Source organism: Aulonocara sp. 'chitande type north' Nkhata Bay, linkage group LG13 (assembly GCF_057382095.1).
Source record: "Aulonocara sp. 'chitande type north' Nkhata Bay isolate Kocher_YH1m ecotype deep benthic linkage group LG13, A_spYH_male_GT1.1, whole genome shotgun sequence".
Classification (NCBI taxonomy): domain Eukaryota; kingdom Metazoa; phylum Chordata; class Actinopteri; order Cichliformes; family Cichlidae; genus Aulonocara; species Aulonocara sp. 'chitande type north' Nkhata Bay.
In genome coordinates, this window is record NC_141356.1 from 28,465,675 (window position 1) to 28,608,755 (window position 143,081).

General features: G+C 40.4%; 8 protein-coding genes across 12 annotated transcripts in view; 2 read left to right on the top strand and 6 right to left on the bottom strand.

Moving 5' to 3' along the window:
• Window positions 1-1,960: 1,960 nt before the first annotated feature.
• hcrtr2 (hypocretin (orexin) receptor 2) lies at window positions 1,961-38,139 on the top strand. Its single transcript, XM_086258124.1, has 7 exons — window positions 1,961-2,340; window positions 31,372-31,550; window positions 33,913-34,156; window positions 35,855-35,970; window positions 36,067-36,287; window positions 36,445-36,566; window positions 36,836-38,139. Exons 1-7 carry the CDS (start codon window positions 2,124-2,126, stop codon window positions 37,003-37,005), a joined length of 1,269 nt encoding a protein of 422 aa, XP_086114250.1. The 5' UTR covers window positions 1,961-2,123; the 3' UTR covers window positions 37,006-38,139.
• On the bottom strand, window positions 15,464-16,535 carry LOC147316323 (uncharacterized). Its single transcript, XM_086260152.1, has 3 exons — window positions 16,107-16,535; window positions 15,698-15,944; window positions 15,464-15,510 (listed from the first exon to the last, which is right to left on the bottom strand). Exons 1-3 carry the CDS (start codon window positions 16,533-16,535, stop codon window positions 15,464-15,466), a joined length of 723 nt encoding a protein of 240 aa, XP_086116278.1.
• A 6,683-nt stretch (window positions 38,140-44,822) lies between the features above and the next one.
• Window positions 44,823-49,489, top strand: gfral (GDNF family receptor alpha like). The gene is made up of 9 exons (XM_086258125.1): window positions 44,823-44,913; window positions 45,223-45,336; window positions 45,778-45,933; window positions 46,094-46,153; window positions 46,254-46,569; window positions 47,672-47,931; window positions 48,024-48,095; window positions 48,209-48,287; window positions 48,371-49,489. The coding sequence occupies exons 1-9, from the start codon at window positions 44,877-44,879 to the stop codon at window positions 48,438-48,440; spliced, it is 1,164 nt and encodes a 387-aa protein (XP_086114251.1). The 5' UTR covers window positions 44,823-44,876; the 3' UTR covers window positions 48,441-49,489.
• Window positions 49,490-51,855: 2,366 nt separating this feature from the next.
• Window positions 51,856-66,359, bottom strand: hmgcll1 (3-hydroxymethyl-3-methylglutaryl-CoA lyase like 1). The gene is made up of 9 exons (XM_086259731.1): window positions 66,096-66,359; window positions 63,701-63,778; window positions 63,114-63,221; window positions 62,645-62,740; window positions 62,297-62,445; window positions 61,693-61,756; window positions 61,070-61,258; window positions 54,630-54,755; window positions 51,856-54,250 (listed from the first exon to the last, which is right to left on the bottom strand). Exons 1-9 carry the CDS (start codon window positions 66,189-66,191, stop codon window positions 54,131-54,133), a joined length of 1,026 nt encoding a protein of 341 aa, XP_086115857.1. The 5' UTR covers window positions 66,192-66,359; the 3' UTR covers window positions 51,856-54,130.
• Window positions 66,360-75,957: 9,598 nt separating this feature from the next.
• On the bottom strand, window positions 75,958-89,360 carry bmp5 (bone morphogenetic protein 5). Of its 2 annotated transcripts, none has more exons than XM_086259734.1 (7): window positions 88,398-89,360; window positions 85,852-86,044; window positions 81,763-81,911; window positions 81,203-81,400; window positions 77,375-77,451; window positions 77,139-77,249; window positions 75,958-77,006 (listed from the first exon to the last, which is right to left on the bottom strand). In XM_086259734.1, the coding sequence occupies exons 1-7, from the start codon at window positions 88,888-88,890 to the stop codon at window positions 76,857-76,859; spliced, it is 1,371 nt and encodes a 456-aa protein (XP_086115860.1). In that variant the 5' UTR covers window positions 88,891-89,360; the 3' UTR covers window positions 75,958-76,856. The 2 variants fall into 2 exon arrangements, with proteins under 2 accessions (XP_086115860.1, XP_086115858.1); XM_086259732.1 differs by having other exon boundaries at window positions 85,852-86,059.
• Window positions 89,361-92,115: 2,755 nt separating this feature from the next.
• col21a1 (collagen, type XXI, alpha 1) lies at window positions 92,116-115,610 on the bottom strand. 2 transcript variants are annotated; one of them, XM_086259736.1, is made up of 29 exons: window positions 115,580-115,610; window positions 110,024-110,151; window positions 109,341-109,895; window positions 109,002-109,167; window positions 108,682-108,910; window positions 107,434-107,604; window positions 106,093-106,170; window positions 104,898-104,972; window positions 103,687-103,749; window positions 103,209-103,262; window positions 103,072-103,125; window positions 102,928-102,981; window positions 99,122-99,175; window positions 98,983-99,036; window positions 98,854-98,907; window positions 98,428-98,481; window positions 96,682-96,726; window positions 96,535-96,588; window positions 96,410-96,463; window positions 95,343-95,396; window positions 94,718-94,789; window positions 94,344-94,379; window positions 93,675-93,719; window positions 93,288-93,320; window positions 93,051-93,197; window positions 92,890-92,944; window positions 92,617-92,808; window positions 92,461-92,538; window positions 92,116-92,324 (listed from the first exon to the last, which is right to left on the bottom strand). In XM_086259736.1, exons 2-29 carry the CDS (start codon window positions 110,118-110,120, stop codon window positions 92,137-92,139), a joined length of 2,865 nt encoding a protein of 954 aa, XP_086115862.1. In that variant the 5' UTR covers window positions 110,121-110,151; window positions 115,580-115,610; the 3' UTR covers window positions 92,116-92,136. The 2 variants fall into 2 exon arrangements, with proteins under 2 accessions (XP_086115862.1, XP_086115861.1); XM_086259735.1 differs by lacking the exon at window positions 115,580-115,610 and adding an exon at window positions 114,232-114,483.
• Window positions 115,611-122,025: 6,415 nt separating this feature from the next.
• On the bottom strand, window positions 122,026-138,321 carry LOC147316328 (uncharacterized). The gene is made up of 26 exons (XM_086258156.1): window positions 138,243-138,321; window positions 137,061-137,184; window positions 135,568-135,961; window positions 135,390-135,467; window positions 135,200-135,295; window positions 135,065-135,118; window positions 131,294-131,347; window positions 131,138-131,191; window positions 131,012-131,065; window positions 130,829-130,882; window positions 130,688-130,741; window positions 130,556-130,609; window positions 130,101-130,154; window positions 129,956-130,000; window positions 129,825-129,878; window positions 129,677-129,730; window positions 129,533-129,586; window positions 129,320-129,391; window positions 129,199-129,234; window positions 128,247-128,291; window positions 128,134-128,166; window positions 125,868-126,014; window positions 125,207-125,383; window positions 124,395-124,485; window positions 123,196-123,273; window positions 122,026-122,935 (listed from the first exon to the last, which is right to left on the bottom strand). Exons 1-26 carry the CDS (start codon window positions 138,319-138,321, stop codon window positions 122,733-122,735), a joined length of 2,292 nt encoding a protein of 763 aa, XP_086114282.1. The 3' UTR covers window positions 122,026-122,732.
• A 1,338-nt stretch (window positions 138,322-139,659) lies between these two features.
• The window catches only part of dst (dystonin), a 104,687-nt gene continuing 101,265 nt past the window's right edge, over window positions 139,660-143,081 (bottom strand). For all 3 annotated transcript variants that reach the window (XM_086259738.1, XM_086259737.1, XM_086259739.1), the window contains 4 exons: window positions 141,902-142,092; window positions 141,543-141,653; window positions 140,867-140,993; window positions 139,660-140,749 (listed from right to left, as the gene is read on the bottom strand). In XM_086259738.1, the coding sequence (XP_086115864.1) occupies window positions 140,493-140,749; window positions 140,867-140,993; window positions 141,543-141,653; window positions 141,902-142,092 (686 nt within the window). In that variant the 3' untranslated portion in view covers window positions 139,660-140,492. The remainder of the gene's footprint in view (window positions 140,750-140,866; window positions 140,994-141,542; window positions 141,654-141,901; window positions 142,093-143,081) is intronic.

Here is a 143,081-nt window from a genome sequence, read left to right on the forward strand (position 1 = left end):
CAAAGATTTGTAGCACTGCCATATGCCAATGAGAAACACACCAATACCATTGATGTAAAAATACTGAAATTGTTACTTTACCGAATTGCTAGATGACCAGATGCTGGGGGCAGAGGAAGCATGTTCACTGCAGACCAAGTAACCCATATAGTCATTATGGCGATTGCAAATAATCCTATACTTGGAAATAAACACTTGTGTTTGTTTTGATGTGTGTGAATAAACACCAGTACTTGAAGTTTGGATCCCTCTATGCTTATGGATCTATGACAGAAGTATGAGCTCAAACTGACATAGCCTACCTTGTGCACAGAGAAAGCAAAAGCCAGATGTGTTTTGTATTCATACCATCAGTGTGCAGTTGGCGCATTGTGTGCTTAGTAGATGATGGCTTGTGTGTACTGTTTGATACGGAAACACCATTTTTACGATGGTGTGAAGAGTTAATCTAGCTGTGTTCGCTTTTGCAAGAGAACTACAATGTTTTGATTATTGGGTGACAGGTTTTCTTATTTGTGTGAAGAGTTTTGCAAAATTAGCCAATAGTTACAAAAAATGTGCTTAAGCAATCAGAAAAAACTGTAAAATAACTAGACACTAATGATTTCATACTACAGTGGATGGCTGAACAATTTTCACAACCGCTTATCCACCGAGACTCTCAGCTGACACTGGCTGAGAAGAATATAAAATGGACAGGCTGACAGTTTACGTGGCTAACGGACAGACAGATAACCGTTATATTCACACACACTTAAAGCTAAGTTTAAATTAATCTTAGATTAGATTTTAAACTGCAAGAAAAAAACAGATCACTCTGACAGGGAAACAAAATAGGGAAAGGGAGATCATACAAGGAGCCAACCAGAACTCAGTAGTGGGTAGAGTGGTGTAGCAATGCCCCCTTGGGACAGTTTGCTTCACAGGCACAGTAGCCCAGTACAATGTATACGTGCATGCACATATAGATACATAAAGCACAATTTACAAAACCTAATCCTGAATTCAAATATATTATGATGTCAACATAAGCCATGAGGAAGAGGATTCATGCAGAGGCTTTTTAAAGGACCCTCACTTGATGTATATGTCTTATGTTATCAAGGGTACTGAAGCTTCCTGTAAGGCAGCCTTGTTAAGCACTGCTCCACCATGAGATTCACATCATTAATTCAAATGTACCATTTAATTCATTTTTAACTTCTCAGCAGGAGTCCGTGCAGTTGTGCTTTGACTGCCTTGCAGATTTAATCTGGTCTATTCATTTTGAATGGAATCATGATTTCCATACCGTCATCATAACACCATATTTTGCTCAGAAGAGCTGCCTAAACAAACCCAGCGACAGTATGCAGTATATGCCCCCAAAAAACAAGATGCTGAAATGATGTTCAGATTTATGATTTGTTTACACCAGAGCTGTTCACAGCTTATGACAAAGAGAAATAAGACTAAATAAATACAAAAAAGGAGTCTTAATGACATAAAAACAGCAGTTTATATTGTTGTCATTGTTTCGTTTTGTTTTTTAAATAAAATTCGAAAACATGTCCCCAATAAATTGGTACACAGTCTGAGGCTTGTCCCACCATTCAGTCATTACCTTCACACAGTCACAACAATTTGCTCAAGCACTACAGGACCCAGTTAAACCAATTAGTTTAAAACAAGTGCACTGTTGGATTAAGGGGGTTAACCGTGTCCGTGAATTGGTCTCAAGCCGTCCGTCCAATGTGCCCTCCTTTATATGCTTGTAATTGAATTTCGCACAGAATTAAAGGCAGATTAAGCTGATGCATTTTAAATCACCCCATTCATTTCCAAACCTTGTTCATGCACCCCTCCCCGCAGAAATGCTCGAACACCCCGTTTCTCTCTATTTTTACGCGAGTGGGCATTCGGGTTGCAGCTCAGAGCTCGTTGCTCGCTGCAATCTGCTGTGTTGGTGTTTGACCCTGCAGTGGCTTTGAATGGAGACAGAAGGGAGACCAGCGTCATTCTGACGAGTGGTCCGTGCGGAGCGCATTTAGAATCGCGTTTGCAGTGTGCTCAAACAACCTGCGGTCACTGCAGACGCACAAGCAACAGCTGCAGTTCATCGGGCACACAAAACACCTGGAAGCATGTCTGGCATCACTGGGAACGTGGACTGCGAGGAGTGCTTATCTTCTGGACATCTACCCAACAGCACGGAGTTACATGTGCATCCCACCTTGGATGACGACGAGGAACTTCTGAGATACATTTGGAGAGAGTATTTACACCCCAAGCAGTATGAATGGGTTCTCATTGTGGCTTACATTATTGTATTCTTCGTTTCACTCATTGGGAACTCGCTTGGTGAGTCGTACCTTTAAATGCATTCATTTCTCTCTCTCTCCATTCATCTTAACAACTTGCAAAAATCATAAAGCAAAAGCACACTTCGAGCAACTTTTCCCACCTCTCCATAATATCAGCGCAAATATTACTTGAAGTATGAGAAAAATCCAAATCAAGAGCGATCAATAACTAGAAGCGCATTCCCCCCCTCTGTGATGTTCACTAATCGCAGTCGCGCCTCTGCTGATGTGGAAGCATCAATGAGGAGGAGAAACCGTCAATCAGTCCAGGAAAGCGAGGTTAATTTTGGAAAATCGGTAACCTTTTGATTTCTTTGAAGATACATCGAGTAAAAATAAATTATTTCACACCGTGCATTTGCGTAACTTGCAAGTTTTGCAGACCTATTGTCTGCGAAATTCCATTATTGGACTGCTTTGTTGCTGGTGTATTTTCTCAATGGTTTAGCAGCAGGGGCAGTTTTACTATTTAGCAAAGAGAAGTCAGACTGACCTGTAGCTCTGTTTTTTTTAATTGTGAAATTTCTTATCGGGCTGCTACCACACATTTGAGAACCTCCTTCTTTGTGTCAGTGTGGGAGTCTTAGTTATGCTCTACTGAAGCTCGATTGTCACAGTCACTAAAATAACCTGCTCTTTTTCCGCTTGCACTTTGATCTATTTCAACTTTGAAAGCTGTCTTTGTGCAGGCTTGTGTTCTATGCCTCATCTCAGGGTTCCCACTAGCTATTTTTAGACTTTTTTTTGGTAACAAGGAAAAGGGCCCCCGCATAGATGCAGCTGCGCACTGCAGAATTGCACTCCAGCTTGAAAGGCTGAAGGTGTGCCACATTACCTGTCATTTTAGGCAGCATTTATCAATCTAACAATTTGTATGGTATTTCAGTGAGGAAGACAGCATTCACCCTCTTGCCATCTTCATTATCCTTAATGCAACACCCACTCCCCAGACAGTGGATGACATTTTGAAATGGGCCACTGGAAATGCTGTCCAAGAGAATTTTGTAGATGCTTTCAGAAAACAGCTTTCCACCCTTGTGCAGAGTCTACTTCCCCTTTTATGCTTTTAGTCTCACAATGGAGTGAACAGACACTTTGAAAATGATACATGAGTGGATAAGTTACGATTCCAGAAATCAGACAGGCCAGCTATTCACAGTCTAATGTTCAACAGTTTCATATTAAACATGTTAAGTGAAATAAGCAGGGTTATCATTTGCTTTTTAAAGCTCAGATTACAAAAATATGTGCTTTATAGTACTGGTTTACTAACAATACCTGGTTGCTGATGTAATCAATGTTTTAGTAAATACTTCAAGAGCAGGAAGTCATTTAGGAAACAAATTAGTCATTTTGTTTATGAGCAAAATTTGCATTTCTTTGCCGAACAGAGCAATTAAGGACATTGGAGGGGTCCGTGTGTGTTTAATCAGTATGGCCATGAGTTTCAAAGCCAGAGATGACAGGTTCTCATTATAACTGTCAGTGTTAGATGAGGAAGCACAGCGCAAATCTTTTAAATCATCGCAGCTTCTCTTTCTTTGTTTCCTGCACTGTGTGCTGTTTTCTCTTGCTGCAGTTTTACCTGCTATGAACAGCAGGAAGTGACAACAAAGGTGTCACCCCTGCCTGGAGAATCTCTTCCATAGACAGAAGTAAAGAGAAAAAAAATCATAAAATCAGCATTTACTGTTGCATTTTTTATTCCTATAAGGGAAAAGGAATCCAGTGGAATTTTTGTTAGAGCTGAAAGTATTTGTTCTCATAGTAAATGGCCTTGCTGCTGTAATGGATTCAGGCACACATTGTACAGTAGGTACTCAATTTAAAACTTTAGTCTTCCTTTTCGTAGAGGGTCTTTCAGTGTAATCCTCTTTAGCATTTCTTTCCTGCTGCTGTAAGTACAAATTTTGATTCATCAAATTGCTGCCTGTATTAACTTCACTGTTCACTGACGATGTTAGCGACCACCTGGCGAGCATAACATTAAGCAACTAAAGCACCAGATATTTCCCTCAGAGAGTTGGCAGAGACTGAACTTGGAGTAAAAAGTAAAGAGAAACCACTAATAAATCTGCTCTGTATGTGATGGATGTGTAACTACAAGAAGCTTTTTGCTAAAATGTTTGCAACATTATTATGCTTTTAAACCTTGGACACAGTGTGTACACTTTGTGTTCAAGGCTCTCCCCTTCCCATGCCAACATTTTACCCCATAGGCACTGAAACATTAGCTAAAATTCCAACTAATAATGGGCGGGCAATTGTCATTAGATCATCAGAAACATTAGGGCATAGGTGTCAAACTCTGGCCCACGGGCCAAATTTGGCCTGCAGCCTAATTACATTTGGCCCGTGAAGCCATACCAAATTATTATTAGAGTTGGCCTACTGGTATTATCCAGCTAATATATATATATATATATTTTTTTTAGTATTAAGCTTTGCTTGTTCCATATTCAGTTTTTCAGCGAAACATGTTTGAGTCCATAAGAAAAGATTCATTCTCATATCTGGAGGAATAAATATATTTCAATAAATATTAACGTTAGCCCGCAACTTTGTTCCAGTTTTGAATTTTGGCCCACTGTGTATTTGAATTTGACACCCCTGCATTAGGGCTACTTACCCTGCTCAACTTCTTGTTAACACAACAATACAATGAGGCAGACATATGGCAGCAACTCAGTGCGCTCCTCCTCATGTTGACACGGTCAAGACGACCTACTGAAGTTCAAACTGAGCATCAGAATGGGGAAGAAGGGTAATTTAAGTGGCTTTGAATGTGACACATGGTTGTTTTTGCCAGAAGGACTGGTTTGAATATTTCAGAAACTGCTGATCTACTGGGCAGAAAACCATCCCTCTGGTTGCGTTATTCATTCAGACGTCAGAGGAAAATGACCAAACTGCCTTGAGATGATAGAAAGGTAACATAAACTCGAATAACCATTCTTTAGAACTAAGGTATACCAAACTGGATCACTAAACACATAAGATCTCAAACCTTGAATTCTGGTGCTGGGCTACAGCAGCCAAATTCCACACTGGACGCCACTCCTGTCAACAAAGAATGGGAAACTGAGGCTGTGATTCACACAGGCTCATCTAGATTAGACAATAGAAGACTGGAAAAATGTGGCCTGCTCTGATGAGTCATAATTTCTGCTGCAACATTCGTATGGTGAGAATTTAGCATGAGCAACATGAAACAACATGATCCTGTCTTGAATCACTGGATCAGGCTACTGGTGTTGTACTTGTGTGAGGGATATTATCGTGACTCGCTTTGGTCCCCTTATGAGTGTAGTTTAAACACCACAGCCTTCTTGAGCATTGTTATGACCTCAGTATACCCATCTTTTAATGGCTGCTTCCAGCAGGATAAAGTACATTGCCACAAAGCTCAAATCCCACTCAAACTGGTTTCTTAAACATGACAGTGAGCTCACTGTACTCAAATGGCCTCCACAGTCACCCGAGCTCAATCCAACAGAGCACCTTAGGGCAGTGTTTCACTGAAATATGGTTTTCTAATGTGAAAACCATATTTCACATTAGAAAAATCACACGGCACACAAAACAAAAATATCACAAAAAGCATATTGATCATTTTTACCTGCACATCAGGTATAGCAGAATTGGCTCAGTTTGTCCACAGTACACGTTTTTTCTTCTTCTGACCACTACTCACGCTAGGGTCTTAATATGGGTCGGAATTTCTCCAGGAACCAGGTCAGATTGACTAATTTTCTTTTCAAATATTTTTCTATTGCTTTTACACGATGTTCTTTCTTCTTTGCCTTCTTCTGTTTTACTGGCAGTTGGCAACCCATTTAATTAGAGCAGGCAGTTGTACTGCCCTCTAGTGGAAGAGAATGTAATTGTTCTGCATGTTACTCACGCTAATTGACCCTGTGCACGAGAAAATGCTAGCTTCCTGGTTTGAGACCGGATGTGGGGTTGTACATTTCCGGTAGCTTTACTTTGCGGTCAATCGCTACTGCGAAAATATACTCCAAAATCATGTCCAAAACTCGAAAACGGAAAGATCGCGTTAAGTTACAAAGAGCAGAAGGTGGGAACACTCACCACTGTTGTGTCATAAAAAATCTAATGATCAATTTTGACGTTTAAAGAGTTTAGATCGATCAGTTGTTTACATCACTCAACACAAGCAACACAGAACTGCATCACTGCAGCAGAAGACACATCGTCCACATTCAGAAGCACATCTCTGTATACTGACTGGTCTTATGATTTAAACAGGCAAATGTTCAGCATTCAAACTACAGGTGAAGAATAGTCAAACCAGATGTTTCCTCCGTTATGTCGATATCAGCTAGTCAAGTACACACCCACACAGCATGTTAACAAACCGTGAAAAAAGCCACACAAAAAATGAATGATTGTTGGTAAGGGTTTCTATACATTAGTATTTACGAAGGGTATGTTGTGACTTACCTTCAAAATTACAGTGGTCCCTCGCTAATAACGCGGTTCACCTTTCACCTCGCTGTTTCACAGATTTTTTTAGTGCAAGTTTGCACGTTTTTTTTACGTCACATTGTGTCCTGCGTCCTGATCGCTGCTGACGATCTCCTCCGTGACGTCTCTCATGTACAGTACAGAATCGCTGCATCGATCGCTAGCAGTGTGACTCTGAAGTGCAGTACTGTATGTCCACGATGTCCACGAAACGTTTTGCACCATCAAAAAATTTAATTGGCTACTTGATTTCACCTATCGCTGGTTATTTTTAGAACATAACACCCGCGATAAACGAGGGACAGCTGAGAAATATAATATTTGAATCCCTTTTCTCTTTTGCTCTGAGGCGCGGGGGAAAAAATATCGACAAGTTGATGAACATCATTTACAGATATATTGGGTAAATGCCCAAGACATCTATAGAAATGTAAATTGCCGCTTGATTCATTCATTTGCTTAACTTGTTTTGGACCATAAACAGGGCGTGAATAGGACACCGGAAACAAAGTTCCCCACAGGAGTTTCCGCACCGGAAGTAGCATATGCTAACGTGCACAAAGTCAATTGCTCAGAGTACCAATCAGGTGGAACCAGATAATCTTCCGAGGCACACCTGATCATTTCTCACAGAACACCTATGTTCCACTCCACAGTGGTTGGGAAACACTGCCTTAGGTATATGATGGAAGGAGCTCTTCACAGCATGGATGTGAGGCCAAAGAATCTGCAATAACTGTAATGTAACCATGTCATGACCAAAATCTCTGAGAAATGTTTCCATCACCTTGTTAAATGTATTCAATGAAGAAATAAGACCGTTCTCTAAAACTCCAAAACTACCAAGGTCTTCCTAACAAAGCATCAAGTAAGTGTAGAGTAGGTACAGTAACTACAGCCAGTTAATCACACTTTAATTGTCTCTTTATTTCATTGCAAACTTCAGTTGGTTTTTACCATAGCTGGACTGGCCATCGGTGGGCGGGCCCGATGCTGACCGATGTGTAAAAATAACTCAGTTGTTTGGTGGTGGTTTCTATGGCGGAGCTTTCACAGAGGCCAGCAGGTGGATGAGGGAAAGGGGAGGCAGGAGGAGGAGAGACCCGAGGCGGCAGTCCGAGTGTCAGGTGAACTGAACATCAGGTAAGAAGTTATGACCTGCAGTCTATCTGGGTCAGATATAAACCAAGTTTAGGTGGAGTTTATTTTCGCTGTGCTGATTTTTTACAGTAAGTTACAATAACTCGTACTGCATAGTAGCCAACATGACTGAGTTTCTATACAGCTGGGTGGGTGCTATGATGTTACTGATAGTGAACTTTATTTTATTCATAAGGTTAGTTAGTAGAGTTGCCAACTGCTCCTTAAAAAAAATGGAATGGTCCCTCCTTCAGAGAAAGTTATTGTGTCGTTACGCTGTCAGCTGGCTCTTCTTCTCTCATTCTCTGCCCCTCTCTCGCCTGTTGCTACTTCAATCATGAAACTGATCAATGATCAGCTGATCGGGATTGCTGTCTTGTTTGTTTGTCTCCCACTTTGCGCCAGAAAGAGGAAACCAGCGGATGTCGCGCTAAACAACAGCAGCACATTTAAGCTTGATCAGCTGTTGTTAGAATTTATTTAATATTAATTTCTACTATCAGCTGATGTTTGCTGGAGCCACAGCTGTAAAAGCTGCTGGTCTTGATATCGGTTTGGTTATCTGGTGAGAGGGAAACATGAAGATGAAACCAGGAGATGTCCTTACTGAATCATCAGAGCTGAACAGGTGATGGAGAAACAGGTTTACCTTTTAGGTGACATGAATGAGTTGAAGGGAAGTTATGAACTGTAGTAGCTGAAAGCTGGTAACTGTGCAGGGGCGGGTCTAGCAAAGTTTTCCCAGGGGCCAGGTAGTGCATTAACAGGGAAAGGGGGGCACAAAGAAATACTTTTCTTTCTTATTCTCATTTAAAATGTCTAGCTTTTAATAAATAATTATCTGAATCTGACAACCAAAGTTTTTATCTGATGTAAAATGTATAGAAATCATACATATACCAACAAGACAGTGTACATCACTGTCACAACAGTGTCTGTTTTCATTCAAAGGCTTTATGGCTTTTCCTGTAATACCTGGTGGGTCTCTAGTCAAAATGCCCAGGCCGATTTTTGTCCCAGTCCAACCCTGGTCTTAACTGGTCCACGCTTTTTCTTTAAATCCACAAATGATGAAGCTTTTTAACATTTAGTGCATAAACTTTGGAATGGCACTTCCTCACTCATTAGGTCAACAAAATCAATAGTCTGTTTTTAAATGTCTGCTGAAAACACATTTTTAGAGATTAGATTTTCTTTTAAACGCACTCTACTTGTTTTCATTTTTTTGGCAATGTGCCCTATAAAGGGCAGCGGGTATATTATTTGCCATCCGCCAGCAACGTATATCAGAAGCAGATGCGGGCCCTTTTTTTGCCTTTAATGATAAACTTATATGTAAACTTATTATGACTGCATTGAGAGGAGAGATCTTTGAAGTAGGCATGCACATCTGCTGCTGTGGAAGACACCCACAGGCAGCTGCAGGGGTGGCCGTGGGAGGTAGAGTGGGTCGTCTACTAATCGGAAGGTCGGTGATTCAATCCCCGGATCCTGTAGAATGCATGTTGAAGGATCCTTGGGCAAGATGCTGAAACCCAAATTTCCCTTGATGCTGATCCACTGCAGTGTGTGTGTGTGTAAATGTTAGACAAAGAATAAAAGTGCTGTATAAATATGTGTGTGTGTGTGTGTGTGTGTGTGTGTGTGTGTGTGTGTGTGTGTGTGTGTGTGTAAATGTTAGACAAAGAATAAAAGTGCTGTATAAATATGTGTGTGTGTGTGTGTGTGTGTGTGTGTGTGTGTGCGTGTGTGTGTGCGTGTGTGTGTGCGTGTGTGTGTGTGTGCGTGTGTGTGTGTGCGCGCGCGCGCGCGCCAACATCTCAGATCTGACTTGCTGACTAAAGAGATAACCTTCTTTGGAAAATCAATCAGCATATTTTATACATTAACTTGAACCACACAAATCTGTGTACTTGTATAATAAATCATACTGTTATATAAAAAGTAGAGCAGCAAATGTCCTGTGAAACAGTACTATCTCCTGTGTGATGCTCTAATCAGTAAATGCTTGGCGAAAGTTCAAACAAGAATTTAAACATGCATGTTAAATTTTACAGGACTATTTGACATTTATGTCTTTTTTGTTTAAGAATAATTGATCACAAGCTCTTTTAAAAAAAAGAAGCAGTCCTCCATACTATTTTTTTTACTATAACAACAGTAGAAACTGTTTGAACTAACTAACTAATTACCACACAGAGCCTGCAACAATTCAACTCAATAATCGTATGCACAGCTATCCAGCTGAAACAAGGAAATATTATCCAGCTCGAGTGTTTTTCTGATCACCTCTTGTCCATTACTTAATAGCTTTTAGCAGTACATTGGTTCCAGTTCCACCTGAGTGATTCTGGCTTGCTATATGTAGCAATATTTTTTTTTTTAAAAGCCGCTCATTATCTTTGCTTCAGCTTCCATGCACTTATTATCTACGTGTGAGTTTCTGCAAGTAGGTTACTGGGAGTTTTCAGGACAAACATTATCAGCTGTTTGGGTTATATTGATATTTATAAATCTATGGTATAATGTGCATTAGTCCTTTTTATAGTTCCTAGGCATCACAGCATCATAGTGCTATGTTAATTTTGATTTAAAAAACCTTAATTGGGCTGTCAACTGGATCATTTGTTCTCATTCTAAATATAAAAAGAATCCCAAATAATCCACAGTTCAGGTTATTGTTGTTTAACCTCATCAAAGGGAAGCCTGAGACTTCTCAACACAACACTCAGTTCTTGTAACCTTGCTGTGTTGCAGCTAAACTAAATAATAGTTTTAGGATTTGTTTTTGATCTGTTGTTTGTAGTTTATTTATTTCTTACCTCTCCTCGGCTCCAGTCTAGTTTGAATCCAGCAAATCCCAAACCAGGTCCCGGTCCTTTAGGACTCTTTTTATCGTCGTGGTCCTGGGGGATGTCAGGGGGAGTTTTGTCTGATGTTTGAAGGACGTTTTGATTGTAAGCAAATGTAAAGCAGGCCCACTCTCTTAATGAAATTAAATTTGTTTTCCCACTGTTTCTTTATTATTGTCTTTTGAATGCTGGATTGAGCTCTGCTGTAAGCTAATTTTGTGCTCAGTATTTAATTTCCTGAATTGGGAGGTGCTTCTGACTATGCAGACATGAGTTTTAGCGCCTCTCGAGTCATTTTATATTAGGTTGTTTATTGAGCAGGCCATAGTAGGTATATTGACAGGGGTGCTCCTGAAATGGGGGAAAGCCTGGTGCAAAGCTGTTTCCTCAGTTTTTAGTTTTCATCATCTTTTAGATGGAGATTCTAAATAAATTCTACATGTATTTTTCCACAACTTCAATTGAATCCAAACTGGGAGCTGGTTCACAGGAGAGGTGCCTGGAAGCAGAAGGCTCTGCCTACCATTCTACTTTTAAGTACCCTAAGAGTCTTAGGAGTAGGAGTAAGTAAGTCTGCAGTTCAAGAGTTAAGTGGTCTCTTGGGGTGCTACTGTACGATAATTTCTTTAAGATAAGATGGGGAATGATTATTTAAGATATTCTATGTGAGGGAGAGGATTTTAAATTAAATTCTGTGTTTAACAAGGAGCCAATGAAGAGAATTCAATATAGCTTCTCTTCATTGGTTCCGTCATTGATTTGGCTCTCCGTTTAGTTCCTGTCTGTACTCTCACTGCAGCATTTTGGAACAGCTGATGGCTTTTTGGGGAGTTTTTAGGACATCCTGATAATAATAAATTACAATAAGTCAGCCTAGAAGTAATAAATGGAGTCTATAGGTATATAATTTAAGCTGAATTTACTGTCAGAGGTCATGAGAAGATTATTTGCAACTACTACAAACATAGATTGATTTTCACAAGGATATTTCTCCTGTATAGTAAAAGATAATATTTTATTTCATTTTGCTTCCTCACAATGTGTCATGGTCCTGCGACCATGACTCAGTGACTTTATGTTTATGTTCTTTATTGTTATTACTTTCATTATTATTCATGGCTGTTTTGGGATGGTTTGTGTTTGGGATTTTAGACACTGGGTTCTGGGTTTGTGCTCCCTCTGTTGGTCCCTGGTGTTAGTGTTCCCCTGTCTCGTCAGGTTAATCAGGTCCAGCTGTTTCCCCCACCTGTGTGTGATTTCCCAGTGTCTCTCTGTGTACTTATAGTGTGTGATTTCCTCTGCTCCTCGTCGCGTCGCCTGTGTTCATACCTGGTGTAATCCCCTGCGTGCTCTCCCTGCTGTTCTCCCTTCATGCTCAGGTTTGCTATTTCTTTGTGTAGTTTCTCCCAGTTAGTTCATCCTTAGTTCTGTTTTACCATCCCCACTTTATATTGGATATTATCAATAAATCACCCTCACACCTGAATAAGTGCTGCGTTTTGAGTCCTCCTTCCGCTCTCCACACGGCCGCTGCCCCGGACCGTGACACAATGTAAACACTAAAACTGTAGGATCTTCCATTTCTTCATTTTTAAACTCTTATTTTGTGGTGCAGTAATTTCAGTAACAGTAATTGTTCAAATATTTCATTTACAAAACATTACAGATAAAGTGGGAGATACTGCATATAATTTTAAACTGATTTTAGCATTTTATTTTGGGTTTAGACCAGAGAGTAATAAGAAGGCCTGTAATCTGTCAACATTTTCTTAAAAATTATGATATTGAATGTTAGTCTTCTATCGTGGCCATAAACAGACATTTCAGTGTAAGCAAAGTTCTAAAAATGATCTATTAATCATACTTTTTATAAAGAAATAAAAATTGGACTTGTCATCAGAGTTGGCACTGAAAATTGCAGTTTCTTTATTTGTAGTTCACTTCTGGCTCCAAAAACAGTAAGAGACAGTATGACAGCAGGTAAAATGCAGTCATTTACCTTTAAAGCCTGACTTCAGAAACCAGTAAGCAATCAGCTTACTCAATCACAATTTGTATCACGTCAGCTGCTTCCCCGATACTCACTCCTGTTTTTGGATTTAACTGAAATCAACAAAATGTGAGCAGATGTTTCACAAGCTATCATGGCTGATTTCTAACCTCTAGACATAAGGTAGTATGAAAAGTGGAATTCAGTAAGTGAATCTATTCAGCATCATCACTTTAAACATAAGCGGATGTTTTCTAGCCTTGATGTAATCTAACATTGAACGCCACAGCCTGCCCTGCACCATTACTGTAAACCTTACAACAGTACGTCAAACTGCCTGATATAGTATTTAAATAACAATGTTAGTGTAGTCAGAGCATTTAGTATTGCCAGTGAAACTTCTGATGATTTGCTCTCAAAGCTGCTCAAATAATCCCCCCCCCACACACACACACACACACACACTGCCTAGCTCGTGGTCTCGGCATCACTGAAGTAAGGAGAGCATGATTAGTATATTGGGCTCAGCTTGCACCACCCCTCTGCAGCGGAACCGCAGACCACATCCCGCCACAGTTAGTATACTTCATTTGTTATGCAAGATGTTTTACAGAAACATAATTCAACAACACGCTGCACATAGATCCATCGGATCTAAAAACTAAAAATGTATTAAGCCATCACTAAGGGCATAATTGAGCAGTCCGTACCTATGAAAATCTCTCAAACTTTCTTGCATCTTTTTTTCTCTCCCTGGAAAATATAACAACTGTGTATTTATGAAGCTAGCAGACAGAGTTTGTGTCAAAGTGTACGGAAAACTTTGTGTGTTTGGTGATATTTGTCAAACTGTTTGAAAAGCTGCATTTTAAATGATCTTCCTTTAAAAATTTGGTTTATGCTTACTTGTACCAAGTGCCATGACTGCAGCTATATTTACTTTGCACCGTAAATGCACAACCAGGTGAGAAGAAAAACGGGGCTGACGGATGTCATTATTTTGTCATTACTGTGCAAGTGTCACCTTGCTATCAATGCAAGCAACATCACGCTGCAGCACACAATCAAATATGCATCAACCTGCTGATCAGATTCAATTATCCTTCACGAAGGAAGGTGCTGTTCTAAATCATTCCAGCACACTTAAAAAACCTTGGTGTCATCAGATGATCTTCATCTCTTCATCTCAACATAGCTTTTTGGGTTTTTTTTTTTTTTACTTTAATATCTTAGTCTCTGCAATCTGTTTCTTGATTTTAGCATGTTGTCTTTACATTTTGGGCACATAAAGTATCACCAGTGTGTTGACGGGTGCTTAAAGTCTTTTCCGAGTTCAGATCTCACTTGTATGCACAACAGGTCAGCATCATTGGCTCTGTCTGTGAGCGTGAGCGTTAAATGGCAGAGGTGGTGACCCCTATTCTGTGTCAAAATGTCAGTCTTTTGTTACTTGTTGATTGCAGTGATTCAGTGTTTGATGCAGCTCGAATTCCCTTTCCCATCTAGCATCTCGTTTGTTTGTGAAAATCTTTGGATCTAAGCAAGTAATTTTTAAGAACTTACTGAAAGTTCGTAGTTTTTAGTCTAAATGTTAATTAAATTGAGAAAAAAAACTCTGATAGCACAGCTTTATGGACAAAGATTTTTAGATGCTTGCAAGATCTGAACCACATCACATTCTAGGATAATCAAGTCATATTTCAAATGGTGCTGAGATGCGTGACAGTTTCTTTCTAGTATGGCTCAAGTGAGCAGTGCTGAACTCGGATGCCTTCATTCCTTGCAGGTTAGCATTCACATGCCTGTGCAGACTCTGCCAGTCGAGTGCTTATATACCATTTCACTCTGACACAGCCTACGTTCAACCGTTTATTCTGAAGATCAAAGTGCTTCAGAACAGCCATCATATATTCGCTTAGCTTGTTCAAAACTTGCTGTCACTTAGAGAGAAAGAGAGAAAAGGATGCTGCCATCTTAGAGCCAACAGTTAACTGACATTGTACATTAATGTAATGTAATTTTTTTTTCATGTATTAGGACTCCTGATACTGAAAAACCAGTCACGTATTCATGTGCATCACTTGACTTTACACATAAGGTTCTTGATCGATATACACAAAAAGCTCTTCAGTGAAATCAAGTGGATAAACAGCATTTTCAGAACTCATTTGATACAATATGAAAAATAACATTGGCTACTGAAGCTTAAATGCCAACAGAGCTGTGTTGTGCAAAAGGTATCTCAATTTTGATTAGAAATTATTCATAGATGACCTAAATCAACATATCTGTCTGTCAGGTTTCAGTTAACGGACTCAGGCGCAGACCGGGACTCCTTACAGGATTTACAGATTTTATTTACACAACGACACCAGGTGATGCTATTTACAAAGTGCTGGAGGGAGGGGAGGGGGGGGTCCAGGGTTCCGGGGTATGTGAGGGAAAAGACGGGAATCTGACGTCCTCCAAAGGCTCTCTCTCTTCACTCCCCACACTGGGGAAACACCATCCACTCACTCGTCCACGGGATGACAGGCAGGCAGGGAAAGGTCTGGGATAGATCTGTACACAGAGATTATAGTTAGAGGCGAACAGACGGAACGAACTCACAGATCCTTATTTACAATCTACTGAGCGACTGACGCTGATACTCAACGATCCAGCGACGAGTGACACAGTGCTGCTGTCTTAAATCGGCCTTGTGATTATCCCGATCGGCAGCAGGTGCGTGGGCCAGGGGCGGGAGCCCATAATGAGCATCGCCCCGGCAGGAGAGAGAGAGAGAGAGAGAGAGAGAAAACATGTTGCCTAATACAGAATCAGCTGGTGAGGCACAGGGACCATGACAGTACCCCCCCCTCAACGGGAGCCCCCCGGCGACCCACCAGGCTTATCCGGATGCAGACGATGGAACGCCCGCAGCATGCGCCGGTCCAGGATGGCCGCCCGAGGGACCCAGGACCGCTCCTCCAAGCCATAGCCCTCCCAATCCACCAGGTACTGGAAGCCACGCCCCCGCCGCCGAGAATCCATGATACGGGTGATCGAGTAAGCCGGCAGACCGTCCACGAGCCGGGGGGGAGGAGGGGGCCTGGAAGGCGGGCACAGAGGACTGGACCGGAGAGGTTTAACCTGAGACACATGGAAGACATCGTGTATCTTCATGTTGCGAGGCAGCTTGAGCTTAACAGACACAGGGTTAACCAAAGCCGAGATCTCGAACGGGCCGATATAGGCAGGAGAGAGCTTCCTGGATTCCGCCCGGATGGGAACGAAGCGTGTGGAAAGCCATACCTTCTGCCCAACAGTATAGGCGGGAGCGGAGGACCGGCGGCGGTCAGCGAAGCGTTTGTTGCGGTCCTTGGTGCGTAACAACGCAGCCCGGGTGGCCTTCCACACCCGACGACACCTACGCAGATGCGCCCGGACGGATGGCACAGAGTGTTCGCCTTCGATGGAGGGAAAAAGAGGTGGCTGGAACCCCAGAGAAGCTTCGAAAGGGGACCGGCCCGTGGCGGAGGAGGTCATGCTGTTGTGGGCGTACTCGATCCAGGGCAGTTCCTCGCTCCAGACGGCCTGGTTGGAAGAGACGACGCAGCGCAGGGCCGCCTCCAACTCCTGGTTCGCCCGTTCGGACTGGCCATTGCTCTGCGGATGATAACCAGAGGAGAGACTGACCTTAGATCCCAATGAGGTGCAGAACTCCCTCCACACACGGGACATGAATTGAGGACCCCGGTCAGACACGATGTCAAATTCAAATTCAAATTTTATTTGTCACACACACACAACCATACACAGTATGACATGGGGGTGAAATGCTTGTAGCTGTACAATGCCCGACCATTAAATGACAGAAGAAAAGTTTTACAATATTTACAATTTACTACAAAAATTTACAAATTAACTTAGGAATTTACAGTAAAGAATGTGCAAATAGCAGAAGAGATTATAAAGATAAGGATTATAAATTATAGGAATTATAGGATTATAGGAAATGTGTGGTGGTGCGTGTGGTGACGTGTGTGAGAGTCCAGTCTTATAGTGACGTGTTTGGGAGAGTCCAGTCCTACACCTGGTTCAGGGCCCGAATAGCCTGGGGGAAGAAGCTCCTCCTCATTCTCTCTGTTTTGGCCTTAAGGGAGCGGAAGCGCTTCCCAGACCTCAACAGTGAGAAGAGTCCATTGTTGGGATGGGAGAGGTCCATCATAATCTTCCTAGCTTTGGACTTGCACCGCTTGGTGTAGATGGACAGCAGGTCAGGGAGCTCTGATTGAATGATGCGTTCTGCCGAGCGCACCACCCTTTGCAGATCTCGTCTGTCCTGCTTGGTGCTGTTCCCAAACCAGGTGCAGATGTTTGACGTCAGGACACTCTCGATGGTGCAGGAGTAGAAGTTCTTGAGCACCTTCAGTGGCAGATGGAAGTCTCTAAGTCTTCTGAGGAAGAAGAGACGCTGACGGGCTTTCTTAACCAGGGTATTGATGTGACAGGACCATGACAGGTCCTGAGTGATGTGGACACCCAGGTATCGGAAACTGTCCACTCTCTCCACTGGCGTGCCACTGATGATGAGGGGTTTGTAATTCCTCGCCTGCTTTGTAGTGAAGTCCACGATCAGCTCCTTAGTCTTGCTGACGTTTAGGAGGAGGTTATTCTCCTGGCACCAGGTCTCCAGGTTCCTAATCTCCTCCAGGTAGGCCGTCTCGATGTTGTCGGAGATCAGGCCCACAACAGCAGTGTCGTCAGCAAACTTGACAATGGAGGTGGTGTCGGATGTGGCTACACAGTCATAAGTGTACAGTGAGTACAGCAGGGGGCTTAAAACACAGCCCTGAGGCACTCCAGTGCTGAGTGAGATTGAGGGGGAGACTTGTTTTCCTACCCTCACTGATTGGGGTCTGTCTGTGAGGAAGTTGAGGATCCACTGACACAGTGATGAGCTGAGTCCTAGATCCGTCAACTTGGTGAAAAGCTTAGAGGGAATTATTGTGTTGAATGCTGAACTGTAGTCCACGAACAGCATCCTAACATAATTCCCTCTGCCAGTGTCCAGGTGACTCAGGGATGTGTGGAGCAGGTGAGATATGGCATCGTCTGTGGAACGATTAGTCCGGTAAGCAAACTGAAGTGAGTCGATGGTGGGAGGAAGTGAAGAAGTGATGTGATCTCTCATCAGTCTTTCAAAACACTTCATCACAATTGAAGTCAGTGCTACTGGACGGTAGTCATTGTGGCAAGCGGGCTGTTGTTTCTTTGGAACAGGGACAATAATGGACTGTTTGAAGCACGTGGGAACCACAGCTTGGGCCAGGGAGAGGTTGAAGATCTCCGTGAACACCGGTGCTAGTTGATCAGCGCAGGCTCTAAGGACCCGGCCAGGGATTGCATCTGGTCCTGCTGCCTTCCTGGTGTTCACCCTCCTGAAGGTGTTCCTCACGGCATGCTCTGTGATGACGAATGCATTTTCTTCACTGGTGCACTCCGAGCGCGCGCAGCCGTTTGTTGTTTTAATTGCTGCGGCGTCGAAGCGAGCATAAAACGTGTTCAGCTCATCAGCCAGTGAAGCATCGGCATTCATCATTGAAGAAGCTGGTCGTTTATAGTCCGTTACAGTCCGCAGTCCTTTCCACAGGCTCCTAGAGTCGCACTGTCGTAGCTGTGACTCTAGTTTTTCCCCGTAGCTCTGCTTTGCCTTTCGGACCGCGCTGCGCACGTTGTAGGACGCAGCCTTGTATAGGTCCATATTACCGGAGACAAGCCCTTCATTGTAGGCAGCGGTGCGTGATCTCAGAGCGTCGCGGATGTTTTTATCCACCCACGGCTTCTGGTTGGGAAACGTTCGGATGATAGTTCTTTCTGCTGTGTCGTCCGCTAGTTTCCCGATAAATCCCACAACCGCTTCCGTAAACATGTTGATGTCATCAGAGCTGCGCCGAAACATGTCCCAGTCTGCGTCATCCAGTGCGTCCTGCAGCGCGGCCACCGATTGGTCCGTCCAGCGAGCGACCTCCCTCCTGATTGGTGGTTGCTGCTTTAGCCTTTGTTTGTAAGCAGGTATGAGGAAGATGGCGGAATGGTCCGATTTTCCAAATGCCGGCAGGGGTTGAGCCTTGTAACAGTTCTTGAACGGGGTGTAGCAGTGGTCTAATGTCCTCGTGCCCCGGGTGGGGCAGTTGATGTGCTGGTGAAGGTTGTGAAATGTCCGTTTGAGATTCACTCTGTTAAAATCTCCCATAACAATGAGTGCGGCATCTCGGTGAAGTGTTTGTTGATGTGTGAGAGCCTCATGTAGCTCACATAAGGCAGTGTCCGAGTCCGCGTGAGGCGGAATGTAAACAGTGCAGGCAATGACCGCAGTGAATTCCCGAGGGAGATAGAAAGGGCGACACTTAACGATCAAAAGCTCCAGATTGGGCGAGCAAGAGCGTGTGAGTGGGGAGATGTTTGTGCTGTCGCACCATCTGTTGTTCACCATCAAACACACTCCACCACCTCTTTTCTTCCCCGACTCCATTGTCCTGTCCATGCGGTAAACCGAAAAGAACCCCGTCGGCTGCACGGCGTGGTCTGGTATCGCTGGGTTCAGCCAAGTCTCGGTGAAGCAGAGGAGGTTGCAGTCCCGAATGTCTCTCTGGAACTTGATTCTGGCTCTGAGGTCATCAAGCTTGTTCTCGATGGATTGAATATTGGCTAGCAGGATACTGGGCATGGGTGCGCGGTGTGCGCGAGCCCGTAGCCTGTTCCTGATGCCGGCTCTTTTACCTCGAGGCCGTCGCTTAGGGTCGCGTCCTTTGTTCTCTCTCAGGATCTCCTTTGGCCAGGTTGGGTCCGGAGTTAAACATGGTGAAATGTTTGTGTACTGCAGACCAATAGAAACCAAAGTGTCTCTACTTTTTTTTGTGTGTTTTGTGTGTTTTGCATGATGCCCATGCAAGATTATCGCAGATATAGCAAAAAGTGACGAAAAACTGCAAAAAGTGGAGAAGTTAGGGCAGAGCATCCAGCACGGCAGCCGACCTCACCGGCGCCATTTTGCCATTTTGTATTTGTATTTGTATGTCATCTGGAATGCCGTGCAGGCGAAAGACATGGGTGGTGAGCAGGCGAGCAGTCTCCAATGCTGTAGGCAGCTTGGGCAGAGCAACAAAGTGAGCCGCCTTAGAAAAGCGGTCAATGATCGTGAGTATGACCGTATTACCTGCAGATGGCGGGAGGCCGGTCACAAAATCCAGAGAAACATGGGACCATGGTCTGGTAGGCATGGGTAAGGGATGAAGCGGATCCGAGGGTGGCTGGTTTGGGGTCTTGTTTCGAGCGCAGGTTGTACACGCGGAGACGTATTCTTTGGCGTCCCGGCTCAGGGTGGGCCACCAAAAGTAGCGCTGCAGGAAAGTAATTGTGCGGTGTATTCCTGGGTGACAGGAGAAACGGGCTGTGTGTGCCCACTGTAATACCTGAGACCTGACAGGTTGGGGAACGAACAGGCGCCCCGCAGGGCCGCCTCCTGGATCCGGTTCGGCTCTCTGAGCCTCGCGAATGGCCGACTCGATCTCCCAGGAGACAGCCCCCACCACACAGGTGGCCGGGAGGATGGGAGCAGGGTCCGCCGGGTCTTCGGAGGTGGAGAACTGTCGAGACAGGGCGTCCGGCTTGACGTTGCGGGATCCTGGCCTGTAAGTGATTGAAAAGTGGAACCGCGTAAAAAACAGAGCCCACCTTGCTTGTCTGGCGTTAAGCCTCTTTGCGGTTTGCAGATATGCCAGATTCCTATGGTCTGTCCAAACGATGAACGGTTGGGCAGTGCCCTCCAGCCAGTGCCTCCACTCCTCCAAGGCGAGCTTGATGGCAAGAAGTTCCCGATCGCCAATGTCGTAGTTGCGTTCTGCGGGGGTGAGACGACGGGAGAAAAAGGCACACGGGTGGAGCTTACCATCCCTCTGTTGCGAGAGGACCGCTCCTACTCCCGTGTCGGATGCGTCCACCTCCACCACAAACTGCAGGGTTAGGTCGGGCTGGACCAGAATGGGTGCTGAGGCGAATCGCTCTTTCAGCTCCAGGAAGGCTGATTGGGCAGCATCGTTCCACTGAAAAGGAACCTTGGGAGAGGTCAATTGTGTTAAAGGCAGAGCTACCTTGCTATAGTCCCGGATGAACCTCCTATAGAAGTTAGCGAAGCCGAGGAACCGCTGCAGCTGCCGTCGGTTGGGGGGTTCAGGCCACTCCACCACGGCTTTCACCTTAGCTGGGTCAGGACGTAGGTCTCCCTGCTCGATGACGTAGCCTAAGAAGGCAACTGTGGACACGTGGAAGACACATTTCTCACCTTTTACGAACAACCGATTTTCCAGCAGGCGTTGCAGGACCTGTCTGACGTGGATCTCATGCTCTGACAGTGATTTGGAGAAGATCAGGATGTCGTCGAGGTAGACGAAGACGAACCTGTTGATGAAATCCCTCAAAACATCATTAACGAGTGCTTGAAAAACTGCAGGAGCATTAGAGAGGCCGAACGGCATAACCAAGTATTCAAAGTGTCCAAGGTGAGTATTGAAGGCGGTCTTCCACTCGTCGCCCTCTCGGATCCGAACTAAGTGATATGCGCTCCTCAAGTCCAATTTGCTGAAAACTGTCGCCCCCTGGAGCAGCTCAAAAGCAGAGGTCAGAAGTGGGAGTGGATATTTGTTTTTGATGGTTATGTTATTTAATCCACGGTAGTCGATGCACGGGCGGAGAGACTTGTCTTTTTTCTCGACGAAGAAAAACCCTGCTGCTACGGGCGATGAGGATGCGCGGATCAAGCCGGCGGCGAGGGACTCTGAGATGTATGACTCCATAGCCTCTCGCTCCGGTAGAGAGATGCTGTAGAGACGGCTAGTAGGCAATGGCGCGCCAGGGAGTAAGTCGATAGCGCAATCGTACGGTCGGTGAGGAGGCAACGACTGGGCCCGGTCCTTGCGAAACACTTCGGCGAGATCATGATAAACAGGGGGCACTCCGGACAAATCGGAGGGCGCGGTCGACTTGGTGAGGGAGGCTGGTGTGTGAGGCGGTGAGGCGGATTTAAGGCAGGTCATATGGCATTCCTCTCCCCACCCCGTAATGCGTCCCGTAAGCCAATTAATGCACGGGTTGTGTTGACGAAGCCAGGGGTGCCCGAGAACGAGCGGCGTCCGAGTGGCCTTAAACACAAAAAAAAACATATTTCCTCAGTATGGTTGCCAGACAGAGTAAGAATAACGGGCTCAGTGACGTGAGTAATGTCAGGTAGGCGCTGGCCGGACAAAGCAGTGACATGCAAAGTGTGGGGGAAGAGGTTCCTGCCCTAGCTGAAGGCGGTCTGCTAACTCAGAGTCAATAAAATTCTGTTCCGCCCCTGAATCTATCAAAACGGAGAGAACATGACCTTTGGTGTTGACCGTGAGCTGGGCAGACAGCATTAACCGTGGAGGAGATTTGTCTTGGCTGAGACCGCCCACCAGCACTCCTACCGTCACTGGTGGGCGCGACCTTTTGCTCGAGATGGGCAAGAGGCGACCACATGTCCCTTGTGGCCGCAATAGAGGCACTCACCGGCAGAGATACGGCGCTGGCGTTCCGCGGCGGAGAGATGCGAGCCTCCAATCTGCATGGGTTGCTCTCCTCCGTCTGCGCTCTCTGCCTGCCGGGAAGAGCTGGGCTCCAAGGTGGAGCCAGCCCTCCACTGCCCCGTGGCTTCCTGGGAATTGTAGTGCCGCGGCAGACGACGAGCTCGCAGCCGGTCATCCACCTTAATACATAAAGCCATTAACTCGGTAAGAGAGTGGGGGAGATCTCGCATAATGAGTTCATCTTTCACCTCTTCACGAACATTATTGAGCAGTGCACTCCGTAAGGCCTCCGGGCCCCAGCCTGTCTCTTCAGCCAAAATCCAAAAATCAATAGAATAGTCAGACATGCTCCGCTTCCCTTGTTTGTAGTTCAGCAGACGAAGCGCGGCGACTTCAGCGCCTGAGCCTTTATTGAACACAGTCTGGAATTTAGACAGGAAATCAGCATAGGCAATCCCGGGATCCGAGCTAAGCACGACCTGAGTCCACTTTAAAGCCCGGTCCCGCAGCAACTGGACAAAAAAGGTTATTTTGGCACCGTCGTTGTTATGGAAGCGCCGCTGCTCACGGAACACAAGAGTACATTGAGCCAGAAAACCAGCACACTTGTCCGACTCACCCGTAAAAGGTTCCGGCGTGGGCAGGGGTCCGTCCGAGGGTGGCAGAGGTGCCGGAGGTGCGCTCGCAGCGGCAGGCGCAGGCTCCTGGGGGGCGGGAGCCGCCGGCCGGGGATCACTCTCCAGAGGTGTTAAGCGAGCGACCGCCTGCGTAAGCGCCGCCATTTCGTGGTGGAGCCGCTCGAGCATTTGCTCATGTCGAGCCAGAGCAGCTCCCTGAGCGATGAGTGCCTGAGCGACAGGGTCCTGAGCGGCTGGGTCCCGACCTGCTGAGTCCATGATGGCTGGATCGTTCTGTCAGGTTTCAGTTAACGGACTCAAGCGCAGACCGGGACTCCTTACAGGATTTACAGATTTTATTTACACAACGACACCAGGTGATGCTATTTACAAAGTGCTGGAGGGAGGGGAGGGGGGTCCAGGGTTCCGGGGTATGTGAGGGAAAAGACGGGAATCTGACGTCCTCCAAAGGCTCTCTCTCTTCACTCCCCACACTGGGGAAACACCATCCACTCACTCGTCCACGGGATGACAGGCAGGCAGGGAAAGGTCCGGGATAGATCTGTACACAGAGATTATAGTTAGAGGCGAACAGACGGAACGAACTCACAGATCCTTATTTACAATCTACTGAGCGACTGACGCTGATAACTCAACGATCCAGCGACGAGTGACACAGTGCTGCTGTCTTAAATCGGCCTTGTGATTATCCCGATCGGCAGCAGGTGCGTGGGCCAGGGGCGGGAGCCCATAATGAGCATCGCCCCGGCAGGAGAGAGAGAGAGAGAGAAAACATGTTGCCTAATACAGAATCAGCTGGTGAGGCACAGGGACCATGACACTGTCTCCCTGATGAGCCCAATTCAAATCCTTGTGTGGCTGAACAAGAGGGAATAAAAATGGAAAGATGTATGAAAATAAAGCAACACATAAGCAGACATATGTTTTTCCTTAATATCGGAGAAATCATTTCTCAGAATATGGAGCCTGTAATCAGGGCTGCTTTTCACTCTCTTTTGAGTTTGTTTACACTGTGAACATTTGTAGAAGAACATACTGTAAGTATAAATTTCTTTGCTTAAGAGCATGAAATTGTTTGCTGTGCACCGCACCTAGATGGATTTTAATTAGATATAAATTAGACAGAGACCCAGATACAGATAAGTTTGAATCTGTTTTTTTTTTTTTTTTATCTAACTGAAGCTTTTATATCAGGCGCTGCCAATTCAAAGTGACTTTGCCTGACATAGACTGACACGTGATATGGACTTTTATGCAGCTTCCCTAAATTTTGTTGTGATTTGCTTGCATTTGATCTGAAATGACATGACTTTGAGACTGTATTTTCTTTCAGACGGTATCTGAAAAATGACAGAGAAAGAAATCCACACTTAAACGGATTTGATTAAAGAGGTCAACAACCAGATGAACAAAGATGACTACAAAGATTCCTTCATTTCCTGCTGTTTGTGGAAGAGATGTGCTCTCCTTTCATCTCTTGTCCCTGCACGTTGCTAATCAAATTACTATATGCTTGTAGCGCTGGCCTTATAGGGTTTCGCTTTTTTTTTTTTTTTTTTTATAATTTAACTGATCAATGAATAGCACATGTGTAAGAGACTAATTGAATATGGACAGGCAAAATCTTGCTGTTTTCTGTCACAGGAGGTCATTTCTTCTAAAGATCTGTGTGGCTCTTTCTTGAATCTGTTCATGGTATATAAAGTATAAAGCTAAAGAAAATATAAATTGGATGTTAATACTTCTGTTTTCCATATTATTGAAGATAAATTCATCCCCAGCATTGCAGCTTTAATGCAAGTAAAGTAGTTTGCGTATTTGCCTAACAAGCGAAAAATCGCTAGAACGATCTCAGGAGGAGACACAAATACCCCGGAGGTGTGTTTTGTCAGGAAGGACAGCCAGTGTAGAAAATCTCCCATATCAAACATGCGGAGCTACCCGCTGTGGCAACCCCTCGTGAATAAGAGCCAGCTGAAAGTAGCTTTAGTGTATTGTTTCAGTTTTACACAGTGCCTGTAGTGTTTTCTATCGCCCATTTGCTGGGAGTAAGGGCGCCCTTCGTTTGCAGGTGCGCCTGCTGCTTGCGGCGCAGAGAGGAGAGGGCGGGGCGGCGGGGGATTTTCTGACCGGCCAGAGCAACGTTTGATAACCATCATAACCATCAAAGTAAAACAAAATAAAAACAAACCAACAAACACGAAAACACCAGACATTATGATACAGACTTATAATTTGCACCGATGTTTTTTCGAAATTCTATACACGAAGCCCTCGGTGCGCCTGCTTGCTGCCGAAGTCAAAGTAAACTTTGTTGTCATCTCCGCTACATACAGTCCAGTATATATAGAGACGAGACGACAAAGCTCCAGTTATAGCAGTGCAAGTAAACAAACAATATATATAAGAAGAGTAAGAAAATAAATATACACTTTAGGACTCGGGGTAAAGGGATCAATAACAATTTAAAATTTACAGTTTGATGATTTAAAGTCTCATACACGAGCCGTCGAGGGGGGGGGGGGCTGCTCCTTCCAAATAGAGCACATTTCATTTATAATGTTTTAAATCCAAGTCCATTATGTATTCATGATTTGAATCGGGTTGTGTGAAGAGGGAGTGTTCGCCCAGGGCGCCAAACAGGCTAGGAGCTTGAAGGAGAATTTACCTATCATGATTTTGACAGTGAGAGCAACCAGAGTTCCTACAGGAATCTCCTGTTGGCACGTGGAGAACATGCAGACTCCGCAGAGAAAGGCCTCTCTCTGGTTTGAATGTCTAACTTTTTGCAGTGATGCAATGGTCGTCAGCAGAGATGGGCAGTAACGCGTTACTTGTAACGCGTTACTTGTAACGCGTTACTGTAATCTGATTACTTTTTTCAAGTAACGAGTAAAGTAAGGGATTACTATTGCAAAATCGGTAATTAGATTACCGTTACTTTCCCGTAGGAACGCTGCGTTACTGCGTTACTAAAACTGTGATTTTTTTTGCGAGAATGTCTCATGACAGTGACGTAAGCAAGTGCGACGTTGGTGACAGCAGCTGTGTGCAGATCAACAATGGATAATATATCGAGTGCGGGAGAGAGTATGAGCGTGCAGCGTTTAAAGTGTGGAAGTACTGACCTTACTTTGAGTTTGATTCCATAAAAAGTGACAAAAACATTAGCGTCCATCGTGCGTGGGAAGAAAACTTCTTTTTACAGCGAAAAAAACCCCTAAACTTCCGAGCAAGCACCGAGTAGCTACGACGTGATGGGAAACTCACAGAGACACTCGCGCGGATTCTTCAACTGACCGCAGCACACCTACACCAGGGTAACCCTCCGCCTACCCTGCTCCTGCTTTACAGGTGAAAATAGAGCAAAAGGACCGCTGAGTCTTTGACTTTATTTATTTTCTGCTGTGTTTTACTTGCATCTGTTTGAAAGAGTGAGTGAAAACACAAAAAATATTTTATTTTATGTGCTGGAATGTGTAGAAAATAGGTTTAAATGTTAAACTAATTTATTCAAGTCAGAGAATGTTGCATATAATTAAATGTTTTGCTTGATGCATAAAGTTAAAAGATTAAAACTAATAAAACAAGTTTTAAAAAGAGACTTTTCCATTTGATTACATTTTGTATGATGGATTATGTAGAAAAAGTAGAATTGGGCTGAAAGATCTATCACTTTATCACCTCTTCAGGTTGTAAATCGTGTTTTTAAAAAGTAACTAAGTAACTAAGTAACTAAGTAATTAATTACTTTTGAAAATAAGTAATCAGTAAAGTAACGGGATTACTTTTTGGGGGGAGTAATCAGTAATTAGTTACTGATTACTTTTTTCAAGTAACTTGACCAACACTGGTCGTCAGTGATGCAGGCATTAGAAAGAAAAGCAGCGTACAGACAACTTTCCCTCAGCAGAAAAGCTATGAATGCTCCAACAGTAGCTCACACTGCATGTTAACATACAATAGAACAAAGGGCAAGGAGGAGAATATTAGTTTATATTTGAACAGCGTGTTTCACTGCAAAAAGATCAAACACTAATTCAGTCAAACCAAACGCGTGTGTTGACATCAGTATTACTCTATTCTAGATCCTCTGATTTATTCACAGCATTGTAGCAACTTTTCATATTCAAAGCACTGATCAGATATGCACAAGAAGATAATTTAAGTTGACTGTATCTTCTCTTTGATGTTGTGTGTAGTTCAGTTACAGTCTAGACCTTTTATCCTCCTTATATAATCCACCCCAGGTCTGCACCATCACAGCACATTTACAGTCATAATTGAAGCTACAGGGTACTGAATGGATTGAGGAGCAAACTGAAGAGCCAGAAAGCTGCAGTCTGATCTGCATGGGTATGCATTGAGATTTTGATTGGAAGTTTCCAGCTGTTAAGGAGGGGAAAACTTTTTTCTTTTTCATTATTTATGGTATGTTTACTTGTGTGAGCTAATGGAAAAGTGTACTAAGAGGAATTTCTGTTTCTTATTCATTCTAAAGTGAATCCAAGCCTAGTGAAGACTTTGCTCATCTCCTGTAGGGTCATTCTGATGCAAAATTACAAGCTTCTGTAACATCTTCATGTCAGAGCGGAAAAAAGCATATGCATATTAAGTAAATTCAGCGGTTTGCTACATTTTGCTTGTCATGTGTTATCACTAACACCAGCACCTGTGCTTTTCCTGCTATGACAACTGAAAATGTCTGCTGTGAAAAAGGCCAGTGTGCCATCCCTCTGAAGTTGCCCTATGCTATCTGGCAACAAGATGTTAGCAACAGATCATTTAAGTCCTTCAAGTTGTGAGACGGAGGTTCCTCTGAACATATTTTTTATCTAGCAGATCCACCAACACCTTGTTGTTGGTCAGCAGTCACTGTTGCTGACCAGAAAACCCCTGCAAACCTCTGTGATTTGGAAATGATCCAAGCCAGTCATCAAAACCTTCATCATGTGGTCTTTCCAAAAGTTGGTCCACGTAAATCCCAAATCTTAGCATCATCCCTTTTATCCGTGAGTGGATATAATGTCTTGGCCCATTGGTGTATATTATGAAACATGTAGGGGTATAAATCTGATACATACTGTCACTAAAAGATAGTAGATTGTACCTGACGTCCACCCTGGTCTCTGTCTGTGAGGTAATTTTCCGCTCTATTGTTTTTAGTTGTGCAGTGTTGCATTTTATTGTCAGCCTTTTTCCAGGAGCTCTTCTTGGAGTGAATCAATTCTCTGCGGCAATACCATCTAACCTATAATTCTTATCCTCGCTAGAAACAAAATGTTGGAACGGCAGCACATGAAATGAGGGAAGGCAAAGCTACAGCGGGAGTTTTTTTGCGTATTTGTCAGTCACCGTGTTGTCGAATAAATCACAATCCATTTGGGAAATGACTTTTAAAGTTTAAAAAAAGTGTACATTAAAGCTTCATTTGCATTTGAAAGCCTCATTAAATCATTAAAGGAGTAAGACAACCTTTGGCAAATGTGTGCTTTGCATTCCCTGATTCAAACTGTTACTTTTGGGAGTGCTGTCTAATTTGTTTTTGTTTGTTTTCTTTCCTTCTGGAAAAATATATTTTGTGACAAAAAATGCATTTCTTCCACTTCAGAGATATTATTTTTTCTCTACCAACCTTCCAAATCTTTTCATTTTCTAGGTTATAATTTCCCTGCACAGGAATGAATACTAAAAGCTATTTCAGAAGCAACAGCTGCCTCCCAGATACACAGAATATACTGTGACTATGCACTAATGTGGCATGAAAAGAAGAGAGAATGAATTTTATTACCTTGACATGTGACACCACTGATTTCAGCGGTGCATGAAGAAAACAAAAAAGGCAATGTTTGAACCCACAGTACTGTGCAAATATCTTGAGCCACCCCACATTTCTTTATATTTTACTTTCAAAGGTACTTTCTTTTAATTTTTTAGTTTCTTACAGGACAGCTCTTTAGACTTTTTTTTTCTCATTTGGACCGCTTTTCACTGATTTTCAGTCCAGTCCTTGAACCTGACCTGTAGGAGTCATTTTTTGTGTTGTTACCTCATGTGTGCCACCAGGGGTCACCTTTTGTAGAAACATGTAATTAGCGCCAGGTGTTGTTGGTCGAAAGAAGCAAACAGTTTGTGACCGCTGCGTTGTTGTGATAAATGACGTTGGATAAAGAGAACTGTTCAACAACTACTGATGGAAGTGCATTAAAGATGGGACAAGACAAAATAAGTATACGGCTGGAGTTACTGGACTGAAGTTTCATGCATAACATTGGCATCGCGTCACCAACGAACACCTCAGTGGCTTCAAATGTAGGTTTAGCCTCTACATGGCCGTTATTAGAGGAATTTTTTTTTTTTTTTGGTTGTTAAGCCAAAAAAAACCAAACAATTGAGTCATTCAAGCATGAAAAAACGTGCCTACTGCAACTCTATTAAGTGGGGTCTATGAAAAATCCCAGAGATAAGAGAGAATAGCGTTTTTGCACCAACATGGTGATTCCCAAATAGAACAAAAGAAGAAATAGCAAACCTAAAATAATATCTACAGCAGATGAGCAGTATCTGAAAGTCGTGTCCTTAATAAATATGAAGAAATCCAGTAAAGACATGAAACAGGACCCAATGGATACATCTGGCCCTTCTACTGTTTACTGAAGTCTAATTTGGCTACGTTTTTGGTTTTGGTTATTCACTCCACTTGGGCACATTCTACGTGTCACTTACTGTTTACTTTTTGTGCAATGGGTATGACAGAAAGAGGAGTGCTAACATGCTAAATAATGAACTTGAACTTTCAGAGTTCTTCAAACAAGAGCTTTCAAGAAGTGAAGTGTTTTCAGGGTAACAAGCAAGAAAAAGTGTTCTATAGTGTTTTAAATTGGTGCTTTGCATACGGAATAAACATGTGTAGTCAAAGACTGTAGACCTTCACTTTGTGACTCAGGGAGACAAGAAGCCATTTTTAAGATAAGATAGATGAGATAAAATACCCTTTATTAGTCCAACAGGTAGGAAAATTCACATTATTAAAAAAGCAAAGTGGACGTGGCAGAAATAAATAGATGCAGCACAACTGATAATGCTATACGGAAGCAATAAAAGAAAATGTAAACAATATAAGGTGGAAGAAGATTAGATGCCTAGCAGCAAACCAGGATACTTCATAGTGGCATAGCAGGCATTGAGTGTTGAACTTTGAAATATGTACAGACCACAGAGTGTGCATGTGTGTGTTCATATGTGTACAATTACTGCTGTCATACATTTACTGCTGTTGACTCTGACAGCAGATGGAAGGAAAAACAGCTTGGCACGCCGTGGGTGCAGCAACCTGTCACTGAAGGAGATGCTCAGTGCTGTCAGAGCGACCTGCATGAGATTGGATGTGTTCTCTAGAAGGGATGACAGTTTAACCACCATACTTCCATCTGGTCAGGAGGGTGTCCCAAAACAGAGCTGGTCTTCTTGAACAGCCTGTTCAGTTTTTATTATCCCCAGAAGACATACTGCTGCCCCAGCAGACCATACACACACAAAAAAGATGTCAGATTCCACCACTGAGTCATAGGAGGAGTTCAGGAACTCTTCTTGCAATCCAAAAGACCTAAGTCTCTGTAGCAGATACTGCCTGCTCTGTCCTTTCCAAGATTGCATTTCTCTTGTTAGTCCGGTCCAATTTATTAGTCAGTTGAACACCCAGGTACGTATATGAGTCCATCATCTCAATCTCCACGGAGATTAAGAGGGAGAAACAGGGAGAAAAGGCTTTGCTATGCCATTTTACGTAAGAACTAAATTGAAAGTCAGTGGCAACAGGTCTTACGGAGTAATCCAAACCTGAATTTTTTTAACTGAAATTGTTGTCAACATGTACAGAGGAGGTCAGGAGAGAGGCACAACAATGAGTGTCTACATCCATGTAAAAGGATAAAGGTGACCAAATATTCACTTTAAAGCTTGTTAGAATTGTACAAACTGTGTTTTGCCTTGAATTCTGTAATTCCATGTATGTTTTGTACATGACTAAATAAATCACTGCAGCTGTTTTCCTGGCAAAATTTTAAGAAAGGCTCAAGTAAACAGGAGTCTCAAGATTTTTGCACAATACTGTACATGAGCTTTTTTTGTCTTTTAATGTCTGAAAGTTTTATAATTATTTCCTGATTTAGTCAAATGAAACAATGCTGCAGTTAAATTTTAGTTCAGACTCTGTGTATGATAGCATACACAAAGTATCAAGACACTGGTGGCTCAAATAGATTTCACATGCACTGATGTGATAAATGTTTGCCTTTCTTTGGACAACCCTTGATTGTGCATCACTTTCAGTTTGTTTTGCAGTATGGAAGAACCGTCACATGCGCACCGTGACAAACTATTTCATAGTGAATCTTTCCCTGGCTGATGTGCTGGTCACCATCATCTGCCTGCCTGCGAGTCTTGTGGTGGACATCACAGAGACGTGGTTCTTTGGAAACACTCTGTGCAAAATTGTCCCTTATCTGCAGGTAAGCCTTGAACCCTGACATCTGCTTTTCAAACAGGATATTGGAATCTTTGACCTTTTCAGAAACTATTCACAAGGTCTGTGGATGCAAGCCAAGACCCATATTTCTATTATTCTACCATTTTTCTTCATGGTATTCATGAGGGTAAAAAAAAAAAAAAACTCTTTTTCATATCCCCCAGGATGTGCACTGAGTGAGACCTTTGATGTTACTCTAAAGTGATTTAATGCCTCAGGCAACACTGCTTTAGCACCACTCTGGCAATATGTATGCAAAAAAGACAATCTTATTTAATATTGTTGATCACAATGATATGTATCGAGAGCATGTACCAAAGTCCCAAACTACTCTGCACAGATTATATGTCTCATACTCTTAACAGACTGTGTTATATTATATTGTTTATGCACAGCAAAGTCAATTCTAGCCTCATGGTGGCACGGCTTTGACTATATGTTCTGCAGGGATGCAGCTGTAAAGCAAAGAAATTCTAACATAATGTGAATTCTTGTGTGTCAGGAGCTAGTTTAGCAAACATGCTGCACCTCATGGCTTTTAATTAGCAATCTCTTTGAAGGTTTTCATAGTGACATTCACCCCGTTTACTGTTGAGCTTTGTATCATAAACTGGCGCTGCAGTATTTGCTTGAGGGCCATCTCCCGCTGCTTTCTTTTTAAATCCAGGAGCATCAACTCTAATTCCCCTTTGGTGATTCATTTTATGTAACATTTTGGTATGATTCCTATTCTACTGTTCTACATTGTATGCTGGTGGTCTATAATACCTTGAATAGGTTCACAGCAGGGTGCAACTGTCACGGTCTGGCTGGCAGACCGTGGGGATGTGGGGAAAGGAGGACCCAAAACGCAGACTCGGCGATGCAAACAGTGCTCTTTATTCACAGTGAAAAACTGTAAACACAATAACTCCCCGTTGCTCCCTTGAACCCCGTGTGCGTGCTTCCCTCCGACGTCTGTGCTCGTGCTCGTGCTCCCCGCTGTTGTGTTTCCGCACACCCCGTGCGTGCTGCCTTTCTGGACCACTCTTCCTCCTGCAGGGAAACCATAGAGGCAGCCGTCAACACTAACCCTCGGCGGGCATATACGAACAACACAGACATATGCTAACACACTAACTTGGTACGATAACTCAATGATCCCGCGCCGGTGGGAGCTCCAACACTCTCCTAAGTAGCTCCCCCGACGAGCCCTGATCACCAACAGGTGTGGCAGGAACTTCAGGTGTGGCCAGTCCTTCGCAGGGCCACACCTATCAGGCCTGCAGGTGGCTGTGCTCCATCCTCCAGCCACACCCGCAGACATACACACGTATACACCCACACCCTGCCTATACATACGAGTGGGACACAGACTAACACAGCATTGTGGAGAAAGCACACATCACCAAATAATAATAATACTAACAACAATAACAACAGTCAAAACTGGTCACGGACCCCCGAGTCCTCCAGAGCCGGGTCCGTGACAGCAACAGAAGCCAAATGCAGCACATTGTATAATATTTTAAAAAGGGGGTCCATATTTCAGCTTGCAGCTGGTGTCCGGATTAAACCCATCCATGATTCCCCAGTGTAATGTGCAAGCAAGTGAAAAATGATCATTGCAATTTACAATGAGCAGTGTGGTGGAAATGCTGTTTTGGCCTAAATGCAGCAGGTTGTTTTGTGTGTGTGGGAACGTCTTTTTAAAATATACATTTCAAAGCATTTAAATGTCACAGACGGTTCCTGTTGTCTTGCAAACAATGATTCACTTCCCTCAAGGTTTCTCTCACTGGTTTCAGTGTTTACATATGTTTCATATTCAGCATACTTTACCTGTAACCATCCAGGATGCATCCAAACTCAAAAACATCCAAACTCAATGAACAATTGACTTTCTGTCAGTTGAAGGGCAATGAGGATGTGCCCTGCTCTGCCTAAGGTGCAATCTTTCCTTTCTTTTTTAAGATCGTTTAAATGAACATTTTAAATTAGGCAGCGAGATTTATTTTAATGTGCCTGGCATCATAAGCTAACCCTTTACAAAAACAAGGAATCTCCGCCTTTTATTTCCAAGAAAAATTGACCACCCACTGCTTTTAAACCTGCACGTGAAATTTGTGCCGCTGCTCTGAAGTGAACAGACTCATCTGCAACACAGAGATAAGAGCATCTCCAGCATAGGAGGTGTCCCATGCATCAGTGTTTGCCAATCTATGATTCAAGTCTACAAATGTATGTTCTGAAATTATTTTCCTCATGAGCATTTAGTATTTTCTGTAACAACTGCAAACTGTATCAATATTAAATGGTGAACATCTTTGTGTATCTAGTTAAAAGTTTTATTTCATTCTTCACAGACCATCTCTGTTTCTGTATCAGTCCTAACGCTGAGCTGCATCGCCCAGGACCGTTGGTATGCGATCTGTCACCCACTGTTGTTCAAGAGTACAGCCAAGAGGGCGCGCAAGAGTATTGTTGTCATCTGGGTTGTGTCGTGTATCATCATGATCCCCCAGGCCATCGTGATGGAGTGTAGCAGCCTGCTGCCTGAACTCACAAATAAGACCAGTCTGTTCACGGTGTGTGATGAGCACTGGGGAGGTTAGTTTTCACAGTTCACAAACTAAATGAACGCATTATGAAAATATATGTCTCCCTCGCTGCTAGAAGCACAGTTTCAACTTTAACTGAATGACTCACTAAATTACTTAAACAACAACTGCAGTGACATTTATTGGGCTTTTCCACCCCCCGTATAGATGGGTTGATCACGTGTCATACCACTTTTTATCCATAAAGCGTGAGCACCTAAGCGGGATGGGTGGATTTTGCTTTGCTCAGATGAAGTCGCTCAGGGTGCCTCTGTGATTGAAGAAGTCAAAAGAGGAAAACCTTACAAAGAGAGGAAGCTTTCCATCTACTCACATTCATTATATTACAGTAATGATGGGTACCTTTAATGACTACCTTTGAAACGTAGATTGCTTTCTTTAATAAGCTTGCAGTCATCATTGAAAGTGTGCAGTGCAAGACTGACAGGCAGAGCAGTAATAAGAGGAAAATTGTGTTTTTTGTTACATAAAGTAAACAAAAATGTCAGAAGTTGATGAGAGGTAAATGAATCAGTAATGACTAGATATTTAAATGGCAGTCAGTCAGTATCTCATGAATGACTCTGATCGAAGAACTATACAAGGACGGTGTTGGAGGTTCCATTTTTTAGGGCAGAAATACCGGGGTTACTCGCATATCTCACAGAGGAATAAACCATACACACGTTGTTTAGAGTTTTACATCAGAGGGACACACCTTCCTCTGCGCCATCATTTATTGCACACACACTTCCGTATTTATACCTTTCAGGTTAAGAGCACATACATATATGATAGGGCAACAGACGGAACACAAAGTTCAGAGACTCCGCCCATGAAAACAATCAACAGCCTTATCAAATTTGCATTTGGCCTAACTCACCTCTAATTTCGTCGCCTTCAGCAGCACTCCAACAACCTTTCACAGATGCTGTTTTTTCTTGAAACGTTTGTGCAAAACTTGATTTCCTGTAGCATGTCGACACGGCAACCCCTCAACTTCATTTTCATTCTAAAAAGTTATCAAAGTAGTTAAAAAACAAGATAAAATGATAAATATGACTGAGGAATTCTTCCGTGTGCTGATGCAAGATGGCAGGATGACACAGTGGTATGCACCACAGTTCAGGTTGTCTGATATTGTGGCATGAATTCACAGTGCTCTGTCAACAGAAGAATAATTATGAGCAAGAAGTTGAACCCCTTACTTATTGTGCCACCTTTGGGTTTGGACACTGAAGATTCTTGTTTTGAAAGCAGCTATTTGGCTGACTAAGAGGCAGGTCTGCTTGGCAAAAAAGTGGATGTTTGCTGGATGTCTGCACTGGCAAATGGCCCCAAGGTGAAAGTTGTCAGGCTTTTCAGGAAACAAAAATACCAGCCACATGGTAAACTGGGGGAAACTTAAAGGGGAAACTGACTATATTTGTGGAATCTCCTGAATTTGGAATTTTATGAGTAGTGTTGCAGAACATGTAGTATATAAAAAAAGCATTAAACTTTACCCGCTCTCAATCATTAAGTCATTAGTTTGTGCCACTCAGCAGAAGGTTCAGTTAATAATAAGCCGCTTATGAAAAAGTGGTCAGTGGACGTGTTTGTTCTCTAGACGCTCATCATTATCTGCTTTTTAGTCTTTAACTACTAAGTAACTACTCATGTTTTCTCTACAATATTGTTAAGTGTTTCCTTTTAAATCCTTCAACAGCTGAGATCTACCCAAAGGTGTACCACACCTGTTTCTTCATTGTCACATACTTCGCACCACTGTGTCTCATGGTCTTGGCATACATTCAGATTTGTCACAAGCTGTGGTGTCAACAGGTGCGTATTCTGCCATTTGCTATAAATATAAATTTCCCAGTGGGCTTCCAGGGTCTGATGTGCGCGTGTATCCACTTTAATGTATTCATTCAACAGATTCCTGGAAGCACATCAGTGCTGCAGAGGAAGTGGAAGTCTATCAAATGCTCAGCTCCAACTCCAGGACCGGGGGAGTCGGTGAGGGTTAGAACCAGCATGGTTTGTGCTGAGATCAAACAAGTCAGAGCCCGGAGGAAGACAGCTCGCATGCTGATGGTGGTGCTCTTTGTTTTCGCCCTGTGCTACCTGCCAATCAGTGTGCTCAATGTCATGAAAAGGTAATAATCTCTCAAGGAAGCTCTGCTGCATCCCGGATCTACAGTAGAGCTTACTATAAGCCATATTTTGTATAGTTTTTCCCCCTGACAGGTTTGTGATTAAAATGCATGCAAAAAGAAAAGAATGAATAAAATGATATCATTTTTTTACCTCCAGAGTCTTTGGGACATTTAAGAAGACAAACGACAGAGAGACAGTGTATGCGTGGTTTACTTTCTCACACTGGCTCATATATGCCAACAGTGCTGCAAATCCAATCATCTACAATTTCCTAAGTGGTAAGTTTTGAACTCTCCTCTAAGGATTCATTACTGCCCTCTAGTGAACAAACTGGCAACAACAACACAATTCACAGCTTTATCTGCTAATAACCTGAAAACAGAAGTTAATTCTGAGAAAGCAGCAAGTTTTTAATTCATGCATTTATGAAAAAAAAGCTCTTAGAATGATTTTACAAAAAAATTTAAGCTATTTTTAATGCAAGCTTGTAGATGGTTTTTAAAGAAGGTGGACTTTATAAAGATTTTGTTGTCGTTTTTTTCTTAAGGGAAGTTCCGCGAGGAGTTCAAATCAGCCTTTTCTTGTCATTGTTGTGGCCAGCATGAAAATGAAACAAGGAGGATAAGGACCAGAACGCGTACAGACAGTCGAAAATCCCTCTCCACTCAAGTTCACAATGTGGACAATGTGTCACGCATATCAGATCAGATGGTGTAGTCGTCGTATATTCCAGCTGGGGCACCTGAAGGACACGTTGATCTTTAAGTTAGACATGTGATAATGTGCAGATCTCATTATTTTTGGATGACATTTAAAGGGAAAAGAATTGTATTTAATGTTTTCTGTTTGGTTGATTTGAAAAGGACAGACTTTCTCTCTTCTGTTATGCAAGAAAATGTTGATTAATTATGAAAGACACGGTTTGTAATGTTCAGTGTTTTATATCTCTCTTTCATGTGTAGTTTCTGTAAATTTTGTATGTATTTTTGTTTTGGTTTGTCTAATTACGTCTAATTAAGTAGTAGCATCACCTTTGATATAACTGGTTTAAGGGATTTGAAGCTTTAAAGGTGCAGTCGGTCACATGTTCATCTCAAGTCCTCAGTGTAAATGCCCAGAAATGTATGTTCCTGTGCACTGAGTATGTTAATGAAGCCAGCTCAATTCATCAAAGTACAGAATATTCAATGTGACCCCTGCATGAACGGGACCGCAATGTGAAGCCTGTTTCTTTCATTTGAAACACTCCAGGTTTGTGTTTGGATAGCATCAGCAAAGCGGACATTTTCCAGCAAAATATACGTTACAAAATAATCATTGTGGTTGAATTTTTCGGCTGTGGGTAAGAGCTGCTCACAGTCACTTTTACAGGCGACTCTATGGTGGGTTGTTTTTTATACTGATGCTAAATGTAAAAACAAGAAACATGTCCTGGATGTGCTTTCCATTTTCTTTTGTGGCAGTAGTCTGCAAGCATGTATGAATAATAACTGTGTTGCCCACATATTTTGCTGATTATCTGTTATTACTTAATTATCTGCTGTTTTAAGTTATTACTGGGTCAGAAAAAAGTGAATTATGGCAAGACTTGAAACTGTTTGCACAGATGAAAAAACTATCACTGCGTCAGTGGGTCCTCAACTTCCTCACAGACAAACCCCAATCAGTGAGGGTGGGAAAACAAGTCTCCCCCTCCATCTCACTCAGCACTGGAGCATCTCAGGGCTGTGTTTTAAGCCCCCTGCTGTACTCACTGTACACTTATGACTGTGTAGCCACATCAGACACCACCAACATTGTCAAGTTTGCTGACGACACTGTTGTTGTGGGCCTGATCTCTGACAACATCGAGACGGCCTACCTGGAGGAGATTAGGAACCTGGAGACCTGGTGCCAGGAGAATCAATCAATCAATCAATCAATCAATCTTTATTTATAAAGCACTTTTCATACAGAGAAAATGTAGTACAAAGTGCTTTACATAGTTAAAAGCAGCCCACCCCACCCTCCAACTCACTCCCCACACTCTCAATACACATATATCCCCCCACCCACACACACATACACACACGCGCACACTTAAAGAGTATAAATTGGGCTGGGCTCGCATGAGCCAAGTGAGGAAACACTATAACAGGGAGCCGTCTGCACCGGGAGCCGGTCACAGACCGCAGCCTCCAGGCTGGGCACACAGCAGGAGGGAGGCAAAGGAGCCCCCCAGCCAGGCTGAGAGGACCCCAGAGACCCAGCAGCCACGGTCAATAACAGCCCCGGTGCAGAGAGCGCCCTCCGAGGAAACACTGGAGATATGACGCAATACAATATATATAGGGTAAAATGATAAAATAAATAAGAACAGGATACAATATAAATATAAATAGAATAAGAAGATTAAAAAATGAATAAGAATAAAATCAAACAAATATTAGGTAAATCCTAAATTAATAATAGAATAACAGGATAGAATAAATAAGCATAAAATAAATAAACGCTAAGTAAAAGCTAAATTAAAAAGGTGGGTCTTGAGCCTGTTCTTGAAAACATGTACGTTCTCTGCGGCCCTGAGCTCCTCCGGCAGGCTGTTCCACAGACGAGGACCATACCACTGAAACGCTGCCTCTCCGTGAGTATGTGTCCTGACTTTAGGGACAATCAAAAGGCCAGTACCAGAGGACCTCAGGGTCCGCGAGGGTTCGTATGGTAAAAGCAGATCTGAGAGATAGGAAGGCCCAAGACCATTAAGACATTTAAAAACCAATAAAAGAACTTTAAAATCGATCCTGAAACACACGGGGAGCCAGTGCAGCGATTCTAAAACCGGTGTAATGTGGGCCCGCCCTCTGGTCTTCGTCAGCACACGAGCTGCCGAGTTTTGCAAGAGTTGTAAAGTTGAAATATTCTTCTTAGGAAGACCAGAGAGCAGGGCATTACAGTAATCAATGCGACTGGTAATAAAAGCATGCATCAGCATCTCCGTGTTGGCCCGAGAGAGAATAGGGCGGACTCTGGCTATATTTTTTAGATGATAAAATCCAATTTTAGTTACATGTTTAATATGTGGGATAAAACCAAGCTCAGAGTCAAAAATAACACCCAGGTTTTTCACTTGTAGCGAAGGACATAGTGAAAATGCCTCTAATTTAGACAAGAGTTTCTCTCTCTGAGCCTCAGGACCGACAATTAAAACTTCAGTTTTGTCCTGGTTAAGTTGTAAAAAGTTTTCTGCCATCCAAGATCTTATATCCAAGATACAGTTAAAGAGGGCATCCATTTGTCTGGTGTCATCAGGAGACACGGAGATGTACAGCTGCGTGTCATCAGCGTAACTGTGGAAGTTCACTCCATGCCTCCTGATGACACCGCCGAGAGGGAGCATATACAAATTAAAAAGTACAGGGCCTAGAACCGACCCTTGAGGCACACCACATGTCATTTTATGGATCTTAGAGGAGCATGTATCCATACTCACCATAAAAGTTCTGTCAGAGAGATAGGAAGTGAACCAGCTGTGAACCAGATAGCAGAAAGAGTGAACCAGAATAACCTCCTCCTAAACGTCAGCAAGACTAAGGAGCTGATCGTGGACTTCACTACAAAGCAGGCGAGGAATTACAAGCCCCTCATCATCAGTGGCACGCCAGTGGAGAGAGTGGACAGTTTCCGATACCTGGGTGTCCACATCACTCAGGACCTGTCATGGTCTTGTCACATCAATACCCTGGTTAAGAAAGCCCGTCAGCATCTCTTCTTCCTCAGAAGACTTAGAGACTTCCATCTGCCACTGAAGGTGCTCAAGAACTTTTACTCCTGCACCATCGAGAGCATCCTGACGGGAAACATCTGCACCTGGTTTGGGAACAGCACCAAGCAGGACAGACGAGATCTGCAAAGAGTGGTGCGCTCGGCCGAACGCATCATTCAATCAGAGCTCCCTGACCTGCTGTCCATCTACACCAAGCGGTGCAAGTCCAAAGCTAGGAAGATTATGATGGACCTCTCCCATCCCAACAATGGACTCTTCTCACTGTTGAGGTCTGGGAAGCGCTTCCGCTCCCTTAAGGCCAAAACAGAGAGAATGAGGAGGAGCTTCTTCCCCCAGGCTATTCGGGCCCTGAACCAGGTGTAGGACTGGACTCTCCCACACACATCACATCACCACACGCACTCTGGTTTTTCTTCATGCACACTTCCTATAATTTATAAACTCTTTCTGCTATTTGCACATTTTTACTGTAAATTTCTAAGTTAAATCTGTAAATTTTGTAATAACCTGTAAATACTGTAAAACCACTGTCATTTAATGGTCAGGCATTGCATTGCACAGCTTACAAACATTTCACCTCATGTCTGTCATGGTCCTGGGCCGTGTTGGCCCAGTATTCTTAGTTCTCTTGTATTTTTGTATTCAGTTCCCTGTTTAGGTTCTGTTTCCTGAGTTGCCCTGTTATGTGGTTCCCTGTGTGCTTTCCCTTTGTGACTCTCACCCCCTGTGTGCCCCTCTATGTATTCATGAGCCCTTGTCCCCTTTCGTGTTTTATTCCATGTTTTCCCCAGCCTGTTATGTCTGTGTTCTCCCCGTGCTCTCTCCTCCTGTCTGAACCTCTGTACTTCCTGTTTTACTTTGACAGTCTCTCGTCAGTATGCGTCATGTTGTGTTCACTCCTGCCCTGTCTCGTTATGATTATCTGTGTCAGCTGTGTTCCCCGTGTGCTCCCACTTCCCTCGTTAACCCTCTGTGTATTTATGTCTGCGTCTCCCTCAGTTCTGTGTCGTAGTCTCCCTCATGCTGTGTGGATTTCCCTGTTTCTCTCTCCTTGTGCTTTAGTTTTCCCAGTTTAGTTTATTTTGTATTGTTTCTCGTGGCCAGCAATAAAGCTGTGTTTTTTGAGTTCATCCCCGTGTGTGTGAGTTTTGCGATTGGGTCCTCATCCTGCCTGCCACACAGCGATCCATGACAATGTCATACTGTGTGTGTGTGTGTGTGTGTGTGTGTGTGTGACGAATAAAATTTGAATTTGATTTGAATTCGATTTTGAATTTGATACGCTGAAAAATGTATTTTGTAAAATAAATTTTTTATTTAAAGTGTAAGTAAATATTTGTTGTAATAGATTTATGTATCAGAAAACAATCCAAATCTTGATCTCTGATTCATCAGGATATTTTTCTTCTCCAGAACTCTTGGTATCAATGTTTTGACCTTTTCTTGATAAGAAATGATTGTACTGACAGCTACAATGCGTAGTGTTTTTTGTCTTCTTCCGTATACTTTGTTTCTTTTGCAGGATTGGCCTACTCGTACTTGATGACACACTTAGAAGTTGCCTTTGACCTCCCAGATGCTCTATCAGAGATGCTCAAAGGCTTTGATCAAGGGCATCTCAGTGGTGAAAATGAGGCAATTACAAACATGCTTTTTCATGTTCCCCACCAAAAATTACTTGCTGCTGCAGAGACCGCGTGTATGAAGTCTTCCTCCCATTTCTAACCACAACAGTGAATTTCCCATTTCAAACGTGCTTCATTCAGATGAGCAACTTGCAGCCTGACTCAGTAATTGCAGTCATTCGTAGCAGCTGATTTGGATTGTCAACACTTTGCTGTGGTGGTTCAACAGCATTGGTTTAGAACAGCAGTCAGTCGGGCATATAGTATTTGGTGATATCTTAAATGATTTTATATGCATGAGCTAGCATTTAAAGACAATTGCTGCAGCTTGCCCCGTGTGTCAGCCTGAGAAGCACAGTTAATGCCCACATCATTTTTAAAAAGGGTTCCCTAAACTGTGCACAACTGTTTGTATGTGTTCCAAAATGTTAACGCTAATGTGCAGGGCTATTTTTATTAGTTGCTTGCGAGTTTGATTTTATGTCAGTGAATGAAGTCTACACACACAAATACACATATGGTTAACCCTGTTCACAAGCAGCGCTGACTTTTTGTCAGACCTCTCATCCAAACAGCATCAGATATGACTTCCTTAAAACCGCAGCATTTGCCTAGGGTGAAGTGGATCAGAGTAATGGTTGTGCAGAACACAAAGACATGCACACAACTCTTTATGCAGAGAGCACCCTAATTAAACCGATGTCCCTTCAAGAGTAGCTTCCATCTTTCTTGAGAACCCCTCACCCAGTGAACATGAGTAAGCGGCTGAAGCCATTCATTTTAGCTACTTGCACATTACTGGAAGAAGATAAAAGCAGAAAATTTCTTTAAAAAGTATTTGCAAAGATATTTACAACTGTACACTGCAGCACACTGGAAACTCAGAGAATCCACATCCTCAAACATACAGCACAACAACGTTTCCATTCAGAAACACAAAGCAAATATTAATCTTCAGTGTAATCAGCAGTAGAGAAAATCCTTGAGTCAAAGTGCTATAGTTTGGATGCAAAGGACAAAAATGAATAAGCAAGGAGGATGTGGAAACTAAAAAGGCAATCTGGAAAAAGGCATAATATGAAAGAATGACAGAAATAAAACCAATAACAGGAAACAGAGAGGAAAACAATCCCTGCCAGGGCAGCATGATTGTAATTAATCTAGGTTTGATTGCTCAGTTCAGCTTGATGTGTTTAATGTGGGGAAATTGTTTGTGAGCATAGATTTGATTTACTAATTATGTTAAAATTTTATAGACTTTAAACCACGACTATGGCACAACAATGACACATGTGGGACGTTTTTCACAAGAATTTCTTCATTTTGAACTAAATGTGAAATGTTTGCATCCCCACATAAAGTATTTAGAAAACACTTCTCAGCCCAGGTCTTGAATGCTGTTAAGGGTAAAACAGTGCATACAATTGGCTTTAACAACTTCTGAATAGACATGAAGCTGTCGAATTAAAGTCTCGTCTTTTTGCATCACTTTTTAAAAAAAATATATAATGTATGTTGTAACTTTTTCCAGTGCACTTTAAGCCTTTTTGCCTTCCAATGTTTCATACTTCATTGTGCAACCCTTTGATCAATATTTGTTGACTTTTTTTTTTTTTGCTTGACAAATAAATCATCTTGATTGGAGGCTTTATGAGAGTTAATCACTGTTGACTTCTAGCCACTAGGGAGCAGCAGAAATGAGCTAAAAAGAGAAGGTTGCTGACTTCGAATTGGGTGGAGTTGTTAGCAAAGCCATCCATCTTGTAAATGACTGTGCTGTAACATTATTTACAGCTGAGGGTGAATACTGTTTGTTTATCAGTAAACACATGTATACATATACATATGCTTTTTGGTACCTAAGGCAGTGTTGTGTTGATTCGTAACAGAACAACTTATTGAATAAACTCTTTTAAATATTTTACATTTTTCTTGTATTATTGTACTTTGTCACTGGTCTATTGAAAAACTATATAGTTTGTCCCATTGCCTTTAGTTGAATATATGAAAAATGGCAAAATGACACAGTTTGACAGCCATAAAATAGTTTTTTTTTCTCCAACAAAGAAATGATCAAAATGCTATTAGCTTAAAATTTGGCATGGTGTGCAATTTGTCCTTAAAAAATTTGAGGATGAAGGCAGAACAAAAGCAGAGGATAAAAGAAGAAGTGGTAGCTCTAAGAAATTATGCCATATTCCTAAAAGTATTCACACTCCTTCCTTCACACACATGTGAACTTAAATGACAGCCCATTCTAAATCCATATAAAATATAATAAAATGTAATAAAACACCTTCAACTCTTCTGGGAAGGCTTTCCACAAGGTTCCACTGACTGTGGAATATTTAGCGAGGAAATTCCAGGGCTGCACTTGTTGCAGAGCGACCCATTCTTTCACAAATGTTTGGAGAAGGGACACAGATGTTTGAGTTTATACACCTGTCGTCATTAAAGTGATTGGAATACCTGAATTCAGCTATTTGGATGGGTAAGGGATTAATTTTGACAGTGTAGTGTATCTTTGTTTTGGTCTTTGGTTCAAATCATCTTCAGTATGTAAGGGCATGTCGACTGGCAACAGCAGTAAAATCATACCTGGCAGGAAAAGACACAATGCAACACTTCAGTCATGGATTGGTCTCCCAAGAACTTGAGCAACGTTGCAATGTTGAAGCCTCAAGCCATTAAAATATTAAATAATAAAAAAGTATTTGGTTTGCTTGTTTGTTTGTTTTTTGATTATTTAGAGCACATCCAAATGCATTTTGTCTGAAATGTGCTGCTTAAATATGTTTACTTTCCTCTTAGTTATTGTTGGAAAAAGAAATCAAGTGAAAACAATCTGACACAAATTTAAATCAGCAGATCAGACCAGGGATCAACTGTTTTTTATTTCCTATCTCTGAAGTAATATCGCACTACTCCTAAGAGATAATATTATTACTTAAGCCCACAAAATATAATAATGACAATATTAAAATACTATATGCACTAATTTTTTTCCCTTTTTTGTTGCAGCTCTGTTTCATTGCATTTGTCATTTTTATTCTGGTGCAGGGTACAGCCTCCAGTAAATGTGTTACATCCTCCTGACAGCGGGTGGTGTATCCCAGCTTAAATGCTGACACCAACAAGAGGGACACATCAGCTGCTGGTGAGAGCTTCATTTGTCTGCTCAAAGCTTTGCAACAGCTATCATGCAACTGAGACGACTGGAAGCTGCAGTCATATTTGGTGAGTTTAAGCCGAACCATTACCATAAAATTACAGATTTCTGATAGAAAAAACAAACAAGTTGATTAGTGTTATTGTATGTTTTTTGTGCTATAAAATTAGCATTACTAGAAGTGTTTCATGTCTTGTAGTTTGTACCACATGTATAGTCAAAGCGTAGCTACAGTTAGTCATGTGAGACATTAACATTTAATTTTTGAATGTCCCTTTTCATATAAAACCTCAAGACAAAAATGATCTCCGTGAAATAAATCCATATAAAAACCAATGATAAAGTAAATAAATTCTTAAAGTCTGCTTGTATTTCAGTGATTATTGCTCCTCAGATTTCATCGCTGGCTTCTGAGTGTTTGGCTGCTGTGAAAATCTGCATGTCAGATTTATGCAAGCGTGAACAGGCATTTTATGACGGCATCTGTGAAGGTAAAAAAAAAACAAACACATTTCCATTATATTGTTAATATTACCAAGGGTTGAGACAAGTAAGTATTACGTAAAGCGATTGCATTTCCTCAGGAAGGTCAGCAAATGAGACCGTTCGACTGAATTGCTTCCATGGAAAATGGCTAAAATGTAATAAGTGAGGAAACAGCCCGAAGCAAAATGTACATAACAAAATTAAGTGACAATAAATCACTTTTCTGATGCCTTTAATGCACACAGTATGTCTGTTTTGACATCGAAATCCTCCATTATTACACTGAATTTGATATACCAGCCTATATCGGGATACATAACCAGACATCACAAGGAAAACTGTCAGAGCAGCAGGCACATAGAAAACACCTGTTGCTCAAACAAGACCTTGCTCGCTTATGGAAAATCCTGTTTTTCCACCTTCCTCTTATGTTTCTGTCATTCAAGATGGAGGGTGCCAAATAAAAGGCTCAGAGGTCTGTAACATGACCATACAGACAATACTGCACCAATTTCCCTCTCTGCCAGGGTGCGTGTGTGCCTGGGAGGAGGAGCTTTGTGATTCTATACAAGTGCTGGCCACACAATGCCACCAAAAGCCAGGTGCGGTATTCTCAGAAGTCTCTACGATAAGCATTTATATGTGAAATTACGTTTTTGTTTGCCAAAGGTGGACAGTTATTGCACTACAAAATGACTGTTAAGAGGATCTTTAATGTGCCTTTGTTGGTGGGAGAGATAATCATGTTGATTATTTGAACAGCAGTTCAGCTCACGAGGAGTGCAGTAATGGATTGGCAGTCAAGCACTTTATTAAACTACGGTAATTATATTTTATTACGCTAATCTCAGATGAAATCTAGTGAAGATGAGTCAAAATTGGTGAAACCCATTCACTACCTTTCTCTCTCTTTGTTTTTTAGTATATGATGGTGCTGGATCATGTTTGGATCAATTTAGGGCTTGTCTCAGCGATTCAGTTTGCAACAGGTACCTGGCACCTATGCTCCAAGCCTGTAAGTCAGGCCAGTGCAATGATGAAGGGTGTCAGCAGGAAACTCTGCGGTTCTACAGGAACGTACCCCAAAATGTTGCAGAGATGCTGGTCATGTGCGAGTGTGAAGCTTCAGATCAGAGCTGTCTGAGCATGAAAACCGAAGTGCACAGTGGCACCTGTGGAGATGAGATCCGGGTCTGTCAGCGTGTACTTAACCAGTGCACTGAGGACAGTAACTGCAGGTATGCTGTTCTGTCCTCAGATGTTTTTGTTTTTTTTGTTGTTGTTGTTTTCAGGATTATTGTACAAATACTATTATTATTAAATGCACACCAAATCAGATGCAAATTCATTGTTTGCACAATGATGAAATGTATGAGCAGCATCTGGCGGATGAGATTCCTGGAGGGAACAACAAAGGCTGGCAGGAACATTGGTTGTGCGAGGCATGCGGGGAGGAGAAAAAAGGTGTCTTGTGTATAGGCTGTGCAGCAGGAAGGCAAACACTTTAAAATGCAAGGAAGGGATTCAGTCAACAAACTAACAATCACTAAATTGGAGCAGGAAAAAGAGCGTTCATCATTCGAGAGTCCTTTCCAGCCTTAAAAAGTGAACGAGTGAGTGATACTGGAAATGAGTGTATAAAATAACATTTTTTTAAATAATGCCAGCTCACTGCTAGTAACAGAAAAAAAGAAGTCTGCAGATAGTTGAATACGTAACTACCAACACTGAGCCAGACACAGAAATAACAAAATGTGAATTCTCAACCTTTAAGTGAACAATGAAGAAGAACTCAAGCTGAGGTAGTCCAGTATAGGGCCGCATTAGTGCACAGTAGCACTCCTAACCAAAATCCTTTTTACATTGTCCTGTTTGTCCTTTTAACACATACATGGCAGCGAGCTTTCATAGAGAGTGCCAAGTGCTGGTCCAGCCATTAGGAGCAATTTGTGGTTCAGTGTCTTCTTCAAGTGGATGCCCTCCTCACTTGTCCATTCTCAAGCTGATTTCATTATGGAAACCTAGATTTTCAGGTTATAGTTCCATCAAATCCAATGCTGTTTCTTTTTTTTTTAAATGGGCATTTTTTAAGATCACATCTCCAATTACTATCTAATAAAATTTTTCAGAAACCACTTTACACGTAGACTGCAGCCTTTTATAATCCAAATTCCGCCTGTGTGATTGGTGCACTTTTCCCGCTGCCATTTTTGATGTAATTCCATAAATATATGTGAAATGATCTTGAAGTAATATGTACAATCTACCATAACACATAAACATCTATAAATCGCAGCACCCACTCATTCCACATAACACACATTTTCTCTGTATTAACAGGGGCTTATTAGAAAATTTTCAAGCCAATTGTTGGAGTCCTGAAGAAGCCCAGTGCATTGACAGTGACCTCCCAAGAGATGAATGCTTCACCCAGATGGATCCAGAGCTCATCCTTGGTGCAGACGCTGAATGCAAAAGGGCCTTCGTGGCTACTTTAGGCACAGTGCTTCACCATCCTTGTACATGTAAAAGACTCTACAATGACGATTTTCTTACATGCAGCATGATTCACGACGTGCTTCACAATAGATCACGCTTCAGTGAGTATCTTTTTTTTTTCTAACCAGGCATTTTTAAATGTAACAATCATTTTTCCTGGAAAGATTGTAAATTATTTTTATTTGTATTTCAGTGGCATCTTCAGAAACAATCATTCGCCCCTCTAAACCTCCTCCATCAGATCATGCTTATGCTTGGTTGCAAGGTAAATTGAAATTTGTAAACTCTTTATGCTAATCGTAGTATGATTCACATGAATTTAAATTATCAAAACAATTTTTGAGTGGGTTTTCAAGATGGAATATTTTGTCTTTCCAGATTATCTTCTGTACGTTGTTGCAGCCATCCTGCTTGCTGGTGTCATATTAATGCCTCTGGTTATTGTCAGTAAAAAATGGTAAGCATCGATGTTGAATCAATGTTAAGTCGCTTTTATCAAAATATTATGTATAATTTACTTTTATTTCTGTTTCCTTGTAGGATCTCGAGAAAGAGAGATAAAACAAAATTTCACCATCCACAGAAAAGCAACTGTGTCGTTATTCTCTGATGTTTATTCCTCTTCCCACTGAATAAAATAATCATCATTTTTTCTCTTTTAACTCAAGATCACAGCTGAATAGATTCGTGAGGTTCCTTTGAGTTTGCTGCACATGCAGTCATCTCATATTTCTTTGCTGTAATAGGTAATAGAGTTTATTATGGGGCGATCGTGGCTCAAGAGTTGGGAGTTCGCCTTGTAATCGGAAGGTTGCCGGTTCGAGCCCCGGCTTGGACAGTCTCGGTCGTTGTGTCCTTGGGCAAGACACTTCACCCGTTGCCTACTGGTGGTGGTCAGAGGGCCCGGTGGCGCCAGTGTCCGGCAGCCTCGCCTCTGTCAGTGCGCCCCAGGGTGGCTGTGGCTACATTGTAGCTTGCCATCACCAGTGTGTGAATGTGTGTGTGAATGGGTGGATGACAGGTTGTGTAAAGCGCTTTGGGGTCCTTAGGGACTAGAAAAGCGCTATACAAATACAGGCCATTTACCATTAAGAAAATAACTAAATTGAGAATGCTTTAAAACACTGTCATCAATAGCCAAATGAATATTGTTGTAATCATCCTTTGCAAAGGTCTCCAAAGCACACTTTGTTTTTCAAAGTACTTGGTAGGTGATTGATGAGTTTGACATGAGGGCTCTGTGGGAGTCATACAATCTGTACAAGGACTGATTGTTCTTCTTGCTGTAGTTCAGTAGCTCTAGGTCTAGAGTTGCTGTATGTTTGAAGCACTTGTCACACAGTGGTGTTACTTGATTGATAAGACTATAAGAAGTTTTTGCACAATCTTGTGAAGTAGCATTGTTTAGTTCTTCTGTAGTGCACCCTTAATCTTTGTGTTGTTGTAAACAGTGATCTTGTGCTGCTTTATTAAAGAACATATTGTATATTTGTAGATACAACCTTTATGTTTAAAGTTAATTGAAAAGATTTTGTTGTTAATCTTTCACACCGACAGTTATTATAGAAAAAAACAACAGATCTGACAAGTTTAAGATTGCTTTAAGTTATAACTTCAAGTGTGATGATTTATTTGTGCTCTGCTCACTCTTGTGCTGTGTTCCTCTGTATCTGATAATAAACTTCCCACTGAAAGCCTTAAAGCCCCACAGTTTGTTCAAAATGCTACATTTTACGTGACGATTCCTTTAAAAGGAGCTTTTAAAGAAAAACTTAAAAATCAGAATTTAAATAATTTGTCTTTTTTTTATAGTTCCAGTCAGTGTGCGTGAAAGCCCCCCAAGAAAGGTCTTCAACCTGAAGCAGTGATTTGTTTTTCTTTTATTAGTTCATAGACAGCTATCGAGAAAGCCCTGTCAGCATAGTCCACTTAGTCCTGGAATCAGGGACAGAGTGGAGCCTTTGGTCAGGTGATGTCTGATATAAAAACAGGAGAAGTAGAAAGGGAGGACAACCCTATTCACCCCTTTGTGCACAAACAGCAGGGGAGAGGCACTGATGGGAGTTATCTGTATTGACCTGTAAACACACTTACTTTAGCATTTTGAGCTATTTGGAGACAGGGTAACGAGGTCTGAGTGGTGGAAAAAGAGAAGCAATTGCAGCAATCAAGATGAGTGGATTTGCTTCACTTTAATTGGGCCAAAGACACCAAATTGTTTTTGTCACTGGAGCTGATCTAACCCTGATTCACTGATCTGCTCTGTTTTATACGATTGAGCTATAGGTGAGTATTTCTGGACTCATTCTGCCCGGGAAAGAATTGAAGTTCTGTCCAATAGTCTATTTAAAGTCAAATTAAAGGTCAGTGTGGATAAATATGATTGATGTTTTAACCCATGATTTAATTCTTTTTTCTATCATGTTAAGCACACACAACATACAGTCTGATCTTCTGTGTGGAGGGCTCTGTGTCTGTGAGGAAAATGAACAGCCATGTCTGGAAATCTATATATTTGAAAGGATGCAACAGTAAGTAGATACAGAGATAAATCCAAATACATGCTAAAAAGTTCCCAGCTGGTTTGAAGGCAGGGATTTTTGTTGGACAGGAAGAGTTGATTGGGAGGTAAAGAAGGCTTTTTTCAGGAAAATAGGACAAAAGGGAACTAAACACTAAACAGTGAGCTAAACATGTTCATTGACAGGCAAACACTGGATTGGTGGGACTATTTGGGCCTAATTTCAGATGTAGGAGATAATAAAGTACAAAACCTTCACTAACGTACTTACGTAGAACTTTCAGGCGTCTGTATTTTACTTTAAATTTTGATGTTTTTGTACAAATCTTTACTTTTTAATTCTTACATTTTCAAAATGGGGGCGGGGATTATTTCTATCACTGCTTGCCTTCAAACATCAAAACAATTTGAACCTAAATCGAGGGGAAAATAACATAAAAGACAATTCTGTTGGTGTGTGTCTATCGCATGTGCTTATCTGTATCTTATCTGGGATGGAAGACAGAAAAACACATCATCTAGCCATCATTTCTAGGACTATGCTCAGGTTTTAGACTGAGTTTTAATGTGGCAGGTGATTTTAAATGCAAACACCAAAAATGCAAACACAAATCCAACACCTCAACAAATATTAGCAAACAGACAAACTGTTTCTGCACAGTTTGTCACACAGTGTGTTGCTAGCTAAAGGCACAGCTGCTCTATTTCCCAGGGAGAGAAAACATGGGAGATAACTTCACTCAGAGATGGAGAAAGGATAAGGAAGGATAGGAAGAAAAAGAGGTTATTTTTAAAGCTGAGGACTTCTCGGTGACATTTGATATACTGGAAATGTAAAGCTTACATTTTAAAGGTTTGGTTCATTTTATAGTTTATCAAACAGATATTGATCATATGAAAATATCTGGCAGTTTAATGCAGGGTTAGTTCACCAGAGTATGCTGTACTCTGGTGAAGTTTAGTGATGGAGCAGAGTGACTGTGGTGATCACAATCACAGGCAGTAGACATGAAAATAAATTTAAGCTGGTGGTGCTGCTTGGATTCATTCACTGACTTCCACATTTAAATTAGCTTCATACAGACTAGTGGTGGGCATTAGCTGTGATAGTTCATGTAACATCTGCCTACATCTTCTTGAATTAGGCTGTGTAAATCCACAAAGAGAGGAAGCAGCACATACCATGTGATTAAAATCCATTTGTGCTGATAGCAGAAACTACTGGGACTTATTTCTATTCACTTCAGCTGGTCTTAGAGCCCCCCCCCCCCCCCCCCCCCCCGGATTGTACCCATTTTTTCTGTTTAGGTGTGGAGCCAAAGTCACCCGTCAGTGTAGGCAACAACAAACAGAGCAAATTTTTTTGCTTTGTTTTCTTCATGTTTGTGCTACATAACAGCAGATAGAAATTTGATTAAAATTAGAATTGGAATTTAATATAAAGGTTGTATTCCTTTGTATTGGTGTTGTTTTATTATGATATCAATAATGACATGAGGTTCAAAGCATAAGGGAGCTAAAAGCAATTGATAAACTCAAACAATGAGTGGAAAATAAATAGCAAGAATCAGAGCCTCGTCTAAACAGGCGTCAATGAAAACTAGAAAAGAACCCCATCATAGTAAAACTAAAGCTCAGCCAACTAGAATAATGGAAACATGAACCAAAACACAGGCTTGCAAGACTAGAAAAAACATGAAGTAATCGTAGAAATCAAAGACTCAACAATATCACAAAACATCAAAGCCACTATTAGAAAAGAGATCAAATCAGGAATCCAAAACATCAAACACTACAACAATCAAATCTAAGAATCCAAAATTTATATCCACAAAAACTCTGGGACCATGACAGTAATTTATTTTTTATTTCTCATCTTCCACTTTTTGCTTTGCATGACAAAAACTGACCCAAATTATTGGCTGTTTAAGCCTTTCATCTTTCAAAAGATTTTATATGATCTTAATATTACAAAATTTCACTTACACAGTTGATAACTATGGGATTGAAGCTATCTAATTCCCCTCTTTCTGTGTATTTTCCCCAAGACACATCACTGCACATAAATGATAGATCTAGGAGAACAAAGGTCAGAACTAAGAGCCACTTTGGAGCCATGTGGCCAGTAGAGGGCCCCAAAAGGGTGTAAAATGTCTCACTAAAGTTGTTGTTTGCCATTAAAAGATAACATAAAGTAAACAAACAAACAAAAAACACTCACAAGGGCGAGAACAGCATTGAGGGTAAAGTTGTGGTGCTATTTTTAGGTACTACTGTGTTAGTAGCATAACTTCTTGGCTCGCTTGTAGCTACTACCATGACTATGTTCTGTGAGTTTTTGGCTCATAAAAGTGAGAGTCAAATACATTTAATAAGTGCCTTTAATAAGTGTTTACTGTGTTTATAAGGCACAGCTCTGTTAAAATGCATTTACACAAATAAAAACTGTAGATACCAAATCTCCAGCAATGTATGGACACTGGCTACTGTTTCCTGGGTATACTGGGGAATATGAATGCACAGTCAACTATCCAGGTAAGCCAGGTTTAATATTAATATTGGAAAAAAATATCTATTGTCAATAAATATTGTTTGTTTGAACATTGGTCATTTCTTAGAGATGGAAACTGTTTTAACGAGGCTGTAGTGGGAGCACTGGGTATCAGGTGTGACTAAATGTGGTTCACAGGCGGAATTTTGCTTGGGGGTGGAGACAGGTCAGGACTGAGTCTGTGTGCAACTGCACATGAATGCATAATTTTCTTTTTTGTTACGTGATTAAGATGGACCGCCATGGGCAGACAATTATCACAATTTAATACGCTTATGCAAATCTAACATCTATTCATTAGTGTGGAGTGCTTTTCTTTCCCAGTTGGCATCATGCTGGCATCCTAATTAGTCTGATTTTTGAAAATAGGGATGTAAGGTGAATGCAATTAAGCCGTAGGAAAGAAAGCCGCAGAGGAACAGGACAGAAGAGCTAACAACTGATTTTTTTTATTCTTTACTTTCTGATTTACAGATTGCACAGCAGGGTGTAAACATGACAAAAAATGAAAGGACAACTTTACAGAGACAATTGTCTCAGAAAGTAGTTTATGTCGTGGTAAAATTCTGAAATACAAAAAAAAGACTATAAAGAGGAACTTTTTAAGGGATCTTTGGCAAACCTGATGGCAAAAACTCCTCTGTGCCTCCTTTAAAATGCTATCTTTGTGGTAATTTGAGAGTTGTCTTATTTTGAATTATTTATACAAGTTCACAGGAAATCACAAAAGGTCTTCAGAGAAGCAAGGTGCATGTGGAGGCACTCATACACGTAGGATTATAATACGCTGTTACATAATTTTATAAGGCCACTGATCAATGCAAACGAATAAAATCATAAGATCATAAATTATCGAGCCGTCAACACAAACCTCAATCACAAATGAATACTCCCCTTGATAATTACCAGCTTCCTGTCACTTTCCATTCAGTGCGGTCGACGCTTGCTTTTGTTACATCAAAAATTGTGTAGAGCAAAAACTAAGCCAAGGAAGATGCATGTGTTCAGCAGATTATAAAGGTACTCAGACGGCAAATATAGACTGGAAATGAACAATAAAGTAAAAAAATAATAAAAATGAGATAGTTTTCAATATTATTTAGATGACATGCAAGAGATACATGGAACAATGTAGTTCAAATACAGACAGATAGGCAACAAATCTGAAGGCAGCAACAACGGGGAAGCACTTTAAAGGGAACAGACTAAAATATTTAAAGACGTTCCATTACAGAGACGCATCACAGCAGGCCGTGCTTCTTGCTTGGGCAACCTTGGAGTTTGTCTTGCGAGATAAAGCACTGCAGATGAAGGAACCAGCCTCTATGACTTTGGCAATGTTCACACCCTGCAAAAACATCCCAGCATCAGTAAAAGTGCAATTAATATAATAAGCACAAGATAAACAAGAAATGGCAAGTTTAAGGTTTTCTCACTGAAATTAAAAGAAGACGTGTAACAGGTGACAGAAAATTAACCCGCAGTGAATCGTTTCTACCAGCAGGGGTAGGAATTGTTAAATAAATTGTTCCTGAGAAGTGTGTGCAACACCACAGTCTTGCACAAGTTATGTAGAACCACTAATATGATCAAATAAACTGTTACAGGGCAGTATGTTTGGAGAACGATGTGTTTATGTGAGTGAGCTTTGAAAGATTGTACAACGTTGGTTTTGTTGAGATTAGACACAAGTGTACATACACACCAGACAGTGAAGTCATACTTACTGTTTCAATGCCCATGCCATGAAGCATGTAGAGAACATCCTCTGTGGAAACATTGCCAGATGAACCCTGAGCGTAAGGGCATCCTCCCAGGCCAGCTACTGCAGAATCCACCACAGAGACCCCCATCTGCAAGGACAAACAACAGAGGCATTCGGCAAATCCGTGAAAGACTTCATGTCAGGTAAAATCCAGGAACAAAGATCTTTGTTCTATTGGGTTGTTCTGCCTGGTGCCGCGCACCTTGCCAGGCCTGTGGTTGTGTTTTACAGCTGTTTCTGAGAACCGTGGGCTTAAGGCTTGAAGATGAGTGGGCACAGAATGTCCCGCAGTATGGCTTAGTCATCCTCTTTGTCAGCTCAAACCACCAGCACCACATAATTATGGCCTTGTTCATATGACAGGAATATTATAAAGGCTGAGCAGAAGATTTCATATGTTTCTGATTGTCCTGGTTACTCATGTTTTTACAGCACGACTCTGCTCTTCACCATAGGGATTCACTTTCTTGCCACATCGAGAAGACATTTTTTTTCCCCTTGGCTGCTTAGTGTCCAATCAAACTGTGCCAATAAACTTAATGCATTTGTACACAAATGTGCTACAAAAAAAATCATTAATGGCAAACTATTTCGCTGATCTCCTTGATTACAAATGTTTCTGCTTTCTAAGGGCCTCTTTGTTTACACGAATGTAAGAATATACAAGAGATAAAATTCAAGTTGTGTACTCTACTGCGTTTTTTTTTTTTTTGGCTCACCAGCGCTCACGACAAACATTACTGCTGAAATTTGTGGGAAAGTTTTTCCTTTTTTTACTGCCGACGATAGCGAGCGCCTGGCCTCCATATGAAAATTAATGATGCATTTTCAGTTGTTCTTCTCAATCCGTTGCTTTTGTTGGACAGCTTACCCAACATTATAAAAGGCTGCCCAGGAAACAGTACCCCGGTGCTTTTGTTGCAGCTCGATGTTGACATTGAAATTTACAGAAGCACATTTTACTCTTTCTCTGAATGCCCATATTACTCAAAGACACACAGTCACTGTTCTTGCCATGGACGTGCGCGACCCAGTCATGAATAAAACCTTTGTTTTCACACCAAGACAGGCCTTCAGTTTTCAGAGTCATTATGGACTAAGGTCTTGGGATGTTTTCCACATGTCCCTGGGATTGTCATGAGAATATTAAAGATGTTTTCCAGCTTCCGCGGTAGAACCAGATGTCAGAGGATCCTGCAGTGAGACAAAATTAACACACTGATCCTCTCAGTGGCACTGGGTCATGAAGGACCGGTACCCCACAGAGCAGGACCAAGCAAGTTAAATTAAAAGAATCTCTATTGCTTTTTTGGAACAATGATGCTAATTGGTTGCTTTTCCTCCAGACAAGAACCTACTTCTTTCAGGGGGCTGTCTGAGCCAGCCGTAATTGCTGTTTATGTTGGCAAGGGAAGAGGAGGAGGTGGGTAGAAGGAGGAGGAGATCTACTCCGGTGTGTGCAGTGCACGAGATTTCCAGACCTTGGTTAAAGCCAGAGCAGGATATTGTACTAGGCAGAATTTTTTGTAGTATAAACACAGAGTTGTAATCTGCCATGCCAATCCTCTCGCTTCTAGCTATAAGGTCACAGGTCTTCAGCGTACTGTTTCCGAGAGGAACAGAACAAACCCTTTCAGCAGCGTGCCCCGTACCCCTGGACACTAATCACGCAGGAACTGGTGGTCAGCAGCTCGGGCTTGCCAATGCTCAGTTAGGTTCACACTACCCAGAAACCAGATGTGTGCTCAGTGTTAAAAAGCCATACTGAGTGAGCTGCGGCTATATAAAAACAATGCATTCCTGGGTAAAGACACTGAACATTTTCAAACTTGCATGATTTGGGATAAGCTTGTTTACATTCTGCGCTCTGAGTGGACGAGGCTGAAGATGGACAAGCTCCCATTTTGGTTTTATAACTGCGTCACAGAGCGAGCGAAAGAAAGAGTGTGCATTCAGCGAAGGACACGAAGCAGTGATGCTTCACCCACGACTACATAAACCGAAAGGCTGACAGAAACTGTCACGGATCCCGTGCTGACACTTATATCACTTCTTTCGAGGAGCGAACCCCGGACAGCAAAAGGCAAACAAGCACTTAAAGAATAAATAAATCACATTTTACTTTATCATTTCCAAAAGAAAATAAAGTTTGACTAATGTGATGTGACAAATATGAAGTTATTCAACTTTAATATGCAATCCTATTTTTAATATAATGTAAATGAATACTAAAAATACTACTACTAATGATAATAATAATAATATAACATATTTATCACCTTAAAACATGAATTTGGTTGGAATTGAAGAAAAAATATAAGAAAATAAATTCACAGATAATCCAGTTTCTTAGGAATTTATGTACTTGCTAATTAAATTATTTATTGATTTTGAATAATAAACATTTATATTTCAGCTCTTCATCTGTATTTATTTATTTTGTATAACAGCAATTGTCCCAGGGGCTGCAGATGAAAATGAGCTTTTTGACCCATTTATTACATCAGTGTTGCTTCCTTTACATACATGTTAAAAGCATTTTTTTTTTAAATAGTTAAAAAAAAAAGTAAAATAAAGCCTAAGAATACAGAAAAAAGAAAAATAAATGTTCTTTTACTGTTATTTTGTCCTTTTGTGGTATTTATGTGGGTTTTACGGTTGTCTTTTAAATATATATTCCAGTATGTCACAAGGGCTCATTTTAAAAAAAGTTAATAATCTATAATAAATATTTTCTAGTTTAGCTGAAATTGATTTTACTTGTTTACTCAACAGAAAGTATCGTCGGTGGCTTTGATTCAGAGCGGATTTCACTCTTTGAAATAGCAAATCACCAGTCACAAGATAAAATGATCCTTTATAACTATCCATTATAACTTCTACCATTCAGTCAAAGAAGTCAACATAAAGTTGCACTAAAGTTATCAACACACTGCTCAACACAGCTGCTAGGTAACTGGATGTTAGTAAAATATGTTAGTAAACTAAGGCTGAACAGAGTCTCATGTATGGAGACAAAAGAAAATACTGCAGATGGATGTTATTGTCAGTAGAGATCTCTAGTGTGAGCCCAGACAGGTTATACTGTATTCCCCAGCTGCAGTAGTACACAATACACCAAAATTGCAGGTAAGATTAAATAATTTTCCTTGCCAAGCCTGTGAAATCTAAGTACATACATTGTCATTGTGTGACCTGCCAGGGTAGGTTTGTAACAAAGCCCCCCTAGACCTCCTGAAAAAAGGTACAAAGACTAAGGAATGTCTTTATCGGGAACAAAAGAGGTGACTCAGGGCTGACAGCACTGGGGGAATTCATTTCTCTCCCAGTTGGTGGTGTGGAGTTCTGGCACACAGTAATGAAAAACTATGATAAAATCTTTAATTTCCTACTTGTTTATGGGTGAGCAAATGGTGAGCTAAATATCCCTGGCTGCTATTATTTCTTGTGGCCATGGGGCAGCTGCAATGAATCATTGTAAATATGATCCACGCAGGAATTTCACCATCTCTCTGTACTTTTTCTTTTTCAAACCATTCAGAATCAGATTTAACCTTAAAAATATTTGCTTCTTTACATGACATGGATCAGCTGCCTTTCCGAACAATGTTTGACCATAAATTGTACCAGAGAAGTACAATATTAGATTAATTCCATCATAATTATTAGAAGGGATAAGTGTTCAACTGCAAGTTTCACAACGGAACAACAGTTTCTTTAGTGGATGTGTAACATTAGTGAATGAATGAATGATTTCATTTACACGTTACATTTGCAGTCATACAGTGATTTGTGCAAACTGAAGCATAAATACTATACTAACGTTTACAGTCGAGTAAAATAAAGTACTTGAGTAGACGTTTCTAGAGCTGCGTCTGCAGCTGCAGCACCATTCATCACATGCTCACCGTAGAGCAAATGAAAGGATCATTTTCCACTGGCCTTTAAGCACGCCATTGTCAGAAAGTTCAACAGCCAAGCGGCAGACGAGCTAGAAGCCCCCCCACCCCCCCAGGGCCCTTCGATCCACCTAGCTCTCAGTCGCTTTGTCCAATAGACACTGAATAGGTGAGCCTTTGTGCTGACCCCCTCACATCTGTTGACCCACCCAGCCCCCAGTGTGCTTCCTCCTCTGTGGTGACAATGCGCTCCAGTAAAACTGATACAGCCCTGCCTGCATTGCCTCTGTTTTATGTTTGGATATATGTCAGGTTTACTGGCTCGCAACAGGCAAAGTGGTGACAAATGCCCCCACGACAGCTCCTTCACAAAGATTCACAACCCAAATGCACTTATAGAGTGTATACCTTTAACTGTACAATACATATTGTTAAGTTCATTAAGATTCTGGGATTTTTTTTTTCTTTTTGAAAGCAGTTTGTGAATCATCTTGCTTTGTGGGGAAGCTTAGATCATGTTTCTTAATGCCGATTTTCCTCGTTGACTGATGGTTTCTGGTTCTCTGTGTGTCCCATTGTAGCCTACACATACACAACAGAGAACACATTCATCATGCCATAGACTGACAGACTGTCATTAAAGCTTAGGCACATATGTGCGCTTTTTAAAACGTAAAAAAAACAAAAAAAATTTTAAGCTCTGAAATACTCTAATATAAAAGTTTGCAATAAAAAGTTTTACATCATTTTAAAGTGGCATATATGGCCAAAATAACTATACATCAGTCTTATTGATATATTACATTATTTGGCTTCCTTTTTCCTGACTCCAGCGGAAAATAAAAACAATTTTTCCTTTTTCTCGTTGCAAAGAAAGGACACTGTATTTCAATGGACTGTAGCATGTGAGCTGAAAAGTGTCTAAAAAGATGGATTGGGAGAAGTTTAACAAATGATGCTTCCCAGCAGGGATAATGATTTAAATCAACCTAAAAAAAAACAAAGACCTGTGATCTCTATGATGCTGGCAGAAAGTTGAATGATATCCTGGAACAAGAATCACCACCTCTATTTTGCCTCCACATCTGGTTGCTCCTCTTCATGTCATCATGAGTAACTACATTGATTTATGCAAAGGCCGGGCATTTATCCATAATCGGTCTGTGGTTCTCCACGAGAACATTCATATTCATCACAGGGGGAGGGATGTGCATGTGAAGGCAAAGGTACCCCAAATCCACTGGGAAAGCAGAAAGTAAAGCTGTCAGACAATTTAACATGAGAGGATATGGGGATCAAGAGGACGATGCATTGCTGTCTTGTGCTTGTCCAAAAGGAGAATCTACACTACAAACTACGGCAAGAGGGCTTCCTCTTCTAACTTTACCAGCATTTGTACGCTTAACACAGACCTCTCCACTTAAAAGTGTTAGCACCTTTTATGTCTCTCCCACAAGAATCAGAAGGTTTTTGTCTCACAACAGAGGTGTGGGCACATCTGTCCTCCCAGAGTTGTCAGGCTTTATATTATCCCTTTATTCTTTTGGATCTTTGAACTGTTTTACCTTTCTGCTTATTCAGAGACCTCCATACCCTCCAATCACACCAACAAATTAGCTGAACTGTGTCTGATTGCCTCTGTTTTTAAAGATCCCTCTCGGCTGCCTGTTAGGTTCAGAGAATTTTTCCAAAATTCACAGTTCCTACCCTATCCACCTTTCAATAGTCCTGGAGCTAGTCTCCTTCTTTTATTGACTTCCATTTACAAACTAACTTCATTTACTTTTAAATGTTTGTTTTTAAGTTTTTGACTGTTTGCTGTCATTATTAATGTATTTTATGTCTAATCTTAGACTTATGAAATAGCTGCACAAAAGCTGGTTTACAAGACAGATGTAGGGCATTAAATAAGATAATCCTGTCATGTACTTCATGACAGATGGAGAATTAAGGACCGTAATGAAGCTTGGAAACGTTCTGGTGTCACAAGCTGATCCTCAACAGGTGTCATCTGTTGCTTTTATCATCTAATAGTTCTCTAGTTAAACACACTAGACTGTCTATTTGATTCCTTTTCAGATTTCCATCTGCTCTCTTTGTTTGTCAAGCTAACTGCTTTGACAAAGACTTTGCTCTACTTTCGACTTAAGAGCTCTTTCTGTCGCTACAGTACTCATAATATTAACAACTGCAGTAATAGCAATAACTATAAATAACAATGAATAATAAATCTAATCATCATTAGATCATTAGCAATTTCTGGTTCTGAGATTACTGGCAGTACCACATCTTAGGGGTTCTTATCTGGAGTGCACTAAGAATGTTGGCAGTGCTTGCCCATAGGTGTCATGGCAATGAACCGTTAAAACTTCTTGTTTTCTTGGAAATATTAATTATAGTAACAATAATAATAATATAAACAATAACATAAGAAACAAAATCATCATAGGTAGAAGCATAAGTACTTTTGAGACTATTGGCCGCACAATACCCGTGTTCTTACCTGGAGTGCAGTAAGGATGTTGGGCAGTGCTTGCCCATAGGTGTCATGGCAGTGAACTGCAAGCGCATTGATGGGCACGTCCTTCATCACCCTCTGCAGCATCTTAAGCATAGATCCTGGAGTACCAATACCAATGGTGTCTCCCAAGGAAATCTCATAGCAGCCCATTTCATATAATCTCTTTGCCACCTAAAAATAATAAAAATATAGAAAATGCTCTCTTTATAAGAGGATTACATAGTAAAATAACTTTTTTTTCCAAATATAAGTACCATGTTATGTTTGGTTAGGCAGTGAAATGGAAGAGAATATAAATGCTATATTTTACATTTCTTCAGTTAATTCAATCTGTGCTTACGGAAAGAATATGAACATTTATTGTGATTTTTCATTTAGCAATGAACTGACAATAATTAGCTTTGAGTTTTGACATATATATCGAAAAGCACTGACATCCACAAAATTAATTAATTCCAGGAAAAACAAGTAAAAAAAACAAACAAAAAAAACAGAAAAACAAAACCAGAACAACATCTCAAGAAACGATTCAGTTTAGTTTAGATCATTTAAATAAATGAACAGATAGGTTTTAAAAGACCTGTAAGTGTAAAGAACAATCCTACCTCTGCCACTTTGGAAGGTTCAATGTGTCCCTCATGGGGACACCCAAGGGCACAAGAAACATACCTGAGAAGATAAAGTTAACAAGTATCATTATTTTGTCAGTTTCAGCAACTGACAAAAAAAAACAAAAAACAAAACGTCAAAAGCTGTTGAACATTTTCTATACTATAGTGTGCTCTTCAAAAAAAAAAAGAATTGGGTCCAATGTGTCCAGAAGCCTATTAGTGTTTTGGTGTCCTTTATGGGCAAAGCAGTTCCTATAATTTAAAAAATAAAATAAAACACACACACACATTTCCATGATATGATAAAAGGCCCACATTAGTAAAAGTTAGCCTGTTTGGTTTACCTCATCTGGCCTCGTGGTTTACTAATGCATAGATATAGTCCTGGTGAACATCTGGAACTTTGCTATAACAGTATCATTACTGAACTGTGTGTTTTCTTCTATATAAAAACTGCAGTATGTTCAAATGCCCTGTTTTCCTATGGGGAAAAGTGAAAATCTGTGTGAAGCTCAGAAATCAAGGGAATTGTTTTCATTTCATTTCATTCATTTTGTTTTCATTTTTGTAGCAGAGAATTAATAGGCAGAATACTAACCCTCGAACTGGAATTTGTCGCTTTTTGGCAGCGTTAATGACTTCCTCAAACCTCAGCATACTTTCATCAACAGAACAGTTAATATTTTTTTTACTGAAGGTTTCAGATGCCGACCCAAACACAGCCACTTCAGTAGCACCAGCTGCAACCTTAAATCGCCAGAGAAAACAAACTTGTAAAACCGTGTTCACTGTGAGTCACGCTAACGTAAGTGCAGGAACTATTTTAATAAAAACAATGTAGTGCCAACAGTTAACTCAAACTGACAAGCTTGAGTAAACATGATGAATTATATGAGTAAAGGTATATAGCACAGGTCATTACGCTGAAGTGAAAATTCATGCTTACAGCATCCTGAAAGCCTTGCAAGTTAGGTGTCAAAACAGGATACTGAACATTAGATGCTTTCTGGATTCCTCTGAGTACATCAGTGTGGTCTGCCATCTAAATAAAGGGAGGAAGATATATTAATTAGATGTTAAAGGTAACAACATAACAGGCAATAACATAGGTAAGGTAATAACATAATAACATATTAACATGTTCCTGGGAATTCACAAATGCTTTCACACGTTTGAAGGCAGCATTAAAGATCAAATTAATTATCATTTTTCTCAGTACAAAAGGAGACACGTGTTAACGTCTGACTTTGTATCCAAGTAGTAAATAGGGGTACAATTTGATTGAGAAGGAGAAAATGAATAAAATACTTTCTCCAAAACCATCTCCAGCTCCAACAAGGATGCTAGAGGAGCAAGAAAGAGGGCCTAATAAATCACTCAGCATTTAACTGCAGTTCAAAAAGAAGAATTCTTACCTGTGGGACCCACTTTGAAGAGACAAAGCTGGTGGCCTCGATCACAGACAGGCCTGTTCCTGAGAGCATATCTATCAGCTGGATTTTCACCCCAGTTGGAACAATCTCCTGGAGAACAATGAAATTGAAATAGCTTATTTTGTATTTGAGTCCTCTCATGATACAGTTGGAGATGTGACAAGCAGATATATGGCTTAGTATTTTGCTGTGCTGCGTGTTATTTATACAGATAGCCATATTTGACATGATCAATCTTGCACTTGCTGAAAACTCTGAGATAGCTTCGCTATATGCCAAATTTCAGGTAATATGTTGTAGAAATAAAATTACTTCCCCCCATCCAGTATAATCTCTAAATGGTAGGTAAAGAGAGTGAACTCAGCCAGAAGCTGTGTCATCTTTCCTATTCAATTTCAAAGACAATGTGAAACATATGCTTCTAGCAATTATGGCACAAAACCCATATGTTATGAATTGTTATATGTATAGAAAAAATGGGAGTTTCCAGGGAGGATTGTGTATAGTATTAGAAAACAAAGGTACCCATAAATATAAATAAGGTTTGTGATTGTAATTGCAGAGTATACCTTTTCATTTTGAAGTCCATCTCTTGGCCCAACTTCAACAATTTTAACAAACTCTGGATAGGCATGTCCTGTAATTGTCTGGGAAAATATCAAATGGGGGGGAGGGGAATAAATAAAAAGAGAAACACCGCTCAACAAGACACAGAACACGGAGAAGTCAGCCATCCTTTTACCGTGGGATGCTCCAGGTCATGTTATTTCTAACATGAATAACTTTCAACCTCAACCCAGCTGAAACTTTAGAACCCAAATATAAGCTTGCTATGTCATTAAGATGCAAACTCATGAGATGTGACACAGAGGAAAGGCTGGGAAGAAGGGTTAGAGTAACTCCACTAAAACCGCAAGGAATATTCTGAGGATCAAGGTATTTTTTTTTCCTGATCTCAACCTTATAATTTTAAAGAAAAAGACCCTTGTTGAACTAAATGCAAAACCTCAACAGACCTTAAAGATTACAATATGAACCTAGCAACAGTGATATTTAAGCAGAGAGTGAAGACCACATATCTGACTATAGCCGTCAAAAATATCTATTTAAGTTTTTTCCAGTGGGGAGCAGTAAAACAAAGAAAGCTAACCGATATCCCAGCTTAACTCTTCTACAAGCAGGCCTGAAATGTGAAAGAATCCACTCAGTTTAAATTTTTAGTCTAATCTTTGTCAATTTTCAAGGGGTAAAGAGCTAATGTGTTATATCAAATATTTATTCAGAACAAACTGAGCACACAGTACTGTGCTCAGAAATATATAGTACTGTGCAAAAGTGTCTAGCTACCCCTTGTTTCTTTATATTTTACTAGAAAAATGGAAAATAGATGCAGTTGTTTGCTGAAACGTGTGCAAACATACATGGAAACAGTGTATTACACGAAAACAGTGTTTGTGCAATTCTAACAAGCTTGAATGTGAATGTTTGATTTGATCACCTTTATTCTTCAACACAGCTTTAACTCTTTTAGACAAGCTTTCTTGTAATTTATTTTAGTCTTCAGGAATAGTTCTCCAAGCTTCTCGAAGGACATTCAAAGCCCTTCTTTGGATGTTGGCTGCCTTTTGTTTGATTCTCTATCAAGATTATCCCACACTGCTTTAACTGCTTCAATAATGTTGAGGTCTCGGCTCTGGGGAGGCCAATCCATGGTTGATAGTGTTCCACTGTGTGTTTTTCTATGCAGGTATGCTTTCACTGCACTGGCAGTGTATTTGGGATGATTGTCATTTTGAAAAATGAACATATTCCCGAATCAGACCCTTTCTAGGTGGTAATGCAAGGTGGATTAAAATCTGATGGTACTTTTCTGGGTTCATAATTCAATTTTGACAAGATCCCAAACACCATTGGCCGAAATCCAGTCCCAAACTATGACAGAGGATTCTTCGTGTTTTACAGATAGCTGGACAGGAGACAGGAGACAGGTACAACAGACTGTTGTACAGCCACTCTTCCACTGAGACTTCAGTGAACAGTAGATAGATTAAGTATAGAGGCAGATGTATCTCTCAGTTCCTGTGTCAGTTCTTTTCCACATTTTATCCTGACTAATTAGATAAGAGGAACAGACACTGTTTAACTACCATAGATAGTTTTTCTAGGTGTGACATTTCCTCTTTTATCCACTTGACTAGTTTCCTCAATTTTTTTAAGGCTACACTACACACCATGCAGAGTTTTAAGCTAAAATTCGATCTTTACTAAGTTGTCTGTCTTTTAATGCATGGCTCAGTGTTAAGTGGTGTAACAAACAAACAAAACACATTCCTCTGAAAATGGTTATGTGTAAGGACTGAACTGAAAATGAGTGAAAAAGCAACCCAGAAGTTAAAAAATTACATAAAAGACTTGGAAACCACATATACAGAAACAAAAGTTGACTGAAGACTTTTGCACAGTACTGCATGTGGTTTAGCTTGTAATATCTTTAACTGTTATGAGTGAAATGTACGTTTTTTACAGATAGGCATGAACTATTTGTAAAATATACTCATACTTTGGATTACAAAAATGTTATAAAGTAAAAGTGAAAATAAATTCGAAAATGCAGGAATAAAATCGAGCGGACTCTTTCACTTACACTACTTTTACCTCTAATAGGCTACATTACAACTGAAAATGAAGCCTGGGGCAGCTCATATTCTGTTGTATTTTATTCTATTCATATTCTATTGAGTGTATTTTATTACCCCAAACATACATAATGCTAACGTAATACTCTTATTGAGAAAAAGGTACTCGCATGTTCTTCTTCTTCTTTTTTTAACCACCTTAGTTACAGCAGCATCTGCGCATCTGCGCATAGGTGGCCTTGTGTTGTGCTCCTCTCTGCTCTGTCATGAGGAAGTCATGTGGCCAAACATGTGCAGTTGAATAAAAACAAGGAAAACCGACGCCCACCTTGTCCTCCTGCAGCCAGCGTCTCAGCCACGGGTAGTCCTCGATGAGTTGCTCATAGCTCAGGCAGTGCTTCACTGTGGTGGGCACGTTACCCATCCGTGTGGCTGCTGCTCAGCCCGCTGCAGCTCCGTGTTCTCCGGGAATAACCTTCGCAGATCGCGGGAACTACCCAGAGCAAATTAATGTGTCGCATCCGTGTGCTAATGCAGGCCTGGATGGCGGAGGGCCTCGCTGCATGCAGAGATTAAATATGAGGATGGCTACTTACAGTAGAGGATGACTCAGCGGTTGTCATGACAACCACATCTCCTAAAGTGGGGGGAGGAGGCCAGAGAGCGAGAGAGGAAATTAAGCACAGAGGAGTATTTTCCTTTATTTTTAAGGAAAATAAATGAATGAAATAAAGAAAATAAAGGCCAGGAAAAGGTGCTTCCTTCAGTTTGAAAGCTGGTGATTTTTTTCTTCTTAATTGATTCAACAAGTTCACATACACATTCACCTCCCTGTACTGCTGAGAATTGAAGGTTTCAGTGTAACAGCCTGCTTTGATTGATCTCCTGTGACCTGAACCGGCGGAACGGTTTCCATTGCCAGGCGTGCCACTGCTGCCAATGTCAACTGCATATTCTAATAAAATCCCCCGTTAAGCCAAGGCAACATTTACCAGAGAAAACAGGCATTCTGAACCCAGATGTTAACAATAGAGGGGCTTAATGAAGTCCTCGCATTCAACCATCTCACCAAGCTGAACTGCCCTGTGATGAGAGACCTGTACCTCAATCTCCTAGGGGAGGAGGGCGACTCATGCGATCAGCCTTGGGAAAGACATTTTTTTGTAGCAGACCTAAAATTTGATGACTGTCAGTTGTCACCCTAAATGTTTTAATCTAAAGAGTGTATTGCCTCTAATGACTTTTAAAGGCTCCTCTTGGGTACAAAAATGAAATAAAAGCAGAGCAGCATTATTCTAAAGGTTTAAACTAAAACTAAATCTAAATCTGGTTTTGATTGCAGTGCATTTCTCCAAATTAGTATTTGTTAAATTATATTTGCCAACAGATAAACTTTAATTCATATTAATGGTGCTCGTGGTTTGTTGGGTTTGAAATTCTTTTCAGATGATTGTGAATCCGAAACTGCAGCTCATCTAAGTCTGTACTTGACGTCTGTTTTGAGGGGAATGATTGGACTCCTGAGGGGGAAAAAGGCCTTTTTAGTGTATCATTTTGATAACTGCATCAACCGCTTAAACCGAACCAGCCTTTTCATATTTCAGCTTTCAAGGAAACTCAGCATCTATGGTTTATCTTCTTGACAAAAACCAGCTGGGGAAGGTCACTTTAAAGAACTGGCCTTGAGGGGTTTTCCCCATCTAAGGAATCAATATAATGCAGGTGAGTTTAAACACTATTACCAGAACACAGTTCATCCAACAAGGAAAACTGTATGTCCAGGCTTACGCATTTGACATTTAAATGGTATAAAACTAGAACAAATGATCAAAATTTAGTCTCAATGTTCACATATAATTTCAGTTTTTTAGATATGAGCTACTGAATTTCTCAAAATGTGAATTAGAGTCCACTATAATCAAATAGTGGATTGTTGTATAATGGCATCAATAAATCTGTGTGACTGCAAAATTCAAAAATGATTGATATCTGCTTTGTTCAGCAATTCAAACTAAAGTAGAATAAAGAAGCGAAAGAAATTGACAGTGCATTCGAATTAGCAGGTCACCAACACAGTGAAACAACTGCACAGCCTTAAGATGTCTTCTAAGAAGATTAAACTCTGTAAAGAAACATAGTCTCCAAGTTTGTGTAGATTAGGCAAACAGATATGCCCTGACAGGAAAGGGGATGTCTCTGTGCTAGTTTGTTAGCTTCTCCTGAGAACAATATATTTTGCACATGAGGATTCTGGAGACCAGGCAGAAGATGAATGCCTCAACATATTAAATAAAATTCAAACATTGTCACACCATGTTTATGAACTTGGAAACAAATTCCATTAAAAAAAGAACAAGACTAGACTCTGTTGCTCTCTCTCTTCCTCCCTCTCTCTGTATCTCTCTCTCTCTCTCTCTCTCTCTCTTTACAGAGGTAGAAACAGATGTGAAAAACAGTACTTTATGGAGTACAGGTTTCGGCATGGCATGAAAGAAGTTTTAAACTCTTAGATACACACTCAAAACAAAGTGGAAGGGGAAAAAAACAGGAACCAGAACAAATCAATTTTCATCCTCCATCCGTCTTCAATTTCTACATCATGAATGTAACTGAACTGTAACAACAAGAGAGTTCTGGTGCTGAGCGAATAGCACATCATCATCACCATGGAAGTAATAATAATGACATGGTCTTTCATATACAGAGAAGATGAAAAGGTTTGTTGGATATACACCCCCAGACCACTTGATGCATATAACTGAAACAGAATCATGCATTACATATGCTGCACAGAAAAGCAAAGAAGAATGTACATTTATATATGTGTGTGTGTGTGTGTGTGTGTGTGTGTGTGTGTGTGTGTGTGTGTGTGTGTGTGTGTGTGTGTGTGTGTGTGTGTGTAGAAAGAGAGAGAGAGAGAGAGAGAGATACATAAGCGTGTGTGTGTGTGTATTTATGCTCTTATGTTACCCTATTCAATTTTCAGTTTATTCAAATTTGTACCACAAAAAACCACAAACATTTTTTTAAAGAAATAAAATGTGAGGTCTTTATAAAAATAGCAGCGTGTCCTACAGTTTTTTCTGGAAGGCCGACCACTCTTAGCCAACTTTCCACAGCTCCCCTTTGAGACAGCATGTGTGTTAAAGATTATCCTCACAGTAATCACACCACTGAGCACCCTATGGTTTTTACTCACAAAAGCCTCTGACTGATGTTTTGGGTATGAGTCCACACATTATCATAAAGGCTGAGCATCATTTGTAGTGCACATGCAGTCTACTGGAAGGCTGTGGGAGTTGTCTTTTTCATAATAAAGATCACTTTTCTATATTTATTAGTGAGTGCAAGTGTGAAATGTTAATTGGGGCGATCGGGGCTCAAGAGTTAGTAGTTTGTCCTATAATCGGAAGGTTGTCGGTTCAAGCCCCGGCTGCGACAGTCTCGGTCGTTGCATCCTTGATACTTCACCCATTGCCTACTGGTGGTGGTCAGAGGGCCCGGTGGCGCCAGTGTCCAGCAGCCTCGCCTCTGTCAGTCCGCCCCAGATCAGCTGTGGCTACAATGTAGCTTGCCATCACCAGTGTGTGAATGGGTAGATGACTGAATGTAGTGTAAAGTGCTTTGGGGTCCTTAGGGACTAAGTAAAGCGCTATACAAATACAGGCCATTTACCAATCCACACTGTTTAAAGGAGCAATAAAATCAGATCATTCATTCTTCACAAAGCCACTCCTTAAAATCGCTTTGTTACAAATGAATTTAAGAGGATGTTTCTAAGCAGCTGGATATTTATTGTGCAGATTTTTATATTGCACCACAGAGGACTTCATGGCTGGATTACGGCTCCACCTGGATCATAAAGTGTAGAGATTTCCTTCAGTGTATTCTTATCCTTGGTGGGAGAAACTGAATTTCACAGCATAAGTTACAACTGCCAGAATACACATGAGCTTGGTTTAAGTCATCGCTGTTGACATCTCTGTGTGCCTTCAGCTGTAAACTGATAACAGTAGTGTGTTTTACTAATTACTTTACTGGATGTGTGGGAAGATCGGGGTAGAAAACACCAACCAGGTAAACTCAAACTCATCGTAAGTCACACATGCCAAAATACAGTCGGCAGGCAAAAGCCCACAAAAATCCATGCAGGCAAACTGAAGAAAGAGGCAAAGAGTAAGAAAAATAACCAAGCATCCAGGAGATAAAGAGTCTAAGAGTTTGGACAGATAACCTAACAGCAGACGAACATGGGAGCTAAGAATCCTGGGCCAATTGCTCCAAAGAGGATGGGAAGACCCAGGTAAACACTCAGTTAGGTGGAGCAACTCAGCTCAGTCAGACCATGATGACGACTCTGGAGGACAGCCAGGAGGCTCAGTAAACAGGGGAGGCTACTTTTGAGGTTGGCCTAGTGGTAGGGTAGTCAGGCAAGACCAAGGTTGGAGGTGAGAAGAAGACTATCTGAAGGCCCAGCAGGAACACTACAGAGAGAATAGAACCTCTCAGAAGACTGGCGGTAAAGATGGAAGCTCTCTGGAGGTCTCTAAGGCTGGCGAGCCAGACATAGTACTTCAGGCAGGATGTGGAACAGAAAGCTTGGAACCAGTGCAGTCAGGCATCTGCCAGGTATCAGCAGAGAGGGCGGATGCTTCTTAGCTTGGATGTCAGCCTGAGGGTCCATCAGGAGGGATGACTCTGGAGCTGGCGGACTGACTGTCAGACTGACTTGGGAGCAGTCTCTGCACTCACCAGTTGCAAGATGTAGCACTCAAACTGAGCAACAGTGAAGAAGGCAGACTCTCTGGGACAGTTTGTGTTGGCTGTGGAAACAATCTGGGTTTAGCATGGGTTGATTCTGAGGCAGGATGTCATTGAAAGAAAAGGTTAACCAGGTCTCCACAATAAAGTAGACTCCTGAGTATGAGGTGGAAGAGCAGGAACTGGCTAGGGGTCAGCAGGCCCACTTCTAGGACCTGTGGTGCTGCGGTGAGTTCAGTGGCTGGGCCAGGTAAGGAGCTATGCTAATATGATGACCAATAGCCCTAAGTCTAGCCAACTCTGCTACAGGTAGAAAGCTAACTGACACAGGAGCTGGATGAAGATTTCCTGACAAGCTAGTGATCAGATGCAATGAGATAGACAAAGGACTAGCAGGTTGAAAGCTACCACACACGAACTGTTCCATATATTTACTCAAATGATTTCTTTTTTTTTGTACCAGTGAAAAAATTCTGCTATGAAGTTGGGCATTTTATGGACAAGAGTCCATGTGGGAATGACTCACTTTTGGAGCATGCTGCAAGTGACCACTTCAAGAGCTGCAGTTTTTGGCTAATCTGTATTGGCTTGATTTTTCTGAGCTAGAGGTTGCTGCTTGGTTCAAATGCAGGGAGTTGTTGCAAAACCATAAGTCAAGATTCATTACCTAAAATGTGACCCCCAAAAAGTATTTTAGGGCAAACAGAAATACAAAGAAAGGCTAAAGTATATAAAAACCATTTGGAAAAAACTGATGCAGGAAGCAAAGTAACAAAAAATGAATAAATTCAGAAAAAATAAAAGCTAACACTAGAGCCTTTTGAGGTACAGCAATTTGAAACCTCATTCATACAGTAAATCGCCATGATTATTACAGGACAGACACGGATTTGGATTCAGAGACAGGGAAATATCCTGTTCATCAGCTTTTGTTTATATGTTACATTATTTAAAATTCCACATGTTCTTTGACAAAAATAGTCCAACCCAAGCAACATGGAAAAAGAAGACAGCAGGCATGGTTAATCATAACATATAATGTTAGAAGCTATTTTTGTGCTAAGAAAAAAAACACAAAGGAATCTCTAAAGACTACCATGCTCTATGCATTTGCATGGAAAAAATCTGTTGTGCAAATGCTGCATGCAATAGAAAGAGAAAACGGCTCAATGTTCGATTAGCATTTAAAAACATGCAGTATGCAAAGTAAACTGGACATTTAAATTTTTAATTCTAGCCTATTTCTTGCATCCCATCAGGAAAGACCAATGCAGTTTTAAAACATGCTAATAAGACTGAAAGGAGAACATTTTAAAAATATAGAAAGAGTTGAAATGCACAGGTGCCAACTATAATATTAATTGGAGTTGACAGCTGAGTTCACAAACAGTCTGCTGTAAATTAGAGAACCTGAGAGCCCCTCTTCTCTTACTCTCAAAGATTATGCGCATAAGGGAATAACAAGCAAACATAATAGTGTTTCTGCACTGCCCCTTGTGAGGACACATTCCTCGATGGTCCTACTGCAGCCTTGTCATACCAAACAATGTGTAAAAATGTGACCCATATGGTCTCCTTTTCAAGAGGGTCTGATTGAGCTATATGGAAGCCATAGCCCACCCACAGAATACAAATAAGGAGAACCACATGTGGGGAGATGAATTAGGTAAACTACACAACATTTTTATTAGATACAATTTCACTTGCCTTGTGGATGGACTGCAAGGTGACACTTTCAAAATAAACTCTGAGCCACAGAAAGAAAAAGATCTCTGGTTGACACAGTGTAAATCAATAAAACATGGAATTACTAAACTAAATGAACAACGGCTATTATTTTGCACAGCTATATTAGACTGAACAAAATGTGATCAAGCCAAGCTTTGTTTCAGTCATCGAAACTGCCTGCAGCCCACAGCAGCAGTAATTGATCACATCAATGATAGTCAAAGTCAAAAATGTTCAGGTTAATTGTGTGGAAGTGTGCATTTGCAGTGTACCCAGCATATTAATCTCCACTAAGGCGGCGAATAAATGTTTAGTTTCACAGTTTGTGAGTATATTTGTGAACAGTTCCAATTCCAATTCATGAACAACTGGTTACATGTGCTTTTTATTTCAAACAGTCTGATTTGCATCACTTGTTTAGAAAATTGATAACTCATAATACTTCAGATGCACTTTAAAATAAACTGGAACAAACTATTGGAAATTAAATTAAATACTCAAAAGGGCCAGAAGCCTTAAGTTTAAAAAAACAAACAAAAAAAAACCCAGTGTTAAAATCATATGGTGGACTTTGTGTCATGTATGGCAAGGTACCAAGTTTTATCATACAGGGGTGAACAGATATAAATATGTGTTGTGTACAAAAGTCTTAACCCACCCCCCTTTTCTTCATATTTTTCTTGAAAAATGTGAAATAGGTGCAGCAATTTATTAAAACTTCTTCAAATTGACATGGAAATACATCATGTAAGGTTAAAACTCAAAACAAATAAGATTACTTTAGTTGCAGAGGCTTCGTGAAGGAAGCTCCTCTTTGGATCTTGGCTGCCTTTTGTTCTGTTCTCTGTCAAGATGACCACACTGCTTCAATAATGTTAAGGTCTTAGCTCTGGGGAGGCCAATCCATGTCTGGAAGCGTGTTTTTCTATCCACGTATGCTATGACAGTGTGTCTGTCATGCTAAAAAATAAAGCTTTTGCCAAGCGGACCCTTTAAATATGGTATTGTCAAAATGCCAAATTTGGATTAATCACTGCATAAGACTTCTTGCCACAGATTTTCAGTCCAGTTCTTGTGTAATTTAGCATAGCACTGCTTTTTCTCCCCTAAGAATGGGTTCTTGACAGCCACCATTACACTGAGACAAATTCTGATGATGCTTCAGCAAACAGTAGCTGGACCAAATTGAAGACTCAGATGCATCTTTAGGTCCTGTGTCAGGTCTTTTTTTCTTATTTCTTAAGAAAATGACTTTAAGATACTGCTCATCTGTTTATGCCCATCAAACTCTTATCTTTGGCACTTTTTGTAAATTAGATTACTTTTTCTAAGACAAAAAAATAGAAACAAATGATGTGTGTGACAGGCTGCTATTACAATTTAAAACTGGTTCTTTACTTTAAATTGTATGGTTGGCCCAACACTGGTTCATCGCTTCAGCTAGGTGACTTTTTATGCTAGAATGATTCATAGGTCAGGGTTAAGTGGCTTAACAAACAAAACATTCCCCTGAAAGTGGTGAAGTACAAGGACTGGACTGAACTGGCTGAGTGAGAAGGCAGCCAGTGGCCAAAGAAAAATTATGAAAGACTTGAACATTATAAGAAAGTCTGGCTCCTTAGAAGCAAAGTTTAAAGTAAGGAGGGATGGCATGATATTTTTACATTAGACAATACTTTGCTTTTTCTATCCATCCTCTTCTGCTTATCCTTATTAGGGTTGCAGGGGGCTGGAGCATATCCCAGCTTCTTTGCTTTTCCAGTATTTCTAAAATATTTCTTTTTGTGTAGTTTTACCCATTTAGAACCAGCTCCTCTTGACTATGGAAATTTTTTAGACGATGACTGATATGCTTCACTGCACTAAAAGGAATTACATTTTTAAAAAGGAAAAAAGACTGCAACGTTCTGCCTCTTTTAAAAAAAAATTAATCTGTGATTCTAATTTTGTCATCTCTAAGTGGCCACCTCTGTTTGTGGTCTGACAAGATTAATGGCACGTTATAGCAGATTTTTGTATTTGTTTTTCAGCATGGGTCAAAGCATTTCCTGTGGTGGTGGATTCGTTTACATTAAAATGACCTAAATCCTCAAGCACTTGTGACTTTTGGCCCAGTCAGGTAGGAGCTTCAAGATGATGTCTCCTTAATAAATATATCCTGTTTGCTGAATAAAAGAACATGTTCTTAACAGCTGCTGACATGGATACCTCTGTTTTCTTAATCAGGTAAAGAGGATAAACATGTTTGTGGTAGAAAAAAAATATCAGCACATGGAAACGCATCTCAACATTATGCAACTATGTTTATGTAAAGCCAACAGCATGTTGTGACATGTACTATAAACCGAGTGCACGATGCATGAATAATTCACAAGCAACCATTCAGGAAAGGTAAACTACCAGAGGTTGTGACCTTTTTCAGAAGTGGCCACTACAAGTGCGGATCTGATAAATGTCAAGGCACCTCTGACTCACTGCTGGCTGCTTTTGACCGCGGGGGTCTCGGAGGAAAAGGGGCCACTATATTAATCCGCCCCGAGTATGGCAATTGTTACCCTTTCATGTGGTCAAGAGGTTACTGTTGAGGAGGGTTGTGTCATTTTGGAGAACCTAAATAGAAGCTCATTCATAGCAGCTCCTGCATTACAGACAAGGAAGAAATGTAGCTGAATTGGAAAGAATCCATCATATTAAACAGTAGATGGGATTGTTAAGTGCTAGGAGTAATCATGCCAGGCAACAGGCCACAGGAATGCAAATCACCCCTCAAGCCAAGAGTTAAGTTAGCAGGTGGCCTCTTCTATTCACTGAATGTCAACACTCCTTTTCGATGGAGCCCACATAACATCTGGGCAGGCCAGCCACTGCTTTTAATTAAGTGAAATACAGTCACTCAATGTTCTGCCATGTCAGAAAAAATGTTATAAAACAGGGAGGGTGGAGGGGGAAAGTGCAACAGTACATATCCTGTGTTCAGTGAGGGTCAACACAGTTGTGCAAATAAATATTAATCCTTAACCTAATCCCTGCATTTCCAAGACCATTGAAGAGTTCTGCGTAACCATAGTACTTTTTTGGAAAAAGCACATTCCCTCGCACTTTTCGGGAAGTCCTGCTTATCCATGGATGAGTGCACCAACACTCACTCGGTTTTGTTCATGGTTTCCACTTTGTTTCCAAGGTTGAATCTTAGCTCGAAGCAGATGGGCAGTGACAAAATGTGAATTTACAGCATGCCGGTAAGTATATATGTATCAAGCATGTCACATAAATAATATGGTTGATGGGAACTTTCCACCATAATCTGGAAAATGTTGCTTTTCTCTGCTGTCATTCTCATGATAATCACTCTTTTGGGCTGGTATCGGAGGTCACAGCATTGCCTCGCTGGTAGCACTGTACTACTTAGCATTACCGCTCCCTAAGAGCATGTCATCAGGCTCTGTGGGTGTACTTCTAGTTTATATCATACTTGTCAAACATTGATAAATCTGAGACGGTAGTTTGGCAGCAGTGAGTAAAAGATCCACAGAATTCCAAACAGAAATACCTAAAAAACTAAAAAAAAAACAAATAAGAAACAATAAATAATGCATTTATTTCACCAGGGATTTTTTCTTTCTTCTTACAGATTTATAGTTGTGCGTGATAAATGAAGTAAGAAAAGCTGCGAAGTCAATAAAAGCCGAGCAAAGATAAGAGCTTTCAAGTGGTACATTTATTAAATACACAGCACTCTACGTTAAGATACACTACTTTCCAAACATGAGATCGAATATGTGCGGCGCAAAGATGTAACTATGACAAAGTCCAGAGAGAAATGAGAAACAGTGTTTATGTAAGAGATAAACATTGTTAAAAAAATAAGCGAACACTCAACATTATACGTGTTTCATTCCAGACTGACATATTCCCTTTCTGAGAACACCAGAGAAAAAAAACTGGCTTGGAAAAGGTGAAACAGTATCAACGCTGAAAGACGGTGACAGCTTGAAAACAGCTTTGGGCAGTTTGGTTTATATTAGAGAACGCTCAGTGTGTTATTTTAATCCTGTGATCCGATTTAATTTGAAATATTTCCAAGAGCCTGTTGAAGTTGAGACGTTAGTGTTAATAGCATAATATGGAGATCCCCCTTGTTAATAAAATGTGCTTGTGTTACAGTATCGCGGGACATTATTCTGTATGCGTCTGTCATGAACGATTACCGTTCTGAACTGGGAATGAACTCATTAAGAAATTAACATTGAAATACAGTGTTTATAGCGTTTGTAGCACACTATGTATAGGAAAAAAAAGGAGAAAAGAAAACAACAGAAGAGGAAGCGATCATAGTGACTCCAGTGAACAGTTTTCTCATAAAAGATATACAGTCCTAACCAATACAAAGTATATGCCAACGGACACAGAAGTTAAATGATAACTGTTGTAAAGTAAAATCTGTATTTTGTCCTAATCATTTAAATATCAAAATATTCAGTGCTATTTTTTTAAAAAGGAAAATAAATTAATAAAACTCTATATACATAATACTGAACATGACATCACACCTCCAGCAATTCCCATGCCAGACTGCATAAATTAAAATTGGCCTCGCCCGTTAATGGCACCCACAAGACCTAACTACCATATTTCTATATTTCTTCAGGATAACATTTGAGCTGTCATCAAAGTAAAGTACTGATATTGCATTGAGCTTGGTTGGGGCGCAGCATGGTTTTGGCACATTGTCAGGAAACATTAAGTGGACCTATAAATGAGAGCATAAAGTAGAGTTTAAAGAGGTGCAACAGCAGAGAGTTACAAATGGTAAGAACGTTATTAGCTTATAGCCAGACTTTACTGCAACACGCATGCGGGATACACTCTAAAGAATGCTTACCAGAGTTTGCACAATAGCATGATTTGTTGCATTCATGTGTGCGTTGAGTGGAAACGAGCACTCGCCATCACAGTAAAAAGCAGCATAGCCCTCCGGTGCAATGATCCAATCCTTTAGAAAAAGAAGACATTTAGTATACCTGATTGATTATCTCATAATTTGACTAAATGAGTCATTTTTGTGTGATTACCTAACAATTTTTTCATTGTAAGAGATGTCGAATATTTGTGTTTTACCTGCCAACCCAAGTCCCGAAAGCTGACATAAAGCTCGTGCTTCTTACAGGCTTGCTTCTGTTCACTGGTGTTATAATCTGAAAAATAATAGTACTTTTTTTATGACAAGAAATTGTTTTTTTAACTTACTACAACATGCTATTATGAATGTATTGCTTTTGGAGTTAACGGATGTTTCAGAGAATTATTAATACACCCAACATTTAAAGTTGAAGTAAAATTCCTTTCATTTATAATGGTAATTGGTGGATAATAAGCATTAATCAATGTGCTGGATTATTTATCGAAATGACAAATATCATGTGTAGCCACTTATAAACAAATTTGTTTCCAAAGTAAGAAATCAAGAAAATACTTTGAGAAGAAGAACAAAGAACAGCAGAACTATGATTGAGACTGTGTCAGCTCCCAAAAAGACAAATAACAAACTAAAAACCAGCAACAAACAACTTAAACATAAACAATTACAAAGAAAGAACAATACAGTATCCACATCTGAACCAAAGAGTAAAACAGTGAAATGTGGATTATTAAATATTAGGTCTCTCTCCTCCAAGTCTCTGTTAGTACATGACTTAATAATTGATCAACAAACTGATTTACTCTGCCTTACAGAAACCTGGTTGCAGCAGGATGATTCTGTTAGTTTAAATGAATCAACACCCCCGAGTCATTCTAACTACCAGAAACCTCGAAGCACAGGCCGAGGGGGCGGTGTGGCAGCAATTTTTCACACCAGCCTATTAATTAATGAAAGACCAAGACAGACTTTTAATTCATTTGAAAGCCTGATGCTTAACATTGTCCACCCCAGCTGTGAAACTCAGAAACCAGTCTTACTTGTTATCATCTATTGTCCACCTGGGCCTTACACAGAGTTTCTGTCTGATTTCTCAGACTTTATATCTAATTTAGTTCTGAGCTCAGATAAAATAATTATTGTGGGTGATTTTAACATCCATGTAGATGCTAAAAATGACAGCCTCAACATGGCATTTAATCTGTTATTAGACTGAATTGGTTTCTCTCAAAATGTAAAAGAACCCACCCACCACTTTAATCACACTCTAGATCTTGTTTTAACATATGGCATAGAAACTGAACATTTAACAGTATTTTCTGAAAACCGTCCTGTCTGATCATTTCCTGATAACATTTACATTTACAATAATTGATTACACAGTGGTGGAGAGTAGACTTTATCAAAGTAGATGTCTTTCTGAAAGCGCTGTAACTAAGTTTAAGAATATAATCCACCCACTGTTATCATCTTCAATGCCCTGTACCAACATAGAGCAGAGCAGCTATCTGAACGCTACCCCAACAGAGGTCGATTATCTTGTTAATAATTTCACCTCCTCACTACGTATGACTCTGGATACTGTAGCTCGCTCCAGTGAAAACTAAGGTCTCTAATCAGAAGTACCTGACTCTGTGGTATAATTCTCAAACACGTACCCTAAAGCAGATGACTCGTAATCTGGAGAGGAAATGGCGTGTCACAAATTTAGAGGATCATCATTTAGCCTGGAGAAATAGTTTGCTGCTTTATAAGAAAGTCCCCCGCAAAGCCAGAACATCTTACTATTCATCACTGATTGAAGAAAATAAAAACAACCCCAGGTTTCTCTTCAGCACTGTAGCCAGGCTGACAAAAAGTCAGAGCTCTTTTGAGCCAACAATCCCTTTAACGTTAACTAGTAATGACTTCATGAACTTCTTCACAAGTAAAATTTTTAGAGAAAAAATTACCAATAATCATCCCACAGATGTAATATTATCTACAGCTACTCTTAGTACCATTGATGTTAAGTTAGACTCTTTTTCTCTAATTGATCTTTCTAAGTTAACTTCAATAATTACTTCCTCCAAACCATCAACGTGTCTTTTAGACCCCATTCCTACAAAACTGCTCAAAGAAGTCCTGCAATTAATTAATTCTTCGATCTTAAATATGATCAACCTATCTCTAATAATCGGCTATGTACCACAGGCCTTCAAGCTGGCTGTAGTTAAACCTTTACTCAAAAAGCATCTCTAGACCCAGCAGTCTTAGCTAATTATAGGCCAATCTCCAACCTTCCTTTCATATCAAAAATCCTTGAAAGAGTAGTTGTCAAACAACTAACAGATCATCTGCAGAGGAATGGTTTATTTGAAGAGTTTCAGTCAGGTTTCAGAGGTCATCACAGCACAGAAACAGCTTTAGTGAAGGTTACAAATGATCTTCTTATGGCCTCTGACAGTGGACTCATCTCTGTGCTTGTCCTGCTAGACCTTAGTGCAGCGTTCGATACTGTCGACCATAATATCCTATTAGAGCGATTAGAACATGCTGTAGGTATTACAGGTACTGTGCTGCAGTGGTTTGTATCATATCTATCTAATAGACTCCAGTTTGTTCATGTAAATGGAGAGTCCTCTTCACACACTGAGGTTAATTATGGAGTTCCACAGGGTTCAGTGCTCGGACCAATTCTGTTTACATTATACATGCTTCCCTTAGGCAGTATCATTAGAAGACATAGCATACATTTTCACTGCTATGCAGATGACACCCAGCTCTATCTGTCCATGAAGCCAGATAACACACACCAATTAGTTAAACTGCAGGAATGTTTTAAAGACATAAAGACCTGGATGGCCGCTAACTTTCTGCTTCTTAATTCAGATAAAACTGAGGTTATTGTACTCGGCCCTGAAAAGCCTAGAAATATGGTATCTAACCAGATTCTTACTCTGGATGGCATTACCTTGGCCTCCAGTAACGCTGTGAGGAACCTTGGAGTCATTTTTGACCAGGATATGTCCTTCAATGCACATATTAAACAAATATGTAAGACTGCTTTCTTCCATTTGTGCAACATCTCTAAAATTAGAAATATCCTGTCTCAGAGTGACGCTGAAAAACTAGTTCATGCATTTATTACTTCCAGGCTGGACTACTGTAATTCATTATTATCAGGATGTCCAAAAAACTCACTGAAAAGCCTTCAGCTAATCCAAAATGCTGCAGCAAGAGTCCTGACAGGGACTAGAAAGAGAGAGCATATTTCTCCTGTTTTGGCTTCCCTTCATTGGCTTCCTGTTAAATCCAGAATTGAATTCAAAATCCTGCTCCTCACATACAAGGTCTTAAATAATCAGGCCCCATCTTATCTTTATGACCTTGTAGTACCATATCACCCTATTAGAGCACTTCGCTCTCGCTCTGCAGGCCTACTTGTTGTTCCTAGAGTATTTAAAAGTAGAATGGGAGGGAGAGCCTTCAGTTTTCAGGCTCCTCTTCTGTGGAACCAGCTTCCAGATTGGATTCGGGAGACAGACACTATCTCTACTTTTAAGATTAGGCTTAAAACTTTCCTTTTTGCTAAAGCATATAGTTAGGGCTGGACCAGGTGACCCTGAATCCTCCCTTAGTTATGCTGCAATAGACGTAGGCTGCCGGGGGATTCCCATGATGCATTGAGTTTTTCCTTTCCAGTCACCTTTCTCACTCACTATGTATTAACAGACCCCTCTGCATTGAATCATATCTGTTATTAACCTCTGTCTCTCTTCCACAGCATGTCTTTTATCCTGTCTTCCTTCTCTCACCCCAACCGGTCGCAGCAGATGGCCGCCCCTCCCTGAGCCTGGTTCTGCCGGAGGTTTCTTCCTGTTAAAAGGGAGTTTTTCCTTCCCACTGTCGCCAAAGTGCTTGCTCATAGGGGGTCATATGATTGTTGGGCTTTTCTCTGTATCTATGAAGCGCCTTGAGGCGACTTTTGTTGTGATTTGGCGCTATATAAATAAAATTGAATTGAATTGAATTTTAAGCCCACTTACCTCCAGTTTTTGGTGCCTTTGAGGATTGTTGTTGATTATTCAATTTATTGCGATTGTGGTTCTTTTTTTTCCCACCAGCAGCTCTGACTGAGCGAAGCAACACCCCGCTGGCCTTGAAGAAAGCAACCAGGAATGGCTGTTTGGACTGGGGCCCGTTCCTCCCGATGATTCCAGCAGATTTCATGTTTATACTTCGTCCTTTAAAAAAAATAAAAAGGTAAATAAAACTTTTAAAACAACATTTAATCTCAATGGGTAGTTTTAGAAATTTATGACTGCTTTCAGAGTAAGTACAAATACAAAAACCAGGTCAGCTCATCTTAATTTTTTTGATTTATGGCAATTAATTGGTGGGAATTGGTGATAAATAATCATAATCCAAACACTGCCAGACATTTGACCTGATGTCACATAAAACATTTTCGTAAAATCAAATGCAGACATTGTGGATTGTCTTGAAAGGTGAAGTTGACCTTTTAAAAGTCTAGGAGTTTAAAATAAATCTAAAGCGATTACAAGAGAAAAAAAAGTAATGGAAAGAAAAACTGAACTCCACTTGCCATCTACAGTTTCCACACAGAGTTGCAGGCCCAGGTTCTGCTGTGGATTCATCACCCAGTGGTTACTGGTAGCTGTTATGTCAAACACTAGCCAGCCTCCATCAGATGCCTGGACCTTTTTGGAGTCAAGTAAGAACGTCTCTGCATCTCTAAAAAGTCAATGAAAACAATGTCATGAACATCTGCACTAAATAAGCTACAGTTAAAATGAGCAAAAACAGCTGGTGCATATATCACTGGCTACTTTGTTAGGCACATCCATTCAGCTGCTTGTTAACACAACTGTCTAATCAGACATTCACGTGGCAGCAACTGAGAGAATTCAATCATGGTAAAGACAACCTGCTGAAATTCAAACCGATTCAGAATGGGGAAGAAAAGCGACTGAGATCAGAGAAGAATGGCCATAAACGCAAACGCAACTCAAATAACCATTTCTTAAAACCAAGCTAACCAAAAGAACTTGTCTGCGTGCACAAAAATTGGACAACAGAAAATTGTGAAAATATAAGTTAAGGTCAGAATTTGGCCTAAACAACATGAAATAATGGATCCATCCCACCTAGTATCTGCAGCCTACCTGAATATTGTTGCTGACCATCCCTTTATGACCTCAATGTATCCAGCTTTCTGTCTATACTCCCTTTCCCCTTACCCTCCAACTGGTCATGACACTTTCTTCAGTTTCTTCCTATGAAAAAGGAGTTTTTTTATTCCCACTCTCACAAAGTGCTTGCTTATAGGAGATTGTCTGATTTTGCTGTAGGATATTTACCCTGGCATAAAGCACCCTGAGGTGACTGTCGATGTGATTTGGCACTAAACCTGAATTAAATTGAATTGAACCTAATTGAATTGAATCTTCTGATAGCTGCTTTCAACAGGATAAAGGACCATGTCACAGAGCTCAGACTGTTTAAAACTCGTTTCTTGAACATGACAATGAGTTCACTGTACTCAAATTGCCTTCAGAGACACCAGATCTTAATCCAACAGGGCACCTCTGGGATGCGATGGAATGAAAGATTGGCATCATAGATGTTCAGCTGACAAATCTGCATCACCCGTGTAATCATATCAATATGGACCAAAATGTCTGAGAAAATAAAGTGGCTGGTGAGTGCACATGTACTTGGCATTATTTTCTAGAACATGTAGTCTGAATCTTATCATGACTGAGTACTTTATTCCAAACTCTGTGGCAACGCTTCCCTCCCTCCTTTGGAAATCAAACATTTTCATTCTTTTCCCCCCCATATGTGTACTTGCAAAGATATATAATGACTTTAATTTGTGTGATTTCTTTTGGGTTGTTTTTTTTTCTTTCTCTTGTTTGTCTGATTTGTTATGTTTTTATGCTTTTCCTGATAATGAATAAAAACTTTGGTCTGTAAGAGTGTTAAACTCGTTACTGTGTGCTGGACCTGAAAAGAAAGCGGTGCTTTTGTTGGAAAAACCTTTCACTAGTAATAAATAGCAGAGTCGTAGGGCACAGGGTTTGCCAGTACTTCAGAACTTTCAGGAGCTATGAATCATGCATATCAGCTGTTTTTCTTTTGCTGTTTTTTAACATAAGCTTGACATAAGGCCTCAATCAACTCAAAGTTGAAAAAAAAGCCCTACTTCCTAATTTGCATTGGATTCCTTTCAAGTTGCAGATCAGATAAAGCAGAGCCTGTTACGTTTTTGTGGTTGCCTGATGCTGGTCAGAGACAACCAAGATTTTCCGTCAGTCCTTCAGGAACCATTTATGTCTTTATTGCAGGTGTAATAAAAATCAAGCATAATCTTTATGCATGACATACTTCTAAACTTCCTTTTTGACTTTTGTAGCTTTTAGCTTATTTCCTGTGATAATTTAGCCTGAGTAGGTATAGGTTTGTAGCTGTATCCAAGAGTGCAAATGTTTATCCTACATTTTAATCTGGGGTCACTAGAGAATGTGACTGAACACCAAAGCTGAGTGGTAACTGTTCAGACTGCTCTGTGTTTAACAAACTATGTTCACAAGTCAATATTTTCCATTAGGAATTCATGTTCAGCAGTAAAGTTCAGTACCAGAGCAGGTGTGACTCTGAGATAGGTGTGCAGTTGTCTGAAACTACAAGTACTCTGACTTTAAGTATACATTTGACAACCTGTATGGATACGAAGTAGAGCATTTTCACATAGTTGCTTTTGTTTCTGTGTTTCATTAACTCAGTGAAGACACTAGCAAGTAAACATAAACCCTGCAAGTTTAAAATAGCAAAATAAGTTGTGCTGTTATAAATTTTAAAAAACAGCTTAAAGTTCAAAGAACTTATTAGTCCTCAAATACATACATAAAGTGTATTCTGGTTACAGACTCCACAGACTTCCCCAATACCAGCATCTTATATACAGTGTTATTCTCATGCACTATTTAACACATTATCTCTATCACTGGCCATTGCTTTTACTGAACTTTTATTATTTTAAGTAAATGGCAGAACATGTGGACAGGAAACATTTTTTTTAGTGGGATTTGATTTTCTAAGCTTTATATTGTCAGTCTCTTAAACCCCTAAAATACCCTAACAAAATGGTTTTAAATTTGCTACAGAGACCACAACCTGTTCAATCTGTGCTAAACTGATTTTGTTGAATGGGCCAAATGAGAACCACTGGCAATCATGAGTATTTATATAATCAGCATTTTGTAGAAACTTAGTAGAGGTTTGTGGCACAACTTCACCCGCTTCCAACGTACAAGGTGAAGAGGATATGGTTTAAAAGGGGGTCAGACCTCCAGCAACTTGTGTAGTATATAAAACAACATTAAGGGCACAGGCTGAAACTCGTCTGTGTCTATAAGCAGCATTCTGCCTAACGTGCTGGAGGCAAACACAAAAGAATCTGTATGGCTTTACAAATGAACCCTACTCATACTGTAACTGCATTTAAGCTTTTATGATGACAGAAAAATCCAGAAAACTGTTCTCTAAGATTTCAGTCACTGTGAAAGACTCGTACCTGTTTGTGAGCACTAATTCAAATACACTATTCTCCATGAAAGCATGTGTGAAAACATGAACTGAGCATTCTTCCCCTTTAAGATGGTAGAGTCCATTGACTTGGACCTTTTCAAAGCCCCGGAGGGCCATATCTTCCCTTCAATCACCCACACACATTTTTGGCAAGCAAATGTGGGCCCACTTTTAAGTGCACCCTTGTGTATTCAGCTATGTCTTGCTTTAAACTTCCGGAATATTGTTAAGACAGGCAGGTGGCGGGCATAACAGTGACCACGGGAGCACCCTAGGGAGCCTCCAACCCCCTCCCGATACGGGCCCTCGTGGTTTCATCTGGGACACAGCCAGCTTGGCAGGCAACACAAGACGAGTGATAACTGACGGACCTTCCAAGCTTCATAAGTGGCCAACTTGCTAATGGAGTTCTCTTTATCCGTGAACTATATTTGTAAGGCAGACATGGTGCGAATGAAGGAGAGCAGAGTTTGAGATGGGAGGATGTGCTTTGCAAGTGGAAAGTTTCAACCCCCGACAGACAATGGCCATTATGAAATAAGATACAAATCGAGATGCAAATAGTTTTAAATAGTTCTCACTTTTTGCAGTAGCGGCTACTTCATTCTGCTTTTTCACTACAAGGAAGAAGCTTCCAGCCTGTTTTACATTTCACTAAACCTTTAAATAACTGAGAACAAACTTAACATAGGTCCTTTGTCTTTGTTCTTTTTTTTTAAAAGACTGACTCACTTTATGACTCATTTTCCCCCTTGTTTATCTACAATAATTTTATGCCCATAAAATGAAGCAGTAAGTCCTTTAAACTGTAATCCAAGAAGTGCTGGGACATTTTTAGTTAAATGCAAGTAGCAGCATTAGTAAAAAGAACACTTTCATGAGTTTACTAAAGCAGCAAACACCAACTGGTTGAGGTAAAGCATTTTAGTTACACATTGCTGGACACTTTAAGCTATCGTTATGTAATAAAAATATCAGAAATTATTTAGAGATTACCCAGTTAAACAGTTCAGGACTACAGAGGTACAATCACATTTAATATGAACATTTAATACATAGTTGTGGTTGGTCTGGCACTTACTTGTTTTGATACTCTTTGATGACTTGATATATGGTCACCTTCAGGGTAATATTGTCGTAGCGGGCATGACTACGGTCCTTATAGATCCTAAACTCAGCTGCAGTCACTGCCTCCCCGTCCGGTATTTGAGTCAGATCAAAACGGAACTCCTTGTAGTGTCTTCGTTGGTGAGAAAAATCTTTATCTTTCTCCACTGGAAAAGAAAATACTTTATGACAAAGTTGATTTCTACCGGGAAGAAAAGTTGATGAAAAAAAAAATATATATATATATAAATGTATGAGTTCACCTCCTGAACTGCTTCTTAAGCTGTTTAAAGGAGAAAATATGCCAGCATCAATGCGCAGGAAAAAAGTGTAATTTATCACATCTTCTTTCACATTCAAGGTCCAATCCAAACATTTTGACTACCAACAAAAGCACTTTCCAGTTCATTAAATCAGTCAACTCAATACAGGTAGCAGTTCCCAGACAGGCCCTCTACTGTGTGCCTAACTGCATTCTCTGGCCATGATGAATGGGCTGTCAGTTAAGAAAAACAGGCTGATTTCAATTAAAGACACTTTCGTCTGCTCCTCAAGTAAGAAAAAGAGCAGACAGGATTCTTCAGCATCACATGAGTGTCTACTCTGACCTCTTTTCTGACCTCATTCTGACCTCTGCTAGGCTTCATAAAAAGTAGCTAACCCTTAAGCTTGAAAGTAAAATATTTCTAATATAACAGATAATATAAGATTACTTTTTAAGGCTCGTCTTTTTTTTTTTTTTAATCGGTGGATTTGTTTTATACCTATGTGGAGACAAGTGGAGGATATGCACAGCTTCTATTTTTTTTTCCTAAGGGGAAGCATCTGATTTTATATATATATATATATATACATATATATATATATGTCCTCAATTTCAGCATCAAAGAGCTCCAGTGTACCTACATTAGGGACATGCTGACAAAGTGACCTCGGCCATCTCTCACCTCCACCTGGTAGCAGAGTAAAGGCATGTGGCTGAGGTCAGCGGATGTTCTGACATCCACGGTGATATCATGCAGTGCATTTCCCTGATATTTTATCGAGAGGGAACGCCTGCCGTTACTTAGCACAAACAGGTCAGAGGTCAGCTCTGACTTTTACCCACTGAGCGCGTTCCATTATATTAGCCACGGGTGGTAATCTGAAACAGAAGTGTCACTGAGAACACAGAGCATTTACCTTTGAAATAGCAAAATATTAAATAAAAATGTAAGATATCAGTTTTATTCAGCTGGTTCTAACTGGGCTGTAATGAAATTATCAAATGACTGATGTTTTATTAATAAAAGCCCCCCTTTTTATGCTGTCTTGTGTGTTTGGATGTTTGAATAGCTGGCTTCTTATTGATACTAGCGTAAGCATATTAAACCGCATAAAATGCCACATAGACATTTTAAAACAGTTGAGGTCAGTAGCTATATGTGAGTGTACTGTAATAAAGACAGAGCCCCATTGAACACTCCACTGACAGTCTCCAGAATGAGAGCAGAGCCTTCAAGCCTGACAGTGTACATGCCCTGGTGTAGCGGTAAGTGGAAACAGATGGGCTGAGACCAAGGTGAGGGAATAATGTTACAAGCAAGTCTCCACAAATTCGCTTTGTATTTTGGAAAATACAATCCTTAAAGAATAAAATAGTGAAACTTTGTAGATGATATGTTACAGGGATTTGTTTTTAAATATTCAGTTCTGCAGGACTGTGTAATATTTTGATTAATATTGCGAATATTTTTAATGTCATGATGGAATAATAAATGGTACAAATAGCACAAATATTATGAAAGGGGCTTGTGGTTTCTCTTAGTGACAGAACCTCAGATATGAGTATCAGTCAGTATCACCCTCTTTTAACAACAGGAAATAATTTAGGCCAATTTTCTCAAGGTCAGACAGTCATCTGATAAGTCGCTGTGAACTGCTGGGTTAAGGGTCGCAGCTACCGAACAAACACAATCATTATACATAAAAGCGACTTCAGAAAAAAATAGAAAGCAGCACAAATTGATGGGTCAAAACGTTCAGCTCGATTGTGTTAAATACAAAATATTTAACAGGAGTCTGTAGCAACCCCTCGGTACTCTGAAAATGACTGATGTCTGACGACGAACTTTATTTTTTTACATTTAGATGCACAAATGTCTTTTCAAAAATTATAAATCTTGAATTTGCTCCTCGGCAAGTTTCGTATGAGAGCTTGCACAGGTTTCTCTAAAAAAATATTGTACGTGTGTCCGGTTATTTTCCAGAAATAAGTGGTAATATTTTTCATCCCAAAAAGCAGGCTCGTTCAGCTTATGTTGGTGTTTTAAGATTTGCCTTAATGTCATCTATAATAAGAGAAATAAAAAGTTTAAAATCCCTCACTTATCTCTGTCGAGGAAATAGAAATCTAGTGAAAGATGAATAAGTCAATTTCTTTCAGTGTCCGTGATAACCAAGAATCACCTGCACATAATCCCGATGTATATATTGATTTATAGCACGTGTGGATATTGATCCCGTTTTAATGACACTTACCCAAATTGACAAAACTCATAACCATGTCGGCGTCATTGAGAAAGTTGGTGTCTTGCGCTGTGGTGAGTGCGGGGCTGTGGCCTACGAGAGGGGCCGCTCGGTAAGGCTGTGCCACACGGGAGTAGCCGGCATGCTGGGGGTTGTAGTAACTTTTCCTAGAGTGCCCTTGAGCCTTGGCACTAAAGCTCTTCCCTGCGCTCTCCTGCACGCCCTCCTCCTCATCCACGGCCATGGCGTTGTACAGGTCTAGCATGAACAGCGGCGCGGAGGACGCCTGCTTCCCGGGAGAGAAGGGCCTGGGACGGTGAGGCAAGCCCAGGATGGAGAGGATCTCTCTCTGTATCTCCCTGCGCTCGTGATTGCGCAACCTCCTGTAAATAAAACTGGAGTGCACATGATTGTCACTTAAAACGCAATGCACGCACGACAGGAAACTCAAACAGCTCCACGCAAGTCCAAGTACGGCACGGTTCAAAGGTGTAAGCGCTGTCATCTTGACAAATCAGCTCACTTTGAGATGTGAAGATGAACTACATCGCACTCAGTGAAGGGAGAGAAAAAAGCGTAACAATTTATGCTATAGTTGTGCCAACACGGAATCATAGACTTTCCATATTAGCCAGAGGCACCACAACTTTCACGGTGGTAACTGAGGAGGCTTTTAGCAGTCTGCCCTTCTACAAATGAGGTATCAGCTTGCAGAAAAATCGCCGCTCCTCTCCTGTGTGCGAGCTTCCTCCAGCAGCAGTATTTACGCCTCCAGGGTCCATCCGAAGTCTCAGCCACACCAAGTATTTATGGAGCTGTGTGACCCCGTCCCTCACCTTACTCCTTTGTGATGAAAAAACGTGTAGGTACGCCCATAACGTCGGGGGATAACCTGGAGTTTCCAAGTGGATGAAATGTGTTGAACTGTGTCAAAATTAAGCAGAGAGAAGCACTCGACTCATGCCCCGGCGCGCATTTTTCTTTCCCCCCCTCTCTCTCTCACTTTTTTTCCTCCCCACTGAGAATGTGTATTGGGACTAGTTGCCCTTTGAGTCCACCCCACACTCCTCAGCTTTTGTTTTTGCATCCTCCTCTAGCGGCCGCAATAAAACTTCAGCCAGGTCCCATGATGAATGTGGCGACTCAGGAGTGTAAAAGGAGACACTTGAAATCCGAGAGGCCTTCCTAACGAGTGAAAGAATAATGACAGAGCCTTTTAATCACCTCAAGTTATTGAAGGCTTCATAAAAGAGGGTTTCAGCTGCATCCAACGCAAAACAACGAGGGTCATGTTTTTATCATGCATGGAGGATTCACAGGTATGGAAATATTAAATACACTAACAAACAAGGAGAATATAGTAAAGCCATAATTCAGGACGGGAGGAGATAAAGGCCTGCTGTAAACCACATACCGCACGTGGTTATATGCTTTAATTTAAAATTACATAATTTCACTCAACAGCAAGAATTAAACATGAGTATTTAAGTTTATTGCAGAAAGCTTCACCCTCATGGGACATTAAATAAACACAAGCGAAAGCCGCCATGCTGGGATAATTAAACATATAAACAGAGAGGGATTCACGTGTGATGAGTGGCTACTGTCCAAACAGGGTGGAAAGGAAGTCTTCTTAGAAAAATTCATACGCATACTAAGATGTTGCCACATAGCGCCATCTAGCGTAAAAACCGAACATTTAGTCATTTCTGAAGTTTCCCTGCCAGCCACAGAGCGTTTTAGCTGAAGCTGCGCTCATCCAAGTTTCCTAAAGCAGTGTCCTAATTCGACGAGCCATGCGATGATCTCTCTCCTCTTTTTTCTTCCAAACCCATCACCGTACTTAATCCCCTTTTGATGCTTCACTTTGAGTGGAAACTCCCAAGTGCAAACCACACCCACGATTCCATGTGAAAGATGAGATCAGTGATGTGATAGGAGAGCAGAAATAAACGCGTAAAGTTCAGAGACAGGACAGCAAAAGCCAAACAAAGTTCACAAATCCTTTAAAAGATTTTTTTTAATTCTAGTTTTTAAAAAAGAAAATAAAAATGGCAAAAGTCATACCTTCACACCAAATAATAACATTACAAAAGATGTTTAAGAGAGGTCACTGCTGAAATGTGATGCGCCTCTCTTATAAATAAAAAAAAAAACCTGCTACAGTAATGAAAGGTAAGCTGGGGGAACATAAATGGATTAAAATGTGAAACTAAAGTGTTGGTGTGTTCATAGGTGGCACATTTTTTATATATATATATATTTTACATCCTAAATATAGAACAAATAAGACACGGCAATGAATGGAGAAGTATTGCAGTAGGAGGGTAACCGGGGTGATGTGTTTTGTAAAAAGTTTTCACGCACAAAAGTCAGAATGCTTTATGAATTCGAGCTTCCAGGAGTGAGTACTCAGCGAGAGGCAATCAAAGTCACAGTTTTGCGCAGAAACTTGTTAATTTCTGTGATAATTCATCACGAATCAATTCACAAATCATCATTGTTTTTTCATGTGTGTGTTTGAGTGTTGATTTTTGTTGTTCTGTTTTTTAGTGGAACATGTGGCACCTGCCCTATGTGCAGTAAAATCTTATAACGAAACATGCAGTGAAGGAACACAAGGGGGCAATATAAGAAAGTGTACCAGCCACAGGGACTTACAGTACAAACTTCAAGATTATTAGGAGTCAAATATGTCAGCCAACTGCAGTCAAACGCTTTAGTAACGCCATATTAAGATGTGACCAAACAATCACCATTCATTTAGAATTCACAAACAATTTGCACATGTATGTACACATAGGCCTTATACTGATAGGTGTCACACTGGAAATGGTGGGTTTATTTAGGTGTGGTTCACAAGAATCGAAAGGTTGCATGTAAATAATGTTCAACATAATTGACTGTATGTGTAATCTGCACATACACCTCACGTTTTGAAGTAGGTGTGCATGTAATTAGTTGATGTTAATGCAGTGCATGCCATAAATCTCATTCAAAGTAAATGATGGCATGGCTCAAAATGGGTCCTTCCTCTGAGCTGACTAAATGCCAACAGCTTCAGACAACAGCAGGATTGACAAACACCTCAGACTCAAAGGTGTTCTCATTAGTTCTAATTATAAATTCATCTCTTCATCAAGATTAAATATAAGGCTCAAACAGTAAACAGGTGTATGTTTTTTGTCAGCAAAGCAGAAGATTTGGTAAGATTGTGTTGGAAAACCATAATAAGCTTTCTTGATATGCAATAAAATCTTGGTTAGAGCTTTATGTTTGCTGGCGTTTGGTATGCTGCACCTAATACGACAGGCACTGCACTTACATTTCCTACCTATACACAAACCCAGATATCCATCAAACTGTTAGCTGTAGTGTGTTCATAGATGGTGTGCATGAGTCTATGCGTAGTAATCTTAAATGCAGTGAGTACCGTGCGTTACATGGCTGGCACATTTGATACCTCATATAAGGTGCTTGGATAAGAGGTATTCACTGGAGCCAATCATTAATCCTCTTAACACCATTAAATTTTCAAAGAATGTTCAAAGCCATATGACTAATAATACAAAATACCATCAAAGAAACTGGGATGCATAAAAGGTGTCACATAAACGGTGTCAGAAGAGGTACGTTTTGTTTCCATGTCAGAGAGGAACTGTAATGGTGAGATCTTCCTGAGAATATCTGTTCTGCATCAGCTTTATACTGGTGCCTGCAGTGATGCTGCCTGCAGTGATGCTGCCTTATGTCAATAGTTTGGGCCTTTGCTGTAAGAATCCCGCCTCATCATGCCTCCATAGCACATGGATGGATCGCACACACCAGGCTCACCAGGGATGCCAGGATTACCACTTTTACCCTCTGGGCCATTTTGACCAGGGGGCCCAGGTTTACCTGGAGTACCTGGTTTACCATGTCCCTCCGGACCCATTGGACCTGTGGAGATATAAATAACAAGCAACCACAATGGAACACAGCTGAAAGCTAAATACCAGATATCCACTAAAAGTGCTTCTGCACTTTTACATGACCTTATCAAATGAATGGAAAATAAATCTGTGATGTTCTTTACCTGGAGGTCCAGGAGGCCCATGGTCTCCAATCATGACCCGACCAGGGCTCCCCTTCTCCCCTTTGAAACCTGGTTCTCCTGCAAACACAAGTGTCCTTGTTAGAGAGATTGTGCAGAAAGTTTTAGGATATGCGACTAACTTGACCTTTATTTTACCTTTGAGACCATTAATCCCAGGATACCCCGGCCGACCAGGGTGGCCTGGCAGTCCCCTAGAACCACTAAGCCCAGGCAGACCTCTGAGTCCCTGGGGCCCCATTGGACCTGGTGGGCCAGGAGATCCAGGCTGACTTTGACACCTGGTACAGCTACTCTGCTGATTGCTCAGTATCAATAGAGGCAGCTCAGCTGGAAGGATTGATAATGAGATAGTTTCATTTGGGGAAAATACATAAAAATGTTCAGCAGGTAGATTAAAATGATACATACCCTGAAGAAGCTCTCTGCATATCTGCCGAATGTGATTGTCTGACATTGCACTTAACTGCAATATAAAGTGATAGACCACGACCAACCACTAAGTTATACATAACACGATTACAAAAAAACCATTACAAACAAGTTGTTAGTACAGTATAAGGCACACGTACATATCTTCCTTCGGGTCCAGGTGGGCCAGGAGGGCCCATATCTCCCCGCAACCCTCGGGGGCCTGGTTGGCCTGACTGACCTGGCTGTCCGGGTCGTCCAACTTGACCTTCTTGACCTCTCTGCCCCAGATCCCCTGCTGTCCCTTTCTGGCAAGGATACCACCCCATTATTAGTAATACTAGTTATTATTCATGTTACACTGAGGTAAGGTAATTGCTTTATTGAGCTTGACATACCTCTCCTTTCAGACCCATTGGACCAGGTGATCCCTGTCAATCAAAGTAATGATAAATAATTTAAAAAGATGATAAAACACTCTGAAAAGCACTGTAATTGACATTTATTATTATCATTCTCACTACGTACCACTTATTAGCATTTGTGTGTTTAGGCCTATGCCCCCCCCCAAAAGAAAACAAAATAAAAACAAACTAGAATAGTAGGCATCAAACTCCAAAATATGAACAGATAATCTGATTTTTGGAGGTATTGAAGAAAAAATATTATCTACTAATTTTCTTGTCCAAATTTAGTTAAATCTCGCTAAACTATGCATTTGTACCAGAAACTGTTTTCTTACACGTGTAGTTATGATGCAACAAAGCCTTTCAAAATTAACTCACCACACCCCCTGGCCGCCCCTGCTCTCCTTTTTCACCTTTCATCCCCTGGTGTGGAAATCATTAGGTCAACATTAGATTATATTAAAAAAAAACACATAAAATCAGGTTTCAGACTTCAGCCAATGCTGTATATGCAAAGTACTGTAGATGGTGCTGTCCATTAAAAAATCCACTTAAAACAGGAAGAATGACACATATTTATAGTAGTATTGAGTTTTAATGTAGTTCAGTGTAGCCATTTCATTCTCATTAGCATTGCTTAAATTAAAAAAATATGTTGTTTACATCCCAGATCAGAGAAACCTCCTGTTCCAAAAAAGCAAGTAAAGCTGACGTGAAAGCTTCCAAATCCAGATACAAGATGTGATAATAATGATTTGTAAGTATATTAGTAGACTGAACTATTATGAATTCTATGTCCAAAAAACCTTCCATCATCAGGAGAGGTTCATCCTTCCAGACAGCAGACACAAGCCTGGAATAGACTTAAGATTTGAGGTTCCACAGTTTCACTGTAATTGCTGTTTTTGGACAGAAGCAAATCTTAATCCAACACCCAAAGGTGATGTTGCGCTAATGTAAAACAAAGGTTGTGTTCTCAATTTTCTAACCATTATTTGATCTGCTTAACTTGTGCTGACTGCAATATAATTTTGTCTTGAATCTTACCATGTCGCCCCTTTCACCTGGATTCCCCCTCTGTCCCTGTGAAAACAACAAAGGCACAGAGTTTCATTTTATAACATGCTTTTAAAGTTAGACACACTAAAGTCTGTGCATATCACACAAAAAAAAACCTAACACCAGACTTTTTGTAGCGTTTTTGTACAAATTACAAATATTACCTACAAATCTGATTGTGATTTACGGCTAATTGATATGAGTGTTCAGTCATTTTTATAACTGCTATTTCTGCAGACCATGGACCTAAATTTCACAATCTAAACAGACTTAACCCTGACCTGGAATCAAGAGAATACTTTGAATTTCTGACTAGATGTTAAAATTCTGGTGATATCAACAAAAACAGATCATGGAAATACCTTGCTTCCCTTCATTCCTGGCATGCCTGGGTGCCCTGGTTGACCTGGACTTCCTGGTTGCCCTGCACTGCCCTTTAAAAGCATGCAGTTAAACCCAGTAGTTAAAAATGGAAGCAAACAAAAGAAATAACTGTTATTTAAGAAAGATGCTGTTCGGCCAGAACATCATAACCAGACCCTTCAGAACACTGGCATAGGACCTGTCAGGGTGTCCTGTAGGGTCTAGCTTAGGGTTGTAGATCTTCTGGATTAATGAGTGGGGCCTCTGTGGGGTCATACGGTGGTATTCAATGGGTTTTGCAGCTGAGGAGTTTCTATAGGAGTTTGTCATTTTCTTTTTGCAGTTCCTGATCAGTGTTTGTGGTGTGGCAGGGTGCATTGTCTGCCTTTGTGGTCTGTAACACCGTTTAGGTATGTAGTATGCATCAAAGTTTAAATGCCAAATGTTTCCCACTAGAACATTCCATTTTAAATAAAGGAAAATAATGTATTTTACCTGTCAGTGTGGTTTGTAGTTAATGTTGTGGCTAATCAGTGTGTACTGTGGTTTTGATTTATATACTGCATTAATTATCAGCTTCCAAAAGAACTTGCTCATCTGGTTCATATTTAAATGGTAACATACCGCAAGCCCCGGTGTGCCTTTTATGCCCGGACTTCCTCTTTCACCCATATTCCCCTTAATTAAGAGATAAAACACATTTTAGATTGCAGAAAGAATACAATGAGATAGCATCCAAACCGCATCCTATTATGTGGCTGATATTTTTGCTTTCTTATCATAATTCATTTTCAGTGATACATGCCATAGTTTGAGCATACTTTCATGAGGTTTTGGGATTGTGCAGTTTGAAGTTTAATTGTGTCTAGTCGGTGCTTTCTTTTCCAGCTGAACAAGCCTCTGTAATTGCAGTCTGAAGTTCAGCCATAAAATCAAAGTAGTGCCTGCATGTCCATAAACTACGTTTTCACTTGTGTGCCATTCACCAATACGCATTGGCTTGTTAAAAGCAGATCAGCTAATGAAAAATGATTAGGAGACAGCGTGTCCAGACCAGACAAGCCCAGACTGCTTACATTTCCACTAAAATTCCACTGACGAAAGCACTAGATCCTGATCATTGCTTAATTTAGCTCCACTGGAGAGGCCAGAAGATCGTTACTTGTTCTAAAGTGTATTATAGCAAAACAGGGACCAAACAAAACATGCAATGCTGCCGGCCAAGTACTTTTTCTTGTTTTTCCTCAAAGCTTAGAAAGCATCAAAGATTCAACATTATCCAAACTAATGTGATCATGTGCTGCAATTCATTTAGTATCGGCTGGACAATATATATACTGATGCATGACATCATGCCATACTGATCTGCTGTACTTGGAGGCAGCTGCACTGCATTGTAATTGGAGACAGTTTCAATCAAGCTTGAGCTTGCTGCTCACTAATGCAAGCATGGATTAATGTGGATTAATCTTAAGTTATTGATTTCTCTGTGTCGCACTTTTAACTAGTGCATTCACAGCCCGAGGGCTATGGAGGGGGATAAACTCACGTTAACCTCATAGTTTATCCTGTATTAAATGTCTGTTGGTAAGATCAAAGTCAGCCATTATTTCTACTAAGTTCATTCTTTTTTTCATCACAGCTGTTTGAAGAAGCTCAAACATGATGTTCTAACAGGTGTAAATCATTACCTTCAGTCCGATCGGTCCTTGCAAACCTGGTTCACCAGGTAATCCCATTTCACCCTGCAAAAGAGGGAAAAACTGTGTTGCTAACTCTTCAGATCAAACATAAACAAGAACAGCTATTAACTTACAGGTGGTCCAGTCGATCCTTTAAAGCCCCTGGGTCCAGGCTCACCAACTTCTCCCTTTAATGAGAATCTTATCAGTCAAATATAGTCATAATTAATAAAGCAAAACCATTGTTGAGTTTGCTTTGCACATACATTAGGAGCTCTTACCTTTTGTCCATCCAGGCCTGCATTTCCAGGCAATCCAGGCATACCCTAAGAGCAACGTGGTGTTCCAGTTAGTATATTTAATAATGAAAAGAAGACAATATGACTATCAGTGCTACAGATTTGCATTGTAAGAAACAGAAATGGCATTTTTTAAAATAAAATTTCAAAGGCATCGTTTGACTTTATGCCTTACCATTGTTGTGAAATGATTATTTCATTGTGTCAGTAGCAATTGTTGTTATTTTCTCTCCATAAAAAAACATTATCTAGTCCTTGTGGATGGAGAAATGCCTACCAAAATGTTATGCTTCCCAGATGTGGTTGGTTAGTTTACATGAGAAGCAGAGTAAAGTAGCTTGAGGCTTTTTTTGAGGTTAAATTCTTGTGAGTAACAATTTAGTAAATGTAATCACCCCCAAATCAAACTATTTCCTGCAATTTAAGTTTGTTCTTTAAACTAAACCACATAGATCCCTGGAAAAACCCTATGTGCCTCAGCTGAACCTCAGTTAAATACACTGTATTTGCAGATAAATGCAATAATTTTTAAGTGAATGGTTTAATGCACTGAAAGTTTTTTAAGGTCAGCGTGCAGCAATTACTATACTTTTTTGTGTTTCAGTTAGCTCCCATATGGAAAACATATATATAAATCTTATAAAGTTTTTATCTGTCTTGTATGAAACTTGTATGAAAAGCATACAAGAGTGAAAACACATATAAGATCCCTTGAAAAATTATATAATGAAACCTGTATGTTTTGTATACTTACTAAAAAAATATATGAAAGTAATGAGAAAGTGGCCACTTTCATGAGTAAATCATGTAAGCCTTATATGATTTATATATGATTTACTCATGAAAGTGGCCACTTTCATGAGTAAATCATATATCATATGGGCTTTTCTTAGATGCTGCCTTACACTGAAGTTTCAGTGTGCATAGAGGACAGATGGGATAGGAAGGCAGTGAGAGAGTATATAGTGTTGCCGTGAACACACAGTCCTCTCCAACACGTGAAGAAATCCCCTTGTTGGGACCTACAAAGGAGAACTGCATCTTGTTTTAACTTGAGGAAGCGCAGTTCTAATCCTGCCTCCTTGGATACGTTGCTAGCGCTATTGTTCTGATGGGGGGAAATGGCTTACAGCCTTGTGGAGCAACTGAGTCATCTTTTGCAGACCCATCGCAAACGTTTGGACGAGGCTTATAATCATGATCAGTGGGGTGGCTGCCCAGTTGAAAGACTTTCTTCCTAAAACAGATTTGCCAGAGCGTCACAGCATTCCCCCGATGAGTTACTTTCACTGCATGAGTCTGTTTGTTACATAACAGGGTTATCCTGGGATGAACTACAGGGGAAATACCCCTAATTTACTGCCTGTCAGGGGTAGTCTTCGTACTGACACTGTGTTAACACTGCAGTCTTCATACACCAAAAAACATTATACATGCAAACCTGCATGATCCGTGAAATCGGCTCTTGCAGTGGCCTACTTTACTCTTCTCTTTGTATGTTTCTACTATTATTTCATGCTAGAACATTTGTAAAACATTATGTGTTCTGCACTTCTGGTTCAAAATGCTTTGCTTAAAAGTTAAAATCTAAAAAACAATATGATATTCATGCAAGTCTTCAATGTCTAGGACTCCAATTAAAGTTGCAAGACAATAGCAGCAGCTTAAACAACCTGGAAAATACCAAACCTTTGATCAGCACTGTCTATGTGTGTGTTTATGACTTACAGGATGGCCTTCCCTTCCGTCAGTACCAGGAATACCACTGGCTCCAGCTTCTCCCTTAATACATTTGAAAAAAACTGACATTTAATTTCATCAAAATTTATAGTTAGAAGCCTTCAATTCCGATACCCACATGCCAGCTCAATCACAGTGCCCGACATTTTAGTCAATTTGAGTCAGTCAGTCGACATCCATTTAAAATGTGAACTTCATGCTCGATGTTTACAAAAGCTGGGAATTGGAAAAGGACAAGAGGGACACTTGGTTATGCATGATTCGATTTCCATGGTTGCCAAAAGTCAACAGCACAACATAGGGGAACAACTAAGTCTTTTAGGAGTGTGTGCACTCATCCAACCTCGTGTCACTATTATTCCCCTAATCCCTGAATGAGCTTTGTAACATACTACACTGTCAGAGCAAACAGACCTTTTGACCAGGTCTTCCTGGAAATCCACCCTTTCCATCTCTCCCAGGTAGACCCTGAAATCACAGAAAATTTCATTATATACACAATTATGATGGGCTGTGAGTCGATTCTCAGTTTTTTATACATACAGGTTCTCCCAGAGGACCTTGTGGCCCAAGAGGTCCTATACTTCCTTTTTCTCCCTGACAGTAGACAATCAGCCAGTTAAAGCATGCATATTTCATGTTTAAACCTCTGAACTACTTTCAGGATTGTGTGGACACGTACCACATGTCCAGTTTTTCCTGGTAACCCTGCTGCTCCCGGGGTCCCTTGTGCACCCTAAGGAAAGATTTTCACCTTCAGACAGTCGTGTATCAACATCTGCTCCAGAGTATCAGAGTTGTTTGTGATATACATTGATGGAAAAGCAAACAACTTTTTGTTAATCTGAGGCCCATAATGTAGACAGAGAACTTCATAGTAAAGTCTGCTCTGTCACAAATATGCAGCAGCAGTGGTCTTTTCTGTTGCCTAGATAAACAGTGAACTTAACTATTTAGACTGAAACTTCAGGGAGTGGCATGTTGTATTGCATCATTGGATATTTTTAAATTTGCACTTGTTGACCCAAAACTAGACATTAGTAAAGTTTCTGTTATGCGTTGCCAAGTTAAGGGAACAATGCGTCACTGGATTATAACATACTCAGAAGGAAAAAAGCCTGATTTTGGAACAAACGGGGAATTGCATCACTTGTTTTTCTGCATTCAAAACTATGCTAATGGCCTCAAGAAGGAACAAATTAGTGCAATACCAAGATGACATTTGTTACTGGCTGACTCAGTGACTTTGGTGGGCGACATTTTTATTGAGATTCTGTTTGCAAAAATATGCTGAATGCAAAAAACACCGTTGGAAAAGTGTAGACGTTTCTCTCTTTCTGTCTCAGCCCCATTTGTTGTTCACTTAATAAACATGACCCAGTAGCATTCTCATACTCAACTGTCTCAAAAAACACATCAGAAATCTCCCTGGCTATAATACTGTAATCTTGTTTGCAATGGATATCAAATGAGCTATGGCAGAGGGATTAAAGAAGCATTTATGAAAGCTTGTTGTTGGTCTTCACGCTGCAGTGAGTTTTGATAAATAGGGTTTTGTTTTACTTGTAAATGCTAAGATGTGCCAACCTATATGACAACACAGAGCTTAAAAGAAGGACATTCTTGGAGACTGCACTATAAGCTGACTGACCAGTGACTTGCAGAAAGCTTTTGCTATGGGGCTCATGCTAACAGGTGTGTTTACTTTCGAAGCAGGGGTGCAGTTTTCATTGATTTCTGCTGAAATGAATGCCACCATTGTAGTTACAGTGTTAATAAACTACAGAGATCAATATCACAGGCTGGATGCCCACATAATTAGCAACAAATTGTTCATTGAAGGGTGATGAATGACTGCGGCCATGAACAACTACCACAGACTGCAAATACACAAACATAACCTTGAATTCTGTTCTCCTGGCTTAATTTGGCAGACATCTCATGTTTCTGTTCTCTACATCCTATGCCAGGAAAAAAAGATTGCACCCTTGGTGGTCTTACTATATGGGAATAGTTTGAAAAGGCAGATTGAAACATGTTTGTATCCAAAGAAAACAGTTTATTCTGCAAAGGGAGGAACCTAAAGAAAAGCTTTCGTAGGTCCTTGCTAGGAAAGGTTTTTCGGCTATTGTTCTGCATTGGAAACAGAACAATAGCCGAGAGGAAACGCCTTTTGACCCAGACATGAAGGGAAATTTGGTTTGATAGTTTCATTTAGACTATTTAAAGCTGATTGCCAAATAGTTATAATTTATGATATAATTATTCTTTCTCCCACAGCTAGGAGGATTTCATGCATGTAGTCCAATAATGCTCTTTTCACTGTTTTGGCCTCACAATGTGTGTGGAATGTCCTTCAGTGAAGTCCGGGCAGAAAAGCCTCTGTCCATCTTCTGACGGAGATTAAAAAACAGACTACCTCTGCTACCTCTTACTCAACAAGAGCAATCCAAGACTGCATGCCTTTGCCAAGGTTGAAAAATTCCCTCCACACCATCCATGAATTAAATCCCTGGATCCAGAAAGATATCTGGATCTGGACTAGTTTGTGATACTGAGACAATGTCTCTCTGCATTTCTCGTAATGGTAAAGAATTCTTCCAAAAGTTCCTGGATCTAGACTCATATTTAGATTGACTCCAAACCCCTTATTACTTATAATCTGGGCAGACCCTATTTCTGGTAAAATCTTCATGCATATCTTTAAGAGTCCTGCAAGCAACCTAACAAACCAAACCAAACCAAACCAATTACGTAACACAAAAATCTTTTAGAGCTCTGTTTATAAAAGAGGTACTCCCACATTTGGACGATATTTAGCTTTTGCTCCACTTAGGTTAAAATTCACTTCTTGTAAGTCACTGTCTGCCAGAAGAATGTAACACAAGTAGAGGTCCAATTATGGGATTTCAAAAGAGCGCTGGAAATGGGATAAAATAAATAAATAAATAAATTCACCTGGTCCTTAATAGTGTAGTGTCTGCTTATCGAGAAGACCGTCCAGCAGCTTGTAAAAACCTAATGTGATACATCCTGGACACATGTGTCCGGGACAGATGGCATAGGAGGATTTACTCCAGGCGCAGAAAAGTGTCAGCAGTCAGCTGAGAGAAGTTTTTAGACCAATACTAAGTGCTTGAATTGTTCTCCCCTTCAGCCAAATAGCAGGGGGCCCCTGTGGTCCCACTGATGACTGATGATATGACAGAAATGATGCAGTTTGCAGCAGCTGCATTAACTTAGTGAACTTTAAAGCAATGCTAAACACAAAATGCTGTTCAGATGAACATAAAAGGGACTCTGCTGTGTCTGTTGTTGCTGTTTCGGTTATCGAATAAGCAAAAAATGCTGGATCACTTAGGCTTCGCTTGCTTTTAATTCATTTTTAATGGTCATTTCTACGAAAAAATGTCCTTCCAAGGAAGATTTTCAGACTTTCTTGTTGCTGGATAAAATTTAAATTTTCTCAATTTTTTCATTTGGACCTGTTGTGGTGGCTGGCACATTTCAGCGTACATATGATGTATCCTATCATATAACAACATGCATAATTTTCTATTTGTGTGACTAAACAGTGGAAGCTGTTTTTTAGCTGATGCACCACTTATTGTGGGTAAGTCTTGATTCCATAACTTGGTTTTGTTGTCATCTAAGGCTTAGAGATTCCATCCATCCATTTCTGAAAATCACTTGTCCAAATAAGGGTCATAGGTCAGAAAGTGCTTTTCCCAGCGGTCATGGGATGAGAGGCAGAGTAAACCCTGGGCAGGTTGCTAGTCACTTGTATTTTTTCCAGAATTATGAGGTTTATTCCTAACTGAGATCCATGTGACACATATAGTCCTCTGTCAAGGCGTGATCAGTTTTGTTAATTTGGTTTCTCAGATCACGTGGTCTATCTACAACTAAATATTAACCGCGCTTCTTGTAATCCAGTCCTAGGACCTCTACCTTAAATATTGTAGTTATAGACTAAAAAGCAAGGAGAAGATGCAACTCGGGCTGAACAAGACACCAAGAGGAAAGAAGATGCACCCCCGGTTCTCTTTTTTAACGTTCCTAGGAAATGGCGGTACAAAAGTCAGGAAATATGAACACATTTAAAAGGTCTCCGATGACCCTCCTGCTCTCTCTGCTCTCTTGTTCCACACTATAGATGCTGTACTTTTTACTCTCCCAATGGATCTGCTTTATCTTCAAAACATATGGCTTCTGGAGTGATTGATGCAACAATGTTCAAAGTTGATGTGTCTAGCAGGGATTTCCTCTCAATCCTACATTTGATCTCATAAAAAAAAGATTTAGCTTGAAAATTCAATGTGTTTTTCTACTTTTAACTATCGTTTCTTGTTCTTTTTTTCCCTTCCAGCTATAGCAGAGTTTCCATGCTTGAGCTGATTTCTACAGAAATATAAGGAACTGGATCTAGATACTATATTAATGAATAGAAATGAGGCAACAGCTGAAAATAATAAATAACATCAGCACCTTCTCGCCTGGTTGTCCAGGTGGCCCCGGTAACCCAGGAATACCCCTCTCACCCTGAAAGAATAAACTTGTGTTTAAAAAAAATGTCTATCAGTCGCCACAAAATCATGCGTGACACCACAAAGTGTTATTTGACCTTCCTACCGAAACACCGGGCCTCCCTTGCTCTCCTTTGTACCCATCTGGTCCACGTGACCCCTTAAAACAAGGAAAATGAAAGCAGCTTTAAATTTTCAACACTATCTTATCACTGACTTTTCATCCACTGGTTATTGATTTACCTTAATTCCCGGCGAACCTGGGAAACCTGGAATTCCTCTAAGCCCAGGGATACCCTTGAAATGAAAAAAAAAAAAAAGACAAGAGATGCACACGTTTGTTTAAACATCTGAATCCCCTCCACTGTGTGTATGCTCTCTGGGTGATTCTAGGCTGCGGGCAGATGCTTTTTCTGAGTTTTTGATCATGCTGTAGAACATGTGGTTTACTTTTGGATAGTTTTCATCACACAAAATCACCACCATGTTGCCAGTGCTGCTATAAGCAAAGATGTTTCTTATTTAACCACTGGAAAATTAAGAAAGTAAGCACATTTACCAGTGTGTTTTAACATTCTGAAGCAGTCCTGACCACATATAATGAATAAGAAGAAAACCGTTATGATCTACTGGACACAGATACTCAACTGGCTTTCTCAAAAGCTGCTGTGGATGCTGCTGTTGGTGATTATGTTTGTATATTGAACTATGTAGTACTCACAGGCTTACCATCAGCACCAGGAGGACCAGGCTGACCAGGAATACCAATGCTTCCTTGCTCTCCCTAAAGAAAGTGGAATGATGTTATTCAACCATGTGTGATTAAAACTGTATCATGCAGTCTCAAAGCAGTAAAGTAATCCATTTAACACACCTCCGGTAACAGTAAACTTTCTCACAGTGTTGATTTAATTTATCTATAAAGAATGCTTAGCAAGCTTGTTTATCTAATGTAAGATGCACCATGTGGGGTCTTAAAGAACATCTGCACGCCAGCAATGTTCCCAGCATTTTGGATCTATTAGTAAATGTAATAAAAGCATACCGGTGACCTTATAAACACAAACATTAACAAAGAGAGTCTTTTGCCAAGCTTATATCTCTCTGAGGTCCTTGTATAACGGCTTTTATGACCGGGGCTTTTTGATACCCTGTGATCAATAATGGCAAACATGTAGGTTTTATTTCCCACTTTGGTAATTTTCCATTGCACCCAGTATTTATCTTTGACAGCAGTCTGGTTTGGTTTAAGAAAAAACAAAAGTACAATACTCCGTACATGTCCTTACAAGACAAACTTACACACACAAACACACCATAGCAAGCCTCACTGGAGAAAAAAAGACCACTTGGTGCATCCATAAATTATAATACTGTTAGTTTTCAGCAGGTAACTGTGTGCTTAAGAGCTTAAAGTGCTAAAACTTCCCACTCAGCACCGTTTCTGACACAATCTGTTTTCACAAGCTAGTAGGATCTGATCTGTTGGTGAAGTGCAACGTGTGCTCGTCATTTACAGGATGTCTGCACACAGTTCACTAAGGCTGAGCTATAAGAGAGGGAAGGTTTGAGTTCTGCCCTAATACAGTTTGTCATTCCTGAGTTTACACATAAATTCATACTGTTAAAGATAAAGTTGCTTTTGTGATAATTAATCTCTTCAGTCCGCTACAGCTTAAAGCAAATATTTAATGAGCAGTCTGGACACTGAGGGGCTGGACAAGGCAACAATGTATGCCAAAGCAGGAACAAAGTCAATGTGTCTGCAGTGTTGGCACACAGGCAAAGAAAGATCTTGTGACTAGATTCAGCTCTTTTTTAATATGAACAGGGCAATAGGGTGTCTGAGCGATCTCATGGTTAGATACTGTGTGCAAAGCAAAATGACAAAAGGCAAAGACTGTGAGGAAAGAGACAGAAAAAAAAACTGACCTTCATTCCTGGTTGTCCGGGAGGTCCAGGAGGACAAACACAAGGTTCTGGAGTCGGTTCAACGCGATCAGAGCACTGTAATAACCAAGCATAACAAGAAATCACAGCCACACACTAAACATAATCTGCAAAGCTCTGATATTAAGGTTTAGTCTTTGGGTTATTTGGTCTTTCTCATTAAAACTGAAAATATGCATCACGATTTCTTGAAACCACTTTAAAGCTGCAAACCATGAGAGAGGGATATATATTCAAAGGATGCAAAACAGAGAAAAACAACACATTCTCAAAAATCAGAAGGTGAACGACAAGTACAGGCTTTAAAAATTCAGTTCAATTCAGTTTTATTTCTATAGCACCAAATTACAAACAAATACTTCAAGGCGCTCTACATCGTAAGTGAAAAACCCTACAATCCCCTGTGGTCGAGCAAATGAATAAATAACATCCTTACATATGAATTGTTCTTGTCATTTTTAATTAAATTTTTTAAGAATTCTAAAAATAGTAAAATAGAGTTGATAACATGATATAAACAGCTTCACTATGTTTAGCTCTAGCCTACTTGAATATGTACACTAGATATGTAGGTGTCGGAGAGCCTCCATTCAAAAGAAAATTGATGACCAATCCTGGAGATTCCAAACAAACCACTGAAAAGCACACACAGAAAGAGGAGAGAAGTAGTGATACTTGGAAAGCATTTGTAATTTTAGGCTTCTCATCTTGTCTCTTTTGATATTTTTATCCAACAGCTTCACATGAAAAACAGTTATTTGGCACTGGCTTTTGCGGTTGTAGCAAATCCCAAGCCAACAACGGGCCACTGCTTTGCAAACACAGTTAGAGCCAGCAGGCAATAAAAAATATAGTGCAACATCTCTGAAGCTGAGCCACGGGTCCTCCTCCAGCAAATTATTCTCCGCATGAACAGATGTGTCTTAAAATTAATATGCTGAGCTTACACCTTCGCTTGTAACGCTGCAACGGACTACTGATGAAATAACAGGAAAGAAAGCATCACTGTACAGTCTGAGGTGTGGGGTTAACTGAGGATGAAATCTTTGGCTGCGCCATCACGGGGCGCATTGCAGAGCAGAAGCAGATGTAATTAGGAGAGGTGAAAAGTAGGTGAAAGTACGTTATCTTTTGGATGGAAAAACAGGTGTTGGGCCAAGCAGACTCATATACTTACAACTCCAGGTATTTCACAAGCAGTCTCCCGGTTGTTCTGCTCAGGGTCACAGTAAATGCGAAGTTTCTGAATTTCAAACTGGGAAAAAAAATTAAAGGAAGAGGTTGTTGTTAGAAACAAAACTTCCGATATTGGGGACAAACAGATTGTAATATGTGGCCAATTACGTGATACTTATTTTAGTTTTATCGGTGCTTTGCCACTAATGAATTGTAACAGCTATTGTATAACTGCTGAAGAAAAATAAGTGCCCTGATTGGCTGCTGAGCTGCTACATGTTGCCAGACCTCCCTCAGTGTGCACAAATGCTCTGCAGTGTTGTTACGCTATTCTTCCATTATTTGGTTATTTGGTTTGTTGTGCTGGTAGTGAAACGTCTCCAGGAGGTCCCAGGGACTGCGTCACTTCAGTTACCATGAGAGCATAATAATAATAATTTACATTAAAAAAAAAAAAAAAACCCAGATCAACACATAGCTTTGATAATGGCACTGACTTTAAACCTAAATAGGTTTGAATATAATAATATAATTTCTAGTTGGATGACTATTTTTACTTATAATGTTAGTGTAAATTGGCCGGTTTTATCTTTCTGTGTTTATAAAGACTCAATAACAAAAATGTTTTTTCAATTACAGGTGTGTTTATTCAGAAATAATACCATGACTGACATTGTTAAATAGCTCAGAAATTCATGGTCCTTATGACAATGGATAAGCACATAGAAAAACATTCACTGTGTTTAATATTGTGGTTCATGTGAATATATTCCCAGGAATGTTGAATGAATAAAAGTTGGTATTCTTTCAAAACAAAGGATTTTCTCATGCTTCCCAGTTCTTCACGTGTCTTGTTTTAGTTCTGGTGAATCTTATTGCATTAACTAACACTGCGGCACAACGGTGACATGAGAAACCTGCACATCTATATCATGCATATGGGCCTCGGGCTCCTTTATGTAACTGTTTGTGTTCCATCAAACTGAAAATAAGAATGAAAACATCTAGAGTGCAGAGCACATCTATTCTTCTTTTCAGTGTGATTATTGTTGGCTCACCGAGAACTGACCTCCATATATCTATCTATGGAGCAAATTACAACACAGCACTACTAATACAACATTTTTAGTGCAAATGGTGCCAACTGAGACAAATAAAACAACGATTCATAAGACCATGTGAACAAAAGGGTTCATTTTTGCCAAGGATTTATCACCCACGGAGTTAAACATGTCTCCTAGGAGGTAGCAGTAAACTGCATGGTATTATGTGATCTAGTTAAAAACATATATCGGCACTGAGTTTGCTTAGCTACTCATTAAACAAATGCTCATAGACTTACTGGGACTGTTGTTTCCTTTCTGACATATTTTCCTACTTGGGTTTTTCCATTGATGAAAATGCCAACAGGGGGCTCCAGTGATAAGGTTTCAATTTCCAAGTCATCAACATAAAGAGTGACATCCTCTTCGGTGACCAGCAGACGTAGCTGGTGCCATTTCTCATCAAACAGCTTCATTTATCATAGAAAAAAAACAAGAATAGCCAAAACACATTAAAACAACCTAGTGTGATGATAAACACATGAAAAGGGAACCTATTATGCTCACTGCCAGATCTGTGTTGTTTTTTCTTTTTCTTGGACTCTAGAAGATTAGCTCTGCATGATTCACAGTTTGGGCCTTCAAACAGCCCCTCACTGTCTGAAAACAGTCTTTTTCTCATTGGCTGCCCCTCACAAACAGAAGGTTTGAACAACAAGTGAGTGAGTATATGGCAAACTATAAAGAAGAGCATAATAGGTAAACTTAAAATAAAACTTTGTGTACATTGCTTTGCAACAGTTTCATCTTCTTCAAAGCTATACAAAGCTGGCATCAGGATTAGATTTTGACCCTTACACACTTTAATAAGGATTGTTTGGCAGTCATAGCTACCATACAATCTCACAATACTCATTTAGGACATTTTTCCACTTCAGTTTTAAGGATGTGCACAGTTTTATAAACAAACAACAGCAAAGTGCTGCCAGGCAGTTTTGAGATGTGACCTAAAAGTGAGAACCAAGATCATCATTTTGATCAGGTGTTTCAGCGAGAAAGAAGATTTCATGTATGTATTGCACTTATGACTTAACTCCAGTGGGGATCATGTTTTGTCTTTCTGTCTGAAAAAGAAATCACATTTATTGTATATTCTAACCTGTTTGTTTTGTTGTGTTGTACAAAAACATGAAGAGAAGATAAATGACCCAGTACAGCTTAAAAGCATCAGTAAAAACTAGAAAACTATTACAGGTACAAGAGACAGATTGAACCAGAATGGTCCAAATGAAACCCTTAGAAGCTGAGATAGCCCAACTTTTAGCCACTTGTATGGCTTCTAAATGGGCTTTACCTCTTTTCCCATAATGCAAATCTGTTTTGAATTAGCCTGTCTTCCTCTTAAACATCCTCATGTTCTCTGAAATAGCTGGAGCTGTCTTGAAAGGCAAAGAGAACTTAAACTGATGACACCACAACAGTTATTTTGACTTAATAAAGCTCTTACAAAACAACAGAGGATACAGCCTTTACACAGTGTTACCTACCTTTGCTGTCTGTTGTGAAAAAGTAACAGTCTGAATCCCATTTGGTGCCTTGCTGGTTGTTGTGAACATGACGGTGTGGTCAAAACCGTTTAAAGTTACCGCCATCTGAGGTTTACCATCTCGTGTCTGTACTCTCCACAGGTCCCACTCCTCTTCTGCAAGTGATCCTTTGTACCTCAATGTGGCCACGAAAACATATGAAGGAGGCAGGCCATCAGGAAAAAGGTTCCTGAAAAATAGAATAAATAGAAGATGGTCAGCGTGTCATACTTTGTCATACATAAAGATGATAAAGAAAAGAGAAAAGCATCCATAATTACCGTGTAGCTTCACTCAAGTCGACACGAGACGTCACCTGATAGGCCTTAGAGCCATAAAACGTCCCTTGAGTGTTCTTAGCTTTTTTTGCCAGATTTAAATGTAACAAGATATCAAAGCCCTTCTCGTCACGGGAATCTATAGGAATTCTGGCGGGACAAACAGTCTCTGTAACAGAGAAACGCAATAAAAAGGACAGAACAAGAGGCTGGATGACAAATGGAGTTCTTTATTATATTAAGAAAAAACACTATACTACTAGCACGAGAGTAACATTTGAACACATTTAACTTCATCATATTGGAGAAGAAAAACACAAACAACAATCAACAGCTGCTTACCTTCACATAGTTTCTGTCTTATGACCTGCCTGATCCTGGAAATAGCTTTGTAGTCCTCAACAGAGAAGACATAAGTTGAAAATGGCTTGTTTGCAATGTCCCTCAGCTCATCCTTTTCTGTCTCTGGACCAACACCAATTGCAAACAGGATTACTCCTTTTTTCCTCGCTGCCTCAGCAGCTTTCAGAACCTCATCTTGAGACTTCCCATCTGTGAGGACAACAGCAATTCTGGAAACGCTCGCTCGCTCAGAGAGGCCAAATAGTCTGTCTGTAGCAAACTCAATAGCTGCCCCGGTATTTGTGTTACCCCCCCTGTATTCAATGGACTCCATCGCCTTGATGAGGTCTCTGTTGGTGGAGTGCTTCCCCAGAGGTATTTCTAAATGGGGACTGTCACTGTACTGGACGACTCCAACCTGGGTAAACCTCTGCCCGACATTGAAGCTCGTCGTTATGTTGACTAGCCATCGCTTCACTATTTCAAAATTGACATCTTCAACACTCCACGAGCCATCTAGAATAAAGACCAAATCACATGGTGCAGTCCTACAACCTGAAGTGGACAAGAAGTGCACAATTAGCAATGCAAAAAAAAAACGTTTTAATAAATCATATTTAGTTGAACAGCTACTAGATATGCAATGCGTTACATGTGATAAATGAAGACAGAAGCATTCTTACTTCTTAGGTCTTCATCTTGAGCCGCACTAAAGAAATGGAGAAGCATGAAGCACAGGCATCTTAACACACAATGCATGGATGTTGATTTGTAACCCATTACGGAGCAGTAACTAGTTCCAAATTTGCACCTACAGGAAAAGGGAAAAATATGCTTTGTATAGCACAGAAAAACAAATGGACAATGCATGTATTTATGACATGGTCACTGTGTATTTCTTGCCTTGAAAAAAGTTAATGACTCAGGCTATTGTTTTCCCAGGTATTATTGTTATTATTAAATGCTTGGCTGACATTTATTTTGGCTCACCCCCAAACCACATGTAGGTGATTATACAGGGTGTGCAATACCTTAAGTTATGACAAGGATGTTGGCCACATAATAGGTTTTTCAAAATGATGATGAATGATTCAAGCTTTGTGTACACATGCAAATTAGAAGCAACTGTGCAGCATTTACGCTTTGAGGTCATGGCAATTCCGTGAATTAATGATTCATACTCTAGTTATGCATTTAATGTTTATCCCCTTGTGCTTTTTCTTTTTTAGAACTGTCTCCGCCACAGATATTACTAGAGATCAATGTCTCGTCAAGCTGTCTGGGTCCATTATCAGAAACTATACTGTAAACTTTGTTGTCAGGTTGAGGCCCAAGTTAAGCAGAGAACAGATGGGGTGATCGGCAGATATCGCACTGTGTTGCTAATGAACTGAAATAATAAAGTTGTAGGGGGAAAAAACAGAAAGACAATGACCTTAAAAAGATGCAAAGAGCCGAGATACTGCAGAGTCAGCTAATAATTCATCCTTGAAAGTGACATTTTCACATTAAAGTTGGGTACTTGATTTATTTCACGTTAAAAATAAATATTAGTTGGAGCAGCTTTAAATTCAAAGTAGAATGCTATTACTGGTATCTTAAAGTTACACTAACCCTAAGCCAAAAAGTTTTGGCATCAGCCACACATAAGGTAATGTAATTGTGACATAATGCAGGATACGTTTTCACACTACGCTTTTCCTAGAGTGCTAAACCGCAAAAGGAAAAGCTCCAGGGTATCATGCTCTGTTGACAGCACTACTCAGTAGCCACCCAGAATACGACATGACTGACTCGCACTGCTGCCATCAGGTATAAACCCTGTTATACTGTATTTGCTTACATTCACTTCCTCGCTCCAATGCTGCCACAATTCCCGCGTGACTCCAGAAATTCCATATTTACTAATAAGCACCACTAATCTCCTCACATCTCCCTCGCATCCTTCCTTCATGTGGCGCACAATATTTTTCCGATCTCACCGCACAGCCTCCGCCGCCTCAGTACACCTAAGCATTTTCCCTTCGAGCCTCATCAACCACATCCTCACATGGCTCTGTCAGCTTCACCAAGTAAACAATTTATTGGACCTCTGACCACAACTGCTCTGAAAACCAGTGCTCAGTGTTTCCTGTGGGATTATCAGCTGTTTCCTCAAATCTGCTGCCATTTGCCAATCTCTGCCCACCCTTGGCCCAAATACAAGACGCCTGCCCAGAAAAGCTTCACTCCCACACTTTCCCTCCTCCTCTTCCTTCTTTCCCATCAGCACATGGAGAAATGTTAACCGGTGTCTGCCACATGCTGCTAAAGATGTACAGCGGTTATGTTGTCAGGTGGGTCATTCTTAAGAGTAAGGTTATTGTACACTCTGGCAAAATGTTTAAAGTTTTGGCAGAAATGAACATAGAGAATGAAAGTTTGGGGAGATGCCTGCTAAAGTGTTTTGCACTTATGATTAATCACTTTTGTTTTTCTTCCATATTATTTTAAACTCTCTTCGGCTTATTCATCACTTTTCTGGCTCTGCTACATTAGCCTCACTTGTGCTGACAATTTATTAACTAATTGACAAACTCCATTGTGATCTCACTTCCCAGCCTCTACTTATCCACCTGCACAACAATGTCATTGAATGATACTGAAATAAAGCAGTTTCAAGGCAAGTGCACAAAGCAGAGTTTGTCTTTTAACAGTACTTAATACTAAAAAAATACGTGTCTGTATTTTTTTAGTATATTTTACAAGTAAGCACTAATGCGGTTGCATTATATTGCAGTGCAGTGATCATTATGTTTGTTCTAATAGACATATGAACAACACCGTAAAACGATGAAAGTTTTGTTTTTATATTTAGCATAATGAACTAGAGAGTGCAACATACAACTGTGTGTTGCTTCTCTGGCTCTTGTATTAAATCATCCGTTAAAGTGGTTCCCAACACGTGAAAGAAAGAAACTGCTGACATGCTGAAAGGAAGCGGTTACAAATGAGGACCAGATATGCCGCATGCAGTAAAAGACTCAGGCCTTGTGGAAGGAATTTGATGGGAAAAAACTGACCATATACCTTTTTGAAGCTTTTAATTGTGACATGTGAAGGTCAACGAACACACGGAGCAGGATATGACCCCTGGCCTCACGAGTATTTTTATTCCTGTGCGGGCAAAGAGCGGTCACACTCTTTAACATAACTAAGTTTTTCCACTGTGTAAAGTCAGCGTGGAAGTGACACCAGCTGAAGGAGGCGTTAAGCTGCCGTCGTTGTGCAAGCCGTTTTCCTCAGAATTTTTTTCCCCCGCTAGAGAGCTGGAGGAGGTTGCTGGAAAACCCCCTCACTGGCAGCGTCCAGCCAGGATGACTTTCCCCTCAACTGACTTTCCTCAAACCGAGTATTTCTACACCTCTGCTCGAGCCACATGGAAATGATTTGCGCCATCAGACAGTCAAATTCCAGCTGTGGACGGTGACCAGACACATGTAGTCATGATGAAGGGAGTCATCCTTCATCGAGGGATAAAAAAAAACAACGTTGCACGTGCCGTGCCATCATCCTTCATGCATAATGTAGCAGAGTTAACAGGTGCACTCGTGTTGCAGGTAATCATCCCACTGGCGCACTGATCTCTTGTGTTATTGGAGGCAGCACAGACGCTATTAACCTCCAGCTTTTGTTTTTGGTGGTCTCAACAGTGAAGCTGGTATGCAGAGGATTAAATAAAACTAAGTTAAAAGGTCTAAAATAGCTACCACAAGACACTCATTCTGTGCTGAATCTGTTGTTTGTTGCATTTTATTCCACTTTAATAGAATTTTTGTGAAGCTTAGTTTAGTAGCACTTTAGCTCCAGCTGGAAATGCTGTTCAGAAAGCTGCTGAACAAATGATATCTCACATTTCCCCAGATAACATTTCACTTGTTCAGGGTGGGCGACACACACTGAGTCATCACAGATACTAATGAGAGTATCAGACCTCATATTTTAAGCTTAATAATTACACCTTACTTGAAATGTGGCCATGATAGCACTTTTTATTACTAAGCTCGCAACGGGAGAAAATTAACACATTTTTCTATTTGTCTTGTTTCTGTAGTGTGCGCAATGCAACTGCAGACTTTAACTCCACGTGAATTGCTGAAGTTAAAATTATCTGCTGCAAATTTGGCTAAAGGAAGTTGTTCCATTCCAGAAACAACAACTGCTGTTCAGCATGTGCAGCACTTGCCAAGATCGAGGGGATTTATTGCTGCCAAATTCTTCAAGCAACAAGGGAAAGCCAAACCCTATCAGTTGTTCTGCGTGGAAATCTGTTCAACTAATCCAAACAGTTAAATAATGCGTTGTAAAACGTTAGCTCATAGAGGTCCTATAGCGTTTCAGCAAACATCTCCATTTTAAATGAGTTCATTCCTTATTTATGAAGATGACTGTGCTTGACATGCATGCAATTCTTACATATGTTTAAAAAAAAGTGCACGAGTACAATACATGCAGTGCAGTGATGCATTATCCAGAATGTTTGCAAAGATTTGAGAAATATGACAGAAAAAAACATTTTATGAGAGGAGAAATTGCCAGGAAAAAAAATCCTGAGATGAATCCCATTCATTCTTTTAGGATAGTTTCATAAACAAGGGACTGATAACTTATTTAATGTCTTCAATATGCAACTGCAACAAGTCTAGTACACTAAACTAAGCAGTCAAATCTGAGCAATGTTACCACGTTATAGCACACAGCAGACTGAAAATCATGTCAACATGTGAATGTCAGTGATCATGAACAAACACTTTGAAATTAGCAAACAGTTGTTTTGCTATGCACACAAAAAACCTATACAGCACAACAGCATCTTTAAGTCAGTAAAAACAGAAAGGAAGTCAAAAGTTACCAGTAAGCGTCCAAGCACTTGTCTGAATTCCCATTAATCCTCTCATTGAGAGCCAGTGATCAATACTGTTCACAGCCCCAGATTCACAGAAAGTGGATTTCGCGAGAAGTGCACATGTTTCACTGCTGAATGAAAGCCTGCCCTTTCTAGAAGCTCTCCTCTGTTTCTGTCCTTCTTCCTCTCAAACCGGCCCCCCTCACTCCGGACTTTTACTGGCCCGCAGCCACCCTCAATTACCATGGGTGGAAAGAGAAGCAGATAAGGAGAGCATGAAATAGTGAACCAGACAACCCATCTCCAACAGTCCAAAGGGAAAATAATAGTAATGAGCAGAACTTCTTTCCAAGTGTTGAGGGTTTGGATTGTTGCTTAAGGCATAACCAGAGAACATGGAGTTTTCTGCAGGACAAGCAGCATACAATTTTTGCTGCACTGAGTCACACATATTGTATTCTTCCATGGTACCCTCACCAGGATCAAGAGTGCTCAGCAATACTTTGCACTACCCCTGTTTGAATTCCCCCTTACTCACTCCAATTCACCACTCAATGGGGCAGCAGATCATGTTATACAAGTCGGCAATGAACAAGGTGTGAAAAGCTACTGCAGTGCTTTTCTCTGCACAGACAGCTGGAAGTCATTAGAAATGCACAACTTAATCTGTTATCTGCAGAGCAGGCAGATTTCATTTTGATCCACACTAACATGTTTTATCATGTTTGTACTCAGGGGCAGCCTGCTCTGCATCAACTAACAACAGCAGCTAGAGGCTCTGTGAAGGCTCCAAAAAGCCTGACACACTGTACAGAACAACACAGTTTTTAAACTTTGCCTTGAAGACAAATGCATACAGTCGTAAATCTGTGCAAGGCTGGAACTCAGAGAGCAAAATACAGAATAGTGCATCACAACAGATTTATAGTGCAGCATAAAATTAACCTTTGCAACTGTAGATATAGCCAAAACAATGCAAGAAAAACTCAAAAATGTCTCATTTGCATTAAAACAACTGGAATACTAACATTTAATTTCATTATGTGAAATTTATTGAAGTTATTTAATACAAGTAGATGTACTTAAGCAGTTAAAGTAAGATTCCTATCATGTTAATTACCAGTAATAATGAGGATTTGTAATGCTAAATAAAACTAGATTTGATTTTTAAAAAGGCCAGCGTTCCACACTTCTATTTCTGATTATTCTTCATTTGTAATTACATCAAGAATTAAAAAGGAAACTGCACAATTCTTCTTATACTACTCTATACATTATCCCCCTCTCTATAGGGTAAACCAAATTGGTAGACAGCACAGTGATAAAATGTCTAAAAATAGAAATGTCATCTTACGCTAAGAGCAGCAGTGGTTCCTTGATGACGCCCTTAGTGACCCTGAGCCTCAGCACACTCTGGTGGATCACACAGGCATATACTAACTTGGTGCTGGGAACCTGGGAGTGGCCAGCCTTCTGGTGAGACCAGACTTTCCAATGCTGAGTAATCTCCTGTCTCTTTAGTTTGTAACCAACAGGAGATGATCATCAAAGAAACCACAGAGGAGAATGTGTATTTATGCTAGAAGAAATCTAGTCAGTGGTCATATCTGGAAATATCTGATCTGAGCTTATTCAATTAAATGGCACAGGACACTTAAGATAAGCTGTTTTACGGAAAGCATGAAATAATAAATAAGTCGTATTTGATTAATCTTACTTTAATACACAAAACTGTTGTCTGTGTGTTTGTTTGTTTGTTTGTCTGCAAACTGCTCCTACATGATCAGGATTTGAGCAGTAAAACTTTGCACAATGTTGCATCTTAGGTTTCTGAGGGTTCTCATCTATACCATGTATCATGATGTCATCATAATTCTGTGCAACCACCTAGCATTTGGCTAAAAGTGACCTGTTTTCACATTTTAGTACCCCTTTTTTAAATCATCATTGATATTTACACAAGTTATACAAGAAATATTATGGCACCATCATGATACTTGGCAACCACATAGAGATGGGTTAAAATGGCCTGTTTTTTTGTTTGTTTGTTTTGTTTTTTACCTATGTTGACCTACAAGCATCCCATCAATAGCATCCAATCAAATAGGGTGATCGTGGCTCAAAGAGTTGGCCGGAAGGTTGCTGGTTCGAGCCCCGGCTCGGACAGTCTCGGTCGTTGTGTCCTTGGGCAAGACACTTCACCTGCTGCCTACTGGTGATGGCCAGAGGGGCCGATGGCGCGATATGGCAGCCTCGCCTCTGTCAGTCTACCCCAGGGCAGCTGTGGCTACAACTGTAGCTTGCCTCCACCAATGTGAGAGTGAATGAATAGTGGAATTGTAAAGCGCTTTGAGGGCCCCGAAAAGCGCTATATAAATGCAATCCATTATTATTATCATTTTAATTTTATGACAATAACATGTCATTTATATCTACAAATGCTCAGTAATGCAGATCATAATGCAAACATCTACTAAAAGGCTAAAAATGATCAACAATTACCACCCTGTGTAATACAAAATGGACAGATTTCTTCCTTCAAATAAAACTACACAGACTCAGCTACTGTAGCCATGGTTATTGTACAGCTGTTACAGTTTTTCTCAGTCGCTTTGGTGCGTTTCTCAGAACACCATTAACATTTGCACAGCAGTTAGTGCATTTCCCAAAACAATTAGTGCAAACTGCAAAACCTAGTGGATAGCCTGCAAAAGCACGTCACATGCACAGAATTGATTATCCATACCTCAAAAGCAAGTATCCATGTCAATGAAACTGTCAGTGCCATCAAAATGAAAAGTCTTGACACCATCTTTATGAACAAGATAGTCAAATGGCATTGTCATGTTTCCACTATGACAGTTTATAATTTCAGTGTTTCCCATTGCAAAAACAATTGGTGACACCTGAAAATGCTGACGACAGCACTATGGCCTACCTGTACAGCCATCTGAAATGTGCAGTAAAGTCACTGTAGATGTTATGGGAGTCTTGGGAGTAACTGAGACACTGAATACGTATGTTTCACATTTCCATTGTGTAGAAGTGTTTGTAATCCTACAGAATTGTGCAAAAGAAAAATATGCTACAGTCACTTGTGCACTGTAGAATACATGTAAACATAAAATCACCCATTTGGTAGAGCTGTGCACTAATGTGAACAATAAACAGCACATGTAACAGTACAGTAAATCATTCTGGCACATCCAGACGTTCCTGTCTGTCTGGCCACATATTTTCATCTACATCACAACAGATGTTATCCCTCGCAATGCAACGAGGAAAGTATCTCCTGGAGTGGTGAATCCATCCTCTGCAGGACCCTGCTGTGATGTCGTCACATGCTGCATCCATGGCTGCTAGCAGGGCCATTTGCTCATGTGGATTTAATTTTTCTTGAGTACTCTGTCAATTGTTGAAATTGAAACAGATTCAATATTGCCAAATACCGTGTAATTCTCTATGACAGCGCTTTGTATGTCTCTCAGCTTTATTGCATTGTTTGCAATGACCATTGCACAAATGGCTTCTTCTTGCTGTGGGGTAAAAAGGGGCCCTCTTCCACCTCCGCGAGGTTGTCTTACAATCCTATGTGGTGCAGAGTAAACTTTTTGTGAAATTGCAAATACAGTACAGTAACATGTGATGTGTCTGAGATGGCACAGTACAGTACAGTGTATTACTGTTTGCATACCTGTTTTCCCTACAGAATGTTTGAATGATTGAACTGACAGTAGTTCTTCCAATATTGGGTTGCACCCTTCGACCAGCCTCCTCCATGGTGAGGCCGTGATTGACAACATGGTCCACAATTGTAGCCCTTATTTCATTAGGAATCCGCCTATATCTGCCTCTTCTCCCTCTTCCCCTTCCCCTTCCTCCCCGCATCCTCACCCCTCTTCCACGGTGCTGACCTTCCATTTTGTGTCACAGAAGTGCAGAAATGGTACACACTAGCTCCTGCGCAGTTTATATATGCTTGCCAATTGGGGATTCACAGGATTCATCCATAAGCGACAGTGAACAAGTTGTTTGTCATTGGTTACAACTAAACTTTCACACGCCTCCTCATGAGTGACAGCTGTAATTCACCCGAGATCAATTGTTCAATTTCGGAGACATTTCCAGGAACAATGATACAGAAAGGTATAGGATTTGCTTGACAGATGGCCAATATTTGGCATGTGATAACTAGTTCAACAATTTTGTGTGTGATGACTCAAGCAATGGATGTATGACTATTAGTTTTATTGGGAACGACTATTCAGCATCCATAGGTATGATTACTTTTGACTGACATGACATAAGCAAATGGAAATGTCAGAAAGCAGCAGGGAAATGTATGGAAGCAACTGATTCATGTCCAAAATCATTTGCAGTTTGTTCAGAGAGAGGAGAAATTGCTACTATGATGTGCACAAATGACTGAGTGTTGTGGAGGTTGAACTAATAGTTATGAGAATTTCAATTCTGATCTGAGAAACGCACCAAAGCGACTGAGAAAAACTGTAACAGGGTTAGGGATTGGAGCAGAAAAATCCCTGATGGTGGTGCAACTATAGATAGATAGATAGATAGATAGATAGATAGATAGATAGATAGATAGATAGATAGATAGATAGATAGATAGATAGATAGATAGATAGATAGATAGATAGATAGATAGATAGATAGATAGATAGATAGATAGATAGATAGATAGATAGATAGATAGATAGATAGATAGATAGATAGATAGGGCCGACTTCATCCAACCTCCAGAAAGGTTTTCAAACATGTGGTAAACATTGTGAAGGGGTCTATTTTAATACAAACTATGATCTTTTCCCAAACCAACCCAAGATGTTTTGGTCAACCAAAAAGAGACTGGAGAAGAGCATAATCAACAACAACAAAAAATAGCTGGAATCTTTCAATCAAAAGACGGTCATGCACAGGATACAAACCACAGTCTCCTTGGGTAAAGTCATGTGCTAGTATTTTTTATCCCAACCCAAAAGGAGTCTTTGTTGAGCTTTTATTTGGCAAACATTCACATGTTGCTTGAGGAAACAACCTATTCTGTCTCTGAGGTATATAAATGTGTTCATGTAGTCTTGTGTGCAATTGTTGCTTCAAAAATTATGTTCTCTCCTCATTGATTTCTGACTTGTGATACAGCACTTATCCCTAAGCCTTTTTCTAGTGATTCCTGATTAGTACAACAGTGTGCACACACATAATACTGACCCAGTGCAACAGGAAAAGGAATGTTGTTGTCTGGACTTCTTTAAGTTTTCTGTAGACATTTCACCTCTCATCCGAGAAGCTTCTTTAGTTCTAAGCGCAGTTGGTGGAGAGTTGCCCTGGCTGTGTGGTTGAGATCATTGTCTTGCTGAAACGTCCACCCGAGTTTCATCTTCATCATCCTGGTAGATGGCAGCAGATTTTTATCAAGAATGCCTCGGTACTTTTTTCCATTCATCCTTTCTTCAGTTATATGAAGCACGCCAGTGCCGTATGCTGAAAAACAGCCACACACCATCATGCTCCCAAGTCAAAACCTCACTGTTGGTTTGGTGTTTTTGGGGTGATATGCAGTGCCTTTGACCTCCAAACATGCCGTGTATTATGGCATTCAAAGACTTGAATCTTGGTCTCATCTGACCACACTATATTCTCACAGCATTTCACAGGCTTGTCTGTATGTTGTTCAGTTATCTTTAAATGGGTTAGGGTTAACATGTCTTCAACATGCTTCTTTATCACCGACAGTGCTCACCAGAACCTTCAGTAGTGTAAAATTCTTCTGTAACTGGTTTTACCCTTCACGAGATGTTTAATGTGTACCACCTTGGTAATGATACACCCTTTTATAGGCCAAGCAGCTGATATTTATTTGCAGTGCTATCTCCAACCATTATCAAAACACTAAATGAGGGAATTTGTTTTAGAAGAACGGCGCTCCACCTCTTGGTGTTGTTCCAGAGACTTGTCCCCTTTAATTAGTTCTCTCTCTGTATGGAAAATGTAAATGCTTCAGTATGACAACAAATTCTGTAACTTCTTTTTATTAACAAGTTCGCCTTTAGACAATAATATGGGAAAAAGGCAGATCAAAGACAGCTGAAATCAGTTAAAAGCCTCCTTTGTATTTGGCTGTTCATCACTGTAAGTGATTCCCATGATATGGCCCCACAGTCTCAGGCAAAGGGAATAAAGGCCTTTTAACAGATTCTTGCATTGCCCTCTTTTTCCTTCGTGATCAGAAGACATTTTTGCACAAAACTCAACCCCATAATATTTAACATTTATATCTGGGACGAACTCCAATGTCCTGTCCTTTAAAAAAAGAGAAGGGATGAATCAGTTTGAAGTCTGTTAATAAACTAAATGAATCTGGTTTGCCCAAATTGGAAAATCATATATCTGCATGAAACCATCATTATGTCATCTGCCCATACAGTGCCATCGCATTTGCCAGCATATTAAAACTTGTGAATGGGCTAAAAAGTAACATTAATGAAAGGTTTGCTTGTCTTTATTATCACTTTGCTGATTCTCACCTCTACAAAAAACATGACTATAAATTTGGCTTCTTACTCGTATCGACCAACATTTACAGCGTCTGGCAGCTGTTGCTAAATTTTAAGTAACTGTGTGAGGACAACATAAAACAGCTCTATGAGAATCTCTGATTTAACTCTGTAACTTCTGTCGGTGCTGTGCTTTTTTGGAAATCGAATTTCCCAGAGGAACCCACCCGAGGGATTAATAAAGTTCTATCTAATCTAATCTGATTTGGTGCCATCACTTTGAAGCTCAACTATACTGAGTCATTTTTAGTCAACTCATACGCATTAAGCCATATTTATCATGATCACTTGTCTGGTTCGCCACAGAGATAAATAGCAAGCATGTCCTGAAGCAAGTGGTTGAGCACAGAGCGAAAACTCGGAGGATAATCATGGATTAGTAATAGTTTCCATGACAGAGATTGCTATAGCATTCTTTGATGGTGCAAAACAAAGCAGCATGGCACACATGATGCTGCAGTCGCGGAGAGTCTGGAGGATGACCATCTACTTTTGATGGGCTTTGCAGAGGAGACAAACATAAGACACTGAGAGGAGCCACACACAGCGTTCCACGTGTGTTTCTTCTTTCTTCATCAGATTTGGACAGTGGAAAGAAATCTTTTTTCTCAACTCATTGACTCCTTTGTGGGCTGCAGGATTAATGGGACCTTTCCAGCATGAATGGATCACAAAGCAGGGAAATGCCCCGCGTAGGGCGTTGGCCAACTACACGGCAAATACAGATAGATAGACTCAGCACCTCTTACCCGCGAGCAATTTAGAGCCTTTCCACTTAAGCAGCACCTTTTTCAGCTGGAAAGTCCACAAAAGGCTGAGACTGAGCCAACTCTGCTGCACTGCGGTGAAGCAAAAGCTTTGTAACAGTAGTTAAAGAGCTACTCTGTAGGAAACATTGCAGCTTGTGTCATTGTTGTAGGATTTTGAAACGTTTTGCTCGTTGAATGCAAGGACTCACAGATGTGTAAAATTCAAAAGGCTGAAAAGTACACCAACACCCGATTTTATTAAAATGCATCATGGTGACTGTGATGGCTGTTGGCAAATGTTATAAGAAAATTCAGTAAGTGCATCTTTGTGTGGGATTTTTCTGCTTTGAGGAGTTTCTGGAAACACCCATCCAGAGTTAAAAATACATTTTTAATTGGGGTTTCATTTTTCCATGTCTAATACAAAATGAACAATCACAGATTTCTTATTTCAAATAAGACTACAGAGTCTTCGTACTTACTTGCTGTAGTGATGGTTGCTGTAAATCAGTTTACAGGGTTTGGAGATAGGAAAATCTGTGAATGCAGTGCAAAACCCCTCAACAAAGGTAATAATTATTCACAAGAAATCAAAAACCCAAACTTGATATTACGTTCCAAGTTGGCACCCTATTCAAACACTGCATGTTGCTCACCGAGTCCAAACACCAAGAATGTTTCTCTTTGCTTTTGGAACACTTTAAGCATTTAGTAACATCGTCTGACCCAGACAATTAAAGCAATGATAATATTAAAATACAGATAAATCTCTTCCAGACTTTTGGAAAGATTCAATTCCGATATTACTGAAGGGGAATGTACTGTTGTGGAATTTGTGCAGCACACTAACGTCACACTAGCATCCAGTGCCAGTTTACAAAAATACATGCACAGTGTAGCAATTGATTAAGAATTAATTAGCAATTATTAGCAACCATCAAACATTACATGGTTGTTGCACACACAATAACATGCTCTCTTACCAAAAATGGATTTTTATTATAAAGATGTGTAATTTTGTTTTTTACAAATATATTTTTTGCACCACTTTTGTTCTCACACGATCAGTTCACGTTTGATTTGCATATTTACATTAAATTTAAATGTATCGTATCAGATTCTAACAAACATCATGCATGTTTTATTCCTTTAAGGTCAGTATTGAACATCTATATTTCTTCATCTATGGCTGATTCCTCAACCTTCGCTCTGCTGGCTGCGGTGTCCCACCAGTGGAGTTCAGCTGAGCACACCCAGAGGTGACGCACACACCTGGAGGTCCTCTAAGACCCGGATGGCCCCTGAGCCCAGGCCGGCCCGTATGCCCCCTTTGACCCTGCCTTCCAGGCTGGCCATTGAAGGCTCTGCCAGGACGTCCACGCTGACCTGCGACAGAGTCAAAAATATTGTTTAGTCTTCAGTTCATGCAGTCTGCTCAGTGAGCTGAGTAATGCTTCTTGTGCAGATTCCAAGACCAGCGTACTTCCAGAGAAAAATCATTTCATTCTGTCCAAGAAGTACTCATGTTACTGTACACCAGCCCCTTTTCCCTGGAATTTAAAACTAAGAATAAGCTGAACATGCTTAGCAAAGATGTCGACATCAGTTGATGCCTTAATTTCAGTTAAAAAAAAAGTTAAAAGTACCCTTTGGTCCAGGGTCTCCAGTATTACCAGGCAGGCCGTAACCCTTGGCTCCTTTATCACCTTGCTCTCCTCTGTCACCTGCAATCAAAACACACACGCAGATGCATGAGTTCAAGAAAGATCTATATGTTTGGGCTGCTAGACTACTCTTTACATCATTTCCGCTTCGCCATGCTCTCAAACTTAAGTAGTCATCACTCTGGTCCACTCATTTTCTTGGCTGCCTCATATGAACCAATCAGCCTCTTTCCCTTTAATTCTCAGTACTCTTCTGTCACTCTGTCTTTTAGCCTCACTTCTGTGTGTGACCCAGCTTCTTCCCATCTCCACCTCATCTTGGCCAGACAGAGATCCTCATCCAAGTCTACACATGCTTCATCTTTGCCACCATCAGCATCTAGACGCCGCTATGTAGCTTAACTGGAGTGTAATTGCCAGAGTTCTGACTTTACTACTCAAACTCTATATTTCAGGAAATCATGTTCAGTTCCTTTCTGAACTCTACTAATGACCAAGCTGTTGATGTTGATTAAACACCATACGTGTTACTGAGATCACTGGTAAATTAATGTTTAAAACACCTTATAAATATTCTTCAGTTTCATTGGCCTGGCAGGGGTATGACCGTGACATCACACTCAGGCCTCAAACCATAAATAAGAAAATGTACACGTTCATGACCAGGAGCTGAGCAACCAAACTGTGCACACGGCTAAAACTTGATGTTGATTATCTATATCAGATATTATGACATCATCATGTTGCTCAAAAATATGATCACACAGAGCACACCTGGACCCTGAGCCCTTGAAGGGTGCAGATAGATGCTGGGCTGGTGGAACGCTTAAAAGACTCAAGAGATTTCTTTTTCAGTAGTGTCCATTTGGGACATGATTCTACGACAGTGCAAAATCTGTGATGCAGCGCAGCTCAATTTGCTGCCCTGAAGAACTTGAAAAAGAGTCAGACACCATGTATTTTGAGTAAGCGTTCCATTCATAATGTACTGATGTATTTCTGGGGGGTTTTGTCCTGATGGTAAGAGGCCAAAAAATAAAATGATGTCTGTTTAAGTATAGGATATCATAGCCTTCTTTCCAGCACGTATTCTACCTAAAATAAACCTTGATTAGTTATTATTTTTTCATGTATATTAGACTGTATTCATAAATACAGTCTCCCTTGTTTGTTATCCATACCTGCTTCTCCTTTTCGGCCTGCTTCTCCAGCTTCTCCGTAGAATCCCGGTGGGCCCACTTCTCCTTCCGTGCCATGATTACCAGGATCCCCCTGACAACATCATCAACAGGAAAACACATTGTTAATCTTTTGAGTGTTTTCAGCTTGAACCTGGCCACCACTTAAGTCCTGTTTCACCTCTAACCAGCTCTGAACAAAAAGTCTGAAAAGATTTATTTGGCTGATAACTCAATACTCTGATGGGAAAACACTGCATTTTATTGGTGCATCACTTGTTTTAGCACCAAACGCCACAACATCAGGCTTACCATCCAAAATCTAATATAGAGGAATATTTTTATATAGTCATGGTTTCAAGAACATTTATCAGCCAGAGAGTTATTGTGATTAGGAGTTGTGGGACATGAATTGATTCTACACTGTAAAATAATGTGGAAAAGCCTTTCTAATCCAAGGACAGCCTTGATACTTTCCAAAAACCATGCAAAACAGACCAAGTGTCTAGTCTGTGACTCCTTATTTGTCCTCATGGAGACGTGGAAAATTGTAATGTTTTCATTCCAAGCTTTTCTGCCAAATACTTCAGCTCTCTTAGTCCAGTCCAGACCTTCGCAATGTGTTTGCATTTTACTCAGCCAGGCAGACAATAATGAACAATGTATGGAGAATGTACTTGGATTCTGACAGTGTGTTTAAGCTAAAGGTCTGCACAGGACATGTGCAAATTTTTTTTCTTTTTTTTTATAGTAAATGTTCCTAGAGTGTAGACTGATATGTCTTGAACAGTGAACACCCAAAGTGTAAAACTCACAGGTGGTCCGGGGGGTCCTTTCTGTCCAGGGGGACCAGGGGCACCCATGGGAACATCCCCGTACAGAGGACAGACAGCAGCACATGTCCTCTTCACTGAGTTGGCAAACATGGACATCTGCTCCAGGACCACTTTCTTACAAACCTCAATCACGTGTTGAGCAGGGAGGGTCGGACCCTGTGTAAGAAATCATTACCACATCCATCACTGGAAGGATTCCAACCACGGGACATGTAAAATGGATTATTACAGGACGGGGCACGCTGAAGCAACGGCTGCCTCTCTGAGGGAAATGCAGCGAACAAAGCCAACAATATTTCCCGAGGCTCATTATGGATTTATAGCCACACTAAACGAAACTCTTGCTGTGACTCACTACTAACTGCAGGCTAATGAGACACTGTTTAAATGTGTTCTTGACACCAAAGCTGTTACCAAACACTGTGTGTGCCAGTCAGTGTAACTACTAGAGCAAATGATTACTCTGCGCTTTCTGTGCCATTTTTCACAGAACGATGACGTGCCAATTATAGTAGAGACTGCTTTTCATGTCAGTTACAGAGCTAAATACAAACAGTACTACTCTATACTGTAAGCATTTAAATGTTATTTGTATCAGCCAAAAAAAAAAAAAAAAGCCGGAGGCTTGTATTTTACTTACTGGGGGACCCGGCGGCCCCTGAAAACCATCTGGTCCAAGTTCACCTCGAACACCCTTGACTCCGACAGGACCTGAACGTCCAGGTGGGCCTGCAGGCCCGCGCTTCCCTCGTCCTCCCCGAGGACCCTGCTTACCCCTGTCTCCAACCTACACAGGATGTTAACAACATCAGCAGGACACGATTAAGGATGGAGCAAGCGTATACGTCAGGATACAACATGTAATCACTTCTGCATGGATGCAAGCTTTATGGAAAGCATTAACTGCTTAAAATCTGAATGATATGAATGGTTATAGGTTTAGGGACAAATGTTATACTGAATACAGGAAATAAAGAAAGTGTAAACAGACATTTAAAGAGTAAAATCTTTCAACCTCCCAAAACCTGCCCTGGAAGTATAATGTATAAATATATTTTTTTAAAAAACATGATATTTTTATGGACGTTTGAAAATAGAAATTAAATCCGGCAGAGAGCTTTGAGAAATGTGCAGAATTCATTTTAGTGCATTTGTGCTTCTGTTCTTATCACATTGACAGATGTTCTAAATATGTTTGGAATGTTATTTAATGGATTCGTATCATGTGACGATCGGATTTTCTAATCGCCGTAGCTGCAGAAATATTATAGTGTTAGGAAACTCCACACCTGCACAACTCCTCTCTTCAGTGACTCAACTAATCACAACTAGCCTGATATATTAAATCGGAGAACTGGGTTGATTGCAAATGACAGCTTATAGTGACAGAAAAAAGGTTCGTGATCCCTCTGGAATTCCCAGGAATTCTGAATTGATTATTCCTAAAATGTGCTCTAATCACAGTTATAGCTGCAATCTAAACTAATTACACAGAAACATTTGTACTTTTCATGCCTTTATTCAACGCATTGAGTAATCACTCAGCGCATTCTCCTTTACTGGCCAGGAAGTGTCTCCTTTCAGCAGACACTTCCTGCAGCTGCTTATGAGTCTTGAACAACAATAAAGAGGAAATTTGGACCATTGCTCCTACAATAAGTCTTTCAAAACATTTCTTGGATTGTTCTTGATGGAACGGACCTCATCAAGTCAAGCCAAAGCTCAACTGAGTCAAGATCAGCAATCGAAATCAGAAAAGGGATTTTTTGTTTCCCCTCCCCCTTTTCCATAATTCTTGTGCTGTCTTACTCGTGTGCTTTGGGGTATTGTCCTAAGCTTATGTGATGCTGCCCTCACATTCACCTGTACAATTTATCTCAATGGCTGCACGTCTTTCAGAGGTAAGGCAGCAAAACAATTCCAAATCATGATACTCCCTACACCATCTGTGGTTGGGATGAAGTTTGGGTGTTGCTGAGCAGTTCCATTATTTCCACTTAAGTCTCATCTGTGGCAGAACAGAGTCTCAGATGTGTTGTGGAACATCTCCGTGGACATTTGTAAACCGAGGACGTGTTGCAAAGTGCAATTCCAGTAACATCATTCTTATTTTTAAGTCTTCTCAAGTGGCATTTAAACACTGTAGCAAGTTTTATTAAAGTGTTTTTTTGTTACCACCGAGCTCTTTGCAGGTTGTGCTCTTGATGTGATCATTGGAGAAGACTTTTGCTTAAGAAAAGTTGCAACAGTGTTCAGTTTTATCCATTTTTTTCTTACTTTGGCTTGAACACCTTGAAAAGTGTACTAGAAAGCAAGATTAATGACTTAGCAAAGTAGGTCGAGCCTAGAGTTGGGAGTTTTCAGTGTCACAGAGGTGACCTGACCTGGCTAGATCATTATGGCAACTTATGTTGAACACATAACTTGGTCTTTAGTAGATCATGTTCAGAATTGTGTTCAATGAATACAATTAATTTCACTTCAGTTTTGTGACAAACTAAAGCTATTTCCATATCTCCTTTATTAGACTATGGGAACTCAACAAACTGAGAAACCTTTAATTTTCAATTGTAGACAATGCACTTTAAAATTTCAGAATTCTTAGAAACAAGCAGCAGCACAGTGAGCACACTAAGGGGTAATATGGATGCATAAACTCGTAAGAAGTGCAAAACTTATGTTGTAATTCTCTCTCACTTAGATGACACTGAGTCTGGAACTTCAAGTAATTACACAGCGTGCAAAACGTTTTTCCTGTAACTGCAATTGAACTCTTTAAATCAGTTTGTTCTTGAAATGAATGTTGTACACCAAGACTTTTAATCATTAGTCGGTGTTATAATTATTATGCTCCAATTTATCGTTAAGAAAAAAACACACATACAGTCTCATGTATGAAATCTCACCTGTCCTGCTGGGCCCTTAACTCCTTGTTCTCCCTTTAAAAAAAATTAATTTGATGTTAAGATAGAAAAAATGAATATGTTGAGCAACAGGGAAAAGATAAGTAAGGCAGTACCTGTACACCTTTAACTCCTTTAATACCCTGGATTCCCGTGTCACCCTGTACAAGGCAAAAGAAAAATAACATTTTCATGATTTTTTGCAATTATTTTGGTTCATTATATTGATCACATTCACACTGAGCAGTCCCGCACATACTTTAGCAGGTTAGTCCCATACACTAAAGTCCAACACTGTTAGCTACTCTACTCTATCATTTTTTGCCAGTGTTCATCCCACATCCACTGTGGGCTGACAGCTGAGATGATCCAGTTGTAGAACTATGAAATATTTCAATAAGCATATCTCCTGCATGCATTCTAATACCATATGTCCATCCATGCTGACCTTTACCAACCCATATGCGAAAGTCATGTTTGCAAATTGAAAACACTTCTGAACATGCTTTATTTTAAATTACTTTTCATTTATTGATTTATTTGTTACATAAATTATTTGTTTTTCTTCTTCATGTGAAGTAAAACAGTGGTTTCTGCATGAATATCTCCCCTTTTCATTGGTGTGGGATGTACTGTAAACACTGAGAGCAGGTCCTGTGGGGGAGTTTAGCACTTTTAGTGACCTCCTGTCCATATGGAGAGACAAAAATACACTGAGCCAACATGCCCTGAGCAGCAGCCTCTGATTTGACATATTAAACTGTTTCCTCGAACTCTACCAACTTATGTTACATTAGTGGGCAGCGAAATTAGGGATGGTTTATACAACATTATAAAAAAGTGCTGTCTAGTATCTAATTGGACCTACCATTGTTAACTAAATACAAGGTTGCTTTCCAAACCAGGAAAATGTCTTGGTTTGGACAGAGAATCCATCTGTAAATCTTAAATTCTATGTGGCTCATTGACCCAGCAAATGATTCCCAAATAGCCGCTATAATTGAACCATTAACAGTAATTTTGCCCTCATTTTATTTCTCAAATGGGTAATGGATAGGGATGTATTACCTTGGGCCCTCGTTTTCCAGGCATGCCCACATGTCCCTGTAAAAAGATGACATGGTTTAATAGCTCGAAGAAAATGAACTAGTGTTTGGAAGAGTTAAGAAAAGTCATCTGGAGCACTTACAGTGGGTCCAGGTGGGCCAATAAATCCAGGTCTTCCTGGCTTTCCTGCAGAACCCTTGTAACCTCTGGGGCCCTAGAGGATATAACATTTATTAACCAACCTAAGCTACAGCTTTATTCTTTGTCATTTCCCTTTAGGATGGCAAACTACTTTACAAACAAAATGGATTATGTGCTGTCTTTGGTGAATGAAATGCCTGAAAATGTGACTTACAGTTTGCCCTCTGGGACCTATTTCTCCTGGTGGCCCCAGGGTGCCTTTCTCCCCCTGTAAAAGGAACAAATGGCCAGATATTAATCTGCCAAAAAAACTACATTTTACACTTATTTACAAAACTTAACAATATCAGTGAGTTACCTTTGCTCCACTTTGTCCAAGTTTTCCGCTGAGGCCCTGTGGTCCTTGATAAGCCTGTAGAGAACAGATGACATTTACAGTATAATGATAAATGGGCACTGCTTCCAAAATTCTACATAAACATGTCATTATAAGAAGAATATAATACCTCTATTCCTGGATCACCATCTCTGCCAGGTAAGCCCGGATCTCCAATAATGCCCTAAGGAGACATATTATTTTTGCAAGTGCAAGTGAGCCCTCGGGTGTGATGCGCTGAGTGTGTTGGCAGTGAATTACCTTTGGTCCTATGGTGCCAGCTCTGCCCACAGGTCCTTGAATTCCCTAGATTTCAAGACAAAAACACTCATAAGAATTCAAAATTATGTTGTTATAAATTTAATCAAGCAAAATAATATATCCCCACGGTTGATCTGTGACTTACAGGTCCCCCCTTCAGTCCAGGAGTTCCCCTTTCTCCAGGATCTCCCACAATGCCCTGTAAATTCATCATACAAAGTGACATAAGTTAAAATGTTGCTTTATCTGCAATACATTTGTTTCAGTAGTAAATTAATAGGACGTGCCCTCATATAGTTCATGCAGTGTAGGTATCATGTAGGTTATCGCTGCAGTTCAAGCCCTTCTTCCAGTGACTCACCAGCTTACGTTAATATAGTTCAGGCCCTCAGATCTCAGCCAAAATCCAGCCACATGAACTAATGTTGTTTATGGAGACGGCACATAAGCCAAAAACATAGCTCTATTCCAGTGTTTTACAACATTAAAAATGATTTACGCGCCCTTCATGCTCACATAAGGGGATTTTGAAGGAAGCGCACAAAGACTGTAGAGTGTTTTTTTATGGATCATGGAAAAGGGAATCCCACAACCACCCACCTGCTTTCCTCTAAGCCCAGGTCGCCCTATTGCACCAGAAACCCCTTTTTCACCCTAAAAATAAAAACATAACAGTTTCAGATTATATAATATGAGGGAAAAATTAAGTAAACTGTCAGGAAACTTGAATACCTTAACTCCTTGAAACCCAGGAATCCCTTCATATCCTCTGATGCCTTTAATACCCTTCAAGGAGGTCAAAATGTTAGCTATACAGTAATTATATAATGATTTGCTTAAGGACTTACCACTGGGCCTGAAAGGTTAACTTACAGCTTCTCCCGATTTTCCAGTCTCTCCAATGTCTCCAGGTGGTCCTTGAATTCCCTGTAATTACAGTCAAATGTCAACATTAATTTCTTTGAGTCATCTATAAAGTTATATAGCTACAACAACAAACTTATAACTTCATTAAGTGGCTTGCCAATTAAAGCAAGAACTCAAAAGGGTTATTACCGTAAAGCCCGTTGCCCCTTTTAATCCTTTCAGCCCTTTGGGACCTCTGTCTCCCTGTTAACACAGCATCCCATTAATATTCATCATCATTTGTAAAATTCTGAGGTAAAGAAAATGATAAATTACCACTTGGCCCCAGGGTCCTCTCATTCCTTTCTCGCCTTTGATTCCTTCTTCACCCTGAGGATACATACATGCATACATGAGGCTTCATTAATGAATCTTGAGAACGAGCCAAAGTGAAGTGCAGCCCTGATGGGATCGTTTAAAGACAAATCTCACCTTTGGGCCTGGTTCGCCAATGTTGCCATAATCTCCTGTGTTCCCCCTTATGCCCTGCAAAATAAAGTTTGACTTAATCAAAAGCAAGACTTCTTGCACAACAGCTATTTGTTGGTGAAAGGCCCGGGGAGCAGCGTAAAATTTAATTAACGGTGACTGTTCTCACTGATTACAAGTTAATAAGATTTTTGTCGTTAAACTTTGGATACATCAGACTAAGAGTCTCTTACACTTCAGACTTTCATCCCTAATAAACACAAGGAGGAAAGGTGAAGTGCTAGAGAGATGAGTGACAGGGTGATTTGGGGCAGAAGGACAGCAGCAAGAGAGACAGAAAAAGGGAAGATCTTCAAGCTGGTGTCATATATGGTTTGGAGTGAGAGTTCAGATTGAGCAGTTTGGAGACAAAGTTAGAGAGCCGAGGCGGAGATGGTTTTGATATGTGCAGAGAAGGGAGAGTGGATATACTATACAAAGGATGTTGAAGATGGAGCTTCCAGGCAGGAGGAGAAAAAGACGACCACAGAGAAGAATCATGAATGTAGTGAAGGGGACCATGCAGAGTGTTGGTGTGACAGATGAGTCAGGGAAAGGGTGAGATTCAGGCAGATGATCCACTGTGGCAACCCCTAAATGGAGTAGCCAAAATGATCATTTGGCCACTGTAAGACAGAGCTAGAATAGAGAAAGAAACATCCATCCATTCACTTCCGCTTATCCTTTTCAGGGTTGTGGGGGGACTAGAGCCAATCCACAATGTCTTAGGGTGAGAGGCAGGGTACCTCCTGGACAGGTCACCTGTCTGTCACAGGGCTAACACAAAGATGGAGACAACTATTCACACTCGCATTCACACCTATGGGCAATTTAGAGTTTCCAGTTAACCTATCCCCACTAACTGCATGTCTTTGGACTGTGGGAGGAAGCAGGAGTGCCGGGAGAGAACCCACGCAAATACGGGGAGAACATGCAAACTCCACACAGAAAGAAAAGGAACTCAGGACCTTCTTGCTGTGTGGCAACAGTGCTAGCCACCATGCCACTGGGCAGCAGAACACATTTTAAATAAAAATACAATTCTTTGCTTCCCTTTCCCACCATTAGCTAAAGTAGCAAAACCATTATCATTGTGTCAAAATGATAACGGGCGACCGTGGCTCAAGGGGTTAAGAATCACATCTGTAACCGGAAGGTCGCCGGTTCGATCCCTGGGCTCTCTGGCCTGGTCGTTGTGTCCTTGGGCAAGACACTTTACCCTACTTGCCTACTGGTGTTGGTGCGATATGGCATCCTCGCTTCTGTCAGTCTGCCCCAGGGCAGCTGTGGCTACAACTGTTGCTTGCCTCCACCAGTGTATGAATGTGAGAGTGAATGAATAGTGGTATTGTAAAGCGCTTTGGGTGCCTTGAAAAGCGCTATATAAATCCAATCCATTATTATTATTAAAACATAAGATTAAAAACACTGCAAAGTCTACCATATAATCAGTTGTTTGTTTTTGCATTATTTTTGCTTATTTTCCATTATGCAACATTATTATTATTATTATTATTATGCAACAAATTGGCCTAAATATCTAAGGTATTAACCTTAGCTTTAGAGCTGATATTTAGACGCACAGCTGGTGAAAATAGCTTTCAGTAGAGAGTGGGACAAATGCTTTGTACAGTGTCACAGCAAATTATTTAGACAAACATAAAAGCAGCACACAGTAAATAATGTTCTTGGCAAATAAAGGAAGATTTGTTTTGCCTTTTTGTTTGTGTTTTAGAGAAAAAGCTGGCTATCTAGTTGTTAACCGTGTCTCTATATTCATCTGGTATTGATCTTTTGATTTAATTCCAAGCAGAAAGAAAAAAATGAGACAGTATATTTCCTAAAATGTCACATTATTGCTCTAAAAATTAGTCCCCAGCCAGAATAGAGTGAGTTTAGTTTAGCCCACTTTGACCTGGTGGGAGAGGTGGGAAAAACTTGGTTAGTCTCTTTTAAGATCAGTCATTTGGTGCTCATGTGTAATAGATAGGTGTAGTATCTATTTTATCATTGATTGATTTCTTTTTTTTAATCTTTTGATCTTAGACTAGACCATCTAATGCTAAGCTAACATTTTCAAGGCTAGAACTTCCAAGTATTAAGCTTACCATTTGGAACAAGTTTATTTATTTTTCTTACTGTCAAACTAGTCTGAGAATACAAATAAGTTTAAATACTGTAAATGTCAGCGCTCTCATATTAGTCACTTCAATGAAAAATATACACTAGCACTATTTAGGAAAGCTTGGTATAACATGGATCACTGTTGTTTGCACAGATGCTGAGTTCCTTAGTAGTAGAAGGAAAAGTGTTTCCCAATTGGCTGCATTTCACTAAGTCAGCAAACACATTAAGCAAGGCCAGGATGCCTTTGTCGTGACAGTTTATTTGTCTATCTCACTTAAAGCTGTCTTTACGCAGACTCAGCTGGATGGAGTTGAACCTCTAAACAGTGAGCCGAGAGGCATGACCTTGAACTTTATGACATATCAGAGGCAGTGAGGCTGAGAGGAGCAAAGGACCACCCACCACCTGAGATGGCCAGTTCATATCCTCTGTGCCAGGAAATGCCCTCGTCAGATGCCAGCAGGGAAGGAGATAATCAAGCTGGGGTTGTGTACTTCACAAGCCAGCAGGAGATCAAAACTCTAACCACTTACACAAGACAGATGTTTATTCCCAGAGGCGCTACAGCCGCAATTTGGGACATGAATAATGTAGCATGTACACTTCTGGAAATGTGCTCTAAGTGTATGTGAGTCGACACTCAGGCAGCATGGGAGATTTCTTTGAGAGCAAAGGGCATGTTAAAAAGCCAAACTGACGCACAAGTATAAAAAAAATGCTCCTTCTTTAAACACATGTTCAGAGACTTTCTGATCCGTGCCAATAACAGTGACTGCTAAGCATCAAAGAGATTAACAAGTCATAAATTTAAAGTGGAAATAATCACGTCTGCAGCTCTCTGAAGGATAGAAAAGTGAGAGTATTTATTCATTCACTGATGCATGTATAACTGGCTCCGTTAGCCTAATGCTTTAATCTTTCGAATTTTCTGACACCTTTTCTCTTTTTCCCAAATCAGTCCTCCTCTTGTAAAAGAATTTGCCTTTTAGAGAAACAATACATTTGACAATTTTTACACAAGAGTTAAGCAGTCTAATGCCACTCATTACCAAGCACTTGGAGGGCATGGTTATTGCTCAACTGCCTTGTTTTCCTGTGTGTGGGATTCATTACGTTTGGCGCGGTTTCTTCCAAATGGGAAAGCAAAACCATTACAAATCCTGTGATCGTTTGCCAGTTTGAGTTTAATCCTGTATTCTAAAACAACAGCGCCTAAATTTTAAGATGTAAATGCATATTTCAGAGCTACAACAACAGCTTATTGTCGCATCCATGTTGGTTCATGTTTATCTAGGATTCTTCAACATGAGTTTTCGAACTGTGAATGGAGCCCCCGTGTTTACTATCGCTAAGCGCTTCTGCTTCCAGATCTGTTTCCATCCTGTCGTCTCTCAGTTGTGCCTCTGTTGCCATTTTCCACAGCTTTGCTGCTGTCTCACGAATGAAAGTTTTACAGTCTCCCTCACCCACAAGCCAGCTTAACTCTTTATTGAGCGGCAAGAGGAAGAAGATTCTGCTCATGCTGAGAATACGTGATGTATTGTATACTGCAGTATGCATTCATCCAGTGAGGTTTGACGCTTTCATGGAATATTGTATATTTTTTACCCAGTTCCCTGGTCTCCCTGGGTCTCCATCCTCTCCCGGAAGGCCTCTATGACCCTGCAGAAGAATAAAAAATATGGCATGACAGATTCAACTTGTCTGTCAACTTGAGCCAGTTGCATGCAGAATGACATTCACCTTTGGTCCTGGAGCGCCCTGGATGCCAGGCTGCCCATGCATACATTTGCAAGAGGGTCTTCCCCCTGTGAGGCCGATCACTGCATATCCTCCACACTGCAATGGACATATAGGTAACCATGTGACTCCACACATACTCCACACCTATCACTAAAAACAGAGATGCAGTAATGTTAGATGGATGACTCACCACGCTCGAGAGCTCACAGCAACCTTCTGAATAGGCCTTTTCTGGGTCACATGACACTTCCATCTGCTGTAAATCCACCTTGAAAGAAACGGAAGATAATATGAGAAAATAAAGCTATATAAAAAAAATCAAAACAAAGACTAGTTAAGATAATTGCAAATGCAAAGTGTCAACATACAGACACAGAGCGATCTCCTGCAGCACGCTTTACAATGGAGGTATATCCTTGGTGGATGATTGGCCTTGGCTCATCAATGGACTCCACTCTGATCTCTTCACAGTCTATCAGCAGTTTCACCTGGCTGCCCTTCACACTCAGTCCTACCTTGTGCCACTCTCCATCAAAGACCTTCTCCACACCATGGAAGGTCCTCAGCATCTGGCTCCCATGGGGGCTTGTGAAGAAGAAGTCTAAGGAACGTGTATCACCCTGGAACCGAAGGCCAACCTGCTCTTGTCCCTCAGGGTCACTGATCTGCCACAGGTTCCAGGACTCCTTGGCAGTGTCTTTGGTCGCCCTAAATGTTGCAATGACCGAGTAGTCGGAGGGAAGTCCATCTGGGTACACGTCGCTGTGGCACAAGAATCAGGTTTAGAGGGCTGGGTGACTAAACAGAGGGTACTTTATTTCAAAAATCAGCAAAAAAATTCTGGGAATTTAATAGTTTTATTTTATATGAAGAAGTAAAAACTGAGACACTTGAACTATGGTGGTGGTGGAGTTTTATATATCACTAGTGCCAAAGTTAGCTTGGTAGCTAATCTACAGCTGTAGTCTGCACAAAACTAAAAAGGAAAAAAAATGTTAAAATGCATTTTCTACATAATAAAGTGTCAATCGATGTTGCTAAGCTTTTAAAACAGATGTTTTAAACGGTGAACTTGCACAAAGGCAGGACCTCCCTCTCTGAGCAAAACGAAGCCATCATTAACACCTGTGATTTTCCTACTGTGACAAGTCAAATTCTCTGATGTGAAAAAGCTCTACTGTGGGAACTTGACCTGCAGTGACACCTGTACCAGAATCCTACACCACAGTTGTTTGTTCATACTGCAGACACAACACAGTTGTCAGTGTTAAGTTGTTCAACAAAGAGAAATTTAACACCAGTCTTGAAAGATTAAAGGACTCAGCTCCGTTTGCACTCCTGACCAGATGCAGTGTGATCAGAGGTGTCCTCTGCTGCACCTGTGACCACACCTGATATTCAGTGTGCACTCCTACACACACCTTGGTTACACCACTTGAGATCCGTATCAAGTAATATATTATATGAAAGGGAATGAAGAGAGCTGTACAACAAACTTTTTTATTTTGTCAGCATGATGCCCTAGGATTTCACAATGACGCCTTATGGTTTGGCAAAATCGCACACGGATAACTATATCTTTATATTCTCAAGTTTTCACAGCTTATAGAAGCTAAAGATTTCAGGCAGTTCTGCTCCAGTCATATGAATAAAGATAATTAAAAGTCAGCATGTAATGCCTCAAGGTCATAGGCCAAAGGTCAGACATCAGCCAATAAGAGGAGGCTGACATCCTCATATTATAATAAAACAACATAAAACATCAAAGTTTTAGTGTAGACCTTCGGGGGAAGTTCTCAGAGTGCTCTTAAGCTAGTTTTTAATTATTTCTAAGCTCTAGTGAGGTTTAGCAGATCTGTACCTCATGGACTTCTGTAGATGGATGGAGGGGTTGATACGGTAGGCCACTGCCTCAGGTTGAGAGCCGTCCACCCTCCTCACTCCTCTTGAGTCAGGCACATGAAACTCCTCCAGTAAGTCAAAACCTCGCAGCACAAACACTCAGGTTAGTTTGCTTTATAACTGGTTGAGCATCAAAGGTGTTGGACTATTTCTGAATCTTACGTCACTGCTGATATCACCGACTTTTATTAGATAGATGCATTACTCAGTGTTGTTATTAATGCCATCTAATCAGTGAGGTAATCCATTAAACCCATTAGCACAACAAGGCTGTTTATTTTCCTTCATGGGTGAATTTAACCACTAAATTTTAAACACTGGATGCTTTGTACTGCACTCTGAATGAGATCAGCATTGCTGCAGAATTTCCTGTAAATGTTCAGATTAAAGCTGGGGAATGTTTATGATTACAGACACTGTGACCTAAATATACACCTGCTAAGAAATATTAGCCTTAGATTTTTTGGAAAACACTGTTGCCAGGTTATTTTTATGTGAATTGGCTTGTTTGTGACTTTAATCTGTGGATACTGAACAGGACACCATAGCTAAGAAAATGTAAAAAAAAAAATAAATGTTTCAGGCTGCACACTCTTTGGCTCCAAATAGTAATCTAATCCTCAAAACATTTGTTCCTGATTTCTCTCATTTTTTTTTTTTTTTTTTGCTGCTCTGTTTTCTATCAAAAGAAATAAAAACACAACGATAACTGTTTTTTAGTGATAGCGTAACTCTGCTGCAGGAGTTCAAAGTTTAATGTGCAAATCTTAACCCTAGATTGACCTCTGCACACCTTTTACTGTGCATATTGGCATGGAGCAGCTGTTGGACCAGGCACTGGGCTGACAAACAGTGACATCTGCTGGTCAGAATACAGTAGTGGGCTACCGTTTAGAAAAAAAGAAAAAGAAAAAAACAACTAATTCTTAATATGATATTTAGGATTATAACTGCCGTTTACTTTTTTTTACCACAAAGGGCTGATCTGAGTTTAGATGGCATCATGTATAACAAGAGCTGCACCCACACAATCAACCAACACCTGTCTACATTTGGTTATGATACATAAAAAATTGTTCTTTTTATACATTCGAAAATAGGCAGTAATATGAGGTTACGCATTTAAAAAATGCAAACTTACTTGGCAACTTTTGACACTGGGCCAGTCGCAAAAGAGAAAAGAGAGCCACAAACACCAGCATATTTTTCTGAGCTGGCATTTTCAGTTTTTTGATGTCTGGAATTATAAGTGCCTGTAATACAGCAATTAAACAAACCAATAATTCTAAGAGATCAGGTCGCACACTATGTTAATATAGGCTTTGTGAAACCCTCCGATGTCTTCCAAAAGTACTCCCTACCCATGCACAAAGGTTAAAGATATCAAAAGAATAGAAGGAAACTAAGAGTAATAATAATACCAATAAGAAAGCATTTTTCTGACTATGTTTTATTGCAAGATTATCTTCAGTATGAGCTGTAGTTACAGCTTTGCCTACGCAAATGATTTGCAGTTTAAGCACCTAGATTGTTACCTATACTATGATTACAAAACGAGATAACATGTGTAACTGATCCAATTAAAATGTCCTCAGCTCAACAACCTGATATCATTTATTGCTTTTAAAACTTTCCTGCTACCTCCTTAAATTGTATTAAATGTAAAAGTTAAGAAAACTGTATGGAATATTAGAATTACTTACATATTCCTGTGAAGCTTCTGGGAGTTCCCGTTGATGGATCTTTCCCAGTTTCTGGTGTGTGGATTTAAACCGTTCTAAAGTGCCATCACAGGGCCGGTGTTTGAGCTGAGCAGGAGGATCATTCAATCACAGGATCCCTGAGAACCCCTGAGCTCCACTCCACCTTTGGTCCCCAGAGGATCCTTCTCTTCTCATACGTCAGCCAGACCTAAGACGACTAAACAGCCCTGCGTCACCACATTGAAGAGGTGCAGGCATACTTCATGCAAGTTAAAACTACTGAAATGATGCTTCAGTGTTGGAAACTAATCCTGTCCTTGAACTTTGATCAAAATTTTGATCAGTTATGCTAAAAAATAGTTGAATTTAGTGATTTGCCTTCGGAAAATCAGTTTATCTGAGAGAAAGATGCAGTATGTCACAGCTAAACACAAGACGCTCTGCAAACATTCCATGTAGAAAAGATCACACCTTCAATCTAACCCGCCACTGCACCTAAACACTGCTGAATTATACTGCATACAATAAATACCTGCAACACATGAAAAAAAAAACCCAAAAAAACAAAACATAAACTGTTCTGTTTTTGCTTAATAAAACAAGTTCCCATTTCCCAAGTTCTCCAACTTATGTAAAAAAAAATTGACAGACAAACAGAGATGACGAGAAATATCCATCCAGTCTCTTTCACTTATCCAAATCAAGGTTGCGGGGAGGCCGGAGCCTATTCAGGGAAATCTTTCAGACAGCTATTGAGAGATTGGCTGGTGGTGTGACCAACATCAGAGCTACAGGGCCATTGTGAAGTTGCCCATGCAGCTAAAAATAACAGAGGAGACAGAGGCGATTCTGTGGTGCACACCAGTCTCTGGTGGCTTTCTGCAAGCAGGTTTATTACAAAGTAATGTTACAGTAACAATTTCAGCTCTACCGAAATTAACCATACATTGACATGGGTGCACAGAGAATGTCTACATGAAGTGGTACCTCTTCGAGGTCAGAGTACTCATTTGCTGTGAGGTGGTTAAACAAAAGACGGGCTGCAGCTGCTGACAAACGGGTACATAAAAGCATCATGGTTACGAGGTTTTTGCTACTTGTCTTAAATAGGGGTTTTCGAAGGCTTCTGCAGTGCTTAGTGGGGTTTATTGTAATATATTGCATTGCCCTTTAAATGCATGTTGGCAGTATAACATAGCACTTAAATAGATAATCGCAGTGTGTCAAACGGTACCATAATGCACCATCTACTCCAAACAAAAGCATACATAAATAATAGTACATTCAGTAACTCTTAGAGCACTATCCTGCATCTTTGCCCTTCATTAGTGTAGAAATGTTAGTTCGGCTTGATCATTCCCAGATTTTCTAGTGTTCATCAATCCTCTTCGGGATTTGCATAAATAAAAATAAAGTACAATAAAAACAATTTGACATATTTTCACAAAAAATAAAATACATTAAAAACAAATACACAAGGCCATTGACTTTCCATTCTCACAAAATATTAAACCATATTGCCTCTTAACAGAATATTTTACATCTTTGCAAGAATTTAAATAACACGTGACACATTTGCAGTCTTTTTTACTTTTTTTTCTTTAAGTTACACATCTCCAGTGTCCATTATGTGTTTAGGGTGCAAATAGCTCCTGGGTTTGTTGTTTGTTTGTTTTCAAGGCCACTGTCTATCGCTTCAATCCCTTGGCCAGTTTGCTTGTAGGGGTCATTCTTCTTTGAGGTGTGGGGATCTTAGAGGGTTTCCCTCCGTGTTGACGGGACGCGGAGCGCGGCGTCGCTCTGGCAGAGTCGCCGACCGTCTCAGAAACATCTGAGCACACGGATTGGATGTCTGAGATGTCAAAGTCGGAGGCGTCACTTCCTCTGCGACTGCTTCCTCTGCTTCCGGCTTTACTTCCTGGTCGGCTGGAATTTTTTCTCGATTCTAGAGAGATAAAATCGGGAAACACTTTAAGAAACACTGAAAAGGAATTCAAATTTACATGTGAATGCGATGGATAGATGTGGAGAAAAAGTTGCAAAGATGATGCTTTCTACTCACCACCTATTGCCTGCGTTCGAGCTTTTAGTACAGCAGCACTGATCAAGCTCCCTTCTTCACCTGACTGAAATCCTTTGCCGGACAGGTACCCAGGCAAACGCAATTTGCTGCCTTGAACCGCATTACTCTGCGAAAGAAACAAACTTTTATTAAAATGTAATCAGATGCAATTATTAGTAAAAAAAAAATAGAAGACCAAATTTTTAAAAATAAAAGTCTTGAGTATGTATATGTAATAAAAATTAGTCTTAATTCTTATTTTTAAAAAAAGAAACATTTTAGTAAAATCATAATTTTTCCCATAACTGAGGTGTATCTGTCAGATGCAGTTAGTATGAATTCATGTACAGCAGAGCAATACGTCATTAGACATTAATGACATGCAGAGGCGACATATGAAGTTGTACATGATGTAGTGGTATAAAAAATAAAGGTTAGGAAAGAAAAGAGCTAGTGATTGAGCCAATTATTCAAGAAAAATAAAGGTTACAAACCCAAATAAAATCTAATAAGCTCATTTTGCATCTTCAAATCCAATGAAGTCAGAAATAAATCTACAAAAAGGCACTTTTTGCTTCTTCTTTTTTTTTATTTTTTTTTTAAAGATTTTTCAATAGATTTCAGTTGGGTCATATATCTGAAGTGTTTCACATCATGTGCTGCATTATGACTATACCTCTGAGGATGAACCTTGGCTCCCAAAGGAGTCTGATGATTTAAGAGGAGTGGAGGGTTTGCTGTTTGTAAGCCATGGTTTATCATAATTGCGGGTTATGTGTTGGGGATTCTGGGGAACAACGGCAAATCAAAAGACAGAGAAATGGATTCACAAACTCAAAAACTATCAGGAACACTAGATGGAAGGAACACAGAAATCAAACAACAAAATGACCAAATTCTGCAAGGGTAATTAAAAAAAACAAAAACAAATTAAAAAGCAGATAAATGAGAGGAAAATCATGATGGTGGTGGAGAGGTTGGGGGTGAGACAGAATGAGGCAGCAGCCAGCTCTAATGGCAGATGTAGCCTCTCACCTTGGGTGTGCTGGTCGCTGCTGGGTTGATGGGGACGGGGAGGCTCTGACTGGAGGTGGATCTGTTGGGAGAAGCTCCTCGAGATGAAGGCCGAGACCTCCGGCCTCTGTAGCGGAAGCTTGCCATCACTTGAGTGGTTCCCTCTGGGAGGATGAACTTCTCTCGCAGCTCCATATTGGTCCTGCCTTTAGCTAAGAAAGACACTCAAAATGAGCCATGATGCACAAATACACCTGTCACTGTTATTTTTGTGTTAATGGTGATTAAGATGATGGTGAGTTAACAACCCACCCCCTCATTTCTTTATATTGTGCCAGAAAAATGGGAAAGAGATGCCGAGATTTATTAAAACATGCAGACTGAGAGTAAATGGGAAAACAGTATATGAGGCGAAGTCTGAACAATTCTAATGAGCTTTTATTCTTCAGCACAGTTTGAACTCTCTTATGAAAGGCTTCTTATAGTTTCTGATACTTAGTAGTCTTCAGGAATAGCTCTCCAATCTTACTGAAGGATATTCAAATTTCTTTTTTAGATGTTGGCTGCATTTTGTTGCACAATAATAATGTTGAGCTTCAGGCTCAAGGGAGCCCAATCCATGACAGACAGTGTTTCACTGTGAGCTCAGGATCACTGTCATCCTGTTAAATGACGCTGTTGTCAGTCAGATCCTCTCCAGATGGTATTGTATGTATGTGGATCCAAATCTAATGGTAGTTTTTTCTGTTCATGATTCCAACAATTTTGACAAGATCCCCGACACCACTGACTCCAAGCTCCAAACCACGACAGAACCCCACTGAGATTTACAGATTGCTGCAGACACTTACTGCTGTGTCTGTCCTGACTTCTTCAGTACATATTGATCACTATTTGAACCAAAAATTTCAAATTTAAATTTATCACTCCTTAAGACATGTTGCCACTTATTTTCAGTACAGTTCTTGCCTAATTTGGTGCGCATCAGCCTCTTCTCTGTTCCTTATTCTTAAAAATTGCATCCTGACAGCCACATGAGTTTTTGCAACAGGCTCTTAGTAACCAAGTACCTAAATATACCATTTAAAACTGGCTCTTTGCTAGATTGTCTGTTGTGTGTAGATAACACTGCGTAAAGTGCCTTGATTTATGTTTTAATGATTCACAGGACGGTGTTATTCATCTTAACAAACAAAAAGCA

Excerpts from the sequence above, each read along its gene's own strand:
- hcrtr2 (XM_086258124.1), top strand. The coding sequence starts at position 2,124 with ATGTCTGGCATCACTGGGAACGTGGACTGCGAGGAGTGCTTATCTTCT. Across the intron at positions 35,971-36,066 it reads ACAAGCTGTGGTGTCAACAG|ATTCCTGGAAGCACATCAGT; the intron begins GTGCGTATTCTG and ends TTCATTCAACAG. Across the intron at positions 36,288-36,444 it reads GTGCTCAATGTCATGAAAAG|AGTCTTTGGGACATTTAAGA; the intron begins GTAATAATCTCT and ends TTTTACCTCCAG.
- LOC147316323 (XM_086260152.1), bottom strand. The coding sequence starts at position 16,535 with ATGTCCCGTGTGTGGAGGGAGTTCTGCACCTCATTGGGATCTAAGGTC. Across the intron at positions 15,945-16,106 it reads CCTATACTGTTGGGCAGAAG|GTTAAACCTCTCCGGTCCAG; the intron begins GTATGGCTTTCC and ends CATGTGTCTCAG. Across the intron at positions 15,511-15,697 it reads TCTGCATCCGGATAAGCCTG|GCCGATTTAAGACAGCAGCA; the intron begins GTGGGTCGCCGG and ends GATAATCACAAG.
- gfral (XM_086258125.1), top strand. The coding sequence starts at position 44,877 with ATGCAACTGAGACGACTGGAAGCTGCAGTCATATTTG. Across the intron at positions 45,934-46,093 it reads ACAATGCCACCAAAAGCCAG|CAGTTCAGCTCACGAGGAGT; the intron begins GTGCGGTATTCT and ends TTATTTGAACAG. Across the intron at positions 47,932-48,023 it reads TCACAATAGATCACGCTTCA|TGGCATCTTCAGAAACAATC; the intron begins GTGAGTATCTTT and ends TTTGTATTTCAG.
- hmgcll1 (XM_086259731.1), bottom strand. The coding sequence starts at position 66,191 with ATGGGTAACGTGCCCACCACAGTGAAGCACTGCCTGAGCTATGAGCAA. Across the intron at positions 63,222-63,700 it reads ATGGACTTCAAAATGAAAAG|GAGATTGTTCCAACTGGGGT; the intron begins GTATACTCTGCA and ends ATTGTTCTCCAG. Across the intron at positions 61,259-61,692 it reads AACCTTCCAAAGTGGCAGAG|GTGGCAAAGAGATTATATGA; the intron begins GTAGGATTGTTC and ends TATTATTTTTAG.
- bmp5 (XM_086259732.1), bottom strand. The coding sequence starts at position 88,890 with ATGACAGCGCTTACACCTTTGAACCGTGCCGTACTTGGACTTGCGTGG. Across the intron at positions 86,060-88,397 it reads TATGAGTTTTGTCAATTTGG|TATTTTCTTTTCCAGTGGAG; the intron begins GTAAGTGTCATT and ends TTTGTCATAAAG. Across the intron at positions 77,007-77,138 it reads ATGCTATTGTGCAAACTCTG|GTCCACTTAATGTTTCCTGA; the intron begins GTAAGCATTCTT and ends TCTCATTTATAG.
- col21a1 (XM_086259736.1), bottom strand. The coding sequence starts at position 110,120 with ATGGGTTACAAATCAACATCCATGCATTGTGTGTTAAGATGCCTGTGC. Across the intron at positions 99,176-102,927 it reads CTGGACAACCAGGCGAGAAG|GGTGCACAAGGGACCCCGGG; the intron begins GTGCTGATGTTA and ends ATCTTTCCTTAG. Across the intron at positions 95,397-96,409 it reads AAGGACCGATCGGACTGAAG|GGGAATATGGGTGAAAGAGG; the intron begins GTAATGATTTAC and ends CTCTTAATTAAG.
- LOC147316328 (XM_086258156.1), bottom strand. The coding sequence starts at position 138,321 with ATGCCAGCTCAGAAAAATATGCTGGTGTTTGTGGCTCTCTTTTCTCTT. Across the intron at positions 135,119-135,199 it reads AGGGCGCTCCAGGACCAAAG|GGTCATAGAGGCCTTCCGGG; the intron begins GTGAATGTCATT and ends ATTCTTCTGCAG. Across the intron at positions 129,879-129,955 it reads CTGGCACCATAGGACCAAAG|GGCATTATTGGAGATCCGGG; the intron begins GTAATTCACTGC and ends ATGTCTCCTTAG.